Source organism: Biomphalaria glabrata, chromosome 9, assembly GCF_947242115.1.
Source record: "Biomphalaria glabrata chromosome 9, xgBioGlab47.1, whole genome shotgun sequence".
In the NCBI taxonomy this organism is placed as follows: domain Eukaryota; kingdom Metazoa; phylum Mollusca; class Gastropoda; family Planorbidae; genus Biomphalaria; species Biomphalaria glabrata.
The window spans coordinates 4,168,447-4,287,562 of record NC_074719.1 but is presented as its reverse complement, the minus strand read 5'-3'; the positions used below and the strand labels follow the sequence as shown (position 1 = coordinate 4,287,562).

The window sequence follows — 119,116 nt, the reverse complement described above, 5'->3', positions numbered from 1 at the left end:
TGCCGAAAATGTGGAAATGTGGGCGAGTCAATTGAACACATTATGGCAGGATGTCCAGCCCTATCAGAATCAGCCTACCTAGGTCGCCATAACCAAGTTGCAAAGTTAATACACTAACACTTGGCTTTGACGCACAATTTGATCGATAAGGACACTCCTCCTTATTATAAATACTCGCCACCACTCGAGTCTACTGAACATCTGCTGTACTGGGACAGGCCTATTCTGACCAACAAAACGGTAGATTTCAATCGCCCGGATCTTCTGTTCGTTGATAAAAAAGAAAAAACCGCTACCATTATCGATATCGCCGTACCACTGTCTCATAATTTTAGAAAAACTGAGATAGAAAAACAAAGAAAATATGGGAACCTAGGCTTGGAGATTAAGCGTCTATGGAAATTGTCCAAAATAACAATATACCCCATTGTTATATCAACCAAGGGGATAATAACAACTGACCTCACAGACACCTTCAAGACCCTTAACATTCCTAGGAATGCAGACCTGCCACATCACCAGAAAATTCCTCGGTGGAAACTGTTAAAGGGACTACGATGAATTTTGTTTCTTTTTAGCGAAACTCGACCCTGGCAGCGCCAGAGAATGACTACTCGTCCATTTCTAACATAATAACAATAATAATAATATATTTCAACATGCAAGTTTTTAAAATACAAAAGTGAACGCATCCGGCAATGAACTAGTTACCTTCATACGCAAATACTACTCCGAAGCAACGCCAATGTTTGGACGACGCAGGGCATGAGATTCGTAACTGAGAAGAAAAAACACTCCACAGAAAATTTCCGGCTTTATTAGATGGGGACAACATCGACAAGGCGGCTTCCCTAGTATGGCTCAAAGCAGGTCATCTCTACCCTGAAACTGAAGGCTTTGTTACAGCAATACAGGACAGAGTAATACCTACCTAGATCGTCATAACCAAGTTGCAAAGTTAATATAGCATTACTTGGCTTTGACACATAGTTTGATCGGTAAGGACACTCCTCCTTATTATAAATACTCGCCACAAGAGGTTCTCGACTAATGAACATCTTCTTCTTCTTATATGATACAGACGTTACTTCAAAAAAGAAGATGATTACGTCCTACGCGTCATGCATTCAGTCATGCATATTAACCAATGACTTAAATTCTGCCAAGTCACTGGTTTTCCTGGCTAGCTCAGGCAACCCATTCCATGCTCTAATAGCACTAGGGAAGAAGGAGTATTTGTACAAATTTGTCCTAGCATATGGGACGAGGAATGTGCCTTTATCTTCTGTATTGGGATAGGCCTATATAGAACTATAAAAACATCACAAGATACAGATATTTTACAAAGAGAATTAGATGAATTACAGAAATGGGATTCAAATTGGAGCCTGTCTTTCCACCTAGAAAAATGTCAGTTGTTAAGAGTAACAAAAAAAAAAACAAACTAAAACAAACTAATTCCACTTGTCTTATTCATGGTCAACCAGTAACACAGACTAAAAACGCAAAATACTTAGGTGTTATTATAAATGAAAAACTTTAAAAGAAATTCTATAAATCAAATAAGAACATACAACTAAAATGTTATTTAACCTTGGTTAGGCCAATAATAGACCCTCAACCCAGGAAAACATTAAGAAACTGGAACAAATAGAAAATAGAGCAGTGAGATTCATAACAAACGAATATTTCACATGAGTAATACCTTGAGTAAAATCACTAAATTAAGAAAACCTTCCGGATAGAAAAGTAAAGTATCAATTATAAGTTATACATAAAACACTGAACCCTAATCTTCAAATACAAAAAGAAAATTTAATAAAATACTCAGAAAGACACAAAGATAAAGGCATATTTTACATTTAAAGCTGACTGTTATTATCTGTGTTATTTATGTTTATGTACACCTTGCTCTTCACCATCACCCATAAAAAGGGGAAGTAAATCTTTGCCATGAGAGCATAGACATAAATAAATATAGACTGGCCGAAACGAAAATTTGTGACTTGTAATTTTGTGTACTTTATTATACAGCAGTGTAGTTTTGTTTAATCTCTAAGACTAAAGATCATGCAACTTTTCAGAATTCGGAAATCCGACAACAATAGATATATATCTACATGTTTTCATGTTACATGAAGTTATTTCCTTTTTCCAGTCTATAATTTATAAATGTCTATGTACAAGAGTTATAGTGAATTCTAAATCTTGTATAGTTATCTTTCAGTGATTTTCTGTTTCGAAACTTGAGATTATTTGTTTGTTTTGTTGTTTTCTTATAGTTTCCCTTGTTCAGTATGTTCAAATATTTGTCCCAAGTATGCTATTAGTCTTTGGCAGTTTTCTGTTAGTCTTCTTGCTCATGTTGATAAGATGGGAGTTGTATTTTAAACACCTGTGTTCAAAATTAATTCTTAAGAGTTAATATAACATGGTGGGAGCTTTTTAAAAGCGCTAAATTGGATACTCTAAGTAGAACTTATTACTTTTAACCAAGAATTAACCCTCCACTTCCTTTTAATGTGAAGCAAGGATGCGAGGAGTGGGAACTTTTCAAGCAAATGTGGCTCTGTAGAAAACACTGTAGAGAGAAGAAATGATATGAAGAGTATGACACACTGTCGGCCCAGAATACAACAGCATTACTTTAAATCAGAGCAGTGTGTCTTTGTGCGTTTAATGAGCATTTCATAGGTCTAAAGAATGAAACTTGTGAAAGATTTTTAACTACAGGCAGCAGAAGCCGCACGAAACAATCGAGGCCTACTTACTAGCTCTATGCACACTCGCTAAAACTTGCAATTTGTGCGACCATATTCAGGAGCCACTAATTCGATAACGAATGGTAGTTTGCATCAAAGACACACGAATTAAAAAAAAAAAAAGAACTTTTACAAGAACATAATTCCAAGACTTCCAAGTATAGAAAGCTGCTAACATGAAACTAAAGGTACTAGAGGCAAGTAGGCCTACATCTGATGCATCACTACCTGGGAAGCGTGGTCCAGAGGCCAAGTGAACTTGAACTTGGCTTGGATTGGCTACCTAGAAGGGGGCTCGAGGTTCGACACCCGACTCGGGCAGAGCTGTGTTTACTGAGCGGAAAACCAACTCCTAGATACCCCCTTCCCCCACTTCTCTACAAATGAGATTGGACCAAAGCGCTCTGAGCATGTTATAAGCATGACAGTAGCGCTATATAAAAGCTATAATAATAATACCTCAGGCTCAGGCGTTTGCTGTTTCTGCTCTCAGAAATATCCTAAAACAAAATGATGCTTATAACAGAAAACAACGCAAATGTAAAATCTGTGGACGAAATCACCCGTTTAAAAAGGGGTAAAATCTGTATGATTTGTAAACATAGAATCATTTCGGTATTCAGTGTAATCAAAAGAAACTGTAAAGTGAATAGGAGGTCAGTGGTGACTGTTATACATTATCTTCTAGTGATGAGACTGCGCCTGCTGTACAAGGCTTTGCTGTCCTGCCTCATAGTGGCGCCCGGATGGAAACGGTCCTGAGAGGGGACGACTAGGCTTCCGCGTTAGTGCTTAAGGGGGTGCGAGAACATTTCCATTGAGATGTGCGGGAATGTAAAAAAAATTCCCGCAGCGATCTGTCAACGTCCATGCGCCGTCCCGCAAGGAGCCGTTACATAAATGGCGTGTCCCGCACAGTTAGCCTGGTATAGTATATGAATACGACGGGGGCCTCAGTGGTGCGGGCTTCGGCCGCGTCTTTAGTCCGCGAGCCCGGAGTCTCCGTGTCCACTTGACGTGAACGCAAAACAAATAAGTTTAACCCTGAGTCTCACCCCCCGTCGGACAGGGTGGCGGGAAGGAGGAACTCGCCGCCCACTTCAGGCTGGTGAAAGGTATCTTTTGTTCGATTTTGCTGGCCTTAGTGTTCGGAATGCGACGCACAACAGTACTAGACAATCTCAGATGCTGTACAAGGTAAGTGCAACAATTAGATCATAAAAGCTGAAATGATTATTAATGAGGAGATGATTGTGTGTCAGATAGACTCAGGAGCCAGCGTTAATGTTATCGCTAAGAAACTCTTCAAAACTGTTCAAATCTGCCACACTCAAAGCAAGCTACGTGTGTATAACGGTATCACACTCATATCCATTTAAAAGGTTACAACTCATAGTAAAAAATCCAAGGACTAACAAGTGATATCGTGTTGATTTCGTGGTTGTGATAGATGACTTAACTCCCCTGTTAGATAAGAAAACGTCAGTAAAAAAAATGGGACTAATTACTATAAACTACCAAACTTTTGACTGTAACCATGACAACAGCATTACTGCATTACATGAGAGGTGTAGTTCTGCTGGAATTAAACTGAACATTAAAGCAAGGGAGGCTACAAGAAAACAAACAAAACAAATACGCAATATCCTCCTTACTCTGAGTTACATATTATATACATAAATATAAATAACATAGATGTAACAGTCAGCTTTAAATGTAAAATGATTATACTCTGTGCAAACTCACAACTCTGTAAATTCTTGAATATTCCGTTTGTTGTATAAAAAAAAGACGAACTACGTATGTTAATGCTGGGTCTGTGCAGCAGCAATAAAATACTGCACACACATTCGACTTTCTTTTTACTATTTATAAAATAGTTTATAGTTTCTAAAAAATGTTACCGAGTAGGCCTATAGACTGCAAGTCTGGAACTGTGTCATTGGGAATTCAGGCGTAGAATGCTGACGGTCCAGTAAATACATAAAAGGGAATAATAATCTGCTTATATTTTTATCTCATCTTATCTTATAAAATACAGACGTTACTTCTCTGGATCAATCTAGCCATGCATGTTAATCAATGACCTAAGCTCTTGTCAAGTCTTTGGTTTTCCTGGCTGATTCAGGCGAACCATTTTACACTCTAGTAGCATCCAATGAAATAAATTTGCGACTTTGGCTGTGTACTCAGATTATCATGTTTATTTTATTTTGTATTTACTTACGTCTCTTTTCTGAGCTTACCCCTCTTTTGGGGGCTTCATGTCTCTATTTGGTTATTCCGCCGTATACCGTTTTGTATTGGTGGTCACTTTCAGCCGATATTAATTGCTTGCAAGATAATCAAACTGTATTGTTCCAATGTATAGATTATTATTAAGCTCAGTACATGCTTACACATACTTCTAATTCCATTGTAATTTTGTTTAGCCCACAATAAAAAGAAATATAGTATATTATTATACATTAATATAAAATATACTTTATGTTTATATCAATTTAACTCTTAGAAGTTTTGTGACAATGTCGCAATCACAGTCATACGTCCGCTTGTCTCAAGTCATAAATGAGTAACAAGCATGAGTAGCAAACGAGGCCATATGATCAACTTTGACAACAGCATCATAATTACAACTTGTCGACCCTTGACTTACATTAAACTCAGAGATTCACCGAAAGTTCCAGACGTTGTACAATTAGGTCAAACTTAGACGTTGTACGATTAGGTCAAACTTAGACGTTGTACAATTAGGTCAAACTTAGACGTTGTACAATTAGGTCAAACTTAGACGTTGTACGATTAGGTCAAACTTAGACGTTGTACAATTAGGTCAAACTTAGACGTTGTACAATTAGGTCAAACTTAGACGTTGTACAATTAGGTCAAACTTAGACGTTGTACAATTAGGTCAAACTTAGACGTTGTACAATTAGGTCAAACTTAGACGTTGTACGATTAGGTCAAACTTAGACGTTGTACAATTAGGTCAAACTTAGACGTTGTACAATTAGGTCAAACTTAGACGTTGTACAATTAGGTCAAACTTAGACGTTGTACAATTAGGTCAAACTTAGACGTTGTGTATCTTCATTGATACTTGTTTTTGGTCCATAATAAGTTAACTACTCGCTAAATTTCACATTGGACTAAAATTGTTGTGTTAAGTTCTCCAGTCTGATGCACTCAAGCAACACCATTATATTAAGAGGTTGCTAATTATGGCTTTTTTAAAATTGTGACCTTCTTTATAAGTTGGATGGCTGCCTGGTCGTGTGGTATGTGCTCTGGACTGTCGATCGATGACCAGTGGCGTAGCAAGGTTCCCGTGGGCCCGGGTTCAAGAACATCTTGGTGGGCCCCCCTCCAGCCAACAAGACAAATTTAGTGTGTGCCAAAAATGAGTAATCTAAATGCAAAGACATTCCGATGTAAAGATCGTACCTTATTTAAACAAATAAGTAATTCGAATGGATGGGTTCAAGGTCATACAATATGAATGTGTGGGCATTGAATCGTATTGGTTTCAAAATCAACCACCGCCAGATAAGAAAAAACACAAACTTCGAATGGATGGTTTAGAGGTCATACGATGTGAATGTGTGGGCATTGCATCGTATTGGTTTCAAAATCAACCACCGCTTGAATCCGCTGTCAGAATAATTTAAATCGGCACTCGCTGAACCTCCAAGAAAACATTTAACATTTATATTTCATTTGTCCTTGACAAAATGTTTTTAGTATGGGGATCGTACTCAGGACTTGGGTGTCAACAACCAGACATTCTAATATGTGCACCATTTTGTTTTTGAAATAAATGATTCAGTCTTTTACACTACCTAGATCTGCATGAGTCTAACATGTTGGTTCTAATCTATTTTCTTTTCTGTTCTGAAACAGATATTGTTAAATCTGAGTTAGTGCTTTTGGAGATTTTGGAGATTATGGCCTCAAGACCAATCTACCCGCTGTCTCGAGCCCCCAGCCCCACTCCCCACCTCCGAGGTGCTGTCGGTGAGAACCTTTAGAAGCTTAACGTGTAGGACAAAAGGTTGGTTGCCACCTAAAGCTAACGAGTTCCTCCTGCCCGAGGGAGAATGAAAACTCCGAATTCAAACCTCTGCTGCACCAGATAAATATGATTTTTAGATCAAGGCATATTTGATATGATATAGTCCGCGCTTTTTTTTTTCCTCGGCGCTATTTTAAAGACACCATTTTGTCAGCGCTACTTTGTTGTACGAAATTTTGGCATGTAACCCAATTTCAGTTATGTGTACTTCTTAAAACAAGATTAATTCTAGGCAGTTCTATTTATTGTTCAAGTCTCTCTTTGTTCGTCCATCCTCGGTATGAGCGTGAACACGTAATGTTGCTGTTTCTTTGTTTCAAGTCTAAAACTATAAAATTATATAGGTCATGTTCACGTCGGATCTATTCAGACCAGAGTTAGCAGGCAGGAGCTTTTGCTTTGATTGTAAGCTATCGCAGCAGTGCCGGATTTAAGGGAAGGCAGAATAGAGACTCTTTGAGTAGAAGACTCGTTGAGCATTTTCCCTGTAAATAAACGTTTGAACGGTTTATTAAAGCAATGTCCAGTTCTTTCAAGAGCGTCTGAAAAGCTGTGCGGACTGGCATGTGTGTTATAACTCTTGATTGGAGCCTAACAATTTATCCAATGTGGTAGCAGTCTGGGTGAAAGCACAAACATTAGAGACTCAATTAGACATTGCTTAAGGAACTATAAAAACAGGCTCGAGCTGAGAGATGGCATAAACACGGCTTGGTGTTGGACCGAATTTAGGTTAGAAATCAAGAGCCAGTGCTTCTTGTGACTGAATTAGAGACAATATTATAAGCGCACATTCTTAGAAGCACGGAATAAAACGATATTATTAATTAATATCTATTCGTTTTAAGATACATTAGGAAGTAATATGTAAGCATGTAGTTTAAATATTGGACTATTAGTGTTAAGTTAAATTTTAATTTAGGTGATGGCCAGAGACTGTAGATCTATACGACGTAACCACTGCCTGCTACACAAGTAAGTATCACACCAGTACTGCGAGGACTATAGGACGTAACCACTGCCTGCTACACAAGTAAATATCACACCAGTACTGCAATGACTACAGGACGTAACCACTGCCTGCTACACAAGTAAATATCACACCGGTACTGCGAGGACTATATGACGTAACCACTGCCTGCTACACAAGTAACTATCACACCGGTACTGCGAGGACTATAGGACGTAACCACTACCTGCTACACAAGTAAATATCACACCAGTACTGCGAGGACTATAGGACGTAACCACTACCTGCTACACAAGTAACTATCACACCGGTACTGCGAGGACTATAGGACGTAACCACTACCTGCTACACAAGTAAATATCACACTAGTAGGCCTACTCCGGGTTCAAGAACATCTTGATGGGCTCCTATCTAACCAATAAGACAAATTTAGTGTGTGACAAAATATGAGTAATCTAAATGTAAAGACATTCCAATGTGAAGATCGTACCTTTTTCTTAAAAGAGTATTTAGATCTAAGTCTTGATTCAGTTAGGACTCCATATAAGTAATAGTGTCTTAAAAGACAATGTTTTTACAACTTCTTAACAGAGTTAAACGACCTTAAAGTGTTTCAAATGAACAAACAAATGTTCTTCCTACGTTCTAATGTGGGACCCAACTGGCCTTGAGGCATGGGCCCAAGCGTAATGAGCTCCTTCGCGCCTTGGTTGCTACGCCACAGCTGTGGGCCCCTATTGCTTGTGGGCCCGGGTTCATTGAACCCCTTCGCGCCATGGATGCTACGCCACTGTCGATGCCCTGGATTCGAACTCTGCTCTTAACAATCATCCGCCCTCCTGCGCGAGGTTTGGCCAAGAATGTAATGACCTTAAAATCTGAATGAGCATCTGAAAGATGTAAAAAAATAATTATAAAACAAGTTGAATTCTAAAGATTCAAAAGAAACAGCTGATAGTGTATGCCAAAGAGGTGCACATTGTCATTACCTATTTACACGACTGTGAGAACAATCTCATTGTCTAATTACATAAAGATGAGCGGAATTTTATTGTCTATTTACACAAAGATTAGCAGAATTTTAGTGTCTATTTACACAAAGATGAGCAGAAAGTTATAGTCTATATACACAAAGATAATATCAATTTCATTGATTTATACTGTATATTTACAACTCCAGCTCTTGTTTTGATTGACCTTAGATATTTAAATGGTTAACTTTTAATTTCAGCCATATCTCGCATTATCTCTAGCATTTTTAGCACAAACTGAGCTGCAGCATTCATTTTTGAAGTAAGATTCTATACCTGGTCTGCGTTTTCTCCAATGTCATCTGCAAATCTGAAATTGGAAACAGACTGCCAGTTTAAGGTCAAGCTGGGAGGCGCGGTGGCCGAGTGGTAAAGCGCTTGGCATTCGAACCTAACGGTTCCGTGTTCGAATCCTGTTAGAATGAAGTCTGGGATTTTAAATTTCGAAATCCTTAGGGTGCTTCTGAGTCAACCCAGCTCTAATTTGGGTAAAAGTAAAAGCGGTCGGTCGTTGTGCTGGCCACATGACACCCTCGTTAACAGTGGGCCACAGAAACAGAAGACCTTTACATCATCTGCCCAATAGACCAAATGGTCTGAAAGGGGAATCTTCACTTTTTAAATGTAAAACTAACTGTTTATAGGCCCTATATCTAAAATAAGTTCCAGTAATGTTAAGCTTTAGAATTGAGTTCTAAAGAACTAAAAGGCATAAAATTGTGTGTAAATAAGTTATGGCTTTTATATAGCGCTACTATCATGCTTATAGCATGTTCAGAGCGCTTTGGTCCAATCTCATTTGTGGACCAGTGGGTGAGGGGGGTATCTAGGAGAAAGTTTTTCCGTGCTGCCTTTAGGCGCTCAGTAAAGAACTCTGCCCGAGTCGGGTGTCGAACCTCGAACCCCCTTCATTGGTAGCCAAGCTCAAGCGCACTTCGCCTCTCGACCACGCTTCCCAACTAAAAATGCAACTAAAAATGCACTATAAAGAAATTAATGTAATCGGTAAATTATTAGTAGCTCGTACAACCGAAAACTCGTAAATTACTAAGAAATGTAACTCTTCAACTTTAATTTGAGAAATGTCGCAACAATACGCATAGATTAATCAAGTAGTACAAACTATAGTCTCCTCTATTATTATTATTATTAGTTCCGGTATCAAATAGTTTTTAAAATGGTGTATTTCTTTATTTAAAAAAAAACGTCTTGCATATTTAATCCTAAAAATAAAACAGTTCACTTCACTTTCAGAAGATATAAACTGGACGTTGCACCAGAACATTGCAAACTTCAAAATATTTTTTTTTTGTGTGCTTTTTAAAAAAATCTAAGCATGACTGACGAGCGGCGGACAGACAGACATTACAAAACGAGTGGCAGCTCATTTCCTTTTAGGAGCCTCAAAAAATTACAACTAAATATCCCTAGTGCTATAAGAGCATGGAATGGGTTGCCTGAGCCAGCCTGGAAAACCAGTGACTTGGCAGAATTAGGTCATTGGTTAACATGCATGACTAAATGCATGACGCGTAGGACGTAATCATCTTCTTTTTTGAAGTAACGTCTGCATTATATAAGATGAGATAAGATAACTAAACGTGTGAGATGGTGAATGCAGGTTGTGCACGTACAGGTAGCATGATTAATAAGACTAATTAAAATTTAAAAAAAAAAAAGAAAGAAAGGTCACAAGTTAATCTCTCTTATCTCTATAAACTTTTATAAATAAACTACAGTCTTTATTTTCTATCAAGAAAACAAATCCCCAGATCTTAACATCCATAACTATGTACTACAATGTTGTAGACTAAAGATCGCATCTATCTTATGTTCCAGACGTGATCTCATTTTTTGAACATTCACAGATGTTGTGATTTGTATGGAATTCTATGCTGAATACTAGCGTGTCCAAGATTTTGTCAGTTATAACCATGAGAAGAAAGTAAATACATTTTATTTATAAACTTGACTATTTATTAACTTCTTAGAGATCTTGTACTCATCCTGTAATATTTGTACTGCTGTCATAGAGTTTTTTTTTATCTAAATATAAAGTTGCGTTTAAAGACATTTCCAAAAAAATCATGAACAAGAAAAGAAGTTATTTCTCAATCAATCTGAATAATTTTAAAGCATTGTCCTTTACTCTAATTCTATAACTTCATATTCTCAAAAGCGTTTTTCTTTAAGGTTAATGTTACATCTCCCCTCCTTCTTTATTTTCCTATATTGAACAATTTGTGGCTAGCAAGTTCTAAAAATAGTCTTCATGTGTATGATTAGAATGTCGGGTTAAGAAACTGGAACAGACACCAAATAGAGCAGTGAGATTATTAACTAACGAATATTCACATTTGACTAGAGTAACACCTTTAGTAAAATCACTAAATTTAGAAAGCCTTCAGGACAGAAGACTTAAAAGTAAAGTAGTAATTATACATTAAAAAAACTGAACCATAATATTCAAAAACATAAACAAAACCTAATAAAATACTCAGAAAGACACAAAGATGAAGGCACATTCCTATGTTCCATATGCTATGATCAAATTTGTACAAATGCTCATTCTTCCCTAGTGCTATTAGAGCATGGAGTAGGTTGCCTAGCCAGTGACTTGGCAGAATTTAAGTTATTGGTTGACATGCATGTCTATATGCATGGCACGTAGGACATAATCATCTTCTTTTTTGAAGTAACGTCTGTAATTTATAAGATAAGAAGATCAGAATATCGGTATATGAAGATGTTAAGAACAGCGAGTATGAACTAACATCTCTCTGTGTAATTTGAGCTGGTATCGTACACCATATTTCTATCAAATTATTCTCAGAATATCATTTTAACTGGAAAACTGGGTTGATTTCTCATTTTAAACGTCGTGAAAATAAGACAGGAATCTCCATTCGGTAATCACAGGGGCATAGCTAGGGATTCGTGGGCCCGGGGGGATTGACATCTTTGGGGGCCACTTGCATTTTGACATTCAGCATCATGACAAGATAATGTATAATAATGCACAAGTGACAAATCTCAATTCATATCGCTTTACGTCGTGCTTTCTGTACAGCAAAGGTCAAAGGTCATCTATAACATCACCTACATCGATACTGTCTAGTATTTATGACTCCACTGGCATTAAATGCTGCTAAGCCTTTCTTGCGTCACTGTACTCCTGAGATAGATTTTGATAAACTTGAGCTTTGAGAATGATCTCTCACATGACGCAATGGAAGTGGCTTGAGTTAGCAGTATTCGGATGGAGGATGCAAGGTTTGAGCACACATCATTACCAGATGAAGCCAGTGATTGGTGATTGCGGCACTGGTTTGTTGATGAAAAGTTCTAGTGCATCAATGGCATTGAACAAGCGATTTGCCTGTTTTTCATCAAACAGGAAAAAGTAACAAAGTGTGTCATCAGCGTGTCATCATCCATAGTCTCCAAGATGTGTTTTGGTTCAAGGAGAAACCCAAAGGTGTTTACATGGTTTTCCTGCCTTTGAAATCTGTCCATCTCCATATGAAATCTGTCCAGCACTTCTGTCGCAACACGTTTGAATTGCAGTTCTATTGAAAGTCCTACATCAGAACTCCCTATCAAGTCTTTTCTTTCTTCTGGTTGTTTTGATTACAGGAACTCCATAGCATTCACTACCTTCTTTTGCTTTTTCGAGGGATTGGGTGATCAGTTTTGTCAGTTTCTCATCATTTTGCAGAAAGCATGAAAGGATTTTAATTTCTTCAGCAGCTTCCATATATGCAGTCCAGACGTTTGTAGTTTCTTCTGAACTATATTTATTGGGCACAAGATATTCTGCAAGAAATATCAAAGATGCCAGGAAGTTTCCAGGATTGGGTGAATTCAGTTTTTTGTTGTGACCACGTAAGCTTGAGTTTGTTTTTGATAATTACTTAATAGCTGCTTCTAAACGCTTCAGAATATCTCTCCAATATTGCTGATTTTTCAAATTTTGCGCATGAAACATATGTGACAGTTCATCAGGTTCTGCCATTAGCTTTTCTTCTTCTAACTTCCTCTACAAAAGAGCTTGTCTGTGGTGGACTCCTTCTTCATGTTCTTTCAGTCTCTCAGGTTTCTTCCATTCGGTGAAACCAACTCCTGGTTTGCTCAATGCACTAGATGTCTTTGTTGATGCCTCAGAAAACAGTACACATGCAAAACAAAATAGGCATCCCAAGTGTGGAGAGAAGAGGAGCCAAGATCAGTTGTATATTTCTCCTGTTGGAAGCTTTCTAGTCTACCATGATGTCAGATTTCGTGATTTATTTTCAGTAAACCCTATTGGAAACAAATACCGTTCATCTTTGTTTTGAAAAATAAGCTACCCTGTATCACAATCTTTGCTCGCAGTTCCTCGAATAAATTTCCAGGCTGGATATATTCGATGTCTTTGTGCTTAGTTCCAGCTTCTTCCACTTTTGGAGAAAGTCATTTTGGAAGACCATCACTTGACTCATCATCACTTACTTTAGATATTTTCTCAGACTGTGGTAAAAGGTATTCCCCTGGAGTCTCTTCAGCACTACTTCTCTCATAGACATTTTCACTTCTTCGAATGCTGTATCTTTGTATGAATCATCTGAATTGTTATACTTTTCTTCGACACGTTCATGGTCTACTTTGTTTTCAGCGCTCTTATCAGGTTTCTTCTTAAGTGATAAGGATGATGAAATAAACTAGCCTATATACCAAGTTACTTCCTGAGAGTAACACGGCACTAGCCAGCGCTATGAAAGTCACTCTTTGACATTGAGAGTATCTCCGCAAGGAAAGTGTTAATAATATGTATTGAATGCATACAACAGGGTCACTAACTAATAACGTGAAAAGTTAGACTACATGACAGTGACCTAATTATTTAATTTTTTAAAAATAAATTTCGGACACTCATTTGGGGGACCCACCTCAAGTGGGGGCCCGGGGGGATTTTCAAATTCTCCCCCTTCTCCCTCCACCCTAGCTAAGCTACTGGGTAATCAACTTAGGTAGTTTACTTTAAATTGTTTCTAAATTTAGAATAGAAAACAACTTTTTGACTTGAATTTCAGGCTGCAGAAAATTCAAATACTACTTCAAGTATTGACAATATTTGGTATCATGTTGTTCTTCTCTTATTTGTACAGCCTTGATTTCCTTAGAACATACAACTTACCTACAAAGTAAGTCTCAGTTTGTTTTTCTCAATAAAAAGAAACAAAAGACAAGTAATTAATATATATTTTTTTAGATCAATTCCTATTTTATGTAAAAAGTTGTAGACCTAAACTTAAACTTTCATATTTTATACGTCATTAAAAACAAAATAATAATACAATAAACAGTATAACATGCCTGAATGTATCGATCTAGATCTATAAATAGCATAAATTAATCGACCAAAAAAAACATGGTCAATTATTTATAGTAATTACTTTCATTCTTTATTTTTCATAATAGGCTACTGTTTTTATTAATATCTTTAAATATAGACGGTCTGAAAGATGGGTCGTATTGGATGATGTCAGAACTACGTGTGTAGACGTCACAACGTTAACAGAGCAAGCTGGCTGGAGTGTTGTAATAGTCGTTGAAAAAGATAAAGAAATAGCAGGCTGTAGGTACGTTGACACTAGATCTGGTTTAATCTATTATAATGTTATAGTCATTTTTTTTCCTACATTAGTTTAGACTGATACGTAGTTAGGCTATTTAACTTAGGCTACATGTATTAGGCTTACTATGGCCATCTTCAGTCGCGAATGCCTGGGCATTAGCTATGGTCCGAAAGATGTCGACCATACGGTAGTTGCCCCTCTCAACGCATCTGATATGTCCAAAGGAACGTCAAGTGCAAATACGTCGGAGAGTGTAGCACTTTGTGCTGCTAACTGCTTAAGGGTAGTCGGGTTTCATCAGGCTTGAACTCCGGAAGCCTTTCCCAAGTTTGGAAATAGCTGCAAATCAGCTGAGCTTTGAATTTAGAATATTTGTTATAAACATTAGTAGCCGAGACTGGGCTCAGACAGAGGCTCCAGACGAACCCCTCATGAAACAATTGTGGGGATAGTAAGGTGATGGACATAAAGGCTGCCAGGTCGTGCGGTTTGCGCGCTGGACTGTCGTTCAGATTTATCGATGGTCCAGGGTTCAAACCCTGCCCGCTCCCATCCCCCGTCGTCCTGCTGGAGGTGTGGACTAGGAAGTAATTATCTTCAACTCTGAAGGAACATCCGAAACATGTAAAACATTTTACAACATTGCAAACACATGGACCAGTTCGGGAGTTGGACGTTGGAACAAACGTCTAGAAAATATAAACAATGTCAATGCTATATACACCTCTTTAAAGAAATAGCTCTACACTCATTGCCGAATCAAAGCTCTATCTAGCTAATAATTAATTATTATAACGCAAAAATAAAGTAAATTTTCCAATTTCTATAGGGCAGATGATATAAAGGTCATCTGTTTCTGTGACCTACGGTTAACGAGGTTTTCATGTGGTCATCACAAAGACCAACCGCCTTTATTTTTCCCCAACCCATTAGAGCTAGGTGGACTCATAGGCGCCCAAAGATACCGAAATTAAAAATCCCAGTCTTCATCAGATATCGAGCACGGGACCCCAGTTTCGGAAGCCAAGCGCTTTACCGCTCAGCCACCGCGCCTCCCTTTAGAATTCAAAATCTGATTAATTATAACACTTTAATCATTATTTCAATTATTTTTCTAGATATTTTTCAAACTAACACGACTATAAAAAATAAGACTAAAATTATTTCTTGTTCCATTTCAGCCTTCCAACGTGCTATAAGCTAACAAGACAGGACATCATAAACAACATGGGCCACTTTTTGATATCGCGCTTTATCGATACCCCCTCCAAACTATGGGGCTATTTATTTGCGATACAAAATGGGGCACAGGTTATTCTTGACACTGAATGCAACGCTCAAGTGGAAACTATTTCACAAAGTTTCCACATCAACAAACACCACCAATCGGGTCTCTTTCATAACAGCTCATCTATATTCAATCCCTTTTATCACTATGGCATTACGGATGCTTTTCCACTTGAGTCTGTAATATACAGGCCTACAAATAGAGATGTCAGAAACATTTCAAAAGAGACAAACTCGGACATTTTCTATATAGCGGACTGGAACTCGGTCCCTATAAGACAAGGTGTTTTGGTTTCCAAGACGACATGTTACAAATATAAACAGGAAACAGTAATAACATCGAATGCTATATCTTCATCACCTGTTGCCGTTGGATACCCAAGTTTCGCACCCTACAGCACTGGACCAACGATTTTCTTTAAGAAAGTTTTTCCGTTGCTATTTCTTCCTCCAAATTTAGATTTACCAAGAAGACAACTTTTCAGAACTCTCTTAATAAACGCGTTTACAAAAAATACCCAAATAAACTCAGCTTTCTACAACGTCGATACCCATCTCGATACCAACAACGATTGCATCCTATTATCAAGTCATCAAGTTAATCTTCAATCTAAATCAAGTTTCCCTTGTTTGAATGTAGAATTCTGCTCCATCTCAGAATATGGTTGCAATATTCAGGAATTATTTCATAAGATTTCGTCTTGCTTAGTAAAACAATTTCTTCCACGAGAAAACGTCTCAGCCATGAAATTATTAATCACTGCGTGGGGCGAAGATCTACAAAAATTTGAAATGAACGAAGAGGTAAACTCCGACAATGACAACAAAGTTATGTTCAAAACTGTTTATAAAATTCCCCAACAAGTAAATTTATTTCGTAATATTTCTTACGATATCGTGAAAACAATTTTGAAAGATGTTATTTCTCTATGCGGAGTCCAAAAAACTAAAAGCTGGGATCCAATTAAAAATATATTACATCCGTTAATAGATGATATACTTTTGATCGTAGTTTTTAATTATAACAATGTGTACAACTCCTTGGGGTTTAACGAGTATCTGCATCGCCAGTACTTTAAATATATCATTTACTGCGTGCCCTCTGTCAGTAACTTTCAAAACTACACAGAGAAAACTGGTTTCCATTACGTTTCTTTCATTGAGGGACTGGCAGACGATGGACTAGCAGACGACGGACTGGCAGAAGAAGGCTGGTACTTTTTCTACCAGTGTGTCTCTGCCGCTATGAAGCTAGATCTGCCAGTGAAAGGTTATCTACAGATAGGGGACGATGTTTTATTGAATTCTTGGAACATATTGACAATCCCCAGAAACGAGATGATGGTCTTCTCAGAAGAGAAGTACGTCGACTTATACAAAGATGATCCAGACTTCCAATGGGATTACTGGGAAACTGGCCAAAAGGATATTCAAAACGTAATATCCGAACTTCAGAAGTTATCATCTGGTGATGAAGATTTTTCAAAGGCATATCCACTAGTCAATGTTACCTATTTCGCTACCAATTTTTTACAAAATTTACAAGGAAATCTTGAGCCTAATTTTGTGGCCTACGGAGCCACGGATATATTTTACGTTCCAAAAGTTTTGAAGAATGAATATATTACGGCGTCCGAACTATTTCGGAAATATCATTGCATGGTGGAGTTGGCTTTGAGAAACATTTACTTAGGGTTGAAACGACCTAGAGAACAGAAGTTTTTATTTGAGGGGCGTGCGCTTTGGGACGCTGACAGAGAGAAGCCGTGGGTGTATTTTAATGGAGTAAACGATACGTTTATACACCCTTACAAATGGCTCAGAGACGCATGGAAGAAGGAGGGTCGAAGGTTTGCATGCAGAAGATATCTACCATTACACAGTTTAAGAAAACCTTCATAATAACTAACATAGCAGACGCATGCTGTCAGAGTGAATATTTTATTACAGTTTTATTACAGTTAGTGGGAAAACGCTAAATCTGGGGGAGACCCAAAGTTTTGTTGTGGTTTGTTCCATTACGTTAACATTAATGTTTAAAAATTATGTCTGTTAGTTGCATCAGAACTGTTATCCTGTTCCTGTTATATTTTTTTTTATCTCACTGTTATATGCAAGCATGACACGAAACACTTCAAGATTGACTACAAACATTTGGAGAAAAAAAAAGTTCCGGATATGCCCACGTGGATCGCAAGCATAAAGTAGAAGTCTTTTGTCACACACCAGTAGCATGAAAATAGCTGAAGATGCTGCTAACTTTGAAGATTTCAAATGACGAACTTGACTTTAGTCACAAAGAAGTAGCAAGGGCAACAGATCGTCTCTTGAGACGCAAATGCGACAGATTACCTGGCACAATATTTCTCAATCAACTGAATATTATCAAAACATATCTTGTGTACAGAATAATTTACGCTCTATATATTTTATTAGTTTGCTTCCAACTTTAAAACATAGTTTGCTTGTTAATATCATAACAATACAATAGAAATGGCTCTAAGAATGAAAGAATGAATGCTAAGAATGATAGCTTATAGAGAAATAAATGTGTCTTTATCTTGCTTGTTTTTTTTAAAGGAATCTGTTAAGGTTTTTATATTTGTTTGAAAATGTTAGTTTACTTGTTTATATTCTGAATCATTACTATTTACTTTTAAGTCTTCTGTCTCAGAAACAAAGATAAAAGCACATTTCTTGTTCCATATGCTAGGACAAATTTGTACAGATTGGGAGTGGGAAGCGTGGTCGAGAGTCTAAGTACGCTTGAACTTGGCTACCTATGAAGGGGGCTTGAGGTTCGACACTTTCTCAATTATTGGTACTTGCTGTAGCCGTATCATTTATAATGGGTGGTGTATTGAGAATCTTTTCAAAAATGCTCTGCCCAGCGTTTCAAGATTTCTTCGTTTTCTGACAACAGTTTTGTGCCGTTAGCATTAAGTGAAGGGGATGAACCTGACTGTGTTGGTCCATAGACCTCGTTTATGGCATGGAAGAAGTTCATGTCGTCTGCAAATTCTTTTATATTTTCCACTTTCTTGCTAAGCCAGGCATCTTGCATTGGTTGTGATTGTGTTAGAACTTTTTTACGGATGTTGCCTGCTCTAAAATATCCTAGCCTGGCGCAGCTGGCGATAACCCTACTCAAGCGGTCAAAACTCAGAGAAAAAGATATATGTGGCTATAAATATACAGTTCTTCACAATATATAGGCTTGATTTTTTTTTGTAAAGTATTTTTATTTTTATTTAACTTGTTTGTTGTACGTGTTTCGAATGTTCCTTCAGAGTGGAAGACAATCTACTTCTTAGTCCAAACCTTGTTTGACTACAATTGACAACCTCAGCGTAACCTCCCGCAAGAAGACGGATAATGGCAGCGGGCAGGGTATGAACCCGGAACTATTGAGACAACCGAACGAAAGTGTAGCGTGCGTACCGCACGACCAGACAGTCATCCAGTGAATATAAACGTCACTGATTAACATGTTTTGCTTGACTGAGAAGCATAGGGTGTGATCAGTAGAGGCCTTAGGGCAGGGGCTCTCAACCTGTGGATCGCGATCCCCTTGGGGGTCGATTGACGATTAGCCAGGGGTCGCCTAGGACCATCGAAAATATGGATTGTTATTGTCTACTCTTCTATTGCTGTATGTGTGTGTTTTGGGGGGGGGGCGGGTCGCGGCAGAGTGGGGGAATGTAAAAAGGGGTCGCCGAACATAAAAGGTTGAGAACCGCTGCCTTAGGGGGTGGCAAGTGGGGCAACCGCCCCGCGCCTGAGGGGGGGGGCGATAGAAGATTCCCTTGTCATCGTCAGATTCGAAAACCAGACCAGTTCTCATTAAATTGGATTTATTGCTCAATATTTTGGATGCCCTTCCTGGCATCTACATGATACCAATAACCATGTAAGCTCTTAACCTACATTTTTGGTTCCGAAATACAGTTCAGTTTCGCAGGTAAAAAGGCAGGTCTCAATATTTTCAGAAAGAACATCAGAATGAAATTCTATCAAAGGCAAATGACATAGAAGAATGGAGAAAGAAGGTTGACAGATCTTGGTTGGTGCCCCAGCGGTCCAGCAGACCAAAGGAAAGGTGAAAGTGAATGTGAAGTTAGATGTGAACCTGGCCTAACTGATGTCTTATAATGAATATCTAATTGGTCTAATTGTTTTGTAAAGGGTTAATCTCTTATTCGAATCCTCAAGAAAAAACAACATTTCCGTAAAAAAAAAAAGTTGATTATGTAGTACAATTGATCGTAGTACTGTCTACGCTATAAACTGAAAAAAAACTACTTATTAATTGTTGCTTTAAATTATGTCAAACTTATATGTATACTGAATAGATTTTTTTCTCTTAAAAAAAAAAGAAAACTTTTTTTTGTGTAAATGTAGTTCTTAGTGTGACAGAACGTACTTAACTTAGCAATACAAATGTAAGAAGAAAAAAATGTTGACAAAAAATCTAAAACCATTTTCATAAATATGTTAAAAATATGTCAAATGATATTCTCCCCTTCTAAAAAAGCCTCTCGAGCATGTTACTATTAATAGTGAATAGTTGTAAAAGTGGTGTATTTTTATGAAAAAAAAAACCTGCTTGAATAAATGATTTTAAAAATTAGATTTTTCGCTTTCAGAAAAGAAAAAAGTAGCATCAGAACTTTGAATGGTCTAAAATATTATGATGTCGGATTTACTTTTCTAGTTTACGAGATCTAAACGGTATGGACGGACGGACAGACATTCCACACAAAACTAATAACGTTTTTACAAAACAAAACAGCGCATATCGTGGGAGAACAGAGAAACTTAGTGCGTCAAGCAACGGTCTGTTTTTATGCTAGATTGAGATGCTTGACACGTTCGACATGCAAACATGCAGCAAGAACATCTTCGACTAATTAAGAACGCCGAGGCTCACGACCAGATTCAAAACGAGCTTATAGACTTGATGGCATATTTTCTCGTCATCCTTGACTGCACGCTTGATGTTAGCCAAAAAGAGCATTTGTCTTTTACATAGCGTTTTGTGGAAGTATCAAATACAGAAGTTAAACTGGAGAGCTCTTCCAGTGTATGTAGTTAAAAGGCCAATAGTGCAGTACTTACGTAAGGTAGTAATCTTTGTAACAAAAACAAGGCCTTCAGCGTTAGATGCGGACGATCCCATAAGCGTGACGTGGGACGATGTCCTATAGCAGGCATGTCAAACTCGTTAAGGTGTGTGGGCCGCATGAAAAACATACTATGGCCTGAGGGGCCGCAGCCAAAAATCAGTTGCATATCAGCTTACTCGTTTTATGTAAATTAGAAACAATACAATAGAATACATTACTTAATGGCATACTTGTCCCTTAGCTAGCTAAATTTTTAGTACAATTTGGTAATTAAAAATTAATATGATTGCGCATTTTTTTGTCCTGATGCTTGACATCTTCCTGGGATACAAGTTAATTAATTTCGAGTGGAAGTTTTTTTGCCACTGACACTATCATCACTAACGACAAATTTTGATCAGATAATCTCGAACGGTGAGATGATTTGTAGCTTTCATTATAGAAAAGAACTGCTTACAGAGATCAGTACTTGCAAAAAGAGCTAGAATTCGGGAAGCAAATTTCTGTAATTCAACGTAAATAGCTAAATTTTGACGCAGCCACTTCTTTATACTTCGCTTTCAACAAAAAATTTAACTGCTATTCTATCAGCTCTAGTTGCACATTACCAGCAGCATTTTCAGAAGCTAATGAAAATGGAGATAAAAACAACGAAAATTCTTGCTCGTATGAAACGAAGTAATGAAAACGGTCATTGAAAGCATCTACTAACGATTCCAGGTGTAGGACATATTTACCAAATGTTGTAGCCGTATTTAATCTTTTTAGTTCCTGACATGTTGAGAAGTGAACAAGATTTTCTCTGCATATTTGGTTTATCCACAGTCGTAATTTTGCTTGAAAGTACTTCACATGATCACACGCAGTTGTGACAATTTATCTTTACTTTGAAGTTTCAAATTCAAGTCTTGCAGGTGACCAGTGAGATCAACTGCAAATGCCAAATTCTGAACCCATTCGTCAGTATGGAAATGTTCAACAGGTTCATATTTCATTTTCATAAACAATACAATTTCTTCACGCAGTACAACAAATCTCTTCAACTCTTTATGACAGGAGAGCCAGCTAATTTCGTGTCAAATGTCATTCAGAAACATTGAAAATTGGCGATGATTTAAGTCACGGGCACGAATAAAATTGATACTGACTGAAACCAGTATTATGACATGTTGGAATTGTAATTGCTTTGTGCGTTATGTTACTTGGTGAATGATGCACTGAGAATGAGCAAATTTAAAATTAGCATTAGTCTCTTTTATTTTTGCAAGTAACTTTGCATCGAAACCATTTCATAATGGTTAGTGCGCCATCCGTTGTTAGACTAGCTAGCTTTACCAAAGGTAAATTGTACTGCAATATCACCTGTTATTTCTCAAAAACATCCTCGCTTGTTGTGGCGTTATATATAGGGGAAGGTGGGGCTAGTTGTCACATTTTTCAGATTTTGATGTTTTAAACATATTTAGAATTCATTGATTCTCACCAAACTTAACATGCTGTAACTTAAACATTCAGACAACAATTAGAGTAAATGAAATAAACTTTATCTCTTTATTTATCAAAGTTATACAACAAAAAAGTGGCTGGGTTGAGGTTGTGACAATTTGCCCCACACCGGGGTAAGTTGACACAGGCATGGGGTAAAATGTCACACATTTAAAAAATCGCCATATCTTGCTATGTCTAAAAGAAATAGCATATTAAGTCAAGACTTTGTTCTTGTAGTAGTTTCCTTGACTGGCCGTCGTGAAATAATGATATATATGTGAAGGTTCTGAAAAGTTTTGGACCTAACAAGAAAAGCTGTAGGTTTTTCTTCAAAATAATGTTTATTTTTTTCTATATAATATTTGTAAAATATCTGTTCACTTCTTTCAGCAATGCACCCACTTCCAAACTATCTAAATAGTAGGACTAGGTAACTTCTTTCCTAAAATAAATGAGAACATCTTTTCTGTATGTTGATGCTGGCATAACCTTTGTAAACAGCATTATTTAAAGAGAAAGTCGCTTAATACTATTTAGGTATCTATTAGGTATCACCATAAAAAGGAATCAATAAAACAAATAATTATGAATAAACAAATATTAATATTAAAATTTATTTTCAAAATGCTTAATCTTCATTGGGGCAAGTTGTCACAACTGTGACAAATTACCCCAACCTGTGTGACAACTTGCCCCACAACAATTTTCAGAACATTTATTTTAATAACATTTTATTGGGTCGAGCTTTTTGAAAAAAACTAATTTCAATGTGTAACTAATACACAGAGATATGAAACAGTGTAATGTTAGACAATCATCTCAAAATTATAAGTGTTTTTCAACAAAATTACACAAAAATAAAATTCCACTTTCCGAACAGTCAAAAACAATGAATCATGATAATTTTAAAATGCGAAAAGGTATCGACTTCATTTTATAACTATTTGTAAATGTTTCCGTAAACATCTCAGCTGTAGTTTCACATTTTTGATAGCGCATCACATTATATCGATATAGTGTTTGTGACAACTTACCCTTGTGACATTCCACCCCACCTTCCCCTACATAGAACAAGTAGCTCCTCATGTATCTCAAAACTCCGGTCACCGGCCCTTATGAATATAGCCAACTGTGCTACACCCGTTACATCAGTTGAGTCATCGAGAGCCAATAAAAATAATTCAAAATCTATTTTGTTCTTTAATTGTTCACGCGAGCTGATTGACATGTCATTTATTCTATCTGCTACAGTGTTCCTAGTTAACGCTTTTTCTTTGAATACTTTCACCTTTTCTGGACAAATTACTTCGGCAGTTTTAACGATACACTACTTCATAAAATCCCTTTCACTAAATGATTTGCTATGGCTTGCAATTAAGTTTGAAAAATGTTGCTGGCTTTCACTGCAGACTTAGTTGTTCAGTTTAACAAATACTATTTTTCAATCCAAGTAGCTTGTCATCTTTTATTTTCCAGCGTAATAGTTTAACATTATTTTGATAATTTTTTGAGGTGACCAAGCGGGCCACATGCAAGGTGGTCGCGGGCCGCATGCGGCCCCCGAAAGCCGTGTTTGACGTGCCTGTCTTATTGTCTTCCTTAGTGCTCAGGGCCCCGCGCACTGCTAAGGGCGCCTCTGAATATGATCGTCTTTCCGTTTTAAAGTAGCGTATGTAATTTTTAATATGTGATATGATAAGATACGATAATTTTTATTGATCCCATCAAATGGAAATTCTGTTTGACTACAATTGACAACCTCACATGCACATACGAACGACATTCACACACGAAAAACACATACACGCTCATAACCAGCGCTTTATAAATAGACTTCTATGTAGCCTACTTCTCAATGATGAAAGAATATTAATTTTTAATGTTGATTATCCAGGGTCTATTATTACTGAATGTTTTAATTTTCTTCTTTGGTACAATCATGTTTTCACAAAACTGCATGTACGAATTAACAGTTGTTGTAAGTTCATCTGTCTGGGCAGTTGTTTACAAACATGTCCCAATCTGATTGCTCCAGACAACTTTGTAGCTGTAAAACAGCGTCGTCAGACCATGACTGGATGGACTGTACTTCGGGTTATTATAAATTACCTATTATAATATGTTCGACACATATATAGGTCTACTAGATTTAGGTTTTATAGATTTCATTTCATTTATTAGCATTTTCGTCATGCATGACATATTACAGTCTCTAGATCTTGTGAGTAAAAAATGCGAAAATAGAAACACGCCAATCACGATCACATGACTTCAATGCCTTATTTTGACCCGCAAAAAATCTGGCCAGCAAGTAAATATGGCTTCCTAGAGACGTAAATACGTACTCTGGATGATGATGCGGATAATGCCAAAAGACTTAGACTACCTATAGTTATAGATCTAGGTATAGGGTACTAACGTAACTACATACGCAGAATCAGGTTTCTATAACCTACTAGTACTATAGGGGATGATCATAGACTAGATGTAGATCTATATTGTATATTTATTTTGGGGTGTATGGGGTCAATGAGTGCAATATTTCATGCACATTACCATTTTTGTGGAAGCTAACACAGAATCAGATGTCTTCTAAACACTGCTTCATAAGAGAATACAATTGTTTTTTGATTAAACTATTATAAATGAATAACTGAAATTATTATTTTTCAGAGATATAACACATTCCTCATTTGTCAATTAAACTATTTATGAATAACTGAAATTATTATTTTTGAGTGATATTATAACACATTCCTCAGGCTCAGTCATTGTAGATTAAAAAATGACTGTTACATTATCAATATTAACTGCCTACATGAAATCCGGAATTTTCCTTTTTTTTTTTTTTAACTTGTTTAAAATTTTATTTTAATTTTTTTAATCTAATTTTATTTTCAACACAGAAATATTATTTCCATGATGACTGACACAGAGCTTGATTCTTCTCTTGATCTGAACAATCTTTTAAGGCATGTGAAGGAGGAAATGGAAGAAACAGATTTGATAACACAAACAAATGAAGATCAAAACTTCATGTCAATGGTAAAAACTGAGAAGATGGCTGAAGAGGAATCAGACTTGTATACACAGCAATCAAAGCATGATGCTGAAACTTCTAATATCAAACTTGAACATCAGGTAATTTAATTTATTTAATGCAAGACGATGTTATCAAATATAATTACTTTGGCAAAAAAACAACCTCTCTTTGAAACTTTTTTATTATTATTATTATAGCTTTTATATAGCGCTACTTTCATGGTTATAGCATGCTCAGAGCGCTTTGGTCCAATCTCATTTGTGGACCGTGGGGGGGGGGGGGGGGGGGGAGAGGGGGGTACCTAGGAGTTTGGTTTTCCGTGCTGCCTTTAGGTGCTCAGTAAACGCAACTCTGCCCGAGTCCGGTGTCGAATCTCGAGCCCCCTTCTAGGTAGCCAAGACAAGCCAAATTCAAGCACACTTAGCCTCTCGACCACGCTTCTTTTGTAGAGAAAAACATGAAACACCCTGAAGATTTAGATTTTACCATTGCAGAGAAGAGACAAAACAATCATAACAAAAAAAAATACACAAACTTTTTTGAAATGAAATATCCAACTTTCTAATCTAATGATTGAAACTATATGGCCTGAATGTATATTTTGTTTGCTATTGTTTTAATTATTTGTTTTGTGATATGCACAATTTTAAGACAAATTTCTTCAAGAATAATTAAGACATTTTTTTTTATTAAACTTAAATATTAACTGATAGAGTTAGTATTATAATTTATTTAGAATGAAATGAAAACATTTGTTAAATTTGGATTTTTATTTTTGTAACTATTTATGATTTTTTTTTTCTTTTTTTTTTGTCTTACAGGAAAGTACTAAAAAGAAAGAGATGACCAATTTTACAGATACAGATAAACCCTTGTCTCTAGCTTCAAGACTACTATCTGTATCAATGAAGAAAAACACTAACCTTTGTCCTGTTCCTATCATGATGCCAAATTTAAAATCACCTGGTGACACCCATGGCTCAGAAGTCTTAGTGAGTCAGGTAACTAGATATTATTTTTTAAAATAAAGTTTAGCAGAGATATTTGTATGCAAGTCTTAAGTTTGATATGAAAGTGACAATGCATACAATGTTTTTGCGTATTGAACTGAAATTTAATAGTAGTCATTTTTATGTTAACATCTAACAAAATAGTTGACTAGATTCCAAGGTAGTAGCATGTTTTCAGTACATATTGTTTCATTTAGTAAACATCTTCCCCAGAGATTCAAGCACAATATTTTCATTATGGATAAGGAAATTTCAGATTTTCAAAAGAAAATCTTTTTCTAAATGAAACTAGTTACAAATGGAATGTTTGATGTGCTTAAGGTCTTTTGACATTTCTAGCAAAGAACACTGTTTTCCTGTGAGATACAGAATATTTTTATCAGCCATCTGCAAAAGTTGACATTCTGTAATATTTTCTATTCCAGACATCTGGAAATGAAATTGAAAGTGCTGGATTACATTACTGTTTAATATGGAAAATATTTTAAGTGCTGATATTTTTAGCCAGCCTCAAGATGTATTGACAGTCTCAAGATGTATTGAGATGACAGATAATCAAAATTTTCTCAAAATATTAAAGTAAAAATTAGTGGCAGAATTCTGCAGTCGTCTCTGTACATGTCCCCACAAATACAAAACAAACTTATTGCAATATTGGGTAATATTGAGCCAAACATTTCTAGATTATTTTGACATTAGTAAAGTAAATAAAGTTCCCCTTTCAGACCTTGTGGTCTATAGGGTAGATGATGTAAAAGTCACAATGACCAAGCTCCTTTACTTTTCCCCAACTAATGTCAGGTACCCATTAGAGAAGGGTGGACTCAGAGGTGCCCAAAGATGTCAAAATTAAAAATCCCAGGATTCAGAAACCAAGTGCTTTACTGCTCGGCCACCGAGCCTCCTATTTTGACTTTACTTGAGTAAAAAAAGTATTTTTGTTATTTTATTTCTGTAATTTTCTTTTTTGATAAGGGGTGGGGGGGGGGGGGTCACAGCTCATTGTGACAAGTTTATGATTCCTATTCGATGATTGTAAACCTTGGCAAGAGCACGAGAAAAAAACTCTGAACTCTAGAGAGGAAGTGAAAGTTTTGGACAATGGTTTCTAAAGTTCAATAGAGAGAGGATGTATTTATTGTGTTCGCTTGGTTTAGTATTATTTTCACTAATTGGATATTGTTCATGATATATGCATGTTGTAATTACATGCAACTTTGTTACTAGCAACTTATGGTTGGAATGATCTATATCAAGGTGTCTATTATATGTAATAAATATTGTCTGCTGGCATACCCAGTGTATTCCAACTTTTGTTGTGGTCTTGTACGAAACAAGCTTTACACAGAACATATAGTACATGCACACAAGAGCCCAGAGTAACATCTTTACTGAGGAGTGACATAGCAAACAAGTGATTATGTATTTTGCATCAAATTAGCTTATACAGTTCTTTTAATGAGCAATATTAAAGTGAAAATGATCATGCATATTAGTTTGCTATCGCTGTAACTTCTTCCTTACAGTAAGTAAAATGACTTATACTTTCAACTATCACAGGAAATCATCAATGATTGACTAACCCCGTACTTCACTTAACTAGGTTGCTAAATACCTAAGAAGAAAATATACAAAATAGTTTAATAAAAATCAAATCTTTTATTAGGCTTAGTTGTTTCAATTTGTCTGTAAGTTTGGATCAGTCATGTGATTAAATTTGTAATAGATCTTTCTAACAATAATAAATAAATTTTGTTTTGCACAGTTTCATGCTTTATAGCTTTCTCAATACATCTACTATCACTTGTCTGGACCAGTTGGGAAAGGGGTGGGGAAGAAAGAATAATACCATATAAGGCTCCTTCTGTGTCCGAATATAATGGATGTGCCCAAAGGAGCCACTGGCTTTTGTTTCATCTTGAGACTTGGCAGAATCTGGAGTGACTAATCAAGCCAATTTTGGAGTGGCAGAGTTTGCCACAGTTCGTGCGAATAGGCATCTGTCCTACGGCTAGCTGACAGGGGAGGTTTCTTTTTTTTAGTCTTGGCTGATGTAGCTTCGTTTCTTTTGCATTCGTCAAAGTTCGTACCAGCATGTACAGTCTGTCTCTTTGCTGTCCGGTCTTGGGCTATCTCCTCCCACATACTTTGGTCAATGTCCATGGCATTTGCAGACATTTCTGTAGTGGGCAGCCCTTGGGTCTGATTCTCTCTGCAAGCTCAGCATATAGAATGTCTTTAGGGAATCTTCCATCTGGCATGCGAGTAACAGGACAGAGCCAGCATAGTCTTCTCTGTGTAAGAATGTGCATATTGGCCTGTTTCAAAATGTCCTGTTTGGTGACATGATCCTTCCAGGAGATGAACATTATGTGCCACAGGAAACATAGGTGGAAGCTACAATGTGTTCTAAACACATATAAGTTGCGCAGCTCTCACTGCCATAAAGAAGTGTGCTTAGAACACTGGCATTGTAGACAAGGATTTTTGTTGCCATAGTCAATTTGGTATTTTCCCACACACGCTTGGAGAGTTTTGCCATAGCTGCAGAAGCCTTTCCTATTCTTTTTGTCAGCTCAGTGTCTAAATCTTGGTTGCTGGCTATTGTTGTTCCCAAATATGGGAATTCCTGCACCACCGTAAGTGTGTGATTTCCAATATGTATCACTGGTGTTTCTGTGCAAGATTTTGGTCTTGGAGAAGCTTATTGTAAGGCTAAACTTTGACAAGCAGCTGCCAGGGCATTCACAAGCCTCTGCAATCCTTGTGAATGAGATGAGTGCTGCATCATTGGCAAGCATCAATTCCCTAATCAAGATACACTGTCTCTTTGTTTTGGCTTTAAGGAGTACCAGGTTAAATAGCTTTCCATCCGATCTACTGTGGATTTATACTCCATCTTCCAGGGATTTAAAAGCGCTGGTTAGTGCAAATGAAATGAAGATAAAGAATAGTGTTGGAGCCAGAACAAATCCTTGTTTTACTCCGCTCTTGATGGAGAATGGCCTAGAGGCTCAGCTGTAGTTGCTTTTTAATGAATTTATTTAAAAATAAATTTAAAAAGTTGAATGACCTAGATTCGAACTCAAGTGCTCTAGCCTCCTCAAGCCAACACACTTACCAGTGTACCAGTATTATTTACGAAAATAGAAGGTTTTATAGTTATCTATAGCTAATTTCAAACTTGAAAACAATGTTTAAAGGGGAAATTTCAATTTTGTACCACCACGTCAGTCAATTATTATTTCTTTCCCTTATTGGGTGCCAAACAAAATAATTAATTACCAATAGTTAATTAACTAACTGGTTAATTTTTTTTTAAACTTGATTCGGTTTGGGAGAAAGAATATGCACACATTTTTTAACAGACATAGTGAGATGATAGAAGCTTTGAGCTAGCTGGGTTTTTTTTTAAATAATATTTCAACAAAGATAATTTTTTTTTTCTTTTTTTTTTTTTTTTAATGATATTTGAACAAAGATAAATTTTAATGTTATCTTTTTTTTTTTTTTTCCCCATAAACAGATGGACATTATTAAGAAAGAAGAGGAAATGACACCATCCATACATGTGCATACTGATTACACAAAAGATCAAAATGAAACAAACGTTTTAAAAGAAAAGGTTTTAAGAACAGAGTTGATGAGTTCATTTCTTAAGACCAAAAAGAAATACAAATGTCACAGATGTCTCAAACATTTCTCTACACGTTCACTTTTAAAAAATCACCAGTCTGTTCATAAATCATTTAAATGTCAAATATGTCAAAAAGGATTTGCTCAGACTTCACATTTGAAACGACACCAATACCTTCATACAGGTGAAAGACCGTATAAATGTCAAATATGCGAAAAAGGATATACTGAGTCTACGAAATTAAAAAGACACCAAATGGTTCATACTGGTGAAAGACCATTTAAATGTCAAATATGTCAAAGGAGATTCCCTACAATTCTACAATTAAATAAACACACATTAATTCATACTGATGAAAGACCTTATAAATGTGAAATATGTCAAAAAGCATACACTCAACCTTCATGCCTGAAAAAACACCAAAAGATTCATACTGGTGAAAAACCATTTAAATGTCCAATATGTCAAAAAGGGTTCACTGAATCTTCATATTTGAAAAAGCACAAACAAAGTCATACTGGGAAAACATATAAATGTGAAACATGTCAGAAAAAATTTTTTGACTATTCAAAATTAAGACAACACTGTCTGGTTCACACTCATGAAAGACCATATGAGTGTCTATTATGTCAGAATAGATTTCCATCAACTTTACTATTAAAAAAACACCAATTAATTCATAGTGGTGAAATACCTCATCAATGTCAAATATGTAAAAAAGGATTTACTCAATCTTCAAGCCTGAAAATGCACCAAGTGGTTCATACTCGTGAAAAGCCATTTCAGTGTCAAATATGTCAAAAAGGATTTACTCAATCTTCATATTTAAAAAAACACCAACAGCTTCATACTGGGAAAAAAACATGTCCGATATGTCATCAGGATTTCTCTCTGTCTTCGGCTTTTAAAAATCACCAAAAAATTCATACAAGTAAAAAAACATTTAAATGTGAATTATGTCAAAAAGTATTTACTGGATTTTCAGTATTAAAAAGACACAATATGGTTCATACTGGTGAAAGACCATTTAAATGTCAAATATGTCAAAAAAGATTCTCTAAATCTTCATACCTGAAAATTCACCAACTGGTTCATACTGGTGAAAGACCATTTAAATGTCAAATATGCCAAAAAGGATACACTCGAGCAGTATTCTTAAAAACTCATCAACTAGTTCATACATAGATACTGGTATGAAAATACAAAATATGGTTCATACTAGTCTATGGCATAATTACATGCTATTGGCCATCATCTGTGCAAGTGTACACTATTAGATAGACTTTTTAAAATGTTTGCTGTTGTTTTTCAAGGTGAGCATTTTCATTCATATGTATATGGGACCCAAGTAAGATAAGATAAGATAATTTTTATTCTTCCAATCAAATGGAAATTTACTTTGACTACAATTGACCACCTCAGCTTGACTACTATAACAATAACAATACTGTGACCAAAAGTTGGATAAAGGAGTTTTTAAATCTTTCCGTTTTGGTCTTAATGGAAAGGAGATGACCACTTCGTTCAGATCTGATGCAACAGTGGTTTAATGAGTGCGTGTACTCAATTTAAAATAGCAGTTGTTTGCACAAATGACATCACAAACTTTTGAAAGCTACCAAAAAAAAATAATTCATCATCTTATGAAATATTGCTTAAACACCTTATGAAATATTGCTTGAACACTTTATGAAATATTGCTTGAACACCTTATGAAATATTGCTTAAACACTTTATGAAATATTGCTTAAACACCTTATGAAATATTGCTTAAACACCTTATGAAATATTGCTTAAACACCTTATGAAATATTGCTTGAACACCTTATGAAATATTGCTTAAACACCTTATGAAATATTGCTTGAACACCTTATGAAATATTGCTTAAACACCTTATGAAATATTGCTTAAACACCTTATGAAATATTGCTTAAACACCTTATGAAATATTGCTTAAACACTTTATGAAATATTGCTTAAACACCTTATGAAATATTGCTTAAACACCTTATGAAATATTGCTTAAACACCTTATGAAATATTGCTTAAACACCTTATGAAATATTGCTTAAACACCTTATGAAATATTGCTTGAACACTTTATGAAATATTGCTTGAACACCTTATGAAATATTGCTTGAACACTAGCCAGGGAAAAAAATGGGGATTCAGGACACATTTTCACAAGCATCGCTACCAGTTAAACAACAATTGAGTGATGAATTGGATGTACAAGTAAATCTCAGTGTCAATACGCAATCTATAATCTATATATTTTCATATCTTATTTAATACAGACGTTACTTCAAAAAAAGAAGATGATTATGTCCTACGCGTCATGCATTTGGTCATGCATATTAACCTACGACCTAAATTCTGCCAAGTCACTGGTTTTCCTGGCTAGCTCAGGCAACCCATTCCATGCTCTTAAAACTCTAGGGAAGATGGAACATTTGTACAAATTTGTCCTAGCATATGGAACGAGGAATGTGCCTTTATATCAACTCTTTAAAGCAGACCACTGCTGTTCTATGACTGTTCAAGAATCAAGTTTTGATTGGTTGGTTTAACAAGATAGATAAAAGTTCCACAATAAATATAAGCACATGTCAGGGGTTCATTTATATGCTTTGACTTGACTTGGTTCCTGTGGCTCGCTAGTGGGTTGCTTGATTACTCTACTTCCAATTACTTAATAGCTGCTACACAAATACTTGTTACACAAATAAGAACAATTAATACTCAATATACTTCAACTCTTAACTCCAGCTTTCATGAATACCATAAACTCTTAAATATCAAATAAAGCACACAATTATATCACTCTCAAGAAATAATACAAACACCAGTCCGGGAAGTAAACGTCCAACCTTCCTGGACCGGGAGCAAGACCTCACTAACTTAACACACTCTCTCTTACATTCAACGAAGACTTAACCATTCAGTTCACAACCTGGGAATACATATACAAGGGGATATAACTATCATACCAAAATATCAAACCAACATTCACTCTCGCCTTACCTCCCCCTGGCAGCATATACAGGATTTTAAAAAAAAAAGTGCTTTGCAAAAGCAATGTTTTACTTTTCTAAAAGAAGAAAGAATAATTGTGCTCAAGAAATGTTTGGTATCTACTATAGTTAATTCTCTGGTAGCCTTTGTTATTTGGATGATTAAACAGCTGAGCAAGCATGGTCGTGTTTCATGTATGTCCGTGAAGAAATGGGTTCGTCGACAGAAGAATGCTGATAGAGAATGATGAAAATGAATAACAAATAAAAGTTAGTTCTTGCATAGTTATTCATTCAATGTTTTTGTTAGTATTTGCTACATTTTTTTTTAATAAGAGTGCACAAATTTACCTTTATAGCAATAGCGTAGCAAGGTATCCTTTGTACCACATTCATAAATAAAATGGTGGGATCCTCACCTGTAAATCGAGTCATGTGTCATGTATCAGTTTTAGAACCCCTGTAATATTTGGTGACTAGTGTTCACTTAACTATTGCGTGCGGTCAGCATGAGATTTTGCTTGGTCAAGTGGACACCTCAGTTGTTCTTAGACTCTCAGAGCGAGAGGAGTGCTATAGATATTTTTTGACAGCAGAGTTATGTATTAGTATTGAAGTTATTATAATTGATTTGAATTCGGGATTATTTTCCTTGGATATGTATAATGTGTGATGACTGAAGTTGCCAATATCTTTTGTGATTTGTTTCTATATGTAATAAAATCCATGTCTGCTGACCAGAGTGTTTGTTAATACTTCTAAATGTTGTCGTTAGAGAGTTTAGTATATTAGTGTTCTTACGCACTTGCAAATCTAGTGCGTGTGAGAAAGTATTTAGTTAAGAACATTATAGTAATACCAGAAGAGGTATCTACAACACTCAGAGACATTCGCGTCATCACGCCTGCAACAAAAACAAGGCCGTGACACCATGTGATGTGTATTAATGAAAATACAAAAGTACCGGTAGCTCCATTGTCATTACACTTTATCAAAAATACTTCTCACATGTAAATATCATTACATTCAATCAAAATACAACTTTTTAACAAGTCATAAAATTTAAAAAGTATGGCTTTTATATAGCAATCTCAGTTGTGGACCAGTGGAGGTGGGGGTATCTAGGAGAAGGTTTTTCAACTCTGCCCGGGTGTCGAACCTTCATAGGTAGCCAAGCGAAGCTAAGTTCAAGCGCACTTAGCCTCTCGGCCACGCTTCCCACATTACATTCTACATTTGTACAAATACTTAAAAATATTTTTTTGTAGCCTTTCTAATTACACTAGTCGACCCACGGCGTAGCATACGCCGCTGTGTAGTGACGGGTGAATACTTCCTGAAAGACACAGTTGTCCAATTGGGGTGGGTTTGGGCAAACGACTTTGAGTGAATGAAAAGAAGGAAAGGATTGTAAACTCGAGAAGGGTCATGCGGCGTTCTCGGAAGTGAATAGTGATAGTAGCGGGTGGTATTTAAGTCATCGCCACCATAAACGCGGAAGTATTCATGTAGGCAGCGTAATATCGAGCAGAATGTATGACTATGCTACCCTGAGTAAGAACAACGGACAGGGCGTCGCCATAGTTGTCCCAATGCTCGCAAACAAAGCTTACAGCCGTCTTGCGAAGTTCTAGAGCAACAGTTTTCCAGAAATATGCGACTAATAAAAGTTACCTTATGCAGGAATTTCCACTACATTGAAAGACCTGTTGACTCCATGAAATAGGCCTATATGTGAACCGGTGGCCATGGTTAGGAAACGAAAGGGAGGAAATAAAAAAAAGCTACAGAAAAAAAAACATGCAACTAACAGTTAAATGGTAGGCCTATATACAAATATTGTTTGTTTTTTGTAATTTTTTTTATTGTTTTATCAATATTATCACGTGGCTAAATGCTGTTTGTTTACGATTGGTGAATGAGGTCCATTCTAGACTATTACGTTTAACGAAATAATTAAATAGCCAACTACATACAGAGAGATCATGGAACTATAGTTCCATGGAGAAATAAATAAACAAAAACAAAAAAGTCATATACACTAATATACAGTCTCAAAGAATCATAGATGGCGCGTCTAGTCACATTTGATTTATTGTTATTTGGAGATCAAAGCGCAATGGAGTAGCAGAAAGATTGTAAGAGTTTCAAAAAGATCATAATGGTTTGTCAAATTGAAGTGCATTAAATCCCTGGTCTGTTTCCGTGCCAGACATTCGACAACCGTTATTGCATCTCTTGGTGATAAATCTACAGCGTTCGTGTATAAACGCCACACATTCCTGCCAAATCAGCTGACAAAGAGACTCCAAAAGATGCAAGCTTAACCATAACTTTCTACAATGCACATGTGCAGGTTATTTAAAAAATAGCGAACAAGAAAACTGTTGAAATAAAGGAGCGCCGACACAATATCGTGAAAATTTCCGACAAAATATCACAGATTGTTTTTAGGGAATGTAATTTTTGTGCTAATGTGTCGGAGAAACCATAGTAATGATAAAGGGAAGGGTCCTGGATCGGAGTAGATTTTGTAGAAGAACAAAATATTTTTAAAAAACTCATCTAGGGTGAGAACGCCACGTTTACAGCCATGACGAGGAACACTTCGGATTTGACATTTTGAGGAAGGCGAGACTGCTGGCAAACAAACCTGGTAGCCTACTGAGTTGGTGCGATGCTGCCGAAAATTTGCCGACGACAGACCCGACGAGCAAAAACCACATGTTTGGGATTATTACAGAACACGGCTTTACATTCCATATCTTGATTCGTCAGTTTCTTCATTAACGTCTCAAGCAATAATACTGCTCAGTTCAACCTGTTTTGTCTTACATACTAATTCATTGCATGAGTTGCTACGTAAAGAAAAATATCAGAACTGCCAGATAGGCGTTCATCGCGACGAGAAGTTATTGAACAGTATAGGCCTATAGGAAAGTTATTGACAGTTTAATTGGCAGCGTTTGAATTTTTTGTTTCATCGACCGTCGGAGTGCACAGGCCGCACTGATAAGTTTATAAAGTGAACAGTAGTAGTTTGTTCACATGTTAGTTGTATTTATTTATTTTCTATTTAGTTTTATTCAGTGCTTTTTTTTTTTGTAAAAAAAATAAATAAAAATGCCTATATAGCTTTTAATTACCCTACTAATAAATTAATAATAAAAGTTAAAATGCTAGAAAAGTATTAACTTTTTACCCTCATTGAAAAAGGTGCCGGTAAGGGTACCGGTGCGTACCGTCACATAAAAAGCTCTGGTTTTATTTATTTACAGGAAACTTAATATCGTATAGGAATGGGGGGGGGGGCGTCACCGTTTAATCTTTTCTTTATATTATCTGTAATTAAAAAAAACAAGTTGAAGCTACGACTTTGAGCCATAGGTGGGAACTTGCACCCCCTGCAAAAAAAAAAAAAACCTACTGGCGCCCATGCCCCCAAATGAGTGGGTTTTTTTTTTTTTTTTTTTACATTAAATATTAATTATTATGCAAAATGCAGCCCCTTCCCCCCCCCCCCCCCCCAAAATGATGGCAAATTCCTAGCTACGCCAGTGGTCACAGCTGGGGCAGCGTAGCCACGAGAAATATTGCATTCCTCATTGATATTCGGACTCGAGAAAAAAAAAAGCCTTACTATTGGGCTGTATTATTATATATTGGCTGTGGCCTTTAAGGGAAATACCGAAAATAAAATGCACACGTTTAGTAGAAAGCTTGCCAACCAATCAGTACTTTTAATACAACATGTACTAGCTAGTGGTAATGATTGTTTGTTAGCGAGATGCGTCAGTTACAAAATTCCCCAGTCTATAAATAGAAAATACGCCAGGAAATGAAAAATAATTCAACAAAGTCAGATTTTTTAAAACTTTGTATTAAAATGTGATATTCCATTGCCTGAACATAAAAATAGATAAACCTTGTAGGAAGACAAAATAGTTAAACAGTGATAAAAACAATCTTTATAATAGTATTTTTTTAGTGGTAGCTATGCACACATGACAAAATAAATTCTTTAAAAATTATGCTTTTGATATTTGAACTCCATATTAAATATATTTTTATGCACAGAAATGTCTTAACCACCGCCTTTTAGGTGGAAACAAAAAAGCGATATTTTTAGCTTCCCAAAATTTGGTATCCCACATAGCCTAAATGACATTTCTAGGAAATCGTTAAAGTCGTTTTTAGAACCGTGTCCAGTCGACACCTTCGATATAGAGGTCACGGAGGTTGTGGTTCAGTCAGGGTTTTGTTTCTCGTTTCTTGCAAAGAAAAATTTGCAAGCTGAAAAGAGGAAAGAAGCTTTCTGTGTAATACCTAATAAATTATCGGTAACCAATCAAGCCAATCTGGCAACATTTGGCCGTTTTAAACAGATCGATACCTTATTCACATACATGACACTGACATTAATTAATGATTATCTCATCTAGATCAAGATTTAACATTTTAATAAATAAGTAATTGATCTATCTATCCCTATAGTCATAGTCTATATTCTATATATTTCAAATATACTATACTACATTGATATATATTATTTATACAGGCACTAGATTCACTAGATCTAGTCATTATTCTGTAAGTAGTGTAAGTGTAACTTGTAACACTAGACTCACTAGACTAGTTACTCTAGTTACAGTGCAGTAGTAACACTAACAGTGAGTAATGACTGTCACTAATTTGACTAATGAATGATAAATGATGATAATCATGATAAAAATGTAGATCTAATAAATTTTTATAAATGTAATAGTTACACTAGACTAATTAAGTATTAATTACCCCTATTACTAGTAATCTAATCTAAAATCGGTTATATAAAATCTATTTCTAGTATATATTAATATTAATATATCTATAAACTATAATTAGTATAATAATATTTAAAATATAAACTATCTAGATTTTATTATTCATAGAGATGGTATCTGGCTCCAGCTGTATATCAAGAAGTACTATCCGTTGCACCTTGCAGACGTAACTAGTATTAATATTACACATAGGACTGGTCACCATGATGCAGAAACGTGTATTATTATCAATGCGTCTGGAATGCTCTAGAATGCTGGGTTCTTGCTTCCTGGAGCCACACTTAACTTGTAGCAAACACAAATGGTATAGATTGACTAGAGTCTGAATTACACAATATGCTGCACTTCTAGCGGTTACATCGAGATATCCAATTTGAAATATAACTACATTTGCATAACTGCTGTATCAAATATACAAATCCTTTATAACACAACTTCACTACTAAAATGTGTCTGCATCACAGCGGGTAACAATAAACTCCAATAATATGTATCCAGCTCTAAGTACTGAAAACAGCTATTAGAAATATGTGTACTGTCTCAAGTGACTTCAAGTTACTACTGTCTTCGGCTGACCAAAAAATACTACTGTCAATTTTGTCATTCTTACTTCCTCTTTCTATCTAAGAGAATTCACGTTTCTTTCACCCTCATGACACAAGGTGAACAACATATAACAGGAAATGTCAACCGAGACTGTGACACACCCCTTATTGTAAAAATAAATTACAGAATTTTATTTTTTTTCATATCACAATTTGTGTAATTTGATGCAATTCAAACGTTAAAAAAAATAATTTACTATTAAACTTATCTAAATTTTTAACTTTTTTTTTTTAATACAGAATTATTTATTAAATGAGCTGAAAGTTGGATCTATTAATCTTCCATGATGACTGAGACAGAGCTTAATTCTTCTCTAAATTTGAAGAGTGTCTTAAAGCATAGGAAGGAGGAAATAAAAGCAACAAATCTGTTTGGGCAATCATGTGAAGAACAAGATTGTAAAGAGTTAATGGTAAAAACTGAGAAGATAGATGAAGATGAATCAGACTTGTATACAGAGCAATCAAAAGAATATGTTCAAACTTCTAATGGGATACCTGGATATCAGGTATTTTTTTATTTTTTTTAAATTTTATGACTACTTAATCAAATATCTCTCAAACTCTACTTTTACACCCATGACATTGGCAAAGCATTGAAACTATTAACAATTTAGTCTCACCTCATATCTAGTGCCAAAAGGCAAAGAAACATGTACATAAGCTTGTTTTGCATTAAAAACTGTGGGGGTGGTTAATATACAAGCAAAAAAGTAATATACACTTCAAATTAGCTTATTAAATTACAATTCTTTCTGTGAGCAATACTTTAATTGAAAATGATCATGTGTATTTGTTCAATATCACTGCAACTTCTTCCTCACTGTAATTTACTTTTAAAAAAACTATCACAGGGAATATAAGTAATGATTGATTAACAGGGCTACTTCATGTTAAACTGGGTGAAAAATCATGGCTTTAATTCATAATAAAAACATCTTGATTGTAAAAGAAATTTTTGCTAAATACTTTAAAATTTGGGTCAGCCGTTGACCAAGCGAATATTTTACATTTTAATGTTTTCTTCTTTTTTTTTTTCCCCGTAAACAGATGGAGGTCATTAAGAATGAAAAGGAAGTACCATACATGAATATCTATACTGATAACACACATGACCCAAGTGAAGCAAACCTTTCGAGAGAAACTTTTTTAAGAACAGAGATGATAAGTTCTTGTAAACAGGCTAGAAACAAACATAAAAGTCTCAAAGATTACCTTATACCTTCACATTTAAAAAATCGCCAGTTTGTTCATTCTGGTGAGAAACCTTTAGAATGTCAGAAAGAATTTTCTGGGTCTTCATCTTTAAATACTGACCAATTCATTCATACTGGGGACAAACCGTTCAAATGTGAAACATATCAAAAAGAATTTACTAAATCTTCAAAATTCAAAGACCACCGACTGGTTCATACTGGTGAAAAACCATATAAATGTCAAATGTGTCCAAAAGAATTTACTTTATCGTCACAATTAAAAAAGCACCAATTAATTCATACTGGTGAAAAACCATTTAAATGTCAGATATGTCAAAGAGGATTCACTCAATCCTCACACTTAAAAACTCACCTAGTGATTCATACTGGTGAAAAACCATTCAAATGTCAAATATGTCAAAAAGGATTGACTTCATCTTCACATTTGAAAACACATCTATTGGCTCATACTGGTGAAAAACCATTCAAATGTCAAATATGTCTCAAAGAATTTTCTGTGTCTTCGTCTTTGAAAACTCACCTAAAAATCCATACTGGTGAAAAACATTTTAAATGTGAAATATGTGAGAAAGTATTTACTGGATCTTCAGAATTGAAAAGACACCATATGGTTCATACTGGTGAAAAGCCATATAAATGTCAAATATGCCAAAAAGGATTCACTCAAACTGCACATTTAAAAACTCACCAACTGGTTCATACTTGTAAAAAAAACATATAAATGTCATGTATTTCAATAAGGATTACTACATCTTCATCTTTGAAAGAATACCAAAAAATTCATGATGGTGAAAACAATTTATATGTCAAAATTTGAAAACACACCATATATACTAGTCTTTTTCATAACTACATGCGATTGGTCATGAAGCAGTGCAAGTTTACATTTCCAGAGGACGGACAATGGGTGTAGTAAATGTGATATAATCAAGTTCTTCATGGCATTACAAAGGAAGTAACTAGTGACAATGGGCCTCCATTTTGCTTGTGATGCATGACTTCATGTCCAAGATATTCACCATCTAATATGGCATTGCTGAACAAGCAATTAAAACAGTAAAGCAGCTTCTATTTTGTATTAATGCTTTATGATGTGTATAGTTGATTGATTTTTGTAGGCCTATATTTTTAGAGTTCCAATAGTATGTTTGTTTTGAGTGACCATTTGTGCTTTTCTGTACCATTGTGTATTGATACTAGGTACCCTTTGAATATAGATGGATAGATGATTGAACGGCTGAGCTATTGTTTTTCTTGCATGCCTGTGTAGAAATGGGTCAGTGGACAGTGCTGATAAAGACAATGTGGTTAAAAAGAAAAATAAATGAAGTTCATTGTTGCATAGTTATTCAGTGTTTTCTTAGTGTTTACTAGATTTATAGTACAGATACATTTAAAACCAGAGTTTTTACGTGTGTGGCCAATTGGCTTGGCTTTTTTTTTTCTTAAGATATACATAAACTGTCCAATTTCTAGGAAAATCGTTAGGGCCATTTCAAGTTGTGTCCACTCATCCTCTGGGCTTTGTCCAGGAGGTAGGGTTGACTACGAAGATCTGATTTGTGAAATTGTGACCCTATAATATTTACATAAGATTTTTACTAATTATTAAATTTTTACTACCTTTACTATTTTAACTGTGAATAGACCTTGTTTTTAATGATTTAACTATATGGAATTTAGCTCTTGTAAAGGAGAGTAATCCTTGAAGGATTAATGGCATGGCCTAAATTGTGCCAATGTGCCAAAACTCAAACTTAATTAAAGCAACTTCTATTTTGTATTAATGTTTAGAAAACATGTATAATTGAGTAATCACTGTAGGCCCATAATTTTAAGGAGAGAGTTGTAATTGTGTGTTTGTTTTGAGTGACCAGTTATGCTATTGTGTGTGTCAGGAACATAGAAACTAGTTATTGCAATAACATCTGATGCCCAGGGGTGTTTCTATGAACAGAAAATAATTGTTCATTAACATAAGATAGAGAAAATAATAAAATAAATGTAGTATAAATCGTAGTGATAGTTGATTCTAGTAGTAATTAAGAGTATTAAAACAGTAAAAAAAAAAAATGTATACTTGAATAAATAACAGTTGAATTGGACTTCTAGGCTGTACTCAATCATAAGACTTGTCTATATGCCTACAGCTACCTAAGGCATAATACTCATCAACTGCTTCTCATACATGTTCTTCGTGTCTTGGGTCGTACAGGTTTATCTTTATCTTCTCATTACACAGCATTAACATAAAGGCTTCGAGCCACACAGACACTCAATCACAATCATATTGTGCCTTTTGTGGCAAACCAATTATAGTCCAATTCTAAGCAATAAAAAAAAAACTTAAAATTATGGGGGTGTGTGGCTGAGTGGTTAAGCACTCGGCTTCCAAACCTGGGGTCCTGGTTCGAATCTCGGTGAAGACTTTTATTTAGAATTTCAGGATTTTTAGGGCGCCCTGAGTTCACCCGACTCTAATGGGTTCCTGACTTAAGCTGGAGAAAGTAAAGGCGGTTGGTCGTTGTGTTTGCCACATGACACCCTGCTCGTTAACTGTTGACCATAGAAACAGATGACCTTAACATCATCTTTCCCATAGATTTCAAGGTCTGAAAGGGAAACTTTACTTATACTATTAAAATTACAATAAACCAAGGTCTCACAAAAAATACAATTTAGTTACCCACTATTTATTTAAGTGGATAGATGACTAAAGTTGTCAACAACAATTAACATCAGATATAAGCCCAAGTAGTACTTAAGTCAACAACATGTTACAGGGCTACTTGCACTCTATATTCCAATTACACTTTGGGCATTCTCACAAATCAAAACATGGAGGAGTCATACTGACAAAAAGTCACAATTCTAAAATAAACTTTAAAAAAAAAATAAGTATGAAGATACTGACAGTCAGTATAAACTAGGTAATATTTGATGTATAGAAAATAGTATGAAGATACTGACAGTGTTTATAAACTAGGTAACCTTTGAAAAAAATAAGATTGAAGATATTGGCAGTGTGTCATTGTATCTTCATAAACTAGGTAACTTTTGATGTAGGCCTATACAAATAAGCATGAAGATACTGACAGTGTGTCACTGTGTATCTTGATGATTCCCTGTAGTTTCATCCCCGGTCATTTCATCTCCTGTTTCTTTCATCATCTGATCATTTTATTTTATGTAAAAATCATGAAATAAACAATATTTATATACGCATTTTTAATTACATGACAAAAAGTATGACATATTAAATAAGAATGAAGTTAAATGCCATTAAAAAGCTATAAAAAATTTAACATAGGGGTCATGTTTAAAAAAAAAAGTGTTTTTGAGTTCATTTACATAAGATAGGTAGTTAAGATAGATAGGTCTGTAGGTAAGATTATAGATAGATAGGTAGGTAAGATAAGATAGATAGGCTATTGATTGTAATGTTTTACATGTTTCGGATGTTCCTTCAGAGCTGAAGATAGTTTACTTCCTAGTCCGAACCTCCCGCAGGACGATGGGGGATGGGAGTGGGCAGGGTTTGAACCCGGGACTATCGATAAATCCAAACGACCAGGCAGCCATCCATAATTACAGAAGACAATCCATCGATTCATATAGCTGAACAATGTTTGTAATTCTCTTTGCCTATAACACAATTTACAACTTAAATGTTTAAAAGGAATTACAGCAAAACTAATAGGCCTATAGGCGACATGATATCCTGAGGATGGATGAAGTTCGCCTTCATTAGAAGAAATAAAACCTTATTTCAAGGCTAAAAATGATGCGCCCATTTTAAAGTAAGAGCGATTGAAAAATAAAATAAAGTGAAAGATGGTCGTCATGAGTTAACAGCGGCATGATCATAAGTATTCTAATCGTTCTCATCTCTTAAATGATTTCTACTACTTCCACCAACCCTTGGCCTTTGGTCATATCATTATGTCATGCGCAGGATAATATTATCCCTGATAGCAAAGATTTTGGGCCCAGTAAGGGCCCCAACTGGGCCAGCCCATACTAACCGAAATGGGCTTCAACTGGGGGATGAACATTGGCCCAAACGGATGCCCTTATGGCTGAGTCTGGGCTCAGTCAGGGGGCCCAGAAAATCTTGTGAAACCCGTGTGGAGCCAGTAAGGGGAAGGACTTGTGGGCCGAAACAGGGACAAAGATACTTGGCCCTTTGGGGGGCATTAATGAAAGCCGAAATGGGGCCCTTAAGGGGCGAGTCTGGGCGCAGGATAATATTATATAATATTACATCCAATGGAAGCGCTATAGATAAGTACACACCCAGATTTACTATATATTATAAGATTTCTCATCAAGAATGTAAAGTGGAAGAGGAAACACTATAAACGCATTAATAACATGTCAAAAAATATCAAAAAGCATTAAAATTATCATATTTCTATATTAGATTGAATGAGGCCGGCTTAACAGCACAACTAAACAATGAATAAGAAAAAAATATTTAATAGGGGATGAAATGACCGCGGTCACCGTCTTGATAAACTAAGCTAAGGTAACCTTTGGTGTTGTTATTTTGGATGATAGATCAGCTGAGTAATTGTTTCTTATCTGATATAATACAGACGTTACTTCAAAAAAAGATGACGATTACGTCCTACGCATCATGCATTCAGTCATGCATATTAACCAATGACTTGAATTCTGCCAAGTCACTGGTCTTCCTGGCTAGCTCAGGCAACCCATCCCATGCTCTAATAGCACTAGGGAAGAAGTAGTATTTGTACACATTTGTCCTAGCATATGGGATGAGGAATGTGCCTTTATCTTTGTGTCTTTCAGAGTATTTTATTAAATTTAGTTTTTGTATTTGAAGATTATGGTTCAGTGTTTTATGTATAATAGCTACTTTACTTTTGAGCCTTCTGTCCTGAAGGCTTTCTAAATTTAGTGATTTTACTAAAGGTGTTACTCTAGTCAAATGTGAATATTCGTTTGTTATGAATCTCACTGCTCATTTTGTGTCTGTTCCAGTTTCTTAATGTTTTCTTGAGTTGAGGGGTCCCAAACGGAGGATGCATATTCTATTATTGGCCTAACCAAGGTTAAATAACATTTTAGTTTTATGTTCTTATTTGATTTATAGAAATTTCTTTTAATAAATCCTAATGCTTTGTTTGATTTTTTTGTAGTTTCATCAATATGTGGATTCCATGACAGTTTTTCATTTATTATAACACCTAGGTATTTTGCGTTTTTAGTCTGTGTTACTGGTTTGCCATGAATAAGATAAGTGGAATTAATCTCAATCAAAATACTTCTTAAAAGTAATAATGATTGCATTCGATTCTTATACAAATGGTTTACAAATAATGTAATAATAATCCTTTTACGTTCTAGGTCCTCACTAAGAACGGTTTTTGACAGATTCGCAACCTTACGACCGGTATTCGCGAAAAAAAACGCAAGCTCTATCAAACCTATCAAACCTTATCTTATAGGCGGTCCATCAAACGAGTAGATAATTACGCCCTACGCATTTCATGTGTCAATTTTGTCCATGCCTATTAATCAGTAAAATCTGCTAAGTCGTTGTTGGTCTTGGCTAATTCAGACAACCCATTCCATTGTTTAATGGCACTTATAGGGAAGAAAGAGCACTGCTAAGGGTGTATCCTAGCATATGGAATAAGAAATGTGCGTCTATCTTTATATTATTTTATGAAGTTTTTGTCTATTTGCAAATTATGGTTCAGTGTTTCATGTATTATTAACTACTGTTAAAACAACACACATACACACACACACACATACACAAAACGTAACAAACATTTTGTACATACACACATACAAACCATGAACATTTAAATAAAAACATAATAAATTAACATGCGTCTAAAGCATTTAGCGCCAAAATGACGACGCCTAATCTTTCTGCTTCGCACGAGCCGAAAACTAATAGGCCTACTCACAATAAAACCGCTATCAAATTATTAAAAAAGAGCCACATGGGTGACATGACCAGGATAAACTGAAGAGGCAGGCTAAAGTAGAATAAACACTTAATTTCAAACAGCCTACATCGGATTATTTCGGGTAAAGGTCACGCGCCTGGAAATATCCCGAAATGACCGGCCAGATCACACTTAGGGTTTTAGCCGAATCCATTTGTTACTCTATGTCTAGGTTTCAATCAACTGTATGAAGTAGGCTACTGCGAAGGTGATCAATATAAGAATATCATCCTCTGGGATCCCTCAACTCAAGTGAACACAATGAAACTAGAACAAATACAAAATAGAGCAGTAAGATTTATAACAAAAGAATATTCCAATTTCATTAGAGCAACATCATTATAAACTCATTAAACTTAAGAGACACTTCGGGACAGAACTATAAAAAGTAAAGTAGCTATAATACTCAAAACACTACACTACACCATAATTTACAAATAGAAAAACATAACCTAATGAAATGCTCAAAAAGACTCAAGGATAGAGGCATATATCTCTTATTCCATATGCTAGCAAAAATTCGTACAAGTGCTAGGCCCCTTCTTTCCTAGTGCCATTAGAGAATGGAATGTGTTGCCTGAATCAGCCAGGAAAACCAACAACTTGGCAGAGTTTGTCATTGATTAACATGCATGACTAGATTGACACTTATAATGCGTAGAACGTGAAGTAGCGTCTGTAATAAATAATAATTAAGCTTGTCTTCGAGTCCGAAGATTAATGAGAAATGCAGTATTTACCGTGGCTACGCAGCCCCAGCTGTGTCCTACATATATTTTGTCCCATTCAGGGCAAGCATAACCATTGTCCGTCGGTGGTCGATTAAGATTTTCTTTTCGCCGTCTGCGTCAGTCCTCGGTAGCCGATTTTTTTGTTGTTGTCACAAATGTGTAACCCGCGGCCTTTGTGGGTGACCTCCATCTGTCTCGTTTTGAGGCCGCATGATGCCAGGTGCTCTCTTCTGCGTCAGCCAGGGCAAGTTGCGCCTAAGCTGGTCTTTAAGCGTTTCCGTGGGGCGTCTCTGTTACGTCGACCACTTTTAAGCTCTCCAAAAAAAAAAAAAAAGACTGCCTTTGGCATACGTTCGACTCCCATACAGATTACATGTGTATAGGCCTAACTGTCGGACCATAAGAGGCCCCTCTATAGTCTATACTGTCCATAACGGCGTTCGCTAGAACATCGCAGTTTGTAGTGCTTTTAATAACTAATTGTGAACTTGCGCTCCCAGAGCTATATTTTTATGTATTCTATTTTTTATAGGCTAGTGCCAAATTTATTATTTGTACTTCCGCTTTTTGTGTAGGTTAGGGTGGGGTCAAGTGGGGTGTATAAAAAGTGATGCCACGCTGTTTTAAAACAGTTCAGTGTACAGTTGACCAGTGGTCAGTATAATGTGTCTGTGTGATTTTTTAAAATGGAAAATTTGTTTAACCCGCCCTCCCCCACCCTACTCCCACCCCCGAGGAAAAAAATCCTGGTTAAGCGAATGCATAAAAAAAAATGCAGATTACTTAAAAGTAAATTTAAAATTCAAAACACCTAAGCTGACAGCATCATAGATAACGCCATTAACGGAGAGCACTCTGCCTAATATGTATCGCTGTAAACCATGGAACTATACTAAACAACAAACAGCTTGATTTATAAGTAGTTTCTATGTTAGAATTACTTAGGAGAGTTGGACTTACTAATTTAGTCTTAGTCTCTAAGACTAGAAAGTTAGTGTCTACTTAGCGTAGACTTATATCAAGAGTTATATATATACTATAACTATAATATACTCTATAAATACTATAATATATCTAATAATTATAATAATATTATAATATAGATCTAGTTAATTTATATAGGCCTACTATAGTCTATACTATATTATACTGAGTATATAGTATAGTAGACTCCTATAGCCTATAGGCTACTCACTGACTAGTGAATATAGTGACCATAGTGATAGTCTTCTTATACTTATAGTCAGTACGACAGTAGATCTAGATCTAGTAAAATCTAGTTAGGCCTTCTAGATGTAGATCTAGTTGCTAAATCCACAATGGTACCGGTACTCAGGGTACTTGGTTATATATATATATATATATATATATATATATATATATATATATATATATATATATATATATATATATGTATATATATATATATATATGTATATATATTAATTATATTCTTATTTAGGCCTCATGGTAGCCTACTATTCCTAGTGGACTCTAAAAGTCTAGTCTAGTGGACCATAGTAGTAAATAGTAGTGTCCTAGGCAGAGCTTATAATAAAAAATAAGAAACTGGTGTCCTACCAAAACAAACTACAAACAAAATATCCCCTTAAGCCTTATTCTATCCAGGTTGGGTTGTGAGGAGAGCTGTTTAAGCTCCCATTATGGGGTCGGGGGCGGAGTTAAGTTTAAGAATATTTATATAATAACTAATATAAGTAAAAGAAATAAGAAACTTTCGCATAAATAGATCTAGAGTACTTTATTTATTCTGGAGGTTACATGAATCCGTACAACTCGCTGTTATTGTGGCCATTAGTTAACATCTATATTTTGATATTTAATATGAAACTAGCACGCTGTATAATGTGCTTGTCCATTTTCCAATGATTCTGATCCAATTTCCTTCCATTTAGCTGTCTTTTTATGTAAGAAAAAAGAATTTCAAATATGTAAGTCAGGTTGTTGTTTTTTCCTGTTACCAGGATGACTTTACCTCTTCCTACGAATGAGACTATATTTTTTTGGTTGGCCAAGTCTATATTTGTAAGCGAGGTACAGTGGCTGAGCAGTGTTTGAGCGGTAAAGATCTTGGCTTCTGAACCGAGGTCCTGGGTTTGAATCCTGGTGAAGACTGGGATTTTTAACTTCAGGATATTTGGGCACCTCTGAGTCCACCCAGCTCTAATGGGTACCTGACATTAGTTGGGGGAAAGTAAAGGCAGTTGGTCGTTATGCTGGCCACATGACATCCTCATTAACTGTGGGATACAGAAACAGATGACCTTTACATCATCTGCCCCCATAGATCACAAGATCTGAAAGGGGAACTTTACTTTTTTACTTTAAGTCTATGTTGTCACTGTTTACTATCTGCATAACAATGTCCACAATTTCAAATTTGTTACAATTTTTGCAATTGGGAAGCGTGGTCGAGAGGCTAAGTGCGCTTGAACTTAGTTTGGCTTGGCTACCTATGAAGGGGGCTTGAGGTTTGACACTCGACTCGGGTAGAGTTGTATTAACTGAGCGCCTAAAGGCAGCACAGAAAAACCTTTCTACTAGATACCCCCCCCCCCCTACTGGTCCACAACTGAGATTGGATGAAAGTAGTGCTATATAAAAGCCATTATTTAATTTAATTTTAATTTGTTTGTTTTTTTACTACAGGATTATTTTTAACTGAGCTGAAACTCGGATTTATTAACCTTCTATGATGCCTCAGGCTGAGCTTGATTATTCTCTTGATCTGAACAATGTCTTGAAACAAGTGAAGGAAGAAATTGAAGAGACAGATTTGTTAGCACAACCATGTGAAGAACAAGACTTCAAAATGTCAGAGATAAAAAGTGAAAAGATAGATGAAAATGAATCAGTCTTGAATACACAGCAATCAGAAAACTTTGCTGAAACCTCTAATGTGAAACTTGAACATCAGGTATTCCATTACTTATTAAAATCCGTGACTACTATATCAAATATTTTTGTAAACAAAGAAGACAACCTAGTACAGCAAAAAATTCTAAAGAATGCTAAAATAAACCTTCTCCCAAATACCCCTCTCCCACTGGTTCACAAGGGGTTATAATGGCTGAGTGGTAATGCACTTTGCTTCCTAACCGAGGGATTCAGGTTTGAATCTCAGTGAAAACTGACATATGTTGGGTAAAGTAAAGTTGGTTGGTCATTGTGCTGGCCACATTAACTGTCCAGCATATAAACAGATGGAAGCATAATGGCTGAGTGGTAAAGAACTTTGTGTCTGAGCCTGAGATCCAGGGTTCTAATGCTGGGATTTCAAAGTTTGGGATCTTGAGGATGCCTCTGAGTCCACCCAACTCTAATGGGTAATTGACATTTGTTGGGGGAAAAGTTAATGTGGTTACTCAATCCACTGGACAGGAAACATTCATTAACTGTGGGCCACAGAAACAGATGACCTTTACATCATCTGTTCTATAGATTACAAGGTCTGAAAGGGTTATTTTCTTTACTTTACTGGTCCACAATAGATATTGGACCATAATCTATTAGCATAAAAGTTGTTATATAAAAAAACAACACATTTTTTTTTAAAATAATAGAAGTTAGCATTTCACAATCACAGAAACAATTCAGGATGCCAGTGTTGATCACAAAAACACACAAACTCTTTGGATTGACAGTAAAAGAATACAATCCAACTTTCTGTTGTCAATGTTTGAATGAAAGTGTTTCAGGTATGAATGTATATTGGCATTTTGCTATAATTGTAATTATTATTATTTTTTTAATACCATTGTTTCAAAGACATGTTTTAATAGACATTTTTTTTTAGTTCTAATAAAATAAAAGACCTTTTCTCCATTTTCTGATATGAGAATTCATTTAGAATGAAATATTGTTTAATTTTTTGTTCTTATATTGTTGATTAATAAATTTTTTATTTATTAATACTTTTTTTTTGTGTTATAGAAAAGTACTGTAAAGAAAGAAAATTTGAAGGATAGAATAAAACCATGGTCCCTAGCTTCAAGACTCGTGCATGTGTCAATGCAGACAAACAACAGTCTATATCCTGTACCTATCATTTTGCCAAATGTAAAATCACCTGCTCACACCAATGGCTTAGAAATGTCAGTCAATCAGGTAAAGAGATATTATTGGGTATAAGAAACTTTAGGAGAGATTTCAGTATAAAAGTTGTACATTTTGAATGAAAATGCATGAACACAGAATGTTTCTGTGTTGCTTTCAGGTTTTGAACATGACCCCCATTGATAGTTAGTCATACAATATACACATGCTTCTCAGCCAAACATCACACACTGTTCTTATGCTTTTGAAAGTTGAACTATAAAGCTCACATTAAACCCAATATTTTGCTGGGCTAGCAATTAAAAAAAAAATGTAATTTTATGTATATCTTTACCTAGTTCAAAACATTTCCCTTTTAAGAAAATTAAAATGACTTTAATATCAGTTTAACATCATCATGATTTTTACCTTCAAAGAACATGAGCACATGTAATAGAACCATAAACAGTGGTGATTCAGTTTACAGTAATACATATTCCAAACATTTTTATTAAAACTTAGTGAATATTTGACAATAACTGATTAACTCTTTCTCTCCTAATTGAGGATACCACTTTACATTATTTTTTGGTTTTAGAAACATTAATTTGTGTTCTATTAAAAGAGCATGCATTTGCATTTATTTCTATACCAAATAAAATATTTTCTGATTACGAAGTTATTAAAGTTAAGTCATAACAGAAGTGAACTACAAATGAGTAAAATTAATAATTCTGTTGGATCATGGAAAATAATTACGGAGAGAAAGAGTTAAAAGAGAAATTTGTTTTTAATTACCTGAAAATTGGGTCAGTGGGGCTTACACAGAAAATTCAAGATTTGTGAATATAAGTACATATTTATTTTTAAACAGGTGAATGTTATGAAGAAAGAAAAAGAAATGCTATCAGAGATAAATGTGCTTACTGAAGACACACAAGACCAATTTGAAGGAAACCTATTAAAAGAAACTGTTTTAGTAAAAGAATTAAAGACATCTTGTCCTAAAGCTGAAAAAAAGCACAAGTGTCAGACATGCCTCAAAGAATTCGCCAATCCCGCACGTTTAAAACAACACCGAATTATTCATTTGGGTGAAAAGCCATATAAATGTCAAATTTGTCTTAAAGGATTTTCCCATGCTTCATCTGTAAAAACTCACCAAGTGGTTCACACTGGTGAAAAACCTTTTCAATGTCAAATATGTCTCAAAGAATTTTCTTTATCTTCTTCTTTGAAAAAACACCAATTAACTCATACTGGTGATAAACCGATTAAATGTGAAATATGTCAAAAGAGATTTAAAAGACCTTCAGAATTGAAAATACACCAACTTTTTCATACTGTTGAAAAGCCATTTGAATGTCAAATATGTCAAAAAGGATTCACTCAATCCTCATCCCTAAAAATTCACCAAGTGGTTCACACTGGTGAAAAACCTTTTCAATGTCAAATATGTCTCAAAGAATTTTCTTTATCTTCTTCTTTGAAAAAACACCAATTAAGTCATACTGGTGATAAACCGTTTAAATGTGAAATATGTCAAAAGAGATTTAAAAGACCTTCAGAATTGAAAATACACCAACTTTTTCATACTGTTAAAAAGCCATTTGAATGTCAAATATGTCAAAAAGGATTCACTCAATCTTCATCCCTAAAAATTCACCAAGTGGTTCATACTGGTGAAAAACCATATAAATGTCAAATATGTCAAAAAGGATTCACTCAATCTTCAAGCCGAAAATCTCATCAAGTGGTTCACACTGGTGAAAATACAAATAAATGTCAAATATGTCAAAAAGAATTCACTTATTCAGCACACCTGAAAACTCACCAAATGGTCCATACTGGTGAAAAACCATATAAATGTCAAATATGTCAAAAGGGATTCACTCAATCTTCATACCTGAAATCTCATCAAGTGGTTCACACTGGTGAAAAACCATATAAATGTCAAATATGTGAAAAAGAATTCACTTATTCATCACACCTGAAAACTCACCAAATGGTCCATACTGGGGAAAAACCATATAAATGTCAAATATGTCAAAAGGGATTCACTCAATCTTCATACCTGAAATCTCATCAAGTGGTTCATAGGGATTCACTCAATCTTCATACCTGAAATCTCATCAAGTGGTTCATACTGGTGAAAAACCATATAAATGTTAAAAATGTCAAAAAAGCTTCACTCATTCTTCAAGCCTTAAAATTCACCAAGTGGTTTTTACTGGTGAAAAACCATATAAATGTCAAATGTTTCAAAAAGGATTTATTCATTCTTCATACCTGAAATCTCACCAAGTGCTTCATACTGGTGAAAAAACATACAAATGTCAAATATGTCAAAAGGGATTTAGTAAACCTCTGTATTTAAAAAAACTCCATTTGTTTCATTCTAATGAATAATCTTTTCAATGTCAAATATTTAAAAAAAAAGATTTACTTCATTTTTATTTTTGAGAGATACCAAAAAATGTATGCTTGTGATAAACTATATAAATGTCAAATTTGTCTCCAATAATTTTTTTTATTCTTCAAATTTAAATATCACCATACATGCTTGGTGAAAAACAGAGACATGACAATTCGTTTACTGACATTTCATTCACGGACAAATTGTTCACCCGATAAAAAATTAACAAACTCAGATTAGGCCTGATCTTTATCTTTTGGCAAATAATAGCTACAAAAGTTTTAATTGAAACAAATTAAACACACAATGAGAATTTATAATATTAACAATATGTTACTATCCTGTGAACGATTTGTCGTGTGATTTGTCGTGCTGTGTGAACGATTTGTCATGATCCAACTGTCTGTGATCAAGTTGTCGGGTGAACAAAAGGTCTTGAACGAATTGTCGTGGAACCTTGAAAACCAAGCAAATGCCTTCTCATAGTCTCTAAAACTGATGTACAGAGAGATCGTTCAAGAATTATTCCTCAAGAATTATTCCTATCGTCATGGCTATTAACTAATTTGTATGATTTATACTTTGGAAAGCTTGTCGGTCACGGACATGTGGATCTACAGCAGGGGTTCTCAACCTGTGGGTCACGGCTCCTTTAGGGGTTGATTGACGATTTGCCAAGGGTCGCCTAAGACCATCGAAAATATGGATTGTTATTGTCTACTCTTCTATTGCTGTGTGTGTGTAAGGGGGGAGGGGTCACTGCAAAGTGAGGAATCGTATAAAGGGGTCGCTGAGCTTAAAAGGTTGAGAACCGCTGATCTACAGCATCTTGCATTCAATGCGGTTAAACTGATAATGAATATCTAATTTATCTAATTGTTTTGTAAAGAGTCAATCTCTTATTTATAAATCCTGAAGAAAAAAACATTTCTGTAAAAAAAAAAAGAATTAATATTCCTTTAGTTAAGTGTTCTATAGGCATAATAAATTAAAAAAAAAATGTCATGGAATCCTTTTTTTTCTTCTTATCAAATAATTAATTTACAAAACATATCTGGTTAACGATTAGATCTATAATGATCTATTACGTCACCAAGCAAAGCGAAATATTGATAAAAATAAAAAAAATATGCATGGATATCTACATATTTAATTATTTTTCTTTTGAACAAAATTATATGCTTTATGACTTAGAGATCTAAAGCAGTGGTGGGCAACCTTTTTCTATTGAGAACCGCATTAAAAAAAAATTTAGGAAAGGGGGCCGCATCTATATTATACCTACAACTTAGAAAGATACACTAGCTGTGTAGGCTATAATGTCTTTTAATTCATATTTACACTGTATTAAACATTCAGTGTTCTTTTTTTTTTTCACACTCCCTGTTGAGGAATTAAAACAAAAAAGTTTGCAATTTCTGAAACCAATTTTACGATTTAAAAAAAAAAATCCTATTGTCATTTTACATCACAACATTTCACTACAAATTTAAAATTGTACTTGATGTGAAATATTTAATTGTTTACACTCGTGCGTAATGTTCCGGAACTGTAGAACTGTAATTGTAATTCTTGTGACTGCGGTCAAACTAGTCAGTCAGTATCGACCTGTGATAACACTTGTTTAGTTTCCTTAAAAAAATACTTGTTCAAAGATGTATGTGTACCCAAATAATGTAAAGGTTTAGCAGCAAAGTTTTTAAGTGTGGAAATAAAACTTCTGGCACCCATAAAACGCCCACGAAAGTACTGACTGGAACTTCTCATTCAGGTCATAATTAGCTTGGAGTTATGTCCTCTGGAGCTGAATCATCTTCTCCACTAAATGATATATATATATATATATATATATATATATATATATATATATATATATATATATATATATATATATATATATATATATATATATATATATATATATATATATATATAATGTGGCTCAACAAAGATGGCTAAGACGGATGTTAGGAGTCAGTTATAGAAATCGGGTCTCGATCAAAGAAATCCTATGCAAAATGGGAGTCGGCCCCTTAGTAAGGTTGTGACAGAGCGTCACATATCGTGTGCGGGGCATGTTCTCCATCTAAATGAATTACGCATAATAAGTAATTAAGTAAGTATGTGTATGATTAGGATAACCAACGCTAGAATAAAAAAAAAATGTTAACTACACCCTCACTGACCATAAGGAGGCTGAGCGGTAAAGCGCTGGGCTTCTGAACCTGGGGTCCCGGGTTCGAATCCTGGTGAAGACTGGGATTTTTATTTCGGGGTCCTTGGCGCGCCTCTGAGTCCACCCAGCTCTAATGGGTACCTGACATTAGTTAGGGAAAAGTAAAGGCGGTTGGTCGTTGTGCTGGCCACATGACACCCTCGTTAACCGTAGGCCACAGAATCAGGTGAGCTTTACATCATCTGCCCTATAGACCACAAGATCTGAAAAGGGAACTTTTTTTTTTTCTCTAACCATAAAGTACATAGACTGTGTCCAACTGATTTTAACAACCTGGTCAACTAGACGTACACTTGTAGGCCTAGTGTACTGTACGTGTGTAGTCGATGATACTACAAGACTACCCTGCATTTTTTTTTTCATTACGGCAATTACGCGTTATGCAATAGTGTTTGCTTAATGTGGAGTGGTCAGACAAGAAAATAACACACTGGCGTGGCTAGTCAAGCATGTTTGTAGATATATCTTTACACTAAAATAGTTACACACCCTCCCTGCCCAGAAAGTAAATAGACGGTGAATCCAACTGATTTTAACAACCTCGATAGACGTAGGCTACACGTGTAGGCTTATATAGTGTACTGAGTATGAAGTCCATATAATGACAAGACCACCCTGTTTTTTTCCCCTTGCGCGTTTAACAGTTATGCAATAGTGTTAGTTGTATTTTTAGTGGTCAGACAAGAAAATAGCACTTAGGCATGGCTAGTCAAGCATGTATTTTACACTATAAAATAGTTATACAGGTCATATTGTTCTTTGGTTACTAGATGTAAATTTGAAACTCTAAATCTGTTATTTAATGAGATTTTAAACTTTACCGGTATAAGTAAGTTTTTCTGTTATATAGTAAAATATTATAATTAAAAAAAAAAGAGAGTAGGCCTACCATTCTTTTCTAAAGGTTTTAATTCAAGGCAATAATACAAGCGCACTTATTTATTTAGGCATCTTTTTTTTTATTTTATTAACGTTTTTGTAAGAAACAACTTCCTTATTACTGATTTTATTATGGATAAATATTATTACCTTCAGCATACTGTCGGATGATTATATCTAAATAGGTCTACTTCAACCCCGCCCTCCCCCCCCCCTCTCCCCAAAAAAAAGTTATTAAAAGTTTAATTAATTTTCTTAAGTGTAGTTTAACTATACTAGTCGACCGGCGGCGTAGCATACGCCGCTATTTTGCAGGGCCGGCCTTAGGGCATTGCAACCTATATATACGACCGCAGTGGGCCCCGCACTTTCATAGGACCCGCGCTAATTCTAGGTGTAGGCCTATCAATTATTAAATTAAACCATTTTATAACTAATAGCAGATTTACCGCGGCCTCCTGTCTATTTATCAGGAGCTCCTGGAAATCTCGCGAAATTACAAAATATATGAAAAAGTCCTGGAAATATCCGGAAATTATTAAAATCTTTTGGAAACTCCTGAAATATGTAAACAAAAATTATCTTTTTGAGGTGTCATTCAATATGGAAAACTCCAATCCTACGCGCGACACACACACACACAAAAGGCATTATGCAATACCCGTAATTGTGGAATCTAGTAAAAGAAGCTTCTCATCCCTCAAACCAAAGAAGAATTATTTGAGGTCAACAATCCTCATAGATAGATTGAAACATTTGGTAATTCTTGCTATTGAGCGTAATCTATGTAGGAAATAGAATTTGTATGATAGACTGTATGACTTCGCTACGCAAGGCTCGTAAAGTAATTCTGTACATAGTAAAGAATGAATAAAATGCAAAGACGAATTTATTTTCTAATACAAGCACTTAATTTTCACTTATTATCCGTATCCCTACCCAAACTTGGCCCTGCGAAATCCGTTTTGCATAGGGCCCCACAATGGTTAAGTCCGGCCCTGCTATTTTGTGACTGGTGAATACAGAGTAGGCTACTTGGTCACAATGGTTCACTCCCCCTCCCCCCTCATTTTTTTTCGCCTCATAAATTATATACGGTAACTCTAACCCGTCCGACTTTCAAAGACAAAAGAGTGATCTTTCCATTACGTACCGTGATGTCCAAACTAAGAGAAGAGAATTATATATATAGATTTTGAAATTGATGATAAACTTTTAGTTTAAAACTAGTTTTAGTTTAACTTTTAAAGTAACTTTTTAGTTCCCATCACTAGCATCACGTTACGTTTAGTATCTTGTAAGTTACAGAGGATTCTTCTTAGCATAAGATAAGTACGTCATTCTCAAATCCACGTGTCAATCATACACACGGCTAAGTTCTGCCTGAACAGGAAACCCATTTTTTTAAAGGTTCTAATACAACGTCTTGGGATACGAACCACTGGTAGTAAACATGTCACAAATTACATCTGCTTTGGTCCCTCCCAAACTGAGCAATAGTTAAGACAGGCCGATGAATGGTAGCCTTCAAGATCTTAAAGTCTTAGATTCTTCGACTCAAACTATTAGGACAATTACAAGAAGGCTTGTCTTTGAGTCCAAAGATTAATGAGGAAAGCAGTATTTCCCGTGGCTACGCAGCCCCCACTGTGACCTACATATTTTGCCACAACCAGGGCAAGCATAAACATTACAAAGACAACTAGGAAATACACATCTGCCCCTTCACTGTCAATTTCACAGATACCATAGTTATAGTAAAAATAATCCAAATGTAACTTGTGGGAGCTGGAGCTGTTTTAGAGCTTTGGTAAGCCAGGATGCACAAGTTTAAATTACTGTTTGCAGTCTTTGTGTGAAAGTTTTATCCCGTTATTAAAAAGCAGCATACAAATGTAGTTATGCAGTCTCTTCATACTGTTTGAAAGTCTATTGAATGACAGCGTACAAATGTAGTTATGTCAGTATCTTCATACTGTTTGCAAGTCTATTGAATGACAGCATACAAATGTAGTTATGTCAGTATCTTCATACTGTTTGAAAGTCTATTGAATGACAGCGTACAAATTTAGTTATGTCAGTATCGTCATACTGTTTGAAAGTCTATTGAATGACAGCTTACAAATGTTATGTCAGTGTATCTTCATACTGTTTGAAAGTCTATTGAGTGACAGCGTACAAATGTAGTAATGTCAGTATCTTCATACTGTTTGAAAGTCTATTGAATGCGACTTTTAGTATTGTCTAAATCAATTTGAATTTCGTTATTTTGACTTAATGACCAGTGTGTACTTTGAATAGACGGCAAATAAACCTGTAATTGAATGCCATGTTGTTGACTGAATTACTGTTTGATAAAGGTTAATTTTTGTTAACTCTTATCTATCCACTTTTAGTGGGTAAGTAAATTGAATGTTTGGTAGTTTAGAAAAATAGTAAATTGTTACAATATTGTTTTATGGCCTGAGTCCCTGACTAGACAAGATGACAACACTTGAGGAACTGGTACTAGAAGCAGCTGATGAGTTTGATTCTTGATTTTGAACATCTGCCATCTAATCAAGTTTACATTATTGTGGGTTTTGATTGATTACTACAACTGATTACCATTACTATTTACCTTTTCATGTATTTGATATTATATTATATCCTATGTAAATAAAAAGTTCTCTATTCATAGAAACCATTAGTTATGTTCCTGACAGTTTCACTTGACATCTTTCAAACAAAATCACATTAACTAAAGACAAGCAGTTGTTAAAATATTTGTATTTTAAGAAATGTTACACATAATTTTAAACAAAAATTACCTACTTTAGTGGTTTCTAAAACTAGTTTTATCTACAGTTATAAAATGATAAATGTAACCTATTTAACAACTGATAAAAAATATGTTTATATAGTACAATGAGATCTGTAAAAGTTTAAATGATTTTCATTTCATTATGAATTAAGATTAAATTGTACATGTTTCTAAGAAACTAACTGGCAAAATAAAACCAACACCCACTTTAGCATCATCTCATGCTTTAAAAAATAATGTCAACAATAAATTAGTCATAAAAATGGTGCCATGTTTAAGAAATGCCTCTTTGGGATTATGAATTGTTCAATATATAAACACTATCTGGACAAGTTATTTATCTGAACAAATGATCTTTTGTATCTCTACTATAATGTACTAGACCTAGTTTACTTGAGTTTTGGCACATCGGCACAATTTAGGCCATGTCGTGCCCGTAATTCTTTAAGGATCACTCTCCCTTTACATAACAAGGGCTAACTTCTATACAGTTAAATCATTAAAAACAAGGTCTATTCACAGTTAAAATAGTAAAGGTAGTAAAAATTTAATAATCTGGTAAAAATCTTATGTAAATATTATATGTTCACAGTTAAAAAACCAGATTTTCGTAGACAACCCCACCTCCCGGACAAAGCCTAGTACCTTCCCGGGACCAAGTTTAGGAAACAGTAATCATACATTAATAATATAATACAGTATATATCAACACATTTTTAATTGAATTTTTATTATAAAATATTTAAAACAATGGATAGCACATGCACAGATTTCTTAAATTCTTGTCCAATATACATGAAGTAAAGAGCTTTCCAATCACAATTCTTCATTGCCAATGAAAAATAATCTGAGGCTAAAAAAATACAATAAATAAAGAATGTTTTTTTAATTATTTCAAAGAGGTTCAAACTGCAATAACCATCTTATTAGTAGAATACATAAAAAAAATCTAGACCACAAATATAAATTACGAGAAATAATTTAATTGAATTAGTGTTGTTAAACAGAATGTCTCAAAGTGACAGTTTACTTGCCATCAAAGATTGCATGACCATGGTTGACACAGCACTCAATCTAGGCCTAACAAGAAATACATTTATTTTTCAAAATACTCAAAGATAAATGAAAGTGAAAAAAGGTTTTTCTTTATGAAGGAATGGTGCATTGCTTGTGATTCTCTCACTTTTCTTTCCACAATTAAAATTCAAATCCTCAAATTATCAAAATTGAAGAGTAACAATAATTTAAAGTAAAGAAAAAAAAACAACATTACTAGTCATAATTCAGGTAATTTAATGCAGAAACTAAAATAAAATAATTAATAGAACATTTTTTATCTGCAACTACAAAGTGTTAAGTGAATTTTAAATTGATTATGACATACATACATCTTGTGTAACAAATTGTCATTTCCTGCTTTATTCTTACAAAACATGGTGGACTGTCCTGTAAAATGTATTAAGCTCATAAATTAATCACTCATGTATTTAGCCAGTCAGCCAAGACTGTTGCCCAGGATGTGGCATCCGAGGAGCCATACATGAGTTAAGTAGTTGAGACATTTAGGTGAATGACTATTCTTAAGTTGAAAGAATATGGCTGTCATTCACCAATCTCACTACCATACACCCCGGGTTAGTAGTTAGTAAAAACAAGGCTGTCCGCGTCGATCTATAGCGAAATTTCATTGCGCAATGGATTGCAAACGGTAGAAATCACATTCGGCAAGTCACATTTGCTCCTAAAATCACTCAAGGCTCACAACCAAACCTAACGGCGAGTCACACGTGCTTCTAATTTCACTCAAAGCGCACAACCAAAACATGCAATCCTAGTCTTAGCCTTTCAGACAATGCAAACAATCCATTTACTATTTCTCGAGTTCTCTGTCATCGGCATTAGTAAGGTTAATAGCATGCACAAAAAAAAAAAAAACAACAACATGCACAATAATAATTTCTTTCTACAGAAGATTCTGAAACAAAGACCAAAAGTACATTATTTCTTTGTATCTGGTGTAAGAGATAATTCAAAAATATTTTGTCAAATCTAAAAAGCTGAAAAATAGATTAAATATAAAAAGATTAGTCATTGTAATCCCGTGAATCTACACTTCATTATATTCAATATGTATTATAATATATATATATATATATATACTATTATTTACACACAATTTTATAAACAATTATAAGGAACCACGTTGACGTAAGAGTGGGTTATTCATTTGTGGATGTGTGGAGTTGAGCATGAACTGATTCACTTACATCTATAATGTTATTACAACACAACAACAAAAACTTCCAATATAAGCAGACAAGTGATTAAATGAGCACAAAGAATAGAATCAATAAAAATAATATTCTCCAGACATGTGCCGCTGGCCATACAAATAGTTATCACTGAATATATCTATGTATGGACACTACGACATGTCTCAAAATACAATATGTCATATAGCCCTCTCTCTACTAATGTCCAACAGTAACTGCCAGAATCATTGAGTTAAATAGGGAAAAACTAACATTTAAAAACATCATTTGTATATGTGCTTATTCATACCTGGGGATATAAACAAAGGGATACAACTCTTTCATACCAAGTAAAGAAGTAAAATATTCACTCTGGCCATACCTTCCCCGGACAATAACCCTTTACGAAGAACATTTGTAAGAAAAACAAATATGCTGTAAATATGAACACATGTTTATGATTCCTTTCAGTGATTAAATGAACACATAACCAATTGTATCGTAAGACTACTATTTAACATTTGTTTAAACATAAAGCTGCATGTTTACCCACAGAATGAAGAGATCACTATATTAATATATCTCTATTGTATTGAACAAAACAGAAGAGCAGACAATTTTCTCACAGGGAAACTCAAAGATGGTAAAGATATTACTTAGAATACCCCAACCAGATGCTGTAATTGTATCACAAAGATGATAAAGTTGATAAAGAGATAGATTAAGAGGAAAAGGATTGTATAAAACTGTACAACGTTAGTGTATGATCACAAGGACAAACTGACCCGATGCCGGATCTTATAAATAATTACTAGCATTGACATACAAGGGAAGGTACAAAAGTTTGAGTCATGTTTTTAACATCAAAGTTAATGTGTTTTCTTTTGTGTTCATTGTATGTAATCGTTGTGTTACAACAGTATCTTAAATCTCTTATTACGAAGTGATATAAAAAGCTTTCGATTCAACCATGCATTGTGTTTAATGACACATACCGGTACCCCAGTTGTCAACAAAGCAAATGATGTGCAACGATTTCAAAAAAAAAAAGCAAAAAATGTCAGGTTTAGCATTTCAAAACTAGACAATTCCCAAATCAAATGTGTGTTGTATGGCAAAAGTTCTGAGCGAAGGGCAGTGTGAGTGTGGACAAAAGTTTGCCAGGGAGGAAAAAAAAACGAAAGGATTGTCAGGCAGCAAAAAAAAGGGTCAACAGTCCTACTAAGAATAACTTCAAGGCAATTTGCTAAGGCTGTCCAGTAGTATTAAACCAAGAATCATTCAAGACCATAAAAATTCTAGCTTGTCTAGCAAGACCAAGATAGCGCACAAATAAGCTTATAAATTGCATCACTGTAAATTATGATGATGCCGACATAAAAATCTACACAAAATATGTCCCAAATCGCCTATAAAAGAATGCTTGCTTTTTCATTGTGTACATTTTTACACATATATATTCCACAACAAAACTAACTGCCGCATCAATATACATCCAACTTAAAACTATTACAAGACCCCAATAGTGTAGTAAAACTACTACAGAATAGCAAACTATACATCAACACAAGACAATATAGAAAGACTAGGCAGACATCAAAATAATTTTGTATTAGACCGCAGACCAAATGCAGGTCACACCTGTGGTGTATACACGTGAAATACAGATTTTTTACTAAAGCTATATATGTATATTTATGTATGTACAAGTTTTAGTTGATCAAAAGAAGCATACAACAAAATTGACAAACTGAGTTTATTTTGTACTTAAAAAAGGGACGGTATAACTGTTTTAAATAAATAAAATTTCCACCATTTAAATACAAAGGATGTAATACAAGAGTTTCATATTTTCACAAGTTCACAGCAATCACTCGTCAAAGGAACAAAGAACCCAATCTCACATTAAACAAGTTTGAACTATATACGGTACTATATTTTAAATCAAACTAGATAGTCATATGTATATATATATATATGTAATGGGAATTATGGTCCTGTAAAGATGCAACATATACTCTAGTTAGAAAGCAAACAAACAAAAGTATTCTTTCGAGTTCTAACAAAGTGTTTCAATGATGTACAGTGTAACGTAAAGAAAGGTAGCATAACTACTGCACATATTACAATGTAAAGGGAGGGAACAAGAACTAATCCAAGGGAAGGTAACATACGAACTGTGCTTCAGTGCAAAGGGTAGTACTAAAAATACTATATGTACACAATATAAAGGGAGGTAGAATGTTCCAATACAAAGGGAGATAAAAACTGCACTTTACAATACAACGGATGATATCAAAACTGTTATAAAGCAAAGAGTGGTAACAAAATAGATTATGTTTCAACGCAAAGGGTAGTTACATACAAACTGTATTTGTGTCAATGCAAAGGGTAGTTACATACAAACTGTATTTGTTTCAATGCAAAGGGTAGCAACATACAAACTGCATTTGTTTCAATGCAAAGGGTAGCAACATACAAACTGTATTTGTGTCAATGCAAAGGGAGGAATCCAACTGTTTTCATATAAAGTGTCGTCACATAAATTACTGCATGCTTCAATGCAAAGGGAGATAAAAACTTTCAATGCAAAGGGAGGTTAAAAAAAATACTGTATGTTTCATTGTAAAGGGAGGTAACAAAAACTACGATAACAAAACAAAGGGAAGGTAACAAAAAACTGTACATATTTCAATGTCAAGAGAGAAAACTTTCAATACCAAAAGACAAAGACAACTTTTTTTAATGCAAACGGCAGTAACATAAAAACTACAGTATTTGTTCTAATGCAAAAGGCCAAATGAAGTGAAATAAGGGATTCCACTTTCCTGTATAAATTTGTATACAGCGACAAGCGTAATCAGTCAATACTAAACAGATGTACAGCAAAACTAGATAGGAACAAGATGTACATCCCGGCTAAAACAAGAACATAGACATTGAGAAATTGTGTGTCTGTGTGTGTGTTTGTCCGTGTTATTTTGAAAAATAATGAAGGGATCTTGAAAAGGAAAATAAAACCACCAACATATGAAAGTAATACACACTGCTGCACATCTTTATTAGCCTAGTTAAGTTTAGAAAGCTAAAAGAATTTTTTTAAAATTCTTGACTCTCAAAAACAATTTTGTACCATGTCAAGGCAAATAAAATAAAAGTTATGATTGCTGTGCATGTGTGGTTAAGTAAAATTGAAGTCATTTAGAAAGTACACAACAATGTATTGCTGTGAAACCATATTGAAACAAGAATCATAACCCCATCTGTGATAATTAGACTGAATAACAAAAAGCCTAAAAATATGAATTAAAACAGGGTGCACACATGTCCAAGTGGTCAACATAATGTTTTTTAAAAAATGTCAAGGAAGATTATGGAAACATTGAGTTCCCAAAGTGAATTAAAAGCATATTTTCATACTTTTTTAAGTAATTGTCAAGAGCGGGGGTGTGTAAGATGTGAGATTGTGAGTTGTGAGGGTGAACTGCTTTAGCACAGGATTTTCAAGGGAGGATAATAAGTTTCCTGTGGTCAGTCTAGTTAGTTGGAGAACTGACTTGGTCTGATTAGGGTGTTGGTGACTGTTGACAGTGGTATTGCCTAGATTAAGGAGAAATTTATTTCTGCATTGTGTGTACTAAATATTTGGGGTAATACTATGTTGTGTAGTGATACCTTTATGTAATCTGTTATTGCATGTAGTCTAGGCGCCCTGTAGTATTTAATTTGGGCACATTTAGATACTCCTACTATTGATGATTATGTATTCCATATTATATGTGTAACACATTGTTTGCTGTAAATAAATAATTCCATACTCCTTTGTTGAGTGTACTTTATAATACTTATACGCTTGTAAAGATCTACAGTTGAGGCATTAAATTACGCACCTCAAAGAATCATACCCTTAGTACATCGAGCCATTTATCTATAGTAAACAACTAACCCCAAACACTTTACAGTAATGTATATAATATATGACATGCCTAGTGACTAGGAAGAATAGTAATAAAGAAGAAAACCATTTTCTTCTGCATACAAGAAATTATTTGCAAATACAAGTTCACCAATACAAGATCACAAGTTTAGGCATAACTAAAATCAAAGCAGTAAATCAAAGTTTACACTTTTCTGGAAAGGAAATGTAAAAAGAGTTAAAGTAATAGAAGTAGAGTGTTGTGACATTATATGGAATGTGTGGCCAACCGTGACACATGGTCAAAAGAGAGTACCTGGCCAGTTAGTGGACTGGAGAGTAGTCATCTAGTGAATTTGTTTGTGTATAAATGTTAGCCTCATGTACACTATATTACAATTAACTTCTATGCGATTAAAGACTTAAATGAACGTGTATCACCCACCACAAAGAGATACAGATTTTGTGCAATGTATTTTGATTTCATTTCATTATGATTTTTGTGAGAAATGTCGTAATGGTGTGGTACTAATATCTTAAAGCAATGTTAAAACTTACCATGTAGGCGTAATATTACTAAAAAGTAAATAGGCATTTAAAAAAAAAATCTATGGTACACAAAAAAAACTTTTCATTTTCCTTGATAAATATACTAGTCCAGAAAATCAGAGTAACAGACAGACCAAATAGACTCGGTTGTACATCAAACTAATATTTATAATAGAATATGAATTACTGTTGAGTTAGTCATGTGCAAAGTGAAGTTGGTACATGAAACAATAAGTAAGACAAATTTGTTTTGGAAGATTGATGTATAAAGCAAGACACAGACTTAATTACAGTATGTGTGTGAATTTAAAAAAACAAAAAAACATTTCATTTTCCTTGATAAATATACTAGTCCAGAAAATCAGAGTAACAGACAGACCAAATAGACTCGGTTGTACATCAAACTAATATTTATAATAGAATATGAATTACTGTTGAGTTAGTCATGTGCAAAGTGAAGTTGGTACATGAAACAATAAGTAAGACAAATTTGTTTTGGAAGATTGATGTATAAAGCAAGACACAGACTTAATTACAGTATGTGTGTGAATTTAAAAAAACAAAAAAACATTTCATTTTCCTTGATAAATATACTAGTCCAGAAGTTCAGAGTAACAGACAGACCAAATAGACTCAGTTGTACATCAAACTAATATTGTGTGTATGATGATTTATAATAGAATATGAATTGAATGCAATGATATTTATACAATGATAGTCATACAATGATGTAGAGTTGAATGATATGAATGATAAGTAATGAAAAATAGAGAGATAACTATGAAAATAATAAGAGCTAAATTCATGAGACTGACAAAGTCATAATTTCATTCTAAGTAATTACCTACTTAAATAACATCAATAAAGTAATCACCTTATATTATGTTTCTTGATAACATTGACTTCAATGAAATCACAATTTCTTCACTTCATAAAAATATGCTAAGGCTGTCCAGTAGTATAAATAATTCAAGACCACACAAAGTTTAGCTCACTATAAATGCACCACAAAATAAAAGCTTATAAATTATGTCACTCTAAATTATGATGATTCAACAAGGAAAAAAAACTACACAAAATAAAATTTCACAAATGAAGTCATCGCCTATAGAGAAAAGTGGCGCTATTTGATGGTGTACATGTTTACATATATACTCCACAACAAAACTAAGTGTGAGATCACTATACATCCAACTTGAAGAAAAATATTAGGAGACCACAATTGTGTAGTAAAAATACACAAGTCAATTTAGAAAGACTGCAGACAGCATAAACAATGTATATCATAACTGTATGCATTTCAATGTAAAGTGAGGCAATGAGAACTACAGCATTTTCAATACAAAGGGAAGGTAAAAACAATGTTTCTATGCAAGGGACAGTACCAAAATACTGTATGTGATTCAATGCCAAGGAGGGAAACAAAAACTGATGGTGGTAAAAACTGTTCATTAGTGACATGCGTAATAATATCAAAGGCAATATAAAAAAGAAGCATAGTCAAACTAGATTGATACAAGAAGTGGAAGCTATATTTTTCCCTGTTTAAATAGTAAAATAGGAAATAATGTCATGTGTGTGAGAATGAAAGAAACAGAATGGGATAGAGTAAAAGCGATAATCCAGAATATAGATAATATTAAGTCCATGTTTTTGCATTGTGTGTTTATTAAAAATAATAAAAGTAGATCCGAATTTCAGCTTAATAGACACACATTACAGTCTCAGTTGTATATAAACTAATATGTGTAAGATAGTTTAAAAAAGAATATGAATTTAATACAATGATATTTTTACACTGATGTGATACATCATACTCATGTGATACAATGAGTTGATTGATGTGAATGAGAAGTAATCAGAAATATGTATGAAAATAATCATTCCAAGTAATTACTTAAAGTAAGCAACTAATGTTGCTTGATTAACATTGACTTCAACGAAATCACAATTTCATAACTTCAGCCAAAATTCGACTCTGTAACAGGTACTTTATAAACTGTCTACAAAGTCAATCTTGATAATAGCGTACAAGAACTGTCATAACCTCCGACCAACAATAATCACAATGATGACACAAATTCAAGGAAATACCAGAACCCACAGTACCAATATGTAAACCCAACACTGAAACCTTATAAAATAAATAACAGATTTAAAAAATTCCAATACAAACGGAGAACTATGTTTCAATACAAAGGAAGGTAGCAAACTGTTTGAATGGAAAAAGTGGTAACACAAATTGCTGTTTGTTTCATCGCAAAGGGTAGTAACAAATATTAATGGTTGTAAAAACTGTTCCATTACAAAGGGAAATAAAAGCTACTGAATGTTTCAATACAAAGGAAGGTATCAAACTGTTTTAATGCTAAGGGTGGTAAAAATTACTGTATGTATCAATGCAAAGGGAGGTCAACTATTTCAATGCAATAACAGATTACATAAAGGTATCACTACACAACATAGTATTACCCCAAATATTCAGTACACACAATGCAGAAATAAATATCTCCTTAATCTAGGCAATACCACTGTCAACAATCACCAACACCATAATCAGACCAGGTCAGTTCTCCAACTAACTAGACTGACCACAGGAAACTTATTATCCTCCCTTTAAAATCCAGTGCTAAAGCAGTTCACCCTCACAACTATGTTTGTTTGTTACTATGCACAGGGAGGTAACAAAGGCTGCTGTATGTGTTTCAATGCAAAGTACAGTAACAAAAACTACTGTTTCAATGTAAAGGAAGATAAACTTTCAATGCAAAGGTAGGTAACAAAGAAAGAATTATGGTATGTGTTTCAATGCAAATGGAGGTACAAAAACTACTGTATGTGTTTCAATGACAAGGGAAGGATAAAAACACTGCAATGCAAAGGGAGGTAAAACAAATGACCTCCAGTGCTAAGGGAGGTAACAAAACCTACTGTATGTTTTATCACAAAGGGAGGTAAAAACTTTTGAAGCAAAGGAAAGTAACAAAACCTGTACGAGTCAATACAAAGGAAAGGTAACAAACCTACTGTATGTATTTTAGTGCAAATGGAGATATAAAACTTTCCATGCCAAGAGAGGTAACAAATCAGTTTTAATGCAAAGGGCAGTAACAAATATGAAAGATTTTGTTTCAATACAAAGTGCCAAGGCAAGTGAAATAAGGGGTGCCACTTTCCAGTATAAATGTGTATATTAGTGACATGTGTAATAAAATTAAAGGCAACATAATACAGAAGCACAGTCAAACTAGATAGAAACACTGGACAAAGCCCAAATTTTTCCTTGTTTAAATAATAAAATAGACAGGAAGTAATTTTGTGTGTGCAGGTTAGGGAATGTGAGTATGTAAGAAACAGCATGGGATAGAGAACAATGAACAACCCAGATTATAGATAATATTACGTCAAATGTTTTGCATTGTTAATTGCCCTAGTTGATAGAATTAAACATTTTGAAAAATAATGAAGGGATACCGAAAATAAAAATAATAAAAAGAGTCAACATACAAAAGGAATATAGGCAACTGTTGCACATCTTTATTTGCTTAGTCAAGTTTAGAAAGCTAGAAAAAAAAAAGTCAGTGATTCTCAAAAAACAAGACAGTGAGCCAGACAGTTTACCCATTCAGTATTTATCACAATTTTGTACCAGGTAAAGGCAAATAAAATCAAAATGACTGCTGTGCATGTGTGTAAGAACACACGCCATGTCATGCGGTTTGCACGCTGGACTGTCAGTCAGATATATAGATGGTCCAGGGCTCAAACCCTGCCTGCTCCCATCCCCCGACATCGTGCTGGAGGTTTGGACTAGGAAGTAATTATCTTCAACTCTGAAGGAACATCCGAAACATGTAAAACAAACAAAACAACAAGTCATTTAGATAGTTCACAAAAATGCATTACTCTGAAACCATTTTAAAACAAGAATTATAAATCCATCTCAGATAAGTTCCGGTAAGTGATAATTAGACAATTACAAACAGCCTAAAAATATAAACAGGGCGCACACATGTCCTAATGGTCAACAATGATTTTAAAAAATATGTCAAGGAAGATTATGGAAACAATGAGATCCCAAAGTGAAGTAAAAGCGGATTTTCATGTGTTTTTTAAAGTAATGTCTGTAATATATCAGATAAGAAGTGATGATTATGAATAGTATAATAGAAGAAATCCATTTTCTTTTGCATATAAAAAATTTAGATATACAAGTTCACCAGTACGAGGTCACAAATTCAGGGGTAAAGCACACATGTGACAAAAACAATTCAGGCAAAATTTATAGAAGGGATATGATAAAAAGGCGATAGAGATCCCACAGCAGTAGGGACATTGGTACAATCATAAAAGTATCTTCTTGGTGCACATATGGAACTTTTCACACAGGTAGTTAACATGACACATGATACCCCACAAGTTAACCAGATAACACAAGCAGTCTAATAGATTTAAGATATACTTGCAAAAAAAATATCTCCTTCTGCCCTTCAGTGATTCTGCAGACAATACAAACAACTTAAAAAAAAGCCAAATGGGAAATACACCACAAGCAAAGTAACAAATGTTAAAGCTATTTTTAAAGTATCTAATTAATTTTGATTTGAAAAACTACTTACAAAAAATATTTCAAGTCTTTTCTAACTCTATTTCACAGACTTGAGTATACACAAGCAAAGAAGGAAAGAAAAAGGTCAAGAATGCAAAGTGTCAAGTATGCAAAGTAACAGTTCCAAATATTTTACTAAGCTTTAGAAAATCTTTTTAAAAGTTAAAGAGTAAAAACTACTGTGTATTCTGTATTCTTTTAACTTTTATCTAATAAATAATTAAAAAAACAACTTACCAAAATAACTCACAATGGATTCCCAGCAAGGGATTTCTAGCAAGGCATTCCCAGCATGGGATTTCTTTGTCTATTTTAGGTGCTTTATACCACAGAAAATTGCATCAGCTGAAAAAATAAAAAAGGGACACTATGCAGAGAAACAGAAGCAAAATAATGTTCAAGATATTTAATATCTATTAAAATTAATTTCAAAAACTACTTGCCAAAATATCATTGCCAGGGGTTTGAAGCAGGGGATTTCTAGCAGGCACCTCCAGCTTGGGATATCTAGCAGGCACCTCCAGCTTGGGATTTCTAGCTGGCACCTCCAGCATGGAATTTCTGTATGTCTAATTTAGGTGCTTTATTCCACAGACAAACGCATCAGCTGAAAACATAAAAAGGGACACTATGCAGAGAAACAGAAGCAAAATAATGTTCAAGATATTTAATATCTATTAAATTAAATTTGAAAAACTACTTGCCAAAATATCATTGCCAGGGATTGAAGCAAGGCATTTCTAGCAGGCACCTTCAGAAAGGGATTTCTAGCAGGCACCTTCAGAAAGGGATTTCTAGCAGCACTTCCAGCATGGGATTTCTGTATGTCTCTTTTAGCTGCTTTATTCAACACAAATGCATCAGCTGAAAACATAGAAAAGGGACACTATGCAGAGAAACAGAAGCAAAATAATGTTTGATATTTAATATCTATTAAAACTAATTTAAAAAATACTTGCCAAAATATCATTGCCAGGGATTGAAGCAAGGGATTTTTAGCAGGCACCTCCAGCAAGGGATTTCTATATGTCAATTTTAGGTGCTTTATTTCACAGACAAATGCCTCAGCTGAAAACATAAAAAGGGACACTATGCAGAGAAACAGAAGCAAAATAATGTTCAAGATATTTAATATCTATTAAAATAAATTTCAAAAATACTTGCCAAAATATCATTGCCAGGGGTTTGAAGCAGGGGATTTCTAGCTGGCATCTCCAGCAAGGGATTTCTAGCAGGCACCTCCAGCAAAGGATTTCTAGCAGGCACCTCCAGCAAAGGATTTCTAGCAGACACCTCCAGCAAAGGATTTCTAGCAGGCACCTCCACTTGGGATTTCTGTATGTCTATTTTAGCTGCTTTATTCCTCACACAAATGCATCAGCTGAAAACATAAAAAGGGACACTATGCAGAGAAACAGAAGCAAAATAATGTTCAAGATATTTAATATCTATTAAAATTAATTTAAAAAACTACTTGCCAAATTATTATTACCAGGGGGTTTGAAGCAGGGGATTTCTAGCAGGCACCTCCAGCTTGGGATTTCTAGCAGGCACCTCCAGCTTGGGATTTCTAGCAGGCACCTCCATCAAAGGCATTTCTAGCAGGCACCTCCAGCATGGGATTTCTAGCAGGCACCTCCAGCATGGGATTTCTAGCAAGCACCTCCAGCATGGGATTTCTGTATGTCAATTTTAGGTGCTTTATATCACAGACAAATGCATCAGCTGAAAACATATAAAGGGACACTATGCAGAGAAACAGAAGCAAAATAATGTTCAAGATATTAAACATCTATTAAAACTAATTTCAAAAACTACTTGCCAGAATATCATTGCCAGGGGTTTGAAGCAGGGGATTTCTAGCAGGCCCCTCCAGCATGGGATTTCTGTATATCTATTTTAGGCGGCTTATTCCACAGACAAATGCAGCAGCTGAAAACATAAAAAAGGGATACTATGCAGAGAAACAAGCAAAATAATGTTCAAGATATTTAACATCTATTAAATAAAATTTGAAAAACTACTTGCCAAAATATCATTGCCAGGGGTTTGAAGCAGTGGATTCTAGCAGTCACCTCCAGCAAGGGATTTCTACCAGGCACATCTAGCATGGGATTTCTAGCAGACACCTCCAGCAAAGAGATTTCTAGCAGGCACCTCCAGCAAAGGGATTTCTAGCAGGCACCTCCAGCAAAGGGATTTCTAGCAGGCACCTCCATCAAAGGGATTTCTAGCAGGCACCTCCACGAAAGGGATTTCTAGCAGGCACCTCCAGCAAGGGATTTCTAGCAGGCACCTCCAGCAAGGCATTTCTAGCAGGCACCTCCTGCATGGGATTTCTGTATGTCTATTTTAAGTGCTTTATTACACAGACAAATGCAGCAGCTGAAAACATAAAAAGGGACACTTTGCAGAGAAATAGAAGCAAAATTATCTTCAGGATATTTAATATCTATTAAATTAAATTAAATTAAATTTGAAAAGCAACTTGCCAAAATATAATTGCCAGGGATTTGAAGCAAGGGATATCTAGCAGGCCCTCCAGCAAGGGATTTATAGCAGTCACCTCCAGCAAGGGATTTCTAGCAGTCACCTCCAGCAAGGGATTTCTAGCAGTCACCTCCAGCAAGGGATTTCTAGCAGGCACCTCCAGCAAGGGATTTCTAGCAGTCACCTCCAGCAAGGGATTTCTAGCTGGCACCTCCAAGCAAGGGATTTCTGTATGTCTCTTCTAGGCGTTTTATTCCACAGACAAATGCCTCAGCTGAAAACATAAAAAGGGACACTATGCAGAGAAACAGAAGCAAAATAATGTTCAAGATATTTAATATCTATTACATTTAATTTCAAAAACTACCTGTGATAGAATTAGTTTGAGATTATCTGCAATAAAAAGTAAATGCACTAAGTCATTTTAACCAGATCATGGCTTCCAGCAAGTTTAAATGTGGAAATAAGTGATCCAATAAAATATGAACTCATTTTGTCAAAATAGTGAAGAACTGATTTACAGCTATATATATATATATATTTATATATAAATGTAAATGACTCCAACCTGTTTTTTTTCAGTTCTCTTTTCCTCTACTGAATTGACCAATGAACTACTACAGGAGCAATTAGTTTGTATCTTAATCTGAAATGAGAGTTTCTATTATAATTTATTACAATGATTTAACATGGAAAGAACTTGCAAAGAAAAGCAAATGAAAATTAAAAGGAATATGAGAAGACAAAAAAATATATGTGTATTAATTTTTAGATGCAGTTTTAAGGTCTAGCCTTTTGCTCATTAGATAAGGTCTAAATGATCTGCACGTTGCTTTACTGAAAAATATTATAACAATGATAGTGAATAGGGTTAGGTTTTTGTGAGTACTGGCAACATTCTCAATTAGCCTGCTTAAAATTGTAATAATAATGACATTACTATCTTTTATTATGCATACATCCAAGGAAACAAAGTTGAATTTGCTTAATCCTACTACTTTCAAAAACTACTTGCCTCAAGGAGAAAAAATGTGGAAACCCTTACTGCAGTTCTTAATATGCAGTTTCTATTATTTGGCCTGATCCTAGTGTGTGGCTTTATATCAGTAGTAAATACTCTGCATCCCTGTCTGAATTTAAATATAATAATGAATAGTCTGCTTAAATGAAGATAAGTGTATGTCTTAGTGGAGATACTGACTGGAATTTGTACTAAGCTGGTTTATATATTATTGAATTAAAATTTAAAAAGTTCTTTAAATGCTCTGTTAAGATATAGAAGTTGTGTTAATGTTTTTTTTAGCAACATGGTAAAACAAAACAAAAAACTATTTTAATTTATTTGAACATTAAAAACACATTAATTGTCATGCATAAAACTAAAGATTTTATAAAATAAATAATTAGATTACGTTTTCTTGAAGTTTACCTGTAGTTTCATAACTGGCATGTTCTATTTTATGCATATACATCAAAAGAAGAAAATCTAATTTTTGATGATTAAATCAAAGTATTTTGAAGTCTCAGTATAATGTGAGCAGCATTAAAAAAATTAGACATCTTAAAGCTCTCTATATGAAGCTTTCAAGACTTGCCTTTTACTCGAGTTGGCCTTTTTACTTGAGTTGTTTTCATTAGTCTGTATGCTGCTCTATTTCTAGAGCAATAGGATGTACTCTGGATCTCCATCTGAAAAATATGAAACAAGAAGAGAGTATTTGGCTGCCAAATCAAAATCAAAGATAATGAGTTTAAAGCCATAGTGATACTGAAATTTGTATTAAACTGCTAAATTATTCTAGCTATCAATTTTATGTGAAGAAAAGTTGTACCAACTTAGAAAAATAATTTTAAAAGCATGCAAAAAAATATGAAAAAAAAAATCTTTAGGTTAGTTGAACACTAAAATATTCTCAACTTGCATGCAAAAACCAAGAGAAAAAAATAAATATATTACTAGCTTTGCTGGTGTTTATCTGGAGTTTCATAGCTTTCCTATATAATGCATACATCAAAAGAAACAAAGTTAAGTTTATACAGCTAATACAAGGCATTGTAAAAGACTACTTGCCCTTTAGAACAAAACTTGTTACATCTGTTGTTTTATATTCTGCCTGTTCTTGTTTGGTTCCATTAATCAGTATGCTGATTTCTTTTATGAAACTATTTAAATCTTCTCTGCAAAACCTGATCTGAAGAATATTATGAAATGTGATGAATGAATGAAATAAGCATTTGGCTGTTTAACCAAATATGTGTTTAAGTCTTAGTGGAGATAAAAGAATGTCAGTTGTATATTCAGGAATAGATCTTGCTCTATAAATGCTATGCCAGAAGAATAATTTAAGCTTGTATCATGATTATGATAATGTGGAAAATGTTAGTAGAAATATTCTTAGAATGTGTTATTGGAACATATTCTCAATTAGCATGCATAAATTAAAAGATTACAAAGAACAAAAAAAAAGGAGGATTATACTTGCTTTGCTGAGTTTTATCAGTCGTTTCATTTTCTGTTCTGTACTATGCATAGGTCAAAAGAAACAATTAACTTTTAATATCTTAATTAGAGTACTTTAAAAAGACTACTTGCCTTAAGGCAGAAGACTTTTGGATATCTTTGAAGCCAATATTAACATGTTTTTAGATATTTAGTCTGTTCCTAGAAGATGGTGGTTCCATTCAACTATATCCTGCTTTAGAGTGCTACAATGTTATATGCAGCCCAATCTGTAAAATTTAAAGATGATTGTGATGATAAAAGAATAAAACATATGGAATAAGATCTAATCAAAGATGTGTCTAAGTCTTTTTATATGGAAATAATGGAATTTAGTAATAAACATTTTGATAACTCCTAAATTAATCTTTTGCTTTTAAATGTTATGGGACAGAAATAAAGTTGTTACAAGGTTACACCTACAAAAGAGTAATTATTAAAAAAACAGAATTTAGAAAATTATAATTCAAATGTTACTGGAAAAATAATATTCTAAATTAGCATGCATAAAACAGATTAAAAAAAATTACTTGCTTTGTCGAACTACATAATCAGTTTATAGCTTCCCTGTTCTGTACTATGCATATATCAAAGAGAAAATAAAATTGTGTTTGTAATGGGTAAATCATACTAATTTTAAAGAGTACTTGCCTTTAGAAGAAAAAGAGTTGTTGACAAGTGTGCTGCTGTTCCAATTAGATAATGGTTCCATTCATCTTTATGCTGTATGCAAGAATGCTTGGCTGTACTCTGAGACTTGATCTTAAAAAAATTTTTAAATGATGATGAAAGGGATTCAGCACTTGGCTGCCTAATAAAAAATGATGTCTTACTAGTGATAATGGAATGTGTACTAAACTAGTTTGAACAATGGAATTCATCGAAATTGTACTAACAAGAAAAAAAATAGACATTAAGTGAACTAACTCAGAAATTATTCTTAAATGTTAAAATGTTATTTCAACATTGGAAACAAACATTCTCAATTAGCATGCAATCAACAAAAGTAAAAAAAAAATTACTTGCTTTTCTGAGGTTATATGTATTTTTATATCTTGACTGTTCTGCATTATATAGCCTATACAAAATAAAGATCATTTAAAAAATAATTGTAAAATTTAAAAGGAACAACTTGCCTAGAACGAACTTTCCGACGTGCTGGCTGATAACTAGTACTCAAAGGAGAATGTTTCTTTAATCTGTCTGCTCCTTTAGTCTTACATTAATCTGTCTGCTCCTTTAGTCTTAGAATGCTAGGATGAACTCGACAACTGGATCGGAAAAATATGTGATGAGTAAATAGAGCATTGGACTGCCCAACCAAACAATTTTAAATCAAAGGATGCTGAACTAAATACTAAACTAGTTTGGACACTTAACTTATCTCTAAATACAAAGCAATAAGAACAAAGTTGTATTAAAAGTTATGCAAACAAAAAATTACTAAGCAATGAGAGAACTAAGAAAATTATTCTTGAAATGTTATTTGAACATTGAAACTAACATGCTTAAAGGTAACACAAAAATGAAAAGATAACTCTTGCTTTTCTGAAGTTTATCAGTAGTGTCATAGTTTGCCTGTTCTGTATATAGCTATATGCATACTTCAAATGAAACAATGAAGTTAATTGTAAAATGATCAAAGTATTTACATCTAAAAGAAAAACTTGCCTCAAACAAAAAAAATAATTTTTCAAGCCCTGCCTGTTACTCTATAGAGCTGGTTCCATTGATGTAAAGACTGCTCTATTTCTAGAGCAATTGAGTGCAACATCATCTGAAAAAAATAGGAAATTTTACTGCTATTTCTGAATTCTGCTGAAAACCCTGACAAGTACCGCCAAAACGTAGAATTGTAGACTTTTCAAAACCTATTCCGTTACCCTTAAGTTTTGAATGGAGATTTCTCTCCTTTGCAGATTCTATACTAGACTAGATTAACTTAAGTTTTAAGAAGTTAAGTAGATTCAATGAAATGAAACAATTATAACCCAATTACTAATATTAATATTAATAATCAACTCAACAATCCATTGCTCCGCACAATAAATTAAATTTAATGTAAAAATAAATCAATCCACTCACAATGAATTAAAATAGTCTACTTTCTAGATCTAGATCTATAATGTCATCTTGGCCATAGACAACTTCTGTCTTTGACTTTCTACACATCTCCCGCCACGACGTGTGTGAACATAGCGCACGAAAATCTCACCAAAATCGGGTCATCTTTTAGAGTCGTCTGCACGGGAGAAAAAGGGACGCAATTACTGTTTTAGAAAGCGGATATAGGCCTATTGGGTTCTATTTTAAATGATTATATGGGCGCTTGATTACGTTGGAATAAATTTCCAACAAGAAAAAAAAAGTTATAGTTTATGAAAACTGTTTCCGAATAAATTCACCATACTAAGCAGCAACTAATTTAAATATAAATATATATCGGATTGGTAAGGTCAGGGGCGTAGCTAGAGCTTTGGGGGCCCGGGGGATTGACCTCTTTTGGGGGCCCTTTCAAAAATATATACAAAATCATTAGAAAATTTATTTTCAGAAACACATACACTAGTATCAAACACAACACACTAATACAAGATAAAAAAGAAGGCGGGATAAGCCTACAAGATATCAAAACAAAAATTAAAGCACTTGGTTTAAAATTTATCGGTAGGGTAGTTAGGTGCCCTGAACACTTCCCCTTAACCTTATACTATTTCGGTTTAAGGCTCAACAAAATTCTCCCCATCCAAAACAACACACCTCACTTTTTCTCGGCACCCACATCCACCCTTTTTACAGATCACTAAGACAAACCTACAGACACCTACAAAACCATGATAATCAAATAGGCCTACACCACAAAGCTAAAAACATTTACACAGCACTTAGAGACAAACGTAAAGAAAATTTAGAGCCTAGGAATTCATAGGGGAGGAAATTAGGAATATTGGTTAATACACACACAGACACATTCACGCAATTACACAATAAAAAAATAAAGCACGGGAGGTGACCTACAGGCTAATTTATGGGATGACCCCAATCAAGAAGAGGGGTAAGGACAGGGCAGGCCACACATGTAAATTTTGCAGGGTAAGAAATTAACAAACTAGAAAAAACATTTGTTTGGGGAGTGTCCAAACTTCACTATTGTGAGAGAAACTGTCAAATATTTTAAATGCCAACAGCCATGTCAAGGTCAACGTAGGCCTAGCAATATTTTTAAATAAAATACCCAAGCAAAAAGTAAAAAACATAAAGATATGAACTTAATTTTATTAGTAGAGTATAGGATACTTATATGGAACACGTATTTAAAAAATGTTTTACATGTTTCGGATGTTCCTTCAGAGTTGAAGATTATTTTTTTTCAGCAAGAGAGACAATTAGGACTGGAAGATGCAAGGTGGAAATTTCTTTTGGTTACATCCCTTTGACCAAATAAATAAATTTTCAAGACTCCCCCAAACAGGACATGAATTCATGATAATGGACCAAATGGACTACTAAATTGTTAAAAAAAAAACAAAAAACAAAAAAAACCACTATTTCAATATGGACAAGATTGACTTATAAAATAATTTTCAACTAATAAATTTAATCTTAAAATGAGTTATATTAAAAAATGAAATAATTTTTAAGCTCTTCATACACATACTTACTTTGAGCTCTGTACTTTTATAGAAACCAAATGGTTTTATTATATGTACATTTTTGTAACTCTAGCAGACCGCAGAGAATCCCTAATGATATAGGATGGAGGTCCTTTGTCCTAGGTTCTTAAGGGGAAATTGTTACAAAAATAATACTGAGAAGAAGAAGAAGAAAATATGGGAACCTAGGCTTGGAGATTAAGCGTCTATGGAAATTGTCCAAAATAACAATATACCCCATTGTTATATCAACCGAGGGGATAATAACAACTGACCTCACAGACACCTTCAAGGCCCTTAACATTCCAAGGAACATCCTCGTTGCCTGTCAGAGGGCGGTACTGCTGCAGACCTGCCACATCACCAGAAAATTCCTCAGTGGAAACTGTTAAAAGGACTACGCTGAATTTTGTTTCTCTTTAGCGAAACTCGATCCTGGCAGCGCCAGAGAATGACTACTCGTTCATTTCTAACATAATAATAATAATAATAAATGAATTTTAATAACTTACAAGTCTTTAAAAAAATGTTGGGAATATTTATTATGAGGAAAATTTTCAATAATTTTGTGAATGGATTTTGCCATTATTTTCTGGACCTTTGCTGTCATCATTTTATGGACCTTTGCTGTCATCATTTTATGGACCTTTGCTGTCATCATTTTCTGGACCTTTGCTGTCATTATTTTCTGGACCCTTGCTGTCATCATTTTATAGACCTTTGCTGTCAACATTTTATGGACCTTTGCTGTCATCATTTTCTGGACCTTTGCTGTCATCATTTTCTGGACATTTGCTGTCATCATTTTCTGGACCTTTGCTGTCATCATTTTCCGGACCTTTGCTGTCATCATTTTATGGACCTTTGCTGTCATCATTTTATGGACCTTTGTTGTCTTCATTTTATGGACCTTTGCTGCAGCCTACTCCACGATCATGCTGGAAATCCTGGAATGTGTTTTTGAAACTATTTCCTTCATAAAAATGTTGTTTTTATGAAATAGTGTTTGTATTATTATTAATATAAAATAATATGTTATGTGTTTTCTTAAAAAAAAAAGTTTTGCCTTTCCTAGCTTCTTGTGTTGTTATTCAATCTCTATACTTATATTTAATGCAACTATGATATTGCCACATTTCATATGTCAAATTGAGAAATTCTCATAAAAAATTTTCTTTTTAAATTTTGACATCATAATATGACACGAGCTTGTGGCATGCTCGTAATGTATGAATGCAGCTCCGGAATTACGTCAGTACGTCTACTAAGCGCCTTACCCTGGGGCGCACGCAGGATTTTTTGCATGGGGGTAGCAAGTTGCAACCTATGGCTTTATTCGTAGCTTGAACTTTCTTAACACTTTCTAGTTACGCAGATTATAGAAAAGAGCTAGTGCGCCCTCCTTTTTTTTTTTTTTTTGTTTTACCTATGTGATATTAATAAATCGTAAATACTTGTCTCATGAAATACAAAACAACAAACAAAGAAGCGAAACAAACTCTTGACTGCTAACGTTGTTATCTAGATCCGTGCCCCCCCCCCCCCCCCCAGTGCTTTCCTAGACAGTCGTGTGACGATCACACTTGCCTGGGATTATATATTATCAAACTTGATAACTCAATGAAGTGAAGAAACATCTTTATGTTTTCTTCAAAACTTCTTTATTAATACTTCTTCAACTTTCACATCAAATTAACTTCTCAATTCAATAACAACTTGACTTGATACTTCATAAATAAAACTTAAAAGATACATGAAACTTCACTTAGTATAACTTCAACTTCAAGTAATATAACTTCAGATAATATTACTTCAACTAATAAAACTTTAATTAAATGGACCCGCTAATATCACAAAACTTAACTAAACCTTTACTAAGAGAGGACTTTAGCGATAACTAAGCAAGGACCCCGTCTAACCGACTTTTCCTTAATTTATACCTTTCTTAATCGTACATTCCAGAATCATGGAAACTTCTCCCCTAATTATTTTAGTAACTTTGACCTTCTAGAAGCTGACGTGTGCTATTTTTTTCGCTTAACCTCTTTCTTTGATTGGATACCTAAAATTAACTTGTTTACGCTGGACACTTGCACTGGTTTGACCTCGCTTCTAAAAACTGGTCGAAATAGGTCACAGACTCGACTCGTGACAAGTTGACTGTGGCTACCGAAACTGTATATAACTTTACTGAAGAATTGCTTCTCGTCGCGACGGACAAGCTGGCGATGAACGCTTATCATGCACAGTGATGAGAGTCTTCTTCATTTCCAGCTCGTTTTAGGAACCCTAACTAAAAATCCGGTTCTGGAGCCCTGCAGGCAGGGGGACTGTGGTAAGATCACAGCTCTCCGGCAAGCTCTCCATCCACCTGACACCCAATTGCGATGGCTCTCCATCCCTTTGGATCTGGTTAGTATGGAAGAGTGACGAGTGTTGACGTATGGGAAACCCAGCATTCGCAAATTTACCACCCAAGCTTTCCCCCAGCAATGGAGAGATCACTCCTTCTCAAGTTGCAAAGGGAAAAGATCTTCTCTCGAGAACTAAATGTCACAGACAGGGTCGACCATCAACTCCTGTTTAGCTTATTTAGTCTATTACAATAATAGCTTATCCTTGCAACTGTACTTAAGTGAACGCATTGCTGGTTAAGTTGCTACTTTCAAGAAGTTCATTGATTTTAAGGTGCAAAATTATTGTCTAAAATTTGGCTATTTAGGGAGGGCGGTGGTGTTGCACGAGAGGTATAATGCACACATTTTAAGAACATTTCCTTTTCGATAATAAAGATTATTTTAATTATTATTGCTATTAGTCTAATACAATATCTTATCCTTATAACTGTACTTCAGTGGAAGCACTATGGTTTTCTATGTAGAAAAAGTTAATGTATTTGAAGGTGCAAAAATTGGTTAGAATTCGGCTACTCAGAATCCGGGGGGGGGGGGGGGGGGTGCACGTGCACGACCTTGCACCCCACGTCGGGCTTCCAAGGCCTTACCCTCCACAAACTCAAAATTATAATATTCTTGAAACTAAAATTTGCATATTAAATGTATAAAAATAAATGAGTAAGATAAATAAATAAATAAGATTAAATTTAGCATGTTTTTAGACATAAGTATTTTTAATTCATAAGTGGAATTTCATTAAAGCTTTTGAATAACTGTAGGGGCCTTTACAAAAATCCTGCCCCGGGGTCTTCACATACTTAAATCCGGCCCTGTAAATAATTGGTCATGATATATTCATATAAAAATCGCGTTTTTATTAATGTAGGCCTACTAGACGAAGCAAGAGCTTTTCACATTAAGTAATTACCTCTCTAACCGTTCTGCTTTCTCTAATCTTTAAAAAGAATGGGTTGTTTCAAGTTGTTTGAGTCATCCAGGAAAATCAATGACTTATCAGAGTTTAACTCTTTTTCTCCCAACTGACGATACCTGAGTTGATTTAACCTCATTAAATTAAGTTAGATTTTATAAACTTTACTTTGTGTTATATAAACAGAGCGTGCATTCCCCTTTAACTCTATACCAAATAAAACACTTTCTGCGGTAACAAACACGAAAGTTATTCAAGCTTAACCATAACAGGGGAAACAAATACTAATGACAAAATGAAGAATTCCATCGGAACGTGGAAAATAATTACGGAGAGAAAGAGTTAAGTAACTGATCAACATGCATGACTAGATTGACACATGAAATGCGAAGGAAGCAATCATCTTCTTTTTCGAAGTACTATCTATAGTCTATAGGTAAAACCAAAAAGTTTCCTAAACATTTAATAATATTGTAACGAATCTAGGGTAAACACTCGACGAAGAATAAAGGTGAAGAATTGATATGACATTTTATCATTAGATAGTAATATATTTATAAAAACTTATGCTTTGCTTGTTATTATCCTGATAAAATGATTCAATCGGAAAGTCATACTTTGTTAAAAAAAAAAAAAAAAAAAACGATGGCGGATAAAACGTATTTAAATACGTACTCAAAATAACGTATGCCGAAAGCAGTCTTTTTTGGTGAGCTAAACGGTGGTTGACGTAACAGAGGCGCCCCACGGAAACGCTTCAAAGACCAGCTTAGGCGCCAACTTTCTTTGGCTGACATGGAAGAGAGCACCTGGCTGCATGCGGCGTCGGAACGAGACAGCTGGAGGTCACCCAGGAAGGCCGCGGGATACACATTTGAGACCAAAAGAAAATCTGCTGCCGAGGACAAACGCAGACGACGAAAAGAACATCTAAAGAGACCACCTGCGGACTATGTTTATGCTTGCCCTGGATGTGGCAAAATATGCAGGTCACAGCAAACTTGTTGATATGAGAACATGAACTAATAAAATTCACTTTTATATTTCATAATAAACGACATTTTGTGTGTTGTTTTTTTCTTTTCTTTAATGTAGTTATAATTAAGATCTTTCAGTATTCCGCTATTCATCTCTCTCTCTCTCTTCGCCACCCATCTCTCTCTTTCTCTCTATATATATGTATGAGATGATCCAGAGTCGCTTCGCGACTGACTATGGAAAATTAAATGAATGTCTGGGCATTAGATGTGGTCGGAATGATGTCGCCCACACATCAGTTAATCCCCCGCCCTCTCCAAGTGCCTACCTGAAGTATTTCGATACAGTTTGGTGTCACCGGCGTCGCAGCTGTGCCAGGGTGTAGGAGTGCTGAAAACTGCCTAAGGTTTGCTCAACTTCGCTGGCTCGTGATTTTTTAACTCTGAAGCCATCCATACAATTGGATTTAGCTGCAAGACAGCGCAGAGGTTTGATTTCATAGTTTTCCTTTTCCTACGTGGATAGTCAGCCTTGGCTAACAATCCCCTACTGCCCAAAACATTTGTTAAAAAACAACAAAGATTGTGCTAATATTAGAAGATATTACGTCATTGTTTGTTGTTTATGTTTCATGCGAAAGCAAAGAATCGGACGGAAATAAAAAGTTAGTTATAGATCTATATGTCTACCTTGATAAAGACAGTCTCGTTATTATCATTATTAATTAGTAACGTCTACAGTAATTTATTATTAATCTGTGACAACAGAACAAAGATAACATAGATCAAATCATTAAATAAGAACAATCTGGTATAAACTTTGTCACATGTAAATTATGTGTGAGTATCGTGTGAATGTACACATTGGTTTCTTATAGTTAGGGCCTATAGATCTATAATGTTTTTTTTTTGTTTGGTGTAATGCACAAATTGTAAGACAAATTTCCATACGGACAATAAAGATAATTATTATTATTACTATTATTATTATTATCTAAATTGACTAAATTTATAGATCTAAATCTAAATTTAAGATCCATACATTTAGATATTAATGGGTCATTTGAAAAGACATATTATATATAAAGGACGATAAAAATACTGAAATAGTGGTAAAAAAAATCAGAATAATTCAGAATAGATATAGACAATAATTAACAATTAAAACGAAGACAGAACAATAAGAAACGTATTGTATTAAATTGACACCAAGTCAAAATTAAAAGAAAAAATAGCATTACTTTGATTTCTTTGAAAACACAGAAGTAATGTTAATTCTTGGTTTTTTTAAGACACTATCTTGGGATTTCTTTGGAACATAAACAAAAACAAAATAGTAACAAAGATGGCTGCCCCTTGAAATCCTGCAGAATTAGATTATACACCAGATCTACCTTGGCATTTTATGGATATTAAAGTGTCCAGTTTTTAAACTGAGCCCCAACTTAAGTGCACAAAAACTTCAGCTTCTTGTTCTACCTCTTTAGTAACAAAAAAAAAACGTAATCATCTTCTTTTTGAAGTAACGTCTCAGCCGTATGTAATAGTCTGTGTTAGTGTATGAATGTAATAGTCTGTGTTAGTGTATGAACTATTACTAGATTTAGTCTAGATCTAGTTATTACTAATTACATTACTATGTCGACTATGATTATTATTTAATATTATTATAAGTCATATTGACAACATTGAATATAATTATAAGATAAGATTAAGAAGACATGTATAAATGTATTTTAATCATCAGGCCAGATCAGTAATGCACCTGTGACCTGAAATATGGAATAGCAAAAGTACTAACTATAGTTGGTATTGTAACTAATAATTACAATAGTTACTTTTGTACTAGCATTTAGCATTGAGTAGCATTGCAGTGAAAATAAGATAATTTTAGATATTCCCTCTCATAATTTTTTTAAATTCAATCAACAATGTATAAAGAAGTAAACTTAACTTCAACTTTATTAATCACTTTAATTTTTAGTGCATTGTGCCATTTTTTAGCCCAGGACCGGGCTGGGCTAAAAATAACATAGAGATTTGATAGTATCCTATTCAACCTGAGGCAGCTCAAAGCAAAATCAAAAATAAAATCAGGGACTTGCTATCTGCTGACAACTGTGCCCTAAATCCTGCTCTAAAAATGATCTGCAGAGCATCGTCAGTGACTTCTCAAGAGCATTCTCAGGCTTTGACCTTACCATTAACACAAAAAAGACTAAAGTCTTATATTTGCCTGCTGCAGGGATTCACATATCTTGGCAGCACACTCTCCAGACACGGAAAGATCGATAATGAAATCGACCTGTGTATCGCCAAGGCCAGTGCATCCTATGGCAGATGTCTAAAAATGTCTGGAACAGACGAGGTATCACCACAAATACAAAGCTAGGGATCTATCGAGCTGTCATCCTCCCTACATTGCTCTATGCCTCAGAAACGTGGACAGTGTACAGAAAACATGCAAAGAAACTGAACCACTTCCATCATTGAACCACGGTGGACAAACTATAAAGCCTATATGTTGTTGAGAAAATGTATAAAAAATATATTGTCACTATTTACTAACTGCGTAACAATGTCCACAATTTCAAATTTGTTACAACTTATATATATGCAATTTGTTTTTTTTTTTACTACAGGAATATTATTAAACCTTTCAAGATGGCTCAGGCTGAGCGTGATTATTCTCTTGATCTGAACAATGTCTTCAAACAAGTGAAGGATGAAAATGAAGAGACAGATTTGTTAACACAACCATGTGGAGAACAAGACTTCAAAATGCCAGAAATAAAAAGTGAGAATATAGATGAAGAGGAATCAGACTTGAATAAACAGCAATCAGAAAACTATGCTGATATGAATATGAAACTTGAACATCAGGTATTCCATTACTTATTAAAATCCATGACTACTGAATCAAATATCTTTGCAAACAAAGAAGACTTGGACAACCTAGTACAGCAAAAAATTCTAAAGAATGCTAAAATTAACCTTCTCCCAAATATCCCCACTCCCACTGGTTCACTAGTGGGTATGGTGGTTGAGTGGTTATGCACTTTGCTTCCTAACCAAGGGATTCAGGTTTGAATCTCAGTGAAAACTGACATACTTTGGGTAAAGTTAGTTGGTCATTGTGCTTGCATCATGACATCCTCGTTAACTGTCCAGCATATAAACAGATGGTAGCATAATGGCTGAGTGGTAAAGCCCTTTGCTTCTGAATCTGGGATCCTGGGTTTGAATCCTGGGATTTTAAAATTCAGAATTTTTAGGGCACTTCTGAGTCCACCCAGCTCTAATGGGTGGTTACTTGACATTTGTTGGGGGAAAAGTAATGTTGGTTTGTCAATCCAAAGGATACATTCATCAAATGTGGGCCACAGAAACACATGATCTTTACATCATCTGCCCTATAGATTACATGGTCTGAAAGTGTTATTTCCTTTACTTTACTGGTCCACAATAGATATAGGACCATAATCTATAAGCATACAACTTTTGATTAAAAAAAAAACAATTTAAAAAAAAATTAATAGAAGTTAGCATTTCACAATCACAGAAACAATTCAAGATACCATTTTTAATCACAAAAACACACTTACAAGCTTTTTTGATTGACAATAAATTAATTGAATACAATCCAACTTTCTGATGTAAATGTTTGAAAGTGTTTCAGGTATGAATGTATATTGTCATTTCGCTATAATTGTAATGTTTTTGTTATGTGTAATCATTATTAATTTTTAAATACCAATGTTTCAAATACATGCTTTAAAAGATATTGTTTTTTAGTTCTAATAAAATAAAAGACAATTTCTCCATTTTCTGATTTAGAATGAAACATTGTTTAATTTTTTGTTCTTATATTGTTGCTTTTAATAAATTTTGTATTTATTAATACTTTTTTTTGTTTTATAGAAAAGTACTGTAAAGAAAGAATATTTGGAGGATAGAATAAAACCATGGTCCCTAGCTTCAAGACTCCTGCATGTGTCAATGCAGACAAACAACAGTCTTTCTGTACCTATCATTTTGCCAAATGTAAAATCACCTGCTCACACCAATGGCCTAGAAATATCAGTCAATCAGGTAAAGAGATATTATTGGGTACTAGAAACTTTAGGAGAGATACAGTATAAAAGTTGTACATTTTGAATGAAAATGCATGAACACAGAATGTTTCTGTGTTGCTTTCAGGTTTTGAACATGACCCCCATCGATACTTAGTCATACAATATACACGTGCTTCTCAGCCAAACATCACACACTATTCTTATGCTTTTGAAAGTTAAACAATAAAGCTCACATTAAACCCAATCTTTTGCTGGGCTAGCAATTGAAAAAATAGGTATTTTTTTTATGTATATCTTTACCTAGTTAAAAACATTTCCCTTTTAAGAAAATTAAAATGACTTCAATATCAGTTTAACATCATCATGATTTTTACCTTCAAAGAACATGAGCACATGTAAAAGAACCATAAACAGTGGTGATTCAGTTTACAGTAATACATATTCCAAACATTTTTATTAAAACTTAGTGAATATCAGACAATAACTGAACTTTTTCTCTCCTAATTGAGGATAGCACTTTAAATTAGTTTTAGAAACATTAATTTGTGTTATATTAAAAGAGCATGCATTTGCATTTATTTCTATACCAAATAAAATATTTTCTGATTACGAGGTTATTAAAGTTAAGTCATAACAGAAGTGAACTACAAATGAGTAAAATGAATAATTCTGTTGGATCATGGAAAATAATTACGGAGAGAAAGAGTTAAAAGAGAAATTTGTTTTTAATTACTAAAAAATTGGGTCAGTGGGACTTACACAGAAGATTCATGATTTGTGAATAAAAGTACATTTTTATTTGTAAACAGGTGAATGTTATTAAGAAAGAAAAAGAAATGCTATCAGAAATAAATGTGCTTACTGAAGACACACAAGACCAAATTGAAGGAAACCTTTCTGAAGAAACTGCTTTAGGAAAAGAATTAAAGACATCCTGTGGTAAAGCTGAAAAAAAGCACAAGTGTCACACATGCCTCAAAGAATTCCCTAACCCCACACTCTTAAAACAACACCAAATTATTTATTTGGGTGAAAAGCCATATAAATGTCATATTTGTCTTAAAGAATTTTCCTCTGCTTCAGCTGTAAAAACTCACCAAGTGGTTCACACTGGTGAAAAACCTTTTCAATGTCATATATGTCATAAAGAATTTTCTTTCTCTTCATCTTTAAAACAACACCAAGTGGTTCATACTGATAAAAAAACTTTTCAATGTCAAATATGTCTCAAAGAATTTTATTTCTCTAAATATTTGAAACAACACCAAATGATTCATACTGGTGAAAAACCTTATAAATGTCAAATATGTCAAAAAAGATTTACTCATTCTTCATCTCTTAAATTTCACCAAGTGGTTCATACTGGTGAAAAACCATATAAATGTCAAATATGTCAAAAAGGATTCACTCATTCTTCAAGCCTGAAAACTCACCAATTGGTTCATACTGGTGAAAAACCATATAAATGTCAAATATGTCAAAAAGGATTCACTCATTCTTCATCCCTAAAATTTCACCAAGTGGTTCATACTGGTGAAAAACCATACAAATGTCAAATATGTCAAAAAGAATTCACTAAATCTTCACAACTGAAAACTCACCAAGTGCTTCATACTGGTGAAAAACCATATAAATGTCAAATATGTCAAAAAGAATTCACTACATCTTCACAACTGAAAACTCACAAAGTGCTTCATACTGGTGAAAAACCATATAAATGTCAAATATGTCAAAAAGGATTCATTCAATCTTCAAGCCTGAAATCTCATCAAGTGCTTCATACTGGTGAAAAAACATATAAATGTCAAATATGTCAAAAAAGATTCACTCATTCTTCATCTCTAAAATTTCACCAAGTGATTCATGCTGGTGAAAAATCTTATCAATGTCAAATATGTCTAAAAAAATTTCCTTTCTCTAAATCTTTGAAAAATCACCAAGTGGTTCATACTGGTGAAAAACCATATAAATGTCAAATATGTCAAAAAGGATTCACTTATTCTTCATCCCTAAAAGTTCACCAAGTGGTTCATACTGGTGAAAAACCATACAAATGTCAATTATGTCAAAAAGAATTCGCTAAATCTTCACACCTGAAAAATCATTATGTGGTTCATACTGGTGAAAAACCATATAAATGTCAAATATGTCAAAAAGGCTTCACTCAGTCTTCAGGCCTGAAAACTCACCAAGTGGTTCATACTGGTGAAAAACCATATAAATGTCAAATATGTCAGAAAGGATTCACTCTTTCTTCACACCTAAAAACTCACCAAGTGGTTCATACTGGTGAAAAACCATATAAATGTCAAATATGTCAAAAAAGATTCACTCATTCTTCATCTCTAAAAATTCACCATGTGCTGCATACTGGTGAAAAACTATATAAATGTCAAATATGTCAAAAAGAATTCACTAAATCTTCATACCTGAAATCTCATCAAGTGGTTCATACTGGTGAAAAACCATATAAATGTCAAATGTGTCAAAAAGAATTCACCAAATCTTCATACCTGAAATCTCATCAAGTGGTTCATACTGGTGAAAAACCATATAAATGTCAAATATGTCAAAAAGGTTACACTCAATCATCAAGCCTGAAATCTCATCTAGTGGTTCATACTGGTGAAAAACCATATAAATGTGAAATATGTCAAAAAGGATTCACTCAATCTTCAAGCATGAAATCTCATCAAATGTTTCATACTGGTGAAAAACCATATAAATGTCAAATATGTCAAAAGGGATTTAGTAAACCTCAACTTTTAAAAAAACACCATTTGTTTCATTCTAATGAATAATCATTTCAATGTCAAATATTTTTAAAAAATGTTTTACTTCATATTCATTTTTGAAAGATAACCCAAAAATTTATACTTGTAATAAACAATATAAATGTCAAATTTTGTCTTAAAGAATTTTTTTATTCTTCAAATTGAAATATCACCATACATGCTTGGTGAAAAACGGGGACACGACAATTCGTTTACTGACATTTCATTTATGAATAAATCGTTCATGACTTTTCGTTCACCCGATAAAAAAAAATTAACAAACAAACTCAGATTAGGCCCGATCTCTAGCAATAAAGTTTTTCTTGGTAAATAATAGCTACAAAAGTTTTAATGTAAACAAAATAAACACATGACAAGAATTTATAATATAAACAATATGTTACTATCTAGTGAACGATTTGTCCTGAACCAACTGTCTGTGAGCAAGTTGTCGGTTAGTGATATGTCGGGTGAATGAATAGTTGTGTGATCGAAAAGTCTTCAACTAATTGTCGTGGAACCGTGAAAAACCACACATTCAAATGCCTTCTCATAGTCTATAAAACTGATGCAGAGAGAGAGAGACTGTTAAAAAATTATGCTTGTCGTCGTCATCTGTGAATGATCTCTCCTTTGGAAAGCCGGCTTGGGTCTACAGCAGAATCTTGCATTGGGTTCAGAAGAATGCGGTTAAACACCTCTCCTGGTATGGACGGCAGCATTATCCCTTGGAAGTTGGAGCAGGAAGGAAGGTTGCCTTCTTTGGGGAGTTTGATGAGTTAGCCCTTTCTTCCTCTCTGTGGTATGGACTGCAGCATTATCCCTTGGAAGTTGGAGCAGGAAGGAAGGTTGCCTTCTTTGGGGAGTTTGATGAGTTAGCCCTTTCTTCCTCTCTGTGGTATGGACTGCAGCATTACCCCTTGGAAGTTGGAGCAGGAAGGAAGGTTGCCTTCTTTGGGGAGTTTGATGAGTTAGCCCTTTCTTCCTCTCTGTGGTATGGACTGCAGCATTATCCCTTGGAAGTTGGAGCAGGAAGGAAGGTTGCCTTCTTTGGGGGAGTTTGATGAGTTAGCCCTTTCTTCCTCTCTGTGGTATGGACTGCAGCATTATCCCTTGGAAGTTGGAGCAGGAAGGAAGGTTGCCTTCTTTGGGGAGTTTGATGAGTTAGCCCTTCTTCCTCTCTGTGGTATGGACTGCAGCATTATCCCTTGGAAGTTGGAGCAGGAAGGAAGGTTGCCTTCTTTGGGGGAGTTTGATGAGTTAGCCCTTCTTCCTCTCTGTGGTATGGACTGCAGCATTATCCCTTGGAAGTTGGAGCAGGAAGGAAGGTTGCCTTCTTTGGGGGAGTTTGATGAGGTAGCCCTTTCTTCCTCTCTGTGGTATGGACTGCAGCATTATCCCTTGGAAGTTGGAGCAGGAAGGAAGGTTGCCTTCTTTGGGGGAGTTTGATGAGGTAGCCCTTCTTCCTCTCTGTGGTATGGACTGCAGCATTATCCCTTGGAAGTTGGAGCAGGAAGGAAGGTTGCCTTCTTTGGGGAGTTTGATGAGGTAGCCCTTCTTCCTCTCTGTGGTATGGACTGCAGCATTATCCCTTGGAAGTTGGAGCAGGAAGGAAGGTTGCCTTCTTTGGGAAGTTTGATGAGGTAGCCCTTCTTCCTCTCTGTGGTATGGACTGCAGCATTATCCCTTGGAAGTTGGAGCAGGAAGGAAGGTTGCCTTCTTTGGGAAGTTTGATGAGGTAGCCCTTCTTCCTCTCTGTGGTATGGACTGCAGCATTATCCCTTGGAAGTTGGAGCAGGAAGGAAGGTTGCCTTCTTTGGGGGAGTTTGATGAGGTAGCCCTTTCTTCCTCTCTGTGGTATGGACTGCAGCATTATCCCTTGGAAGTTGGAGCAGGAAGGAAGGTTGCCTTCTTTGGGGGAGTTTGATGAGGTAGCCCTTCTTCCTCTCTGTGGTATGGACTGCAGCATTATCCCTTGGAAGTTGGAGCAGGAAGGAAGGTTGCCTTCTTTGGGGAGTTTGATGAGGTAGCCCTTCTTCCTCTCTGTGGTATGGACTGCAGCATTATCCCTTGGAAGTTGGAGCAGGAAGGAAGGTTGCCTTCTTTGGGAAGTTTGATGAGGTAGCCCTTCTTCCTCTCTGTGGTATGGACTGCAGCATTATCCCTTGGAAGTTGGAGCAGGAAGGAAGGTTGCCTTCTTTGGGAAGTTTGATGAGGTAGCCCTTCTTCCTCTCTGTGGTATGGACTGCAGCATTATCCCTTGGAAGTTGGAGCAGGAAGGAAGGTTGCCTTCTTTGGGGGAGTTTGATGAGGTAGCCCTTTCTTCCTCTCTGTGGTATGGACTGCAGCATTATCCCTTGGAAGTTGGAGCAGGAAGGAAGGTTGCCTTCTTTGGGGAGTTTGATGAGTTAGCCCTTCTTCCTCTCTGGTGGCACTTCTTGTTCCCTTATCTTGCAGAAGAGCTTCCCACTGGTATTGATGTCTACTTTTAGCGCTTCTATCAGAATGCTACCAGATCCTGCAGATTTACCGTTCTTCAATTGCTTGATTGTGACGCTTGTCTCTTCCTTGGTGGGTTCAAGTAGCTCTGGGTGGGTTTGAAGGAGTAGGTTTGTTCAGTGGCTCCTGGAAATGCTCGATCGAATGGGGTCGGCGCAGGAATACATGGCCCCGCAATCAAGTAGCAGATGGACAAGAAGTGTGTACAGTTGGATAGACCGACCAGAACCACAGGCAGAGATAAAGTGAACAAACTTTAAATGTCATATGTTATAAATGTTATAACCCTATTCGCGACGCAAAAGGGTTAACTGTGTGTGATCAGCTGACATACGTGACACAGGCCAGAAATACAGTTTAGCATGCTATATTGAAAGGCAAGGGACAGTACTGGCATGAACTTTGCACGTGAATAGCGCCCGTGTTATGGTCATCTGATCATAAGCCTGCGCTGACCAGAGACACAGTGTGTAAGAAAGCGGCAGTTCAAGACCGGAGAGCGTTGAGACCGGAACTGTTAGTCAGCCATGAAGTCGGTCCTGGTGCAGTCCTCCAGTGAAACGTACGAGTCCAGGAAGAGACAGTAGAGTTATGAGTTTAGTACAGTGATATACGGTCTAACGTTGTAGCAGTTGATTGTGTCGTATTGGCTGTTTTATTTGACCCTTATTAAAGTACCAGATTATTTGGGGCCTTGTTGTCAAGTTCTTGATGTGTTGTGTTTAGCAGTGTTTACAAAAGGCCTGATTAGGATTAGGAGAGAATCGTAACAATATATATTTATAAATTTATTGCACCTTTATCTTTGAAAAATCACCAATTCATAAAAAAAGTAGTTTCCCTTTTAGACATAGGGATCTATAGGACAAATGATGTAAAGGCATCTGTTAATATGGCCCAAAGTTAACAAGGGTGTCATGTGGTCTGTACAATGACCAACCTCTTTACTTCACCAGCTGATGTCAGGTACTTATTTAGAGGTGGCTAGGCCTAGGGGCATCCTAAAAAAGATTGTCATCACTGAGATTTAAATCAGGGTCCCTGGGTTTGAGTCATAAAGCATTTGCCGAATCTTCACAATTTAAAAACAATTCAGATCAAATACTTTTTAAAAGATTGACTTCAGCATCATATTTGAGAAAGGCAGCAATTTCCTTGGAATTTTAGATACCGGTATTTACACCTTTAAATGGGTGCATGGATTGAACATCTAAGGCTCAAATTTTACCGGTATTTACACCTTTAAAGGGGTGCATGGATTGAACACTTAAGGCTCAAATATTACCGGTATTTACACCTTTAAAGGGGTGCATGGATTGAACATCTAAGGCTCAAATATTACCGGTATTTACACCTTTAAATTGGTGCATGGATTGAACACCTAAGGCTCAAATATTACCGGTATTTACACCTTTAAAGGGGTGCATGGATTGAACATCTAAGGCTCAAATATTACCGGTATTTACACCTTTAAAGGGGTGCATGGATTGAACATCTAAGGCTCAAATATTACCGGTATTTACACCTTTAAAGGGGTGCGTGGATTGAACATCTAAGGCTCAAATATTACCGGTATTTACACCTTTAAAGGGGTGCGTGGATTGAACATCTAAGGCTCAAATATTATCGGTATTTACACCTTTAAAGGGGTGCGTGGATTGAACATCTAAGGCTCAAATATTACAGGTATTTACACCTTTGAAGGGGTGCATGGATTGAACATCTAAGGCTCAAATATTACAGGTATTTACACCTTTAAAGGGATGCATGGATTGAACATGTAAGGCTAAAAAATTACCGGTAAGCCTACCCGTTTTTCATCAAGAACGCTCTCTCTATTTTTTTTTTTTTTGGGAGAAGGGGTTCAGGACAATGTTATTTAATTTCGAAATCTAGGTAATTGTAGACCTTTTTTAAAAAAATCTTATATTATATGATACAGAAGTTACTTCAAAAAAGAAGATGATTATGTCCTACTTACAAAAACTGTAATAAATACATCAGACTTGAATTACTACATTGTACTGTTGCCAACTTATATAAGACATAACAAATACAAACACAAAGCATCTTCAAATGAAACAAAAAATCAACAGAAAGATAAGAAGAACAAATTTAGCGGTATGAGCGATTTTATACAAATATATATATATAAGCTGTTTTACAATGAGTGCATACTAAATGGATATACCACACGCATTTTAAGGGTTAAAGAAAAACAAAAGTATCATTAATAATATGTGTTAAAATGTGGTAAACAATTGCCTCCCCTAATAAAGAGCCTCAAGTGTTAGTTACTATTAATAGTGAATAGTTGTAAAAGTGGTGTATTTTTATTTAAAAACAAAAACCTGCTTGCATAAGTGATTTAAAAAATTAGATTTTTTGCTTTCAGAAAAGAAAAAAGTAGGCTAGCTGTTGCATCAGAACTTTGAATGGTCTCAAATATTGTGATGTCGGATTTTCACTATCTTTTCTAGTTTACGAGATCTAAACGGGACAAACGGACAGACAGGCCACACAAAACTAATATAGCGTCTTTTCCCCTTTCGGGGGCCGCTAAAAATCAATTTCATGATTCTCTCTACATGTTGTAGAGACAAAGTTAAGCCAAAGACGGAACGTGACAGACAAGGACGTCACAATTCGAAACTCGCATGGCAATGTCTTCCATTAAGGATGAGTGTAGTGTTTTACATGACTACGTAAACCCAGATGCGACCTGCATATTTTCCCACATCTGACGCAGACGGCTGAGGTTAGAGATAGGGTTTCATATACCGTGTGGTGAACATCTTTTATAGCGATTGAGACTTTTCCAATTCTTCGTTAAACCATTTGAATTCTTCATATGAAGTTATAAAGTCCTGGACCTTCTATTCCCGCCACATCAAAAACTTAACTCCCACCATCTACGCTAAGGAGAATTCATACGCCACAGTAAAATAGTTCCAATTTCGACGTAATCCACATGCCTTCCCAAACCGATTTTGTACGGGGAGCTGTGTTCAGGAATGCGCTCCCAGGGGGATCAATACTAGTTCCATTAAGAAACCCATAAGAGCTCCTTCAAGGAATGTGATATCGACATTCACTGCAGGGAAGCACTATAGCTCTCGTTCGCTCCTCGTCGTGTGAAGCTTTAAGTGTCACGAGCTAAGAAGTTCATCCGATTTTGTGCTCGTCTTGTTCACCTATTGAAGTCGAGCACCGCAAGTATAAACATACCCACACAGACAGACGCATGCAATTTTCTAATCATCGTAGATCTAGAGTAGTTATTCTATACCCTTAATATCCTGAAATCATATTAGTGCGTACTGACATGATATCTAGACATATAGCCTACATATTTAAAAAAAAAACTATAATGACCTCTATCTTCAATTGTAAATTTGAGACAAATCGTTGACTTGTTTTTTTTTTAAAGGTGGATTTATGTTAAAAGATGATGTGATCTCTCTGTTATATACACTCTTCTGGATCTTTGTGGATACATTTTTTTTTTTCAAATTTACAGTTTCTATTCTAACTTAGAGTTTCATTACTCAAGTTTCTATTCTAGCTTAGAGTTTCATTACTCATTCTAGCTTAGAGTTTCATTACTCAAGTTTATATTCTAGCTTAGAATTTCATTACTCATTCTAGCTTAGAATTTCATTACTCAAGTTTCTCGTCTAGCTTAGAGTTTCATTAGGCCTACTCAAGTTTCTATTCTAGCTTAGAGTTTCATTAGGCCTACTCAAGTTTCTCGTCTAGCTTAGAGTTTCATTACTCATTCTAGCTTAGAGTTTCATTACTCATTCTAGCTTAAAGTTTCATTACTCAAGTTTATATTCTAGCTTAGAATTTCATTACTCAAGTTTATATTCTAGCGTAGAGTTTCATTGTTCAAGTTTCTTTGATTTCTAAGTGAAAACTTTAATAGTTTAATTAAAACTGGAAAATTGGAACATATTGTCACACTTATGTTTTAGAAAAGGGAGAAGTAAATGAGACAACACTCAAAAAAGAAAAAGATGCTCAAGTAGATCTACTACGTTGTCAGTTTCTCTCAGGTAATAATGTAAAATCTTTTTTCCCCAGCTTTAGATTGTTACGATCTTCTTTATCAGGCCTTCTGTAAACACTGCTAAATAACACAGCACATCTAACACAAGAACTTGACAACACGAGTTTCAATAAACAATGTGGCGGTTTAATGACTAATACATCAACAGCCAATACAACACAATTATTGGCTACACTAACTTCAAATGGTTCCGCTAGGTTGTCATTGTCGGAAGTGGTAATGGATGTAAGCACCCCACTACCTATAAAATGCTTCCAAATGGCATGAGTCTCGAATATCTTCTTATCTTATCTTATATAATACAGACGTTACTTCAAAAAAGAAGATGATTACGTCCTACGCGTCATGCATTCAGTCATGACCAATAGTATCTGACAACCAGTCCAACTCCTGGCCTTCACGTGTGGCTCAGATATTGAGTCCGGCGGAACTGTTCTCACTAGCAGGAGAAGGGGCAAAGGTGAGTAGGCCTTAATGGCGCCTTAACCAGTAAGCTTCAGGCAGGAGGGGCTCATTAGCCATGGCTGGCTACCCACCTAGGAGAAGGAAAACTCTGAATTCAAACCTCTGTTGCCTTGCAGCTATACCCAATCACGAGAAAGGCTTCGGGAGTCAACCCTGAGGAAAAATCAGGAGCTGGCGACCCTAAGGCAGTTTGCAGCACCCAATGTTACACTCTGCCCAACCTGCGACGCCGCTGACTATATCGGCACTGCCTTTCCTTTGGATACATCAGCTGCGTGGAAAGGGGGGAACTGATGTGTGGGCGACATCGTTCCGACCACAGCTAATGCCCAGGCATTCATCTCACCTAGATGATCCAAAGTCGCTTCGCGACTGAAGGAGGCCATAGAACTTAAAATGCTTTGCTGCACAACAGAACTGCCTACCAAACACTATAAGTCTTTTTTCTGTCTACTTCTAGACTCGTACAGCTACATTTTCAAGGACTCACTATGTAGCACACTGTCCTTACTGCCTTGCTGAGCCCTACACATTGTCTCTTGACAGTAAAGGCTTTCGATCACATGACCATAACACGGGTCATATTTGCGTGTACTAGCAGTAATGTCCCTTGTTCAACAGCCGTTGACCTGTGTGATTGGCTTGAGTCGCCCGTGTGTCAGTAGGTCGCACACACATTCACCCTATCAGTCCGACACTGGAGTTACAAAAAAATGTATAACCCAAGCTGAACTTTTATTGTAAATGGTCCAAAATGTTAAGCTTTCATTTCATCTACATCTGTTTCTAATTTTGTTTCATTTGTATAAATTAAACAAAAGAAGTTGCCTCCCGTTAACAATAACCACTTACTTCCAGTCAATTTAGGGAAAATAATCAATTCTAACAAATACTGAATTTTAATAAGTTTGGATATTTGTATAGTAGTCAGCATGAGAATCTGAAAAGAGGATTCAAACATAAATAGCTGGCTTAACTGTTCAACCAACTCAACACAAAATAATTCACACCCATTTTCACAATATATAATTTAGAAAGCTAGGCCTACTTGTTTACATGAACTGTGGGCCTCTATTTTACCCAAGACAACACTACAGATACATTCACTAGCAATGCCAGCTTCATATAATTGTATAATTTGTGTCAGATGGCCAAAGAAAATCTTATTTAACGCCATGGGAAACAACTCAGCTAACACAAATAGAACTTAAAATCAAATGACGATTGGACACTTAATTTCTTCTTCTTCTAGCCAGCTTTTTGCTGCAGACTGTGCCAAGGAAAAACAAGGTGCTGTTTTCTTCAGTTGTTCAGCACTGCCGTACAGGGGGTTGGTTATGTTGGGCTGGAGTGGTAGTAGGGCCTGCCTAAGGTGGATTAGGAAGGGGCATTGGACACACAATGTGTAGAACTAATTAAAAAAAAAAAAGTTATCAGGAATCCCCATATGATGGAATTATTTTACAAATTCAAGCAAAGCATTGGATTTTTTTTACAAACAGAACAAGAACATAAAACTAAAGTTCGTATAATTTTTTAATATTTTATTTATTTTTTTTTACATATTTTGACAAATGACGGGTATTTAACCAATATGAATACGCTGGTATTTTTTTTGTATGTTGAAGATGTAGTAAATCTCTTTTGACATATTTGACATTGAAATAGCTTTCCACCAGTACGGATATGCTGGTGTGGCTTTAAAGCTGAATGATCAGTTAATCTTTTTTTAGCATACTTGACATTGAAATGTGTTTTCCACTACTAATACGGTGGTGTTTTTTTTTTAATTGGAATTATCAGCAAATCTTTTTTGACATATTTGACATTTAAATGGTGTTTCATCAGAATGGATGCTTTGGTGTCTTTTTGAATGTGAAGGTAGATTAAATCTTTTTTGACATACCGGTATTTGACATTAAAATGGATAATTGCCATCATGAATAGAATGGTGTCTTTTTAAAGATGAAGGTGAAGAAAATCTTTTGAAACATATTTCACATTTATAAGGTTTTTCACCAGAATGAACAGGCTGGTGGCGTTTTAACTGTGAAGGTGTAGTAAATGCTTTGAGACGTGTCTGACATTTATGTTTTTTTTTCAGGTTGATGACAAGTTTTACTCTCTTTTCTTAAAACAGTTTCTTTTGAATGTTGTCCTTCAATTTGATCTTCTAAGTTAGCAATTAACATGTTTTTTTCTGATACTACTTCCACTTTTTCTTAATGACGTCCATCTGCAATAGAAAAAACAACAACATTTATCATAATAGTCTACTAGTTAAACCAATTTTTAGGTAATTAGTGCAAATTTTGTCTTTATATCAACATTTTGACTTAAAACAAAGTTGTTTTTTAACAAGTACTACACAGTTATGACCCGTTAACTGAATAAGACTGCAAATGAATCTTGTTTATGTTTTTTTTAAAGGAAGTCCTTGACTTTTTTAACAACATGAAGATTTACATTATAAAATCCCATTGTGTAATCATTTGTCTTTGAATCTTGTTAATGAGAATTGTGATAGGCTAAATTTGTCTAATCATAGTGTTCCTTTTGTATGGTTACTCTTTCATGCTTCTTAATCACAAAAACAAACTTTGGCTACATTGCCATTAGATTCTGATTCCAGGAGACTAGGTTTAATGTGACAATCTGGCCATGTTCCAAACAGTTTTTGGGATTAGCTTTACTTTTTGTCATGAAAAAATGGTTGCTGGTCATGCGGTTTGCACGCTGGACTGTCGTTTGGATTTATTGATGGTCCCGGGTTCAAACCCTGCCCACACCCATCCCTCGTCTTCCTGCGGGAGGTTTGGACTAGGAAGTAAACTATCTTCAACCCTGAAGGGACATCCGAAACATGTAAAACATTTTACAAACAAACATTTTTAATCTTCTTGCATTGATGTGCCAAGCCAAAGAGTGGGAGTGTCACTGAGTGTCACTGAGTTTATTATGTCATCTCACTTGACTTGGGAAATCTGCCGAGGCTGTTTTCCTTTGAAAATTTCTTGGCAACTCTGATTGACAGGCCTTTGTTAATGCCAGACATTAGGAATTAGGTGGCCAGAAAAGATAACTACTGTCAATTTTTAGGAGAGGACTAGAGTAAAGCTTGTGTCCCAAGACATCATAAAGCGAAAGTGAAGCTGGATAGGATACACCTTACGAAAAGCAGCTACCAATGTTGCAAGCCAGGCACTTGATTGGAATTCGCAAGGAAAGAGGGCAGACCCAGGTCAGTCATCACTGAAGCTGATGGTACTGGAATGACATAGGAGCAGCTGAAGAAAGCTGCTCAGAACTGAGTTCGGAGGAGAGGCGTGGTTGCGGCTCTATGCTCCCCTGGGAGAGCACAGAATTAAGTCAGTAAGTCAAGTCTGATTGACAGGAGCTCAGGTGTTTAATTTTTATTTGTCGTGAGTTATGATACATGAGTGTAAAACAGAATGATTTGGTCCATAGAGTCAGTAGAAGATCTGGTCATGGATAGAAGAGGATGCATTGTTTTGATCTCTTTTCTTACTTCCAACTTTCTGGTGGTATATGTTTATTTAGAATGACAAAGACAAACAGACAGCAAACTTCTTTGTTCCCCTGGCAATCAAATTTTTTAAATATGATATAACTACCTGATGTAAACATTTCAAGTGTAACTTTTGAGGGAATCTGGTGTGAATGTTTTTTGTTTTCTATAGTTTTGTTTGGTGTAATGCTCAAATTGTAAGACAAACTTCCTTATGGATTAATAAAGATTATTATTATTATACAGAATTTTTCAGCTAGATGGATATAGCAGATATAACCTGCTTAATTAATATTTCTATGCTACAATTTCTATTGCATTGGTTGAATTAAGCTTTGCACATAGTAAAAGCTCATTCTATTCATATGTATGCACTTTCTGAATTACTATAATGCTTACAAATAATTTATCATTACCACCAAAATATATTTTCCACAGTAGGGAACTCACAAGAGAGAGGATGGTTAACAGGCCCAAGCATACCTGGAAGATATCAGTCCTCAGTCAAGCTGAGATACTGGAATGACATGGGAGCAGATAAAAGCTGCTATGAAATGAGTACAATAGCAGTTGTGGTTGTGGACCTATGCTTCCATGGTAGTCCATAGGATTAAATCAAGTCACCAAAATATAGATACTCAGTCACTATAGTATAGTTATTTTGTATCGATCGTATTCGTATTTTGTAATTAGATTAGAAGATTAGAAGAATCTGTTCTTTATCTTTCTATAGGGTCTCAGTGCTAATTCTCAGTCTCAGGTTTCAGGAGTGAGATCTCAGTTTTAGGTTACAGAACTGAGGTTTTTATCTTAGGTTTTCTGTCTGATGTTTTTCAAGTTTGATTTACGAGTCTTGAGGTTCCAGATACCAGACTGCGGGTTGCTATATCCAGACCTGGGGGTGTTTTGTAAAGTTGTGAGTTTTGGATGCTACTATAAACTTTTATTTGTGTAGTGTCAGTGAACAGTATCTTGGCTGGAAGATAGATCTGCTTGTATTGCCAGTTGTTGTCTTGACATATTGTTGTAAATAATATTACTGAACCTTATAATTAAGGTGAATACTTTGATTTTAAAATACTAATTAAGTATTTACTAGAATCTTACTATAAGTATTGATTTTGCATGCCATCCTATATGCACTCATATTTCTTTATCATTATTATTGATCATATGTCATTGTCATTGTACAAATATCGTTAGATTAAATTCATATTTTAATTCAAATCATCATACACCTCGTTTATTAGTTTATGTACAACTAGGTGTGTATGGTGTGGCTGTCGGGCTGAACTTGGGACAAAAGTAATAATAAGTTATAAAATGAATTATAACACACACATTTATAATTCAAATTGTTTTTAATAACTAAACACATTAATACTTAATAATTTCGTGCAAACAAAGACCAGACACTCGTTAATTTTTGGACCCAAAGACAAGCCTTATTGTTATTGTTGTTATTATGTAATACACTTGCACAAGAACACTCAGACATTCATCAAATATTATAATACATTATAAATAATACATTATAAATGAATATAAATGAGAGATAAATCCTGACTATGCCCAAGAGAATATTACAAATGAAATTTACTTAAAGAATATTTTGCTCTAATCAAATATTTTTTTGTACATTTCAGTAAAAAAAAATAATGAAAATCCTAACTGCTTTGCCACCTTTAAAAAAAAAAATATATTTTTTCTCAAAAAATCTTATTTAAACTTTCTTGTAAATCAATTATTTACCTGACTCATTGGTACTTCTGAACCATGGGCCTCACCAGCTGATTTCAGATTTGGCATGATGATAGGTACAGGATAAAGACTGTTGTTTGGCTTCTTTGACACAGCCAATAGTCTTGATGCCAAAGACTATGATTTATTACTATCTGTAAAATTTGCTATTTCTATATCTTTCTTCATAGTAATTTCCTGTAAGATAAATAAATAACAAAAGAAAAATGTAAACAAAAAAGGTTTACATAACTGTCTTCTCTAATAACATAATTTTATTTTTTTAAAGGAAGATTCAATCATTCATGTTTTTCTGGTATACTTTTTCTCTAAATCGAAAAAAAAGATTAGATCTAGTTTATCTACCATAAATAATATATTTGATTAAAAAAAAACATGCATTTAATAAGTATTGAAATACCTGATGACCTAGTTTCACATTAGAAGTTTGTGCATAATTTTCTGATGGCTGTGTATACAAGTCTGATTCATCTTCATCTTTAATCTTCTCAATTTTAATTTTTGACACTTTGAAACTTTATGAGTTTGTGCTAACAAATCTGTATCTTCCATTTCCTCCTTCACATTGTTCACTTCAATAGAAGAATCAAGATCTGTGTCAGGCATCATGGAAGCACAAAGGTCCAAATTTCAGCTTGTTGAACTAATATTTCTGTAATAAATGCAGAATTTAAGATAAAAAAAAAATTAAAAGTTATATTTCATTAACACTTGAAAAAAAGAATAAATCTGGATTCTGTTGTGAAAACAGTGATGTGATCGGTGACACAAAAACTTTATAGAAATTTCTTAATAAGATGTACCGATTGTAAATGTTAAGTGCATTGCAGATTATATTAAAAAATAACAGACATTTAAAAGGGATCATAGAATTGAGCTTAGTCAAGATCAAATTTTATTTTAGCATCAGTTATTTACAAATAGTTGCAACTAAACTAAACAAATATTTGGAACTGAGGATAGGTAACTCTTAAAATATTATTAAAATTATTATTATTAAAAATAACAGACATTTAAAAGGGATCATAGAATTGAGCTTAGTCAAGATCAAATTTTATTTTAGCATCAGTTATTTACAAATAGTTGTAACTAAACTAAACAAATATTTGGAACTGAGGATAGAAAACTCTTTGACTCCATATCTATAATAGATGCTCATAGACCTGGCACTAATGCATGGATCAATACTGGCATCCCCAGTATTTATATTTTTTTTTCTCCCAAACATGTTTCAAATTGCTTGAAACTTTATCTTAAATATCTTATCTTATAGATTACAGACGTTACTTTAAAAAAGAAGATAATTACATCCTACGCATTTCATGTGTCTATCTAGTCATTAATTTCAATCAATGACTTAAACTCTGCTAAGTCTGAATAGTTTACCTTTGTTAAACATCTGGAATTTCAATAATGCGGTATAAGTAGCTTAAGGCATTAAATTTGTTAAATATTTATGTTTATTGAAAATATGAATATTTAATAAAGAAATATATATTTTATTAATTTTGAAACATATTATACTTCCTAGAGCTGGTTAGTCAATTTTTAGTTTTTTAATGGTAGTGACGTGAATAGTTAACTCACAATTTTCATTTAATGTGTTTTAAAATGTATCAAATTTGTGATAATATGACAAGGCAAAAAAGTAATGATATTTTCACTTTTCCTGGTAGAGTCCCATTTCATAAACACACAAATGTTAAAGATAATGATACCAATCCACCAGAGAAAAAAGAGGGCCCAAACGTAGGTAAAGATACATATTTTAAACCTTTTTTTTTTGTTTGGAAGGGGGATTTCTAAACTTTCTGCTGATGTTTCGGCAGGCCGGATGAAACCATGTCTGGCCCGTGGGCCATAATTTGGGCATCACTGCCCTAACTAGACTATATAATATAGTCTATAGATCTAATGGTTAAAAAAAAATACATACTCACTGTAACATACATATTACACATATTGAGTCTAATAGTCATTATAGATCTAAATTTAGATCTAAGAATTATATTAAGAATAAATACAGAAATAGAGCTAGACTTACTTAAACAGTTAAAACAAACCTATTTTGGCTATAGTATATAGATATTAGATTTACTACTTTACTTAGGTATTGAACTGCATTCTAATGCTACTATGACTACTACTTGATCTAGATCTACTTGATTGTCTAGGACTCTAGAAGTAGTATTACATCCTACACGTGATGCATTTAGGTCTTTATCATAATGATATCTATAGATCTAATTTAATAATAGCATTTTTTTTTCTTAGAAATAAGAAACCAGTTAGATCTAAATTCTAAATCCAGCTCTAGATGATCACGATGTCTGTATAATAATAATTTGATATGATTAATAATCTTAATCATAAATTTCATAATGATTATCAATGATTGTAGATCTAAATTAAAATTTTCTAAATCATTATCATAATAAATCTAATCAATTAGATTCTAATAGTAATAGTAAATAGTAATAGTATACTAATACAGTTAATACAGTAATATAGTATCATATAGTGATTATCGTCTAATATAGATCTAGATAAAAACCAGCGACTTGGCAGAATTTAAGTCATTGGTTAATATTAATGGTACGTAATACCATATTATATAATAATAATATTAAATATAATATATATATATGCATGATGAGGCGTAGGACGTAATCAATAATGAATAAATCATCTTCTTTTTTGAAGTATTATTATATAATTTATTAAAATTTATAAGATCTAGATCTACATTACACTGTCAGGAAAAAAAATAATTTGAATGGAGCATTAGGCTTATTAGCACTTACTAGATTAGATTCTAAGACTAATTGGTATTAGTATACGACACTAGAAACGCTAAATTAGGTTTCTGTTATATTTTCAGAATATGCAGGACCAATTTACATCTAAAATCTAGTTCAAGATCTAGCTAACCATCTTGATGTAGGACATACCGGAAATGTAAACAATAAACACAGACTATGCAATAGACAAATATATAGTAGATCTATATATATGTACGACACAGACCTATATAAAATATATAGTTCATAAAAGTCAAGGGAAATCAATCTGCTTGTAACTAACAACATTCCGTCCGGCTCTAGAATCTAGATCTCTAGATATATAGTATAGAGATAATGATAGGCTAAATGTTAGATCCAGATGTAGTACTAGTAGATGACAGATCTATATACTTTATTTATATAGAGTAGTACTATCTGGATAAAAAGAGTCTAGAGTAGAAGTTACTGAAGTAAGTTTTAGTTAGTAGAATCTTCTACTCACTACTTTACTTAGACTAGTAAGTTACTGCTGTTAGACTCTACTCTGTACTGTACTAGACTCTAGTGAGTGAGTGACTAGTGTAGGCTTTTGTAGGTAGCAAGGGTACCTGGATATTTGCTCTGTTATCAGCAGTAGATGTCTTGAATGGCTTGATCACGTTCATAGAATGCCCTGTGAATGTCATTAATCTAATATATATCATATATGTGTTTTCTGGACAATCACAATGCCATTGTCAATGGTCAGAAGGTCATCATGGAGCCAGATTTTTGTTGTGATCTTGTTTCCAATCTCCTCATTTATGATTTGTGAATCAAACAAATGTCCAGAAGTTTCCCAAGGGAAAATCAAAATTAAATCAAAATTTTTTTTAAAAGGAAAATGTTTAATTTAATATATATATAGTCTTATGTAGAGAGAGGTTAGGGATTTTTATTTCCAAATCCAAAGAAAGGCTCAAGTATAGTAGATACTATTTATGACCAACAGATGTTGAATAACAAATTATGCTTTATTCTGGAATTTTCATCAACTAGATCCACAATGGAGGCGTGGTGGCTGAGCGATAAAGTGCTTGGCTTCTGAACCGGGGGTCCCGGGTTCGAATCCTGGTGAAGACTGGTATTTTTATTTCAGGATCCTTGGGCGCCTCTGAGTCCACCCAGCTCTAATGGGTACCTGACATTATTTGGGGAAAAGTAATGGCGGTTAGTCCTTGTGCTGGCCACATGACACCCTCGTTAACCGTAGGCCACAGAATCAAATGACCTATACATCAGCTGCCCTATAGACCACAAGGTCTGAAAGGGGAACTTTTTTTTTTTAGATCCACAATAGGAGGCACAGTAGCTGAGTGGTAAAGTGCTTAACTTTTAAACTGGGGGTCCTGGGCTCAAATCCTGGTGAAGACTGGGATTTTTAATTTCAAGATCTTTAGGGTGCCTTTGAGTCCACTAAACTCTAAATGGATACTTGACATTAGTAGGGGAAAAGTAAATGGGGTTGATCGTTTTGCTGGCCACATGACACTCTCGTTAACCGTCCTATAGATCGCAAGGTCTGAAAGGAGAACTTTATTTATTTTTTTTTACTATAATTCTAAGACCCTCTTTAAAAGTCTTAATTTAAAAAAAAAAAAAAGATATTTTGCTTTGACAACACATTTACCATTTTGTCAAGAAATATTGTTTAAAAAATTGAATATGTTATATATAATACTAGACATATGTTACCCGCGACCCGCGGGTCTTTATTTGCGCATTACTTTCAATATAGTCACTGAGAGTGTTTTGTAAACAATTAAACGAAATAATAATGTAATAAGTAAAGCGAATGTGTCAATGTAAAAATAGTGTGAATGAAGCTATCAAATCGAAATAGCTAATAGGCTTAAATCCATTTTTTAAAATTAAAACATTTGCTTTTGAATAATCTAGTGGATTGGATTTAGATGTATGTTAAACGTAGCTAATGATCCTTTCACGTTATTTCTCTTTCGCTACGAAAATAAAATTAGTTTTGCGAAAATGGTTTACCCGAAGTCGATACATTCTTATCTATTAAAAACGAAAAGAGCGATAGCTTTGTTAAATAAATGGGATTATAAAGTGAACAATTAAACGAAATAATTTTTAGTACGCGATTCATGAATGAATATAGATCTAGGCCTATCTCAACTCGGCTTCGCAGCTTTCGTAAACGAATGTAGCTTTAGAAAACCAAATTTTAATGTTTATTTGATCAAAATATGAAATGAATGGACTTTAATTAATATATTTATGTGTTAAAGTATAAAACTATCTGTGCGAAGAGAAGTTTTATCATCTTAGAGTTGGATTAGAGTTTTAGATCTAGGGATGGGATTATAAAGTAAACAATTAAACGAATTAATATTTAGTATGCGATTCATTACGGAATTGTCTAATGAAAGAATGTTCGTCAGGAAATCTGTAATCACTGATATAAGGAACTAATTAATGTAAAAAATGCTTTTGAAACACAAAATTGAAGGTTAATTTTATTATATAATGAAATCAATGGATCTTCTTTTGTCTTTTCATGTGTCAAAGTAAAAAACTATCTGCGCAAAGTGTATTTCTTAAAATTAGATCTAGGTCTAAATCCTTTCTATCTTTTCTCATGTCAACATTGTAGACATGGCCTAGATCCATAAAATACTATAGCTGTAATAGAGTCGGACAACTTTATTTTTTTTGAGGGTCTTAAATTTGTTTTAGGGCTACAATACATACACTACGGTCTAAGTTGGTACCCAAGGAACATTCCTGCCTAGTTTTATCAAGATAGGTCAAGCGGTTTTGATGTCTATAAGTAACATACATACATACATACATACATACATACTCCACACATTCTACTTTATAATATAGATATCAGTGTGATTACAGTCTGCAAGACTGATTCCAGAATTAAAAAAAAAATTATGAAATTAAAAATGTTAATTTTTTTAAATTACCGGTATAGGTTTTTACAAATGTTTTTATTTTTACCACAGAAATATTAGTGCAGCTGACATTTGGACCAAGTACCCTTCCATGATGCCTGACACAAAGCTTGATTTTTCTCTTGAACTGAACCATGCCTTAAAACATGTGAAGGAGGAAAAGGAAGAAATAGATTTAATAACACAACCATGTGAAGAACAAGACTTCAAAGTGCCGATCATAAAAACTGAGAAGATAGATGAAGATGAATCAGACTTGTATACCCAGCAATCAGAAAACTTTGCTGAAACTTGTAATGTAAAACTTGAACATCAGGTATTCCAATTTTACCATACATCACTACTTTATCAGATATATCTATCAGATATATTTAACATTAACCTTATGAAACAAATGTTTAATGAAAAAAACAACTTCTGTTGTTATGAATAGTTTTAATTACGGTAACTAGAAGCCTTTTTTTTTTAGTTCACTGTCAGATAGAGTCAGTATGATAACTCACTAATTAATTAAAAAAAAAACATCTAATAGCACATATTTTTAGTCACTTATGAAGTTAGCTGATCACCATTTGGATAGATATCTATGTCTTCAATGCAAAACAAACGAGCATGGTGTCATGTGGCCAGCACAACGACCAACCAACCTCCTTTACTTTTCCCAACTAAAGTCAGGTACCCATTAGAGTTGGGTGGACTAAGGGGTGCTCTAAAAATCCAGAAATTGAAAATCCCAGGACCCCAGATTCGGAACCAAACGATTAAATTTGGCCATCAGAATAGTTTTGTTATCAGAATAATAATACTTAATTATTTTTTCTTTCTTTCTTTTTTTTAATAGGTGGATGTTATTAAGAAAGAAAAGGAAGTGATATCAGAAAGAAATGTGCTTACTGATAACATACAAGATGAACTTAATGAAAGCCTTTCAAATGAATCTGTTTTGAAAATAAAGATGAAAACCTCTTGTCATAGTGCTAAGGAAAAACATCAGTGTCCCATATGTCTCAAAGATTTTGCTAAACATTCCAATTTAAACAAACACCAGCGTATTCATACTGGTGAAAAACCATTTGTATGTGAAATATGTCAAAAAGGATTTACTGAGTATTCATCTTTAAAAAATCACCAGCGTATTCATACTGGTGAAAAACCCTTTATATGTCAGATATGTCAAAAAGGTTTTAGTGTATCTTCACACTTAAAAAGACACAGTCTGATTCATACTGGTGAAAAACCATTTAATTGTGAAATATGTCAAAAAAGTTTTAATCAATCTTCATCTTTAAAGAATCACCAACATATTCATACTGGTGAAAAACCATTTAAATGTGAAATGTGTCTAAAAGGATTTAGTGAATCTTCACACTTAAAAAGACACAGTCTGATTCATACTGGTGAAAAAACATTTAAATGTCAAATATGTCAGAAAGATTTTACTGAATCATCATCTTTAAAAAGTCACCTACGTATTCACACTGGTGAAAAACCATTTAAATGTGAAATATGTCAGAAAAGATTTACTCAATCTTCACAATTAAAAAGACACAGTCTGATTCATGCTGGTGAAAAACCATTTAAATGTCGAATATGTCAGGAATGGTTTACTGAATTATCATCTTTAAAAAACCACCTACGCATTCATAATGGGGAAAAAGTATTTCAATGTGAAGTTTGTTTAAAAGGATTTAATTTATCTTCAAATTTAAAAAAACACAGCTGGATTCATACACATATATTTTGAATACTGTATGTCAAAAAGATCAACTGCAGCTTCATCTTTAAAAAGACACCACCTAATTAATTCATACTTTTGAAAAACCATTCAAATGTAGAAAATGTATAAAAGATTTGTCTATTTACCATATTTGAAACAGCATATAATTTCATATCAGACCAAAAATAACTTAAAATGTTTGTATTATGCAATTTTCTTCTTTTTTTTGTCCTTGAAAATCATCAGCTGATTTACTGAGGAAAAAAGTTTTTGAAAAAATTTCACCGTCTGGTTTAAACTGTAAAAAAAAGGCAAGAGTAAACATTTTCATAACCTTCAACTTCTCTGTTTATATTGGGTACTTGAAGCACTTGATTGGATCAAACTGGTAAAAAGCAACATTAAAGGAGAATTAATTACAACTCTGTAGCTGAAGATTTGGGCAGCTACTAAGTTTAAACCACTGGATAATGTTTAAATCATGGGACAATGTTAATATTTTGTTTATAGTCTAATTTGAAATATATTCAAAATGCTATATTATACCTGGTACTGAGTGAATAATGAAGACCTGGTCATCAAATCTGACTTTTACTGATCTATTGAATAGCTAGTGTTCCACAAAATTTAAGAAACTTGTGTCAATATGCAAAGCTTTGTACAGCTTGATTCTGTCTCATCAAGAGCAGGATAAAATTAGGATGTTTTTAACACCAGCATATTTGACATTAAATTTTGTTTTTCTTGTAGTGACTTATAATTCTTTGAATGGATTTCTAAATCCACTGTAATTGAAAGGTTTTTTTTAGCTTATCAAATATATGTTAGTGTCATATATGGTGTCTGTATCACCAGAGTTGAAGTTTTAAAACTGCACACCACAGAAATACATGAGATGTATTGACAGTTAAACTTCTACAGGGGTGCATGAATTTACCCTTCTTAAGCTAAAATAGTGAATTAACCTTCTTAGGCTGAACTATTGAATTTACCATCTTAGGTTTAACTCTTGAATTTACCTTCTTAGGTTCAACAATTGAATTTACTTTCTTAGGTTTAACAATTGAATTTACCTTCTTAGGTTCAACAATTGAATTTACCTTCTTAGGATCAACTATTGAATTTACCTTCTTAGGTTTGACTAAAGCTACCCAAATTTTAGTCTACAACGCCTGTTGTTTTTATTTTATAAGCTTCGGACTTGTCATACATTTAGAAAAACAATCACAGGATTGAAGGATGACTGGCTGGACTGGATCGTTCTTGAGATGACATTCTGAAGTGCATGACACACAATCAGTCAACTATTAAAGTTGTGGCTAGACTCAAGTCTACTTGTAAGCACTTAAAGAAAAAGCTGGAAAATAATATCTTTAAATTATGTTTGATGTAATCTATTTAGTGTGAATTCAATACCCTCAAGAATTAGTAGCCTATTATTCGTATGAGCTAGAATTAATGAATGAATAGATTGTTGCTTTCAAGTTAACCTGGAAGTCTTTCTGCGAACTTGCTTAATACATCTCTGATGGCAATGATAGTTTTTGATAATACTCTACATGCACCAAGAACATCGATTGAACATCTCTCGTGTGATATCTGTGTCTCACGAACTCTAATTTGGAAGTTTTACGCCATTTCTCATTGAGCACATTGAAAACTATATTGACTATATATTGGACTTTTAAACAAATCTTCTATTCAGACATGACCATGTGTCTCACGAACTCTAATTTGGAAGTTTTACACCATTTGTTATTAAGCACATTGAAAACTATATTGACTATATATTGGACTTTTAAACAAATCTTCTATTCAGACATGACCAAAAGAGACGTCAAACTTACTCTACAAAGATGTCTGTTATCAAGACTTAAGCAACAAAGATATCAAACATTGGGGAAAAATTGATCAGCATCAAGAACCATGAACTGATGAACAGTTTAGGCCAAAATAAATTATACCTTAAATCAGGTGGAACAATGAAGTCATTTGTCCCAAAAATTAGACAAAACTAAATGTCTTATAAATGTTATGGCTATTTTCTTTTCATGACTTGTTTTTGAGTTGGACACAACTTGTTAAACTTATAATTGGTTAGAAATTTAGAATTACTTTACTTATTCAATAAATTTGAAGACTTAGAAAATAATTAAGTTTCGTTGTATTTTAAAAAATGTTAAGTACCTGTACCGGTATGCTGGTTATTATTTTTAAATCAATTTCTAAAACTTTTAAATTAAATCTCATCTTCATTAAGCATTTGATTCATTTTAAAATAATGTGTTTGTATGTTAGTACAGATGGCTTCTTGGTTATGCAGTATGCGCATTGGACTGTCGTTCTGACTTCTTGAGTTTAAACCGTGCCTGCTGCCATCCACCATCGTTTTGCTGGAGGTTTGGACTAGGAAGTAAATCATCTTCAGCTCTGAATGAATATCCGAAACATTTAAAGCAAAACATTTTACCAAATTAAAAAATTTCTGAGTAAATGTATAATACTAAAGCTTACAATTGAATAGATGTTCAAAAATTGAATTAATTAATGGTCAGTTTTGCAGCTATGTGGTACAGTAGGCTTACTATGTTAGATGAATTAATAGAAAGCTTAAATCATATAATATCATAATATATATATATATATATATGTGTGTTTCATATGGTACCGGTATATAAAGTTAAAAGGAAAGCTGCAGACAATTTATTGTGTTCAGTTATTGCTATAGGCTATTATTTTTTAAATCACTTGGGAGTTGTATCAATGTTAAAACAGGATTCTGTAATTACGCTTCTGAGACTCATGGATACAAAAAAAAAGTGAAGGTCCCCTTTCTGACCTTGTGATCTATATGGCAGACAATGCAAAGATCATTTGATTCTGTGGCCCACAGTTGATGAGGGTGTCATGTGGCCAGCACAACGACCAACCTCTTACTTTTCCCCAACTAATGTCAGGTGCCCATTAGAGCTGGGGGGGGGGGGAGACTTAGAGGCGCCCAAAAGATCCTGAAATTAGAATCCCAGTCTTCACCATTAATCAAACCCAGGACCTCCAGTTCAGAAGCTAAGCGTTTTACCGCTCGGCCACTGCGCCTCGTTCATACATATTTTAAAGATACATAGGGTTGATAGGTCTTAGTGTTATTCTTGAATGCACCGAAGCATGTGGGTTTAGCAGAACACAGTGTGAACCAAAATAAAAGTTCTAAAATTTTGATCTGTATAGGCCCTACTCTATCTATTTCTATATATCTAACTATATCTATCCAACCGTCTCTATTTATATAGCTTATATCTATCTATCTAGTCCAGTGGTTCTCAACCTTTTAGACTCGACAACCCCTTTTAACAATTCTCTACTCGGCGACGACCCCCTATCTACCCCAACCGCAAAACTATTTTCATTCATAAGCATATGTAGGCTGTTATAAAATGGAAATTTCCTATAAGTATCTGTTATGCATTGCCAAAACCTAATGTTCCAATCACGAAACAGTTCGAAATGAAGTTCTTATAAATAGATAGATAGGCCTACATCATTAAATTACAAATCATTGAAACTTTGACCTTGCATACAAGCATCTATTTACTTTTCTATTTCTTATTCTATATAGATTCACCATATTCACGTTACAGACTTAGATGAATATTTGAAAAGCGTGACGGGGCACGGGCAGTGATCGGAACAATTGTAAGCTACATAGCTACATAGTTTGAGTCTGTTTGCTTTACCATATTAGGGATTCTCGGGACATAGCTACTGTCATTTTCTGCATCAAGTCTTAGACTTCTTTAATAAGACTTCATTACTAAAAATCTGGAAAACAATGCTTCAAAAATTACTTATTTGAAATGGAAAAAAAAAAAAATCGCGAGACAGACAAATCGGGATATGACTGCAAAACACTTGATCCAGAGTTAAACTGAGGTCACATCGCTATTATTGAGCTCAATAAACTCTTTCTTTCTCTGGAACTTCTTCATCTTTGACTGTGAATGGACGTCTGGCTAGTGCAAATTACGTCATGTCAGGCGGATTCGGAAAGTTGGATGAAATTTTGTGCACATGCATGCGCAAATGTTCTTTCACAGAATATTATCATTTTATCTGTTTGTCAGGTTCAATGCTATTTTTCTCATCGTCAGCAGATACTGTTGGCAGCATGGAAATATTATTTTCTTCTATTTTCGTTTTACTTGTCACAGGCCTTTGAGCCTCGGGCCGTTGGGGGGTGAGTTCCCTGTACCGTTTCCTCACCACACAACAATTTAAAATCTTAGCAAGAATCAAAAAAAACAAAGAGGGTAAATGAAAACAGAATAAAAAATCTGCTTACTCAAACGCAGGATGAAATTGAAAAAACAGACCTAACCACACAATTTGAAGAGTTATAGGCCTAAAAACATAAATATAGAGGAGCCGAAATCAAATGCAAAAACACAAAGATATCAGAAGGGCCAAACAAATTATACTTGGCGCTAGAACAAAATGCACAAAAAAATAGAAAAAATATTTTTGTTTTGCCAATTTAAACTTCCGTTCAGAAGAATCGATTGCTTCAGTCAACTCTAGCTATGTTAATTTAATCCATACAGTTACGATTTTAGTTACTTGTAAATCTTTTGGCAGTGTCTTTGTTATTAATATTTGCCGATGAATCACACAGTGAGTTCCGATGACTTTTAATAACTCATTTTTTTTTACAAACTTTAAAAGCCAGACCAGCATACTTCCAAAATTGAAGCACCATCTTGTTAACACCACTAATATTTTTCAGAAAAGATTTTCTACTTTACCAAAAATCACATACTTTTGTAATCGTTTCCAGTGATTTGCAAAAACGAAACTCGTCTTTAAAATCAAAATCTTTTTAAATAGGCCACTTGTCTTAACCTTAAAGTTTGGACGTTAAGCATCAAAAGGATGTTGCATTTATTTCGGCTACATAGATTCGGCGTGTAGAATTTCGTTACAAATAAAGCACATGGATTTTCAATTTCTGCTTGAACTATTTTAGTAAAATCATATCGAAATTATATTTTATTTTCTTCACGTTCCAGTGTGCGAGTACCATTGTCATAGGGTGTTCCATAATGAAAATAGTATCTTCAATATCATATGCCATAAACGATGGAGTATTATTAACTTAAACGAAATTGCTTTTTAATTTCGTCACGACGTCACCATTGAAATAATATCCACGATTCGACACTAGTGTAATGTGTGGTAGGCCTATGCATTAGTTTACATTACATTAAAACTTTCAAAAAATAGTTATGCTGCGACTATTAAAATGTTGTTGAGATGATTCTGTGTCAGTTGTTTAAAACATGTCTCCTAGAATGACCCCCAAAAATTGTGACTTCCAATCGAATGTTATTTTTATAATATTACGTTTCTTGCGTTATAATAGACAACAAAACAATCCATGTTTTCGATGGCTTAGGCGACCCCTGGCAAATCGTCAATCGACCCCCATAGGGGTCGAGATCCACAGGTTGAGAACCCCTGATCTAATCTGTCTGCACCTCCAATGGATACAAAAACTAAGTAGAATGTGGCATGTCTGTCGTCAATGTTAGATTTCTCTTTTAGTTGGGGAGGCCGGCCATCGACCCTGCCCCTGGATCCGCCACCGCTTGGTGGCAATAAGAAGACAAGCTTGAGACTTGAGACCGTAGAGAATGTTTAGGCCTACTGTATGACCCTATATGCTCCACGAGGAACACAAAGGACATCATGATGAAGTCATTGGTTTTACTTTCACTGGCTGACACAGGCACACCATTATGAATTCGTCATAGTAGTAAGCCATATAAAACTTACATATAGTGTGAACGAAAATATCATGAATGAATATATTCATATTGTGAAGGAAAATATAATAATAATAATAATCTTTATTGTCCATAAGGAAATTTCACTTACAATTTGTGCATTACACCATTGTGCATTGTGTCTTTACTATCTTAGCTTAGCTTAATCCTTGTGTACTCCCAGAGGAGCATAGGGCCGCAACCACACCTCTCCACCGAACTCGGTTCTGAGCAGCTTTCTTCATCTGCTCCCATGTCATTACAGTACCCTCAGCTTCACTGATGACTGACCTCTTCCAGGTTTGCTTGGGTCTGCCCACTTTCCTCTTTCCTTGTGGGTTCCAGTCAAGTGCCTGCCTTGCAACATTGGTAGCTGGTTTTCGCAGGGTGTGTCCTATCCAGCTCCATTTTCGTTTTGTGATGTCTTGGGCTATGGGCTTTTGTCTAGTTCTCTCCCACAAATCGATAGTAGTTATCTTTTCTGGCCACATAATATCAGGCGTAGGCATCTGTTAACAAAAGTCTGGAGCTTTTACATATTTGTTTTAGTGACTCTCCAAGTTTCTGAACCGTATAGAAGAACAGACTTAACGTTTGTATTATAGATTCGTATCTTGTTATGTAGAGATAGTGCATTAGAGCGCCAGATTGTTTGAAGAGTTGAATAGGCAGACCTAGCTTTATTGATCCGAATTAGTATATCATCATCAGCGCCATCGTCTTTACCAACTCTACTTCCCAGATATGTGAAGTGGTCCATATCAAGGATGTTCTCTCCCTGTAGCATGATTGGGTTCTCTTGTCTGTTGTTGATCCTCATAACTTCTGTTTTCTTTTTGTTGATTAGAAGTCCAGTCTTTTTCGCTATTTCTGAGTGTCTGGTCAGTTTGGTCTGAGCATTTTGTTGTGTATGGGAGAGGAGGCAGATGTCATCGGCGAAATCCAGGTCCTCTAAATGTTGTGTTAGTGTCCATTCTATGCCGCTTTTATTATCTAAGACTGTCTGTCTCATGACCCAATCAATCACCAGCAAAACTATCAAGGGCGAAAGCATACATCCCTGTCTTACTCCTGTTTTTACTTGACATGATGAGTCATCGTATAACTGTTTAATTATATTGGTGAATTTTGTTGGAATTCCGTAGTGATTCATCAGTCTCCAGATTATGTCTCTGTCAATACTGTCGAAGGCTTTCCCAAAATCAACAAAGGTTATGTACAGTGGAGATTGCCACTCGATAGATTGTTCTATGATAATACGTAGTGTAGCAATGTGTTCAGTGCATGATTTCTCCTTACGGAATCCAGCCTGTTCTGGTCTTAGTCTTTTGTCTAGGGCATCTTTTAGGCGTTCCGGTATTATCCTAGTTTGGAAGTCACTCACAAAGGCCGCGGGATTCACATTTGAGCCCAAAAGAAAATCCGCTTCCGGGGACAGACGCAGACGGCGAAAAGAAAATATAAATAGAACGCCTGCGGACAATGATTATGCTTGCCCTGGTTATGGCAAAATATGTAGGTCGCAGCTGGGGCTGAGCATCCACGGGAAATACTGCATTCCCCACTAATCTTCGGACTCGAAGACAAGTTTTATTATTCAGATGTGGCATGATATTGCATAAAATCGACAAATCCCACAGTCATTAGAGGTCGTCCTAATGGGGCAACCGCTTTGATTTATCCGTCATAAACATGTCAACTATTTTACAAATAACGTTTTAGCACTTTTTCTCGGACAAACCAGGGCACGTGACTGTCAAAGAGAACGTGTTCGTATTTCTGTCAGAAAATCTAACCAGGGCACATCACTGTCAAGGAGAACGTGTTCGTATTTCTGTCAGAAAATCTATCAGGGCACATCATTATCAAAGAGAACGTGTTCGTATTTCTGTCAGAAAATCTAACCAGGGCACATCACTGTCAAAGAGAAAGTGTTCGTATTTCTGTCAGAAAATCTAACCAGGGCACATCACTGTCAAGGAGAAAGTGTTCGTATTTCTGTCAGAAAATCTAACCAGGGCACATCACTGTCAAGGAGAAAGTGTTCGTATTTCTGTCAGAAAATCTAACCAGGGCACATCACTGTCAAGGAGAAAGTGTTCGTATTTCTGTCAGAAAATCTAACCAGGGCACATCACTCTCAAGGAGAACGTATTCGTGTTTCGGTCAGAAAATCTTTGCCGTCGAAAAATGTCTTGATTTCTCGCTTAAAATGAATAAATCGGTAGCTTACCCTCACAGAAGACATTTAGTCTCTTCTTGGTTAATGTCTTAATTCGTCCATCTTTCAATTTTAAGACAGAAGTTTCTACATTATAAATGATAAAGTCAACTTTCATTTTCTTCGGTTTTACCTTTTTATTAAGGTACTAATGACACGTACCATTCAGATTTATGTACCACACCGAAACACGTTACACACATGGCAATGATGGTATCAAGGACACGACCAACTCAAGACAGGTCAGGATAGGAAAATTTCAAGAACAAACAAGCAAAATAATTTTAAAAAAAATACTTTTATTGGAAAAACTTATATCAATTAGGGCCTAATTAATTTTGGATCAGTCATGTAACGTAATTATTTTGTTGTAATAATAATAGCCTAAGACGACAATTTATAAAGGGGACTAAATCAGCTTTAATTAAGTAGGCTATTCCCCTTTTGTCTGATATACTAAACAAACTAATTTATTACCAGTAAATAAATGCTCCTTCTTCCCTAGTGCTATTAGAGCATGGAATGGGTTGCCTGGGCCAGCCAGGAAAACCAGTGATTTGGCAGAATTTAGGTCATTGGTTAACATGCATGACTAGATGCATATGCCACGTATAATACGTAATCATCTTTTTTTTTTTAAAGTAACGTCTGTATTGTATAAGTTAATTGATCAATTGTTATGCTTGCCCTGGGGCTGCGTAGCCACGGGAAATAACCCTACTGCATTCCTCATTATCGAAAACAATTTAAGTCTAATCATTATTAATTAACTAATTGGTTAATTTTATAAAACTGATTCATGCTTTGTCAGGTAAAAGAAATAATATTCAGCAAAATTTCTGCTTGATCTGAGATTGGGTGTCGTAGAAATAGCGTGTACAAACTTTAGGTCAGACAGAGTTGGTGTCCCTAGGCTTTGTAAAAAATAACAGAAACAAGAGGAAAATGAATATTAGTGCACCATTGAATAAAATGTTTACTGTAAAATGTTCTACATGTTTCGGATGTTCCTTCAGAGTTGAAGATAATTACTTCCTATTCCAAACCTCCCGCAGGACGACGGGGGATGGGAGCGGGCAGGGTTTGAACCCTGGACCATCGATAAATCTGAACGACAGTCCAGCGCGCAAACCGAATGACCAGGCAGCCATCATTCTAAGAACGATTGAGAGATCCAACTTAAGGAAAGATGTTTTTTTTAAACATTATGCTGACGTTTCGGTGGGCCGGATAGCATCGCGGGTCGTATTTTGGGCATTACTGCAATACATAATACCTATATATGATATTGATATATATATATATATATATATATATATATATATATATATATATATATATATATATAT

General features: G+C 34.7%; 4 protein-coding genes and 1 long non-coding RNA gene across 15 annotated transcripts; 4 read left to right on the top strand and 1 right to left on the bottom strand.

The window, feature by feature from the left end:
- Positions 1-14,335: 14,335 nt before the first annotated feature.
- On the top strand, positions 14,336-17,720 carry LOC129928069 (uncharacterized). The gene is made up of 2 exons (XM_056040385.1): positions 14,336-14,456; positions 15,635-17,720. Exon 2 carries the CDS (start codon positions 15,681-15,683, stop codon positions 17,640-17,642), a length of 1,962 nt encoding a protein of 653 aa, XP_055896360.1. The 5' UTR covers positions 14,336-14,456; positions 15,635-15,680; the 3' UTR covers positions 17,643-17,720.
- Positions 17,721-24,642: 6,922 nt separating this feature from the next.
- LOC106073805 (zinc finger protein 91-like) lies at positions 24,643-41,052 on the top strand. The gene is made up of 6 exons (XM_056041116.1): positions 24,643-24,758; positions 25,261-25,495; positions 26,219-26,398; positions 29,934-31,226; positions 38,766-38,996; positions 39,538-41,052. The coding sequence occupies exons 2-6, from the start codon at positions 25,274-25,276 to the stop codon at positions 40,423-40,425; spliced, it is 2,814 nt and encodes a 937-aa protein (XP_055897091.1). The 5' UTR covers positions 24,643-24,758; positions 25,261-25,273; the 3' UTR covers positions 40,426-41,052.
- Positions 41,053-46,991: 5,939 nt separating this feature from the next.
- LOC106079386 (zinc finger protein 729-like) lies at positions 46,992-90,725 on the top strand. 8 transcript variants are annotated; one of them, XM_056040352.1, is made up of 4 exons: positions 46,992-47,076; positions 49,093-49,360; positions 50,377-50,550; positions 87,971-90,722. In XM_056040352.1, exons 2-4 carry the CDS (start codon positions 49,136-49,138, stop codon positions 89,960-89,962), a joined length of 2,391 nt encoding a protein of 796 aa, XP_055896327.1. In that variant the 5' UTR covers positions 46,992-47,076; positions 49,093-49,135; the 3' UTR covers positions 89,963-90,722. The 8 variants fall into 8 exon arrangements, with proteins under 8 accessions (XP_055896327.1, XP_055896328.1, XP_055896326.1 ...); XM_056040353.1 differs by lacking the exon at positions 46,992-47,076 and adding an exon at positions 47,234-47,341; XM_056040351.1 differs by lacking the exon at positions 46,992-47,076 and adding an exon at positions 47,257-47,412.
- A 7,873-nt stretch (positions 90,726-98,598) lies between these two features.
- On the bottom strand, positions 98,599-105,748 carry LOC106052075 (uncharacterized). Of its 3 annotated transcripts, none has more exons than XR_008779674.1 (4): positions 105,653-105,748; positions 102,662-102,913; positions 102,253-102,438; positions 98,599-99,207 (listed from the first exon to the last, which is right to left on the bottom strand). It is a non-coding gene; the product is annotated as an uncharacterized LOC106052075 (long non-coding RNA). The 3 variants fall into 3 exon arrangements; XR_008779673.1 differs by lacking the exon at positions 105,653-105,748 and adding an exon at positions 105,066-105,094; XR_008779672.1 differs by lacking the exons at positions 102,253-102,438; positions 102,662-102,913; positions 105,653-105,748 and adding an exon at positions 105,066-105,093.
- On the top strand, positions 105,338-111,987 carry LOC129928073 (zinc finger protein 239-like). Of its 2 annotated transcripts, none has more exons than XM_056040428.1 (3): positions 105,338-105,514; positions 108,076-108,326; positions 108,852-111,987. In XM_056040428.1, exons 2-3 carry the CDS (start codon positions 108,102-108,104, stop codon positions 109,752-109,754), a joined length of 1,128 nt encoding a protein of 375 aa, XP_055896403.1. In that variant the 5' UTR covers positions 105,338-105,514; positions 108,076-108,101; the 3' UTR covers positions 109,755-111,987. The 2 variants fall into 2 exon arrangements, with proteins under 2 accessions (XP_055896403.1, XP_055896404.1); XM_056040429.1 differs by having other exon boundaries at positions 108,062-108,326.
- Positions 111,988-119,116: the final 7,129 nt, after the last annotated feature.

What these genes read in the sequence shown, in the direction of transcription:
- LOC129928073 (XM_056040428.1), top strand. Translation starts at nt 108,102, where the DNA reads ATGATGCCTGACACAAAGCTTGATTTTTCTCTTGAACTGAACCATGCC. An exon ending in ATGTAAAACTTGAACATCAG is followed by an intron (nt 108,327 to 108,851) that starts GTATTCCAATTT and finishes TTTTTTTAATAG; the next exon opens with GTGGATGTTATTAAGAAAGA.
- LOC129928069 (XM_056040385.1), top strand. Translation starts at nt 15,681, where the DNA reads ATGGGCCACTTTTTGATATCGCGCTTTATCGATACCCCCTCCAAACTA.
- LOC106079386 (XM_056040350.1), top strand. An exon ending in ATATGAAACTTGAACATCAG is followed by an intron (nt 85,969 to 87,006) that starts GTATTCCATTAC and finishes TTTGTTTTATAG; the next exon opens with AAAAGTACTGTAAAGAAAGA. An exon ending in TAGAAATATCAGTCAATCAG is followed by an intron (nt 87,178 to 87,970) that starts GTAAAGAGATAT and finishes ATTTGTAAACAG; the next exon opens with GTGAATGTTATTAAGAAAGA.
- LOC106073805 (XM_056041116.1), top strand. Translation starts at nt 25,274, where the DNA reads ATGATGACTGACACAGAGCTTGATTCTTCTCTTGATCTGAACAATCTT. An exon ending in ATATCAAACTTGAACATCAG is followed by an intron (nt 25,496 to 26,218) that starts GTAATTTAATTT and finishes TTTGTCTTACAG; the next exon opens with GAAAGTACTAAAAAGAAAGA. An exon ending in CAGAAGTCTTAGTGAGTCAG is followed by an intron (nt 26,399 to 29,933) that starts GTAACTAGATAT and finishes CCCCATAAACAG; the next exon opens with ATGGACATTATTAAGAAAGA.